Source organism: Mustela putorius, unplaced genomic scaffold, assembly GCF_011764305.1.
Source record: "Mustela putorius furo isolate JIRA1106 unplaced genomic scaffold, ASM1176430v1.1 tig00003946_pilon_pilon_pilon, whole genome shotgun sequence".
Lineage (NCBI taxonomy): Eukaryota > Metazoa > Chordata > Mammalia > Carnivora > Mustelidae > Mustela > Mustela putorius.
In genome coordinates, this window is record NW_025422090.1 from 1 (window position 1) to 126,901 (window position 126,901).

The window sequence follows — 126,901 nt, forward strand, 5'->3', positions numbered from 1 at the left end:
CAGTGTTTTGTGTGTGTGTGTGTGTGTGTGTGTGTCTGTGTAGGGTGGGGAGCATATCAAGTTCTGAGCCTCAGTTCCCACAAGAAGAATCAAAACAGAGGCAGTAATATGTGCCCCAACCCCCAAAACCCAAAACAGACTATAACCCCCCCCCTCCCCACTGCCCGTTAACAACAAAACGCTACCCACTATTTTGTCTTCATAGGGCTACATTACTACAAAAAGGTCGACTCAAACACCACACCCCGCCGCCCCCTGGCACCAACTAGTATGACCCAAAACCACCACAAACATAAATGCAATGCAAGAAATGTAAGCAAACACCAAATTGAGAAGTGTCTCCAAAACACACTTTATATTGAACGAGTCTCATTGACAAAAATAATATAGGATATTACCATGGATCAGGTGCATGAATACTGGAAGGATTTAAAATTAAAAGGGACCAAATATTGTAAAGCAGTGAGTTCTGCAGCCAGTTCATAGAGTTCAAATAGGTTTTATAAGATGAGGAAAAGAATCCATCAAAACATGGGCCCAGAGGCACCTGGGTTGGCTCGTGGGTTAAGCCTCTGCCTTCGGCTCAGGCCATGATCTCAGGGTCTGGGGCTCGAGCTCCACATCAGGATCTTGTTTACAGCAGGGAGCTGCTTCCCCCTCTTACTCTTGCCTCTCTCTGGCCTACTTGTGTGGTCTCTGCGTCCCCCTCTGTCTGTCAAGTAAATTAATAAAATCTTTTAAACCAAAACCCAAACAAAAAAAAAAAAACCTGGGCCCCCCCCAACCCAACTTTCCCAAAAGTATGATTATGATTCTAGTCGCTATGATTGTTTATCCCTTTGAAGGACCAATCATGTCTCTTAATGAGGTTTGAATTATTGATTTACTAAAGAGCATACCCCCATTGTTTTTGTCGGGAGAGTTTAGGAGATGAGAACAATATGCAAGAGGCAAAATGCCGCATGGAAGCCACTTGGTCTCAGTGGAATATAATATCTAGAATCAGTTCCTTTGGGATGAATTGGTTCCCAAACATTGGACCTCCCACTTAAGGGCAAAAAAAAGGAGTGCCTCCCTTCTAATAGATTTAAAATAGGCGGGAGGAACACCAAAAAAAAAACTAGACAACAGACACAGAAGCTTTTATACAAGGATTATAAAATGGGAAAAATTTCAGTTTAGATAAGCAATAAACTTCACAGTCATGCTTCTTAATATTCTCATGACTCTTCACATAATCATAATTTTTATTGTGGTATTAATCATGCATTAATTTTCAAATATAGGGAAAAACTCACCAAAAGATATACACAACAATCTGCCAATCACCATTATAGCGCCGCAGTCTCTGCGTGGTAGTTAAATGACAACAAAAAAACTTCAATTTAGAAGTATGGTCTACCAATTATTAATACATTGGGGAAATGGTGTTGTCATCTTCACTCCACTTGTCTCACTAAAACAGTGAGCCAAAAAAGTAGGTCCAAGCTGTTTACTATGGTCAAAATGGGTTGCTTTTGCACAGAATTTGGTAAAGAAAGCAGTCATATTTTTGGAAGAAGAAACTGAGGCTATTAATATTTCAACTTATTTCAGAAAAGGAAAGCAAGGATAATCTAAGCTAAAGCCAAAATCTTACACAAGGCAGCAGTAGAATGATCTTTTCCCAGATCAAGGGTTTTTTCAACTTATCCATGTTAAGAGGAAGAAGAGATGAGACATTGTGGACTTGACTAAGGTTTGTACAACTGTTTTCAAAATGTTTTCAAAATAATGTGTATTATTTTTCTTCTTTTAGTTGAATCAAAAACAAAACAAACAAACAAAAAACCACTAATGAGCTTACTCTTAAAAGGAGGGTAAACAAGAAACTAGCAAAGATTGAGTGTTAGGTATTGTCCCCCTCCTTTTTTTTTTAAATTATGTTATGTTAGTACCATACAATACATCATTAGTTTTGTGAAGTAGTGTTCCATGATTCATTGTTTGTGTAAAACACCCAGTGCCCCATGCAATATGTGCCCTCCTTAATACCCATCACCAGGCTCACCCATCCCCCACACCCTTCTCATCTTTAAAACCCTCAGTTTCTTTCTTGGAGTCCATAGTTTTTTGCGTTTCATTTCCGCCTCCAATTCCCCCACTTCATTTTTCCTTTCCTTCTCCTAATGTCCTCCATGCTATTCCTTAGGTTCCACAAATAAGTGAAAACCATATGATGATTGACTTTCTCTGCTTGACTTATTTCACTTAGCATAATCTCCTCCAGTCCCATGTTGATGCAAAAGTTGGGTATTATTCATCCTTTCTGATGGCTGAGTGATATTCCATTGTATACATAGATCACATCTTCTTTATCCATTTGTTTGTTGAAGGGGATCTTGGCTCTTTCAACAGAATGGCTATTGTGGACATTGCTGCTATGAACACTGGGGGTGCAAATGGCCCTTCTTTCAGTAAAAATAGAGCTAGCCTATGACCCAGCAATTGCACTACTGAGTATTGAACACAAAGATACAGATTGTAGTGAAAAGAATTAGGTATTGTTAAAGTACAAATGCAGGGGATAGAAGTTATGGTACAGAAGAGGGAAGGGCAACCATATGGCAGAGAGTAGAATAAAGTAGCTCAGGAAGAAATTAGTCATATCCAGATATTGTAAGGCATGTGGGGTTGGCAGGGAGAGCATGAGAAATCATGAGAGAGCAGAGAGAGAAAATGGACCAGGCAGGAGAAGTTTTACAACATTTTAACATCTAAGGTAAGCATATGCAAAGCAGAATAGGGAAAGAAATAAAAGTTTTTATAAGACTCAATACATAAGGAATAACGTGGAGGACACTGGGAGATGGAGAGAAGTGTGCTGGGGGAAATTGGAGGGAGAGACAAACCATGAGAGACTGTGGACTCTGAGAAACAAACTGAGTGTTTTGAAGAGGAGGGTGGCAGGTGGTTAGGTGAGCCCAGTGGTGGGTATTAAGGAGGGAATTTATTGCATGAAGCACTGGGTGTGGTGCATAAACAATGAATTTGGGATCACTGAAAATAAATTAAAAGAAAAAAAAAAAGACTGACTACAGACATGGACCTCAGTGTAACACAGATATGGAACTCACTGTAATACCAGCCACTTCCCACCAACACACACACACTATGATAATAATAAATAATAATGCAATTAAGAAAATTGCCTGCCAAATAATTTTTCCTTTTTTTTATTTTTATTATTTTTATTTTATTTTTAAAGTTTTTATTTAAATTCCAGTTAGTTAAAATAAGGTTAATATTAGTTTCAGGTGTACAATATAGTGATCAACACTGCCATACAATGGCTTAAATAAAAAAATGAAAAAAATTTTTTTAAAGATTTTATTTTTAAACAACCTCTACACCCAAGGTGGATTTCAAACGTACAACCCCAAGGTCAAGAGTTACATGTTTTACTGACTGATCCAGCCAGGCACCCCAACAAATAAAAATTTTATAAAATTGTTGAGTTTGTGGGAGTCTCATTTGCTCAGTCAGTTAAGAGTCTGCCTTTGGCTCAGATCATGATCTCAAGAGCCCTGGGATCGAGCCTCATATTGTTCATGCGCTCTCTCTCTCTCTCTCTGGCTTTTGCTCTCAAATAAATAAATAAAATATTTTAAAAAATTGTTGAGTTTGTTTAACTAGTTTTAAAGTAGTAGACAGAGGTGAAGATAAAGTATGATGTCATGGCAGGGAAAAATACGACTTACACGTTTTAAAAATAAAATGTGCAATGCAAGTTACATCACTTCTTTTATCACCACACTGGGACTTTCCCTACTGAGTTGTTGTAATGTAAGGACCTATTTTATATTTTTATATTTTAGCAAGAGGCTTTCATTGAGGTTAAACAAAAACGTTGTTTAACCCTTAAACTCTCCTTGCTCCCCTTCCCCCAGGGGATTCACTTAAAAACAAGTCCTGGAAATCAGCTCCAGGTAACAAAGCCCATATACAAGGGTGGGTCAGGCCAGGTGGAGACATCAATCAGGCGGGGGGGGGGTGCATACTGTCTCCCCATATACTAAGGAGTATGCCCCACTCCTCCGCCCTTTGGGAACCTTTTTGGCACCAATCGTAATCAAGGTGTAATAGGCTGGGTCAAATGTCTATACTAGGGTAAATTGTACCTCAATTGGTCACCTAGCGTCACTGTGGAGTTTCCCGTGTGTGTTAAAATCTCATTGCTCACATGTGCGTGGCCAGGCCTGACCGCATGGCCTTTGCCCTTAAAAGCTAGACTGTGAAACAGAGAAGGGTTGTTAGCATATATCACCACGATATAAAATAAAATCTTAAAAAAAAAGGAAATAATAGGACAACAGCAATTAGGGTAAAAAGACTTAACAATTGTCTTGCTCATCATCACCAGCACCACACCAGTTACACGTCTGACCCCCAGGCCAGCATAGCAGGTGTGAGGACAGGTCCAGGCAGAGAAAGTGTTACTTGTCACATTTTTTGAAAAATGATAAACAGAAGGGATGCCTGGGTGACTAGGCTGGTTGAGCGGCCAACTCTTGATCTCAGCTCGGGTCTTGATCTCACGGTGATGAGTCAGTTCCACACTGGGCACTGCACTGGGTGTGGAGCCTGCTTTAAACTAAACTAAACTAAACTAAACTAAACTAAATTAAAATAACACCTCTGTCAAAAGTACGTGAATTCACAACTTACATGTAAGTCAAGTTCTACTTGTTCTAAGACAGCATGAAAACCAAGATGTCATTATCAAGACAGGAAGCAAGATAAATTGTGTATTCCATGTGCCGTGAGATGACCCCAACTGCATCCAAGTCAGCCATGGCCCTCCACACATCTGCAAGAGAGGGGTATATTATCCCCATTAGCACAGAGGAAACCAAGGCTCAGAGAGGTTTAAAAAAAAAAAAAAAGAGTCCAAGATCATAGCATCATTTAGCAGCATAGCCAGAATGTATAGGAATTACCTCAAAACAGGCCACACTAGTGGAAAAACACCTTAGTGTGGAGTTATGAAAACCCAGGTAGAACGCTGCCTCAGAAAGGTAGATAATTAATAAAGGAAAAATAAAGAGGCACCTGGGTGGCTCAGTCGGTTAAGCATCTGCATTGGGCTCAGGTCATAATCCTGGGATCTTGCCCTATGTCAGACTTCCTGCTCAGCAGGGAGTCTGCTTCTCCCTCTGCCTCTGCTCCCCATTCATTCTCATAAACAAACAAATCAATAAAATCTTACCCCAAAAAAAGAAAAAATAAAGATTATAAGCTTACAATAAAGATATGAATGATGAGTCAAAGCTTTCAGTGACACACACACACACCTGCCTACAGTTCTCTGGCTAAAACATGGGTGGAATTGATGGGGCTTGAAGAACAGGAGGCACATAGGCCCGGACAGCACAGCCCCAGCAGATGCAGAATCCTGGTGTAGGTTTAGCTAGCTTTCATTGTCCTTTAAAATGTCAAAGCTAAAGAAATCTGGTAGGGTTCTTGAAGTCTGATCCTGGGGGATGCCTGGTTGGCTCAGTCTGTTAGGCAGCAGCCTAACATGACTCAGGTCACGATCACAGGGTCCTGGGATCAAGTCCGGCATCAGACTCCTTACCCAACCTGGAGCCTGCCTCTCCCTCTGCCTGTTGCTCCCCCTGCTTGTGCTCTCTCACTGACAAATAAATAATCTTTAAAGAAAGAAGAAAGAAAAAAAGAAAAGAAAAATAAAATCTGATCCACAGTATAGAACAACACAAAGGATGGTACTTTCTTGGGCTGATTTCTGTTTGTTTGATTTTAAGTAGGCTCCACAGCCAGCACGGACACTAGTGCAGGGTTTTATCTCAGGACCCTAAGACCATGAACTGAGCCAAAGGCAGACAATCGATTAAACCACCCAGGCACCCCACTTTCTTGGGTTCTAATGGGACTTTTCCTAGGTTCTAATCCTAGCTGTACTGGCTGCCAGGGGGAATGAAGTCCAGCACCACAAGAAAAGCATCCCAAGGCAGCAGACCTCTGCAGAAGATTTGCTGGTGTCTGCCATCATCAAAGAGTCAGTGGGTGAAGTTGTTGAAGCACAGTGGGAACAATGATAGCCACTGCCTTTTGGGTGTCACTGAATCATCCTACTCCTCTTCAGGAAGCCTGGCCCTTCTCCAGTCAACGCAGCAAAAGCAAACTTGTTAGAAGAACAGGGGAGGGGGTCATCTCCCTCCCTCCCAGAAACTGAAGCAACCAGCCAAACAGTGCAGCACTGGAGTAAAAAATAAAAATATGAAGGAATGTGGCGGCACCTGGGTAGTTCAGTCTGTTAAGCATCTGCCTTTGGGTCAGGTCCTGATCTCAGAGACCTGGGATCTGAGACCCACATCAGGCTCCCTGCTCAGTGAGGAGTCTCCCTTTCCTTCTCCCTCTGCCCCTGCTCCTAGCTCATTCTCTTTCTCTCTCTCTCAAATAAATAAAATCTTTAAAATAAGAAATTTAAAAATGAAGGAATGAATCAAAATGCAGAATTCAGAAACAGAACTACAGATATAAAAACTACATATAAAAACCTGAAATATGACCCGGTGAGTGAGGAAGGATTATTAAATCATGATACTGTATGAATTGATTGCCAATTTTTTCTTAGAACATAGAGCACACTGCACTACACGAAAACAAAAACACAAAATTAGGATTGAATACAAAAACAAAATTATCAGTGTTATTCCATCAAGTGTTTCTCTAACCTACTGATCAAAACCTCAGTTCATCCTCCAAAAGAATCTGGGCACCACCTCAGCACACACGAACACATTTTCAGGCCACAGTTCACACTGCTCCAGTCCCCACTCTAAGTCCTGAGCCATGGGCTCCTCCAGGCAAAGCCACCACCAACTATGTCAGGGCCCCTGCCCTAGAAATCCCCAAACCCAACCACTTCACAACAGGGAGACTCAGGGAGATTCAAATGGGCAGAAACGTGGGACTTTGACTTTTTTTTTTAATTAAAAGAAAAATACAGCAAGAAACATTTCTAGCACAAAGTGAAGAGCTAATCTCTCACAATGTCGAGAGTATTAGAATTATCACTACACCATCAATAGTTTGATAGGTCAAACAGGCCAAAAGCTGGAAACACAAGAGGAAATGCTCACAGCAAACAGACCTGAAAGCCAGGGCCTGGACCGGCTGACATGGCTCTGCCGCTTACCACAGCGAGAAAGTGTAACTTTCCTGGGCCTCAACTTCCCTCCTGGCCAGCAGGAAAGTGGCAACACCACAAAACTCATGTCTGGTCGGGGATTACGTGAAAGGAGAATGCTCGGTGAGAGCCCCGCCACACCGCCCGTCCAGCCACAGTCTGTGCCCAGTGAATGGGAATTTCCTCTACTGCAGCCACACGAAGAGCTGAAGGATCTGCACAAGATGCCTGTTTATTTACCAGTCACAAAACCACGTTCTGCCATAAGCAGAGAGGGCAAGAGACCCCAAGAGATGGGAATATCCCTCACCCTGCCTGGACCAGGCTTTCAAGACAAGTTGGAAAGCCCACAGCAGCTCTGCCACTGACTCTGAATGAGCCTTTGGAAGACAACACCATCCCAAACAACAGTTTAATTTACTTCTCTTTAAAAAGCAGTGAGACAAGGTCTTGGCCACATCTTCATAAATTAACAGCTTAGGAGGCTAAACCCCAATGATTTAGTTATGTCCCCAGCAGGCACACCTCCACTCGTGGGCAGCTTCAGGGAGAAAGGGTGCCTCCCCATCCATGAGGACACCCTCTGACATTCATCTGCCTGAAGATGCTTCCTACCCATGGGCATTTACTCCCTGGAACCCTCCCCATCTAAGTTCCTCTCTGGATGCTGCACGAGGCAACTTCCTCACACCCCCATCACCACTGGCGACACCGCAGCTACCCCTGAGCCTTCAAGCAGGGTGCACCTGTCTTTGCTGCCAAGCGTCCCATCAGCCCAGCTCCATCACTGATTTCTGTACCCATAATTAATTAACTTATGCATGTATGTATTTATTTATTTTTACAGATTCATTTATTTTAGGGAGAGACAGAGACAGAGATACAGAGAGAGCACACACACACAAATACAGGGAGATAGAACCTCCAGCAGATTCTACACTGAGAGCAGAGCACACCTCAGGGCTCAATCCCACCACCCTGAGATCATGACCTTAGCTGAAACCAAGAGTTGGATGCTTCAACGACTGAGCCACCAGGCACCCCTCTGTACCCTTAATCTTAAGAAAAGACAGACAACGCTTCTTTCTGTCAGCCACGGCCTCATAAGCCATCTGTCACACAGCCAAAGTTTCCAGAGGGTAGGACCAGGTCTGCAACACCAGTGATGCCAGAGTATCACCATAAAACTACAATCTAGTGAGTACCAGGCTCTGCTCTAAGCTCCTAATATGGCCTTCTATTTTGTACCCCTCACAGACCTACATGCTAGGTATTATCCCCAGTGCACAGAGGGGGACACTGAAGTCCATGGCTTACCCAAGCGGTCTACTTTTATGTGGCAGCAGCAGGGGCCTGAACCCAAGTCTGTGACTCCAAGGCCCCTCCGTCAACTCTGTTACTCATGCAGCCCCAACACAGTCATCAAATACCTCCCTAAACCCTCATACCTCCTGTGAAAAAGCATGGTCTTCTGCCATTTCCCAGACGGGAAGAAAGCCGGCTTGAGCCAGATATAGTGACCTGCCCATGATGGTACAGGCGATGTCCCCCCTGTTCTCCCTCCAACACCCATGTCATTCTGCACGAGGCCCCATGGGGTCCTTCATGCTTCCAGTGGAAAACTCTGGTGAGACCACCAGTCTCCTGGCAGGCCTTCATCTTGACCCTGGAAGACAGGACCAGTTAGGAGAAACCGGCTAGTTAAGCCTCTGAAATGGGGTCCTACCACCCAGGAAAACCCCCTTATCTCCAGGGCATTGCCCGTGTGAATTAGCTGGCTTTGTAGAGGGCTCCACAAGCACCAGCCTTGCTGAGTCACTTTCTCTAAGGTGGTGGCTGAGACAAAAAGGACCCAGGAAAGAAAGGCATAGGCTGTTGTGGAACTCCAGTGCCTTGGCATCAACAATTAATGTGAGCAGCTGCCTCTGCTCACCAGATCTGCATTTTATGTGGGGCACACTGTTCAAAGTTTACACCTCCCATCTCTGTAACCTTCACAACAACCCCCGGAGCTCCCTGCACCATCATTACCACCTCACAGACAAGGAGGCAAGGCATGAGGGGTGTGTAGAATGATGCAGCTCTGTGCTGGAGCCAACCTGGGGAGGACTCCCACAGGCTTGCTCTTCCCACTGCTGCAGAAGCAGCTGAAAACAACGAGTTTTTCAGTTTGCATTATGTAGAGTGTAAAAGTCAACCATAAAGGTCATTCAATTTTTAAATGGGTTATTCCTCAGGATAAAAACAGTTCCAAAAAATAATTTCTGAGAAGTTCAACATATTTCTCCTTCCAGGTACCTGGAATGTGATGGAATGTTGTTAAAATAAGTTCTGGCCCATCAGCATGCCAGACAGAAACTGGAAGTAAGCTGTTGCAGGTCCCCAAAGGCTCCGTCACAACCCTAAGGAGAAGACATATAACTTTCACTGTCCCAAAGTGGTTATGTTTAAAAAAAAAAAAAAAAAAAAAACAGGCACAGGTGGAACATTTTAAATTACAGACTTTCAATGCAGGGGCAGTGGGGGCAGGGGGGTGTCCCCCCACTACCCCCAAATGTTTCAGCTATATATATAGTGACTTACCAAAGTGACTCATCACAAGTACCTACAAGGCGACTGACAGGCAACTGACCGATGAGGAAGGTATTCGGACTGCTTAACAAAACCAACACAACTTAGAATCTTCATTATTGAGAAGAGAAAACCATTTATTAAACACTCGCCAGGCACCAAACCCGCTAGGCACTGTCACACACTACTCTACTCATCACAAGGCTGCCAAACTCAGTGCAGAAACTGAGGCTGAGTAAGTCACCTAAGGTCATGCAGCACCAGAAACTGGATTCCAACCAGGTCTGACATCAAAGCCCACCCCAGCTTGCTGCAATGCTTCAGAACCTAAGCTTTGTGATGATCAATAAACTACATGCTTAACAATGTTTACACATCTCTGTTAGAATTCAGGGAAAGGTTTTTAAAAATGACATACACAAGGGGAAAAAATAATACAGGTTCTGGAGGCAGGCTGCCCAGGGTTCAAATCTTGGCTCCTCCACTTGCAAGCTGTGTGACCTTGGACTCCTTTAGCTCCCCTGTGCCCATATTTCCATGCATTAAAATGGTAGCCATAACAGACCCTATCTCCTAAGGCAAATAAAGCATTTTGGTGTTGTTGTTGTTCTGTTTTTAAGATTTTATTATTTATTTGACAGAGAGAGAGAGACAGGGTGAGAGGGAACACACACAGGGGGAGTGTGAAAAAGGGAGAAGCAGGCTTCCCACTGAGCAGGAAGCCTGGTGAGGATTAGATCCCAGCACCCTGGGAGCATAACCTCAGCTGAACAACTGAGCCACCCAGGTGCCCACAAATAAAACACTGAGAATCATTCCTGGCATGAGTTAAACCTCAGAAGGTGTGGGCTGGTGTTGTTACTTCTTGCTGGGCACTAGATAGGGTCAGCAGCCTCAGGCCCACTGTTTTAGCAACTCATTTGCATAAACAAAGCCCAGGCTCAGCCACTTTGTGCTTACCCTATGGTTTCTTCCTGTCACTAACATCTCTCCTCACTCCTGCTCTGTGGCACTAAGCTCTGGGCCTCAACTTCCCATCTGTCAAAATGAGGTGAGGAGCCCAGCTGATCTATCTGAGGTCCTTCCAGCTGGGCAACCTAGGATTCTTGGTAACTCAGGGCCCAGAAATTTCAGAACCATCCTAAACACAAACATTACCAGATGACACCCACTCATTTTTCCTCAAATCTTCTCTTCCGTATTATGTATAAATGCTTATTTTCATGGCAAATCTTCTCCAAGATCCCAGAGCTCCACGAGCACCCAGAATAGGCTGGGCAGGCATCCCCAGTGCTGAGGCTGGGGACATGATGGTCAGAAGCTCTGACCTCCAGGGGAGACGGATTCCAAATCAAGCTGCTCTGATAAGCAGGTCCTCCCTGTTAGAGAGGATTTCAACAGAGCACAGTTAAGAGGAAGTGCAGGCAAGAAACTCAGAACTTGGCCCACTGGACACAGGGCAGTAGGACAGTGGGCTGGAGGGGTGACAGAGGGATGGAGAGGAACGGCACGATCAACAGAGGCCAGCCAAGGCAGCACTGATGCTCAATGTGAGAGGGTGGGCTGGGGACACACTGTGAAAATGGCTTCACAGGCAGGAAGCAAGCCCAGCTCAGCACAAAGCAAAGTCCTGAGCAGGAACCTTCTGGGACCAGGTTGGACACTAAGGTGAGCTGAAAATGGCTGTGGGACCCAGTGCAGTCTGAATCTCACCCATGCCTCTCACAGGCTGGGTGACCCCGGACCAGTTATGCTACATCCTTTAATGTTTCCTAAAGGGTATATTCACTCCATAACCCTGAGCCATGTTCTCATTTCGGTGAGTGTGGGAGGCCGCAATAAGGCTTGAGACAAGAACCAAACCAGACCCTGACTTGTGCCTCCTTTAAAGTCCAAATAACCTAACAAAAGGTTTAGGACGGGAAAAGTTGAGTAGCACTGGGAAAGGGTCTGTGCTATGTGTTGTGCGCTCGCCTACGTGACTTCCCACACGCTTGCTAAACAAATGAGAACAATTCGGTTGGGCTAAAAAGTTCGTTGCTGGTCCTTGCTGCCTTAGTACAGCCCATAAATTACTTTCAGGTTTGCTGTATTTGTACTGGCATCAGCCATTTGGCGTCATGAGGAACCGTAGTTGCTTAACTAAACACAGATGTAATGTCACTATATATATGGCCTTAATGCTTTGAATAAACTTAGCACTGTTGGACATCCTCCTCAGTGCTCCTCCTGCCCCCCATCTCTTTGCTTCTCGAGTTCTTTTCTTCATCCTCTTACCCTCATGTTCCTGGTTGATTTGTTGCGCCGGCCACGACAGGTGAGGATCTGATGGTGCCCACAATCTACAGAGATCCAATATATACAACTAGGACAGCCTGGAGGGGGGTGGGCAACCCGGGCTGGACAGGGAGTTAAGAAGGAGTCAGGAAGGGCGCCTGGGTGGCTCAGTGGGTTAAGCCGCTGCCTTCGGCTCAGGTCATGATCTCAGGGTCCTGGGATCGAGTCCCGCATCGGGCTCTCTGCTCAGCAGGGAGCCTGCTTCCTCCTCTCTCTCTCTCCGCCTGCCTCTCTGCCTACTTGTGATCTCTCTCTGTCAAATAAATAAAATAAAATAAAAAATCTTAAAAAAAAAAAAAAAGGAGTCAGGAAGAAGTCATTCCCACACTTGAGGCATGGGTTGGTACTGACCAGAGACACTGGGCAAGAGACAGTGTCCTAGGACTGCTGTAAGACTAGCCGGGTCCAGGCAAAGCACCTAACAGTGTGTAGATGTAACCCATCTGTAAAAGGGGGGCGGGGGGTGGTGGTTGCAGCTGGTTGAGCATCTTACTCTTTGTTTTGGCACAGGTCCATTCACCTGGCCCATTCACCTGTGCCTGCATGTGTTCTGTGGTGTGCTCTTTATCTCTCTCAAATAAATAAATCTAAAAAAAAAAAAAAAAAAGGAAGTCAGGAAGGATCAGGAGACCTGCTGTTAAGGTCCCAAAGACTCCACCCTCCTCAACTAGCCTCCGGAAATAAAGTAAGTGGATGCCCAGGAGCCTCCTGGACACAAAACTTTCCAAAGCAAAGCTTTCAATTTCATACTGGAGAAAAGGTTGCTGTGCAAATTCAAGACAAAAAAGCCAGCCAGGGTGGGGTGGGTTTGGATGGGGTTGGCCCTGTAGGGCTCTGGCCACTAAATGCCCACTGCCCAAGCCAGGAGCCTGGAGTCTGTGCAGCCAGTGCTTCCTGAGGCTTCCACATCATGGCCTCGCCCTGAAGTTTCCTCCTGGAAGCTCCTTACCCAGGGAGGCCACCTGTGAGCACCCCCTCACACACACCCCAGCCAGCTTCTGCCCCTCCATCCAGCTGGAGTGAAGGATCCCCAAGCCTGCTCTCTCTGGTCTCTCCTGCACAGAGAGGAGTATGTGCCCCGGAAAGGAGGGTCCCTGAGGATACCTGAGTCCCTGGCCCGAAGACAGCTGGCTTGAGAATGTGGGGTTTCGGTGCTCTAGGCACAGCAGTTCCTAGAGGAAACAGGGTAGGGAGCTCCAAGGTGGAGGTGTCCCGGGAGTCTGGGATTGCAGATGCCAGTGGCCCCCTAGTGGAAGGGTTTCAGTGACTCCAGAGGTGAGAGGGGCCAGGGGTCAGGCCTGGAGGTGGACAAGGACCTGTGGGGTAGGGGGCCGGAGATGGAAGTGATCCCAGGGTGGTCGCAGGCCCAAAGTAGAGGTGTGGGGGTGGGGGTGCGGGGAAGGGGTCCATGGGCCAGAAAGAAATGGTATCCTGGGGCTCCTGGGTAAAAGGCACTTGAGTGGGGCCCAGGCTGTGCGGGCAGAGCCAGCTCCTCTCGGGCTGGGGAGCCCAGCGATTCTGAGGGACAAAATTTTCCATCAAGTTCTGGAAAAGAAGCCTGTCAGCACAGGCGTCTCTCCGGGGGTCAGATGAGCCCAGTGGTGCTGGGCTCCTTGATGTCAGTAGGACCCCACGGGTTCCCTGGATACCGAGAAGTGGAGTGAGGGCTGTGTGGCAAGGGCTGTGGGGCAAGGGCTGTGGGGCAAGGGCTACGGGGCGTAGGAGCACCAGGCCGCCAGGAACCTGTCCGCCAGGCCCCCCTCCCGCTCTCTTGGACGAAGCAGCAGGTGGCAGCGGGCAGGAGGGACACAGCCTCCCTCTCTCCCTAGCGCCCCTACCCCTCCCCAGCCCCTCAGTACCTGAGTCAGCAGGGCACCGATGCACTCCCCCGCGCCCTGCCCCGCCAGCCCAGAACCCCTGCCTCCCCGGGAGGCGCTACTTGCGCAGTGAGTTCGCTGGGGCCCGCAGAAGGCGGTGGGCGCTGCGGCGGTGGGGGGCGGCAAACAGCGGTGCAGGCCTCTGCAGGCCCGCGCGCCCTCGCCCAGCCTCCTGTCTGTCCTGTCCGGTGAGGGGCCTGGCTGCGCCCCCTGCCGGTTCCCGCTGCTCTTCTGCTGACTCCAGGACCCCAGTCCCCCGCCCAGTCCCGGCCTCCCTGCCGCTGCTTGAGCTCCAGGCTAGGCCCGCTGCCGCTCCTGGGCGGCCGAGCTGCGGCCCCGGTGCGGTGTGGCTGGCCCTTTTCTCTCCCCAGGGCACAGTGGAGCCGCGAGGGAAGGCCTGAGGGGATCTTCTGTCTGCTCAGCGCCAGTGGACACTCTCCAGGGGCCTCTCTACCTGGTGGGCTCCACCCATGGCCATCTTGGAACCCCCGGAATCCCCTTCAGAGACCAGGTGAAGCCCTCCTTGGGGAATCCAGGCTCCTGGGACCAAGGCGAGTTGATCTTGTGTACTGCTGTGTTTGTTCCCTGGCCTGGCATGGATTGACAGTTGCTGAATTGATCTATTCTGGGGTCATCAAGGGCAGAGGAAAGAGTTCAGGGCTGGGATCCCCAGGCCTGGGGTCCACACAGGCTTGGAGCCCTCTTGGCTGTCCCTGACAGAATGACCAAAGAGGAACCCTCAGAAACATGGATCTGCCTTGAACTGGCAGAGCATTCAGGGACAGGAAGGGGAATGTCTCCTTCGCAGAGTATCTGGAAGCCTGCAGTGGAAGATGGATTTGTCTGAGCCATGGTCATTAGTGTTGGGCCAAGGAACCCCTGGCTTGCTTCTCCTACCTGCATCCTAGGGTCTAAAAGGGTGTCTGGGTGGCTCCCTCAGTGCAGCATCTGTCCAGGGTCCTGGGATCCAGCCCTGCATCTGGCTCCCTGCTCAGTGCAGATCCTGCTTCTCTTTCATCCTCTCCCTCTACTTGTGCTGTCAAATAAAAAAAAAAAAAAAAAAAGTTAAGAGGGGGGACAAAATGGCGCAGAAGTAGGAGGAGGCGTCTTTTCAACTTGTACCCCAAAATGAGTTGATTACCTACCAATCACCCATGAACTCCAATCACCCATGAAATCAGCCTGAGATCAGAATTATACACGTCTGGATCTCTACAGGGGAAGAAGCCAGTGGGCAGGTAAAGCGGAGTGGGAACTGTGAACTGATATCAGAAGATAAACAAAAGGGGGAGGGAGCTACCAGAGGCAACCAGTTGGAAAGTAATACCCCAATACGAGCGAGAGTGCCCTGCGTCTGGGGACCAGCATTAACTCGGAGACTGGTTGAAAGCACTCCAAAAGAGCAAAGCATCTCGGGGGAAATTGTGGGAATCGGGGCGGCTAGGGACAGGGGCTTAAGTCCCCGGTCCCAGGACAGCCTCCCGTGGCGCTGAGGCAGAGAGTGCCGCAGAGAAACCAGCTCTTGGTCCCTAAGCTGCCAGCACACCCGAGAATGCATGGGGTCCATTTCCTGTGAGGGGATGGGAGCCACACCAGGCGGCAGAATGCGAGAGTCCTGCTATAGAGCCTGAGATACTCCCCTGAGAGAGGTATAAAGGCCCCGCCAGTGCCCTTTGATACACGCCCTTGTTTCAGAGCCTGCACCAAACTCTCGCCCCAGAGAGGTGCACGAAGGCCCAGCCTGGTGCTTCCGGACCTGTGCCCCGTTCTCAGAGCATGAGACCCACGCGCGAACCTCTGCCTTCCCTGAAATTGGTGCGTGCAAGGTGGGTGCTCTTAGACGCAGAAAGACCAGGCACTCCCAGCCCGGGCCAGCAGGAAAATCTCAGTGTGCGATTGTGGCTTGGGACCTCTCTAGCGGTCTGGAGGTGCCCAAAGCTGCTGCTGCCGTGGTTTTGGGTACAGGCAAAAGATCCTCCATCCCCAGGGACAGCGACTTGGAACCTGCTCTGCCAGCGGCCAAGGGGGAACTTATTTGGGCTCTGCAGCCAGACTGAGGCTTCTCTCTGAGAGGGAGATCAGGGTGTGGTTTGTTTTCCTCTAAAACTACAAAAACCATCAAAAGCGGTCAAAGTGAGAAAAAAAAAGTGAACAAACAAAAAACCGCCAGAGAACAAAAGCCTGAAAAAAAAAAGTTTCCTCAGAGCCCACCCCCTTGAGGGGGGCGGGAGGACTTAAGTCAGGGAACATCATTGACTGAAAACCCACATGGCAGGCCCCTTCCCCAGAAAACAAACCAAGAAAGAAAAAAAAAAAAGAGAGAGAGAGAGAGAGAAAAAAAGTACTACAAGAGAACTACCACTACTTCATAGGAAAACTTTTATTTTTCATTCATTCCCACTATTCTGGTTCTTTTTTTTTTTATATATAGGTAATTTTTTTAACCCCAGCAGGATGGTGGAAGGGGTACATGGCTGAGTGCCTCCCGGGTCTGACCCTGTGTGACGCCACCCGGTGCCTGCAGCTGCCCTCTGGAAGGTGTTGCTTTAGCGGCAGAGCCGGAGGGCACCAAGCGTGTGTCTGTCTCCAAAGTCCTGGGCACCACATCACAATGCCTTCCTGAGAAGCAGAATCAAGGACAGTTGCTGATCTTCATTCCTTCCCACCAAAGGTATCTCATACACCATCTTTGGAAGTTGGAGCCAGGGGGCGCCTGGGTGGCTCAGTCGGTTAAGTGTCTTTCTTCAGCTCAGGTCATGATCCCAGGGTCCTGGGATCGAGTCCCACACATTTGCCTCCCTGCTCAGCGGGGAGCCTGCTTCTCCTTCTCCCTCTGCCATTCCCCCCACTTGTGCTTTCTGGCCTCTGTGTGTCAAATAAATAAATAAAATCTTTTTAAAAAGTTTGGGCCAGGGGGCGCCTGGGGTTCTGCCTTCGGCTCAGGTCATGATCTCAGGGTCCTGGGATCGAGAGTCCTCTGCTCGGCAGGGAGCTGCTGCTTCTCTCTCTCTCTCTCTCTGCCTGCCTCTCCATCTCTTGTGATTTCTCTCTGTCAAATAAATAAATAAAATTTAAAAAAAAAAAAAAAGTTTGGGCCAGGGACGCCTACTCTGGTTAAGCCGCCATTCGGCTCGGGTCATGATTCCAAGGTCCTGGGATCGAGTCCACATCGGGCTTGCTCGGCGAGGAGCCTGCTTCTCTCTTGCTGCCTCTGCCTGCCTCTCTGCCTGCTTGTGTGTACTCTCTCTCTCTATCTCTGGCAAATAAATAAAATCTTTGGGCCATACCAGCCATTCTACTTTCCCTAACTTATTTACCTGCATCTTTCCCAGCCAGCCTTGTGACCATAATGAGTCTATAAATTTTCAATAGACAGTGTGAACTTACACTTGCTAATATTTGCATAACATGCACCTCTTTCGATCTCAAAGAAAAGCTTCACACCGCAATGGTCTCTAATCTCCAATTAGGTTCTGTTCCGGGATCCCACTGGAATTCTACGCACCTGTCCCCTAAGATGCCATAAATTGTGGTCCAGTTTCCCAGCCAGTCAAGGAAAGCACATGGGAAATCTTGCTGAAGTATGAGTAAGAGCCAACGAAAGGGAACATATTTATCTGCCTCGAATGCTGGGACCTGGGGAAAGCAAGTTTCATTACAGACAAATCAGGAAGGAGGTGCAGATTGCTTTTTATGTCACTCTGGAGTGGAGTTCTGCTCACTCACAGAAGCTCAAAATCTTCACAAAGGACAATGCCCCCCCCCCCCCCCCAAAGTCAGCTGGGGATTCTCAGGAAAAACTTTAATTGAAAGTATTACGGATTCTCCAACTTCCCAAAATGCAGGAGGAACATCTACAAGCAAGACTGTCACCACTTTTAGACAATTACACTTATTTACCTTTTTTCTTCCTAGAAAATCATCCTCTCTCCCAATCCATGATCTTCTTTTTGTAACAGTTTCCTAAAGAAGGAAACAGGTGTCCTCCCCATTCCAGTTCCATCCAAAAAAATAAAAATAAAAATCTTTAAAATTAAAAAAAAATTGTGATTTGTTGAGACAGAGCACATAAGCAGAGGGACAAGCAGACTCTCCCACTGAGCAGGAAGCCCGATTTGGGGCTCGATCCCAGGACCCTGAGACCATGACCTGAACCGAAGGCAGATGCTTAACCAACTGAGGCACCCAGGAAGCCCCCAAATAATTCAATTTTTAATCACTTTGCCATAGACACTTTTGGGTGGCTTTGAAACACCAGAATCTCATTGACTTATCAGTGTCCTCTTCACCATCTCAGAAAAGGACTGGGTGCCTCTCAGAGGCCTCTCTCCCCTCCTGACCCAGGTCCCAGCCAAAGGTCCTTCACATTAGAGTATGAGGAACTGAGGGGCTGCCGGGGCGGGATGGGGTGTGGAAGCACCCTGGGGTGGGGTGGGGGGCTCTGGGGCCCTCCCACTCCCAACTTCAAAGACAGCGCCTGCTTTCCCCTGCCTCATATAGGTACCCTGGGTTTGCCCTCTTTAAGGTTCCTGGTTGCTGCAAAGGTCTGAAAATCTCCTAAGTAGCACAAAAGCCATCATGTGCATTTTGGCCACACGGGAAAGGAAGAAAGAGAAAATAAAGCTCCCCAGAATGAGCCAGCAGCTCTGGGCTTCCCCGCACATCTTTCCTGACCCTCAGAACCCTGGGAAGGAGCCCCTTACTGCAAAGTCACAGGGGGAGCCCACGCACAGCCCAGGCCTCCTGCCCCAGGTCCTCTCCAGCCATAAACTGACCCCCTAGCCCCTTCCAAACTCTACAGCCTCAAACCACTGACGTGCGGTTCAGCACCCATCTCCAGAGCGCAGGATGCACGTGGCTTCCCGGCACCCATCCCTGGCTGCTCCCAAAATCACCATGGGAATGTCGCAGCAAGAAGACAGGGAATCGATTTTTATCCTCTGGGTTGTCTTCCCTCGTAGCCCCTCAGGAGGCCCCACGCAGCAATGCCGCGTGGGCCCGACTGCTCTGAATCCACTTCCCCCGAGGAATCGGCTTTTCTTCAGCGTCTGTGTCTGCAAACCCGGCTCCTCTAACACCCCCCACCAAACGTACCAAGAACCAACTGGGGAAGAAGTTCATTTCTGGCCGACAAGCCTTTAATCCCTGAGAGCTGTGGCTGATGCGGGAGCAGCTTTTCTCCAAATGGTGATTTCGATACGAGGTCCTTTTGCCTGCCGGCCCCCAACATCCCTGACGTGTGGCTCCGAGGGGCCTCCCCGCGGCCAGGCCTGAGAGTGGAGCCCACCCTTGGGCTCATTTTCCACCGCCCTGAATCCAGGCAGCGGCCCCGTCTCACTACAAAGGGTGCTGAGTAACGAGGTGCCGCCACCAGGAAGAGAGGCAGCAGGTCAGACAGATCTGGAGAATGACACTGGCCTTCAAGGGCCCCTCACAAGGGAAATACCATTAATTAGCAGATCTGACCAGATATACTGTGTTCCACATTCACGCCGTAAGGATGGGGTTTCCTCGAGCCCTAATCAAAGGAACTCTTTCACCCGAGATCACTTGACCTCGGGTGACTCAGTTTCCTTATACTAAAAATGAGGATAATACCTCACAAGATTGTTTTGAGGAGCACACATGTTACAAAGTGTTTAGAGGCACCTGGGTGGCTCAGTGGGTAAGCATCTGACTTCAGGTGAGGTCACCATCTCAGGGTCCTGGGATAGGGCCGTGTCAGGCTCCTTGCTCAGCGAGGAGTCTGCATGTCCCTCTCCCTCCCTCTTCACTTCCTGCCCTCTCTCTCTCTCTCTCAAATATATACATAAAATCTTAAAAAAAAAAAAACGAAGTTCTTAGAACACTATCTGCACATAGTACAGGACACACAAGCACTTGTTAAACAGATAAAAGGGTACAAGAGGCTGGATTCCCTTCAGATTTCTAATAGGCTCCTGGCTGGGGGTCTCTAGCTCTTAGGAAGTGGGCAGGCCACAGAAGCCCAAGGTTGTAGAGTTCCTCCAAGGCCAAGTTCAGTTTTCCATGCAGGACAGAAAACCTGTAAAATACATCCCAGACTTGCTTCGCTGCCTTTCTAGTAGGGAATCCGTTCGCTCAAGAGTGGTCCAACCTCTCTTTCCACTATTTGGGATGTAGAAAACGTTTAGACATTTCTCCATTGGTGCTGATTCCATCCTCATTTTTAACAATCTAGCTGTGTGTTCATCTGGTTTTCTATTAGTTCCTTTATTCAACAAACACAGAGGACTCACCGTGTCCTAACTGTGACCAAGACATCCAGCATCTCATCCCACAAGGGAACCATATTAGCAAATGTGGCAGCAAAGAGGGATGGGGTAAGGCAATGACATCTGAATCAAGACCAAACTAACAAGCAGAGCCTGCCATGAAGAACATTCCAGGTATGGGCCCCATAGGCATGAAGGCGGAAATGAATAGATTATGTGCAGACGGCAGGACAGGGGACTAAGGGGACACTGGAAAGGAAGGCTGCGGAGCAGCTGTCGGCATTGGAGGCCTTGCGAAGGACTCTGGAATTCCCTTTGGTTTCAGCCGGAAGCTACATGAAGGTTTAAGCGGGGAATCATCAGATTAGCCTATATTTGTAAAAGATCGCTCCTCTTCCACAGAAGAAATGGGGATGGGGTGGGGGTGTCCACGAGCCTAGAAGCTGGAAATGGAAGCAGATGAAGTTTCCAATATCCTGGCCAAGGAGTGAGTCTGTCGCAGTGAGAGTGTAAAGATTTGCAGTTCTAAACTTTTTAGTAAAGTGGCTTATTAAACACACAGCTAACTATTGCCCGGGGTTCCTACTTTTGTAATAAGTTTTTTCTGAAACTCAAAAAGGGGAGAGGGGCTCTCTGCACCACGTGCCAGTCGGGGCGGAACATCATCGTCACATTACAGGGTGTTTTCAGAGCCTGTTATCCTTTTAGTACGACATCCCCTCCCACCCCGAGACAACACCGTGCCTCTTTCCGCCAACAGAAGTTGAGTTTTTTTTTTTCCCTTTCCTCTTCCTTCTTTCGAGGGCAGAGCTCAGGGCTTCTCCAGAGATTCCATCCTAAGTTCATAGATCTCACCGAGCCGACCACATTCCCCTCCCTGTGGGCGCCAGGAAACGCCGGAAACATCTGTATCTGCACCTGAACATGGGACCTTGGATCCCAGCTACAGTTACTTGTGCTGTGGTAACAAGGACATCATGTCGCGTTTCAGGACATTTTCGTAAATAAGGCCTCGGGTCGGGATGCTCAGGGTAGGAAAAGGGTGGGTCCGCCCCTGGGCAGAGTGGCATACCTTCTCTCTCCTCCTGGCCTTTGCCCGAGTTGGAGATGCCCTGTTCCTTCCTCTTCACCTGAGTAATCATTATCTCTGCTTCCAGAAGCAGCTCAGGGGGCCACCTCCATCAGAGGGGCCACCTCCTCCCCAACCCCGCTGGACCAGGTGACCCTCCCCAGAATTCCATATAAATCCCTGTTAACGTTGATCCCACTGCTTCCCAGAGGCTCTTTCTCCTTGTCTTTACTTTGTCTCTCCTGCTGGACCCCAGGAGACAGGTCTCACTCATCATTTTATCCCAGCAGGGTTCAGTATGTTGCTGAATTAACACATGGCATGTCCCGCACATCGCTGGCAGCTGGATGAACTGGAACACAGTGTGGCAGCATGTACTGAAGCAGGGATTCTCAGAGCACCAGGGGTTCAGTCGGTGAAGCATCTGCCTTCGGCTCAGGTCATGATCCTAAGGTCCTGGGATCCAGGCCTGCACCGGGATCCCTACTCAACAGGGAGTTGGCTTCTCCCTCTCCCTCTGCTTCTCCCTCCCTCTCAAATAAATAAATAAAATCTTTTCAAAAAATAAATTTAAAATAAATTAAAAAAAAATTAAGCAGTTGTTCTCAGCTGCAGGTGATTTGGCTCCCCAGGGGACATATGGCAATGCCTGGAGAAACATTTGGTTGATGTAACTGGAGGAAAGGGCGCCACTGGGCATTTGGTGGGGAGAGGCCGAATGGAGGTGGCCAACATCTGGCCATGCACAAGGCAGGCCTCAGCAAAACATCACCCAGTCCACGAGGTCGACAGTGCAGAGGGGGGAGACCCGCATCTAATCTAGGACCTGGAAAACCTTTTCCTAGGTTTACATGCTCAAGGGAAATGTATCTGTCCATCAAAACCACAAGAATGTCTGAAGCAGCTTATCCTCAGAAGCCCCAAACTGGATGCCATGTAAAAGACCATTAACAGGAGAACGGATAACCGACTACAGTACCTACGTGATGGAAGACAACAGACGATAACGAAATTTAAGATGCCACATACGCGACAACAAGAAGGAATCCACAGATGTCCTGAGGAACCGAACCACCAGAGCAAGGTAACAGGCAAACTTGATCGCTGGTGATGGAAGAGAAGCAGGGGGCAGGGAGTGACTGACTGGGAAGGAGCAGGAGGGAACCTCTGGTGTGCTCAGAATGTTCCTGATCCTCATCTGGGTAGTAGTTACACACAGCGTGCCGCATGCTAGGACTCATGTGCTGTGTGTGTGTATTACACCTCAGCAAGCTTTACCAAAGGCAACGGTCCTCTAAGAGCCCCAGCGGGCAGGAATCACACACTGGAGCAGGTCCTCCGAGCATGACTTTCTAAGGATTTCGGTGCACAGCCGGCAGGAGCATTGTAGATATGTTTCTGGAGACCTATTTCACCACAGACACCAAAAACCTTACAGTGGGTCCTTGATTCAATTCTGCTTCGGTCATTTTCTGCTAAGGATTGTGCTACAGATGTGCACACAGACTTAGGTTTCAAGAATATTTATCACAGCAGAACAAATACAAGAGGGAGGCAGCAACAACACCGACCCAGAGGAAACTGTGTGATACCGCGGACTCATTAAAATCGACATTTAAAAATGTAAATGGAAAACGACTACAATATATTAATTACAATTAAAGAGCAGGTCACCCAACAAGCTGACACCTAAGATATATGAAGAATATACTCAATATGATTAACTATGATTAGCTAAGGTCATGAGGGGTTATGGGATTTCTTAAAATTTTATCATTTTTTTCCCTAAAATGTACATATATTACTTATTAATAAGAAAAAATACACAATCACACTTCTTAAAAATAAAGGTGAGTTTTCAACTCTAAAACTGAGTACCAGGGGCGCCTGGGTGGTTCAGTGGGTTAAAGCCTCTGCCTTCGGCTCAGGTCATGATCTCAGGGTCCTGGGATCGAGCCCCGCATCGGGCTCTCTGCTCAGCAGGGGGAGTCTGCTTCCTTCCTCATCCCTCTCTCTGCCTGCCTCTCTGCCTACTTGTGATCTCTATCTGTCAAATAAAATAAATAAAATCTTTAAAAAAATAAAATAAATAAAATAAAACTGAGTACCAGACCCCACACAACCCCCAGATTCCCCATGGATTCAGAGCCCTGCTGCCTGCAGAAGCGCTCTATCCACGCTCATCACAGTGGCTGAGACAGATTAAATAAAGAGATAACATTCCAGATTTCCTGTCTCTTATCCGACTGTGCAGATTGGTTACACAAATCCAAATCCATACATGCATTAGACCTCACTGAACTGCGTATGCCCTGAGAAAAACTTACAAGCAATTCCCTGTAAAAATACAAAAGTATTTCTGACAGCAAAAGTTTTCAGATGCTGTAAAGAAAAAAAAAAACTAAAAAGGCACGACCTTCCCTGATTAATCAAGTCTCCCTCGAGAGAAGGCTACCACTTCCCCAGGTAATCTCATCGCCTCAGACGAAACCATGTTTCTCTGTGAAGTGGAGGTGATCGCGGCTCTCTCGGAGTACTCGCAAAGGTTTGGCGTGGTTATGAAACGGAACACTATGACCGGGGCCCGCTGGTTGTGGTCACCGTCATGCCCACAGCAAGGAACACCACCTCCCTCCAGGAAGCTCCCTTCTCTGAATTCTGTGTGGTAGGGGCACGTGGCTGACTATTAGGGAGCACTGCATAAGGCGTACCCTGTCGCTCGCCCAGACGCCCAGCTCCTCCCAGAGCCACCAAATGCCATACAGAGCTAAAGCTGGGAGCACGGGCTCACCGTGGACACCAATGATGAGGGCCCAGGTACCTCAGCTCACAAACCCATTACGAGCATATACATTTAACTCTAGCTTTAAGATGTTTCTCCTCTTACTTCTCAGTCAAAAAAGACTTTAAGCCGAGTAAACCAACAACAAACCCTAAGATAAAACATTTAACCATGTTAATTTCCAAAGCCCTACGGTCGTCTTCAGCTTCTCAAGGTCACACCTCCCTGCTGAATGATTACCGAGGGTTGCTGACACGGTACACAGAAAAAAAAAAAAAAAAAAACTCTTAGGATGTCCAGCCTCTAAGAGAAAAAGCAAACAGCTCAGAATCCAGCCAGCCACGGCAAAGGAACCACCGACAAAGCCAAACACAGAGGGGCCCCTGAGCATCTGGGAATCTGCCTGTTCCTTTGCCTCCTCAGAGGGAAGGAGTCACAAGACTGCTCGGAATGGGAAATGAGAAGGGCAGAAGCCCGGAAACCAGCACGTCCTGAATTTCGTGCTGCTTCCAAGGAGTGAGCCCGCCTGCTGTGTCAGTTATTTACACAGTGGGCAGGTGAGGCTGACAGCTTGAAGGGGTTATTTTAGAGGGAGAGCTGTAAGTCTGATCAGGAGAAGTTTCTGGACCCTGGGGTCCCAGCACGCATCTCCAGCTTCCAGGCTGACCCTCCCTTCAGACAGGGTTTAAGAGGCAGCAGCAGGCAAGCATGACAGAGATCCAAGCAGGCTCCCCGCTGAGCAGAGACCCCCCGATGCGGGGCTCGATCCCAGGACCCAGGGACCATGACCCAGGCCAAAGGCAGAGGCCCTAACCCACCGAGCCACCCAGGTGCCCCTGGTCTTTGTATTTAAATCACCTCAAGGGGGCCCATATCTCCAGGCACAACCAGAACCCAGGGAGGAGAGGGAAGGGGGAGAGGGAGAGGGTACCTCCACTCCTATCTGCTGGCTGCACTTCTGGAGCGCCTGATCCAGGAAGCTAAATGCGTGGACAGAACAGAAGGAATAATCTGGGAAGACGGGAAGACTAGAAGAGCTGCTCGCGGACTAGTCTCAACCTGAACCACAGAAACACCTCTGCCTCCCTGCCCTCCTCCCCTCGGCTGGGCACCAGGTGCCTCCCTACTGCACTCCAGATGCAGATCCAAGCTCAGGGGTGCCGAGTGCCGATGCCTCTCTCCGGTGCAGAGACTCTAGGGCATCAGCAGGACTCCCAGACAGCACCTGTGATTTCTAATTTAAAACCAAAACCAAAATCCCCAACCAGCCCAAGCCAGCACAAGCAATACATATTTATGTGTAAGACACCTATGCACACATACACATTCACTTATCTACACACACACACACACACACACACACGCTTTTGCAGCAGAAGGCAGGCATGAAACCTGTTCCCTAAGTCCTTTGCTTTCCTCATCTGCTTCTAGCAGCAACAACCATTTCTGCTATGGATTTTCCTATTTGAGGGTTGATCACAGATCCAAATGCCACCGTCCTGTTTGCCACCCTTTCCTACCCCACCGGCCCACTGAAGTCTGTCAGTGAACCAGGGAACAAAGATGGAAGACTTGCCCAAGCTGCCTTCCTAAAGTGGGGTTATATTTGACACTTTAATAAACCTCAGAGCCTGAGCCTCTCTGCTCTCAGACTGGCCAGGGTGCAGCTCTCACTCTTACCAAACCCGTCCATCTCTCCCCCCCCCCCACCGCGGGGCACAAGGGTTTTCTCTGCCCCATAAATCATATCCCATTGTTCAAGGCCATCTGAACTCATGCTTAATAAACCATCCACATCACCCTTCCGCCACCACCCTGAATTTCCCACAGGGAAAGACTGTTTCAAGAAGAAAAGGAAATTCTTCATTAGGGCTGGATTTTAAAAGCAAGCTTCCACAAAAAACTGGAAAACAAAGTTGGGTATAAATACCATCCAATAACCACTAAATGTCTTTGGTTAAAGCACCTGCCTGCCTGTGATTCTTGGGTCCAGATGTGAGCTCAGTTCACATCCAAAGGAAGCAGAATTTGAACCTGATGCTAAATGACAAATGATCCTGAACTTCATGACCATTTAAGTGCCGCAGTGGCTAGACTAAATTGCTCTGATGCAGAATTTCTCCCAAGTATAGGTTACTGAGAAACATAATATTGCTTGAAAATGTATTTAGGTGCGCTCATCCTTCTCAGACCAACACTCATGGCTCTTAGTCATAACCAGGCTTAAGCTAACACGATTCCCCTATTTTCCCCAGAGAGGGAGGGAAACAAGAGGACATGTCTCTCATGTTCCAAGATCAAAAACTGGATCACAGCACTCACAGCATCAAGTCTGCCAAACCAGAGCTCTGGGTACGTACAATTCTTAAAGAGCTAATTGAATGGAAAACAGCCATCTGGGGCTGGAAACCCTTATGACATTCTGGGAAATGTATGGGGTTTAAAAGGATTATGCAGGGTGATGTGACTTTCAAAATTCCCAAACTCTGAACTGAAGCCTAAATGAGAATATGTTAAATTCACCCATTCAAAAAACACAGCACAGTTGACTCGGACCCTAGAGCCCAGCTGTAGCTCAGGGTGTCCACACTGCAGCCTGTCCGTGGGAGGTCTGCAGACCACTCCCTGCTGAGAGAGTCCAGCCAACCCAATCAGCCTACCAGCAGGCTGTGGCACAAGGTCCAGATCCAAGCCCAGGCACCAGCCAGGGTTCCCTTTGGCCTGCCCTCCTATGGTTGAACAACAATCATGGAGAGCCACAGGGAGAGCGGCATTGGGTCCAGTATGGCCACTCCCTGGTCCTCCACAACACTGGTTGCACACTCTTCAACACAAGAAAATGGTGTGCAGAAACAAGGGCCTGCCACAGTAGGCTGTCGAGCAAGGAACAGAAAGCATCAGGGGACAGGTGGGACTGCTGGCTGGTCTCCACCTCTCCCAGAGGGCAGAGGCCGCAGAGCTTCTGCAGGCTAAGCAGAGACGTGTCAGAATTACCTTCCCAAAAAGTAGGCAGTAAAGGAGGATTTCAAGCAGCCACAACTGCCAGCAGGCCTGCGACCTCCAGATATCAGGGGCTTGACCATGACCGTGTCGGTAAGCAGAACACACAAGTGCCTTCTGGAGCGAGAGCAGACAGCTTAACGCTGATAACTGGTCCTCTCACTCTTCTCTGCTCTCAGCAAGTGATCCTGAAAGGCATGGACAAAGTTGGTCAGATTCACTGGAGAAAACACGAGCCAGTGAAGACGTCCCGGCTCGCACTAGGCCTCCCTCCAAAGGCTGGCTGCCCCACCCCTGGCACCTGGGTAACGCTGCTCTGGGGCCATCCACACAAAACGATTTACGTACCCCCCACCCGCAACAATCACACACAGACACACACACACACACACACACACACACACACACACACACACACACACACAAGCTGCATCGGGCTTTAGGAACCTAACTCAAACGCACCCCTAACGAGCAACCCCACAGGTGTGACTGGGTTGGACACTCCCAGCAAGGGAGGGAAGGCCCCCCCTTGGGTCCTTGCCAGCGGCAGGGTGCCACCTGGGCCTCCGCCTCATCCTCTCCATCCGCGGGGAAGTCGGAGCGGCCCCCACCAACCACCACCAGGAAACCAGATTGATTCTCGCAAATCCCCGCTGCCAGGGCCCCATCTGTGTGCTGACCGAAAAACCGCCCTCGAGCAGGCGGCCCGCGGAGCGTCTGGAGTTCTCCCAGCCCCGAGCTCACGCCTCCCCAGGCCGCCCCCGCCCCCGCGGGCCGCGCCTTACCGCCAGTGTCCACGAAGCGCGGGGGCGGGCGGTCCCGCAGCGTGGCACTCCAACCCGCGCTGGCCTCGTCCTCGTCGGACTCCTGCGCTTAGGGGGGCGCCGGGAGGCGGCGGGGGGCCGGGGCGCTCGTGTTCGGCGTCCGAGGAGGCGGCCGAGGAGGAGCGCGAGGCGGCGGACGTGCTGTAGAAGGGGTTCCCGCCGCTGTCCGGGCCGGACTCGCCGAACACGTCGTCCCAGATGTGCAGGCTCTCGTAGCGCGCGCGGGCCGCCTCGAGCAGCGCGGGCGCCCTCCTCCGCGCGCTCCCGCCGACCTGGGCCATGGCCCCGGCCGCCGCCCGCGCGCCCGCCCCCCAGAGCGCCTCCCAGCCCCACGCGCCGGGCACCGGGCCCGCGCCGCGGCCCGCCGCCCCCCACCAGCGCAGCCCGCAGCACAGCGCCCGCCGCCCCGCGCCCGGCCGGCCCGCCGTCTTGGCCGCCTCGGGCCCAGCGCCCGAGGAAGCGCCCTCGGAGCTCGGGCGCCGCAGGCTGCAGGCCGCGGAGGGACGCAGGGCGCGCGGGCGGGAGGCAGGGGCTGCGGCCGGGCCCAGGCGCCGCCGCTGCGTCTCCTCGGCGCCCGCTGCGTCCCCGCGCGCCCTCCCGCGGCACCCCGCGCTCCCTGGCCGACCTTCCCGGGCGCGAGCCGCCAGAGACGGACCCCCCCCCGCCTCCTCGCACCTCCGGCCCGCCGGCCAATGGGGAGCAGGCCGGGGCGGGGGGCCCGCGCGGGGCACGCCCCACACCCCTGGGCCGAGCGGGGCGAGGAGAGCGGCGGCGGCGGCGGCGGCGGCAGGGGGGAGGGCGGCCGGTGGCTTCCTCGCCTGCGGGACGTGTGGCCCGGGACGGCCACCCGCAGGCCCCCGCGCGGCCCGCCGCAGGGGGAAGGGAGGAACCGAGTGGGTGTCGGGGGTTGGGGGGGACGCAGCCGGTCTTCCCGCCGCCCGAGCCGGCTCACGGAGCGTGAAGCCCGCGCTCTCGGTCCCCTTCCGCAGTCGGCGCCGGCGGCGGCGGGGGGAGCTGTCCGCCCCGGTGGTTCTGAACCAGGCGCTGCGGAAATTCCAGGTAGGCGCCGGGCCCGAGGGTCACGATTCCCGTGGCTGCTGTGGCTGCTGCTGCTGCTTCGGTGCTCCACAGCCGGCTGTGCCTTGAGCTCTTGCAAGCACAAGGGCTATCTGGCTTCCGGGAGCCTTGCTCTAATAAGGAGCCCGCCTCGCTGGTTCATTCCTGGGGTCAGGTGGTGACTCAGTCTCGCTTCAATACCCCTGTAATTTGAGGGGGTCAACATCCGATCTTAGTCATTCCTCCCGTCTTTGACCTTTGACATCTTTAAACTCAAAATATTCATTACCTTCCAAATATTAATTACTCTAACACCACGATTGCAACATCTTCACCCATACATTTGACACACTTGTCTGTTAAAATACGGCACAATCACCCAGGCTTCAGTGTTCTGATAAACAATAGATCAGAAAGGTTTCATCCATCCCTCTGCCTTGGCCAGGAGTGCGTGGCACTCATTCCATTGATGACGATACACATGATCAGGCGTTTTTCTTGCTCCTCTCTCCCTCCCACAATAATGCAATAAGTCACAATGATGGTAATTGGGCCATAAAGTCACTTGCACTCTGAAATAAAATAAATCCACAGAGATGTGAAGGGCTTGCAAATCCTACTGGGTATTAACTAAATAAGGATTACACGAAAGGGAAAGGCATATTGCTATTTCATGCATAAAGGATGCAGATGCATAAAGGGTGAAGATGTTGGGACCACCAGCTAAGGTCAGTTCTAACAGCAGGTGAGCAGCTTCTGCTCTCGCCCTCCCCCCTCGCAAGCCCCTGTTTCCTCCTCCCAAACCAGAGTCTCTGTACCAGCATGAATTCCTGATCATCACTGAAAGATGATATATAAAAAGGAAAGGATTCACATGACATTGCTTTGTATATGAATTGGCTGATATACGTGAAATTGTTTGCAAAGCATTTCAACTCCGTTGGAAGAATTGTGTCACAGAAAAGAACTGGTTTCCAGCACTTCTCTATACTGTGTTAACCAGGGAAAGATTCTGAAGAGAGTTCATACAGGTAATCAGACTTAAAAAGGTCAATGACACATAGATTGAAGACGAAAAGTAAGACTGCGTAGCTCAAGTTCAAATTCTGCAATTAGGAATTCTGTAATACTCCTGTAAAATTTAATGATATATATTTTAAAAAATAATTGAAAGGGATCAAAACACTGAAATACATAGGCAAGAACTCCTTCTCTTCTCCAGGCAGCCAATGAAAAAGTCAGCAGCTAAAGTGAGTGTGTATTTTAAAAACAGTGGCTTGCTTTGCTACCCAGAGGAAGCAGGAGAAGTAGAGCAGTAACAGTTACAAGGATGGACACAGTCTTCCATTGTCCCAAATCTGCATTTGTATGGTGCTAATCCCAAAGAAACCTTAGAGTCTTTGTGCTTATGAGCTCTCAAGTGCTTGTAGCTCACAGAGCATGCAACACTGGGAGAGGATTATATGGTCACAAAAGAAACAGACTGGGAAATCAAATTGTTATCCAAACCCTGGCCCAACAAAAATGAGATGGCTATGTCCATTTAGAATCAAGGGTTTAGCAACCAAGTGCTACTTTGTTTAAACAAATGTTTCCGACCAAGAACAGTAAAAATACTTCAGCCTTTAAAAACAGGTGGCTGATTCTCCTTGTGAAAGGAGGGGAGGAAAGGGAAGAAAACAACTGGAAAACAAAAACCAAAAAACTTTCCCATCTGCTTGGCAACCTCCTACTCGATGCTATGATTATGGTTCTACATCATTAAGTTTTACAAGTAATGTTGTCTGGGAGGATAATTATAGAACCAGCATTATACTGAGATCTTTTAACTTTGAGTCATTTAAACACATCTTCCAAATAATACAACTTTGTAATATAATTAATTTTAAGATTAATATTGAGCTTTTGGTTCATAGTCTGCACAAAAGGCTCCAGGGTAGTAAGAACAATCCCATTTCTGTAGTAGATTCCTTAGGCTTTGTTAAGCCAGAGAGGTTCATGCTCTTGTGAAACTGGGGATAATAGCCATATTTCATTGAGTCTTGGCCTCCTTTCCTGGTATAGTTTAATAAGAAACAAAAAATGCTACCATTCAAACTATGATACAATGTTTTCTTTTCATTAATATTTTAATTTAAATGTATTCAAAAAGCTCTTTGGTAAGTATTTAGACAGATTTTTATCACGTATGGCCTTAATGCATACATAAAAATAAAAGTTAAAATTTTTGGTTAACGTTTTTCCAAACCTCACATTAAGAATCTCACTACTTTTATTTACTTTCTAACTGAGAGATTTCAGTGCCCAGATTTTTCTCACAATATGTTCCTCTGAGCCACCCAGAGCTTCTGTCATGCTGCACTTAAAAAATTATTATTAGACATATAGCTGACATTCAATGTTAAATTAGTTTCAGGTGTACAACATAGTAATTTGACAATTCTATACATTACTCAGTGATCACCACAGTAAGTATATCATCACGTCACCATATAAACTTATTATAATATCATTGGCTGTATTCCCAATGCTGTACTTTTCATCTCCAGATGAGAACAGGAAATTATTTTATTTATTTTATAACAGGAAATTTGTACCTCTTAATCCCCTTCACCTATTTCACCCATCCCCCATCCACCTTCCCTCCCATAACCACCAGTTTGTTCTTTGTATTTAAGAGTCTATTTCTGTTTTTTTTTTTTTTTGTCTGTTCACTTGTTTCTTTTTTTAGATTCCATATAGAAGTGAAATTACAGGGGCCCCTGGGTGGCTTAGTGGGTTAAAGCCTCTGCCTTTGGCTCAGGTCATGATACCAGGTTCCTGGAATCGAGCCCCGAGTCGGGCTCTCTGCTCGGTGGGGACCCTGCTTCACCTGCCTCTCTGCCTGTCTCTCTGCCTACTTGTGATCTCTCTCTCTCTTTCAAATAAATAAATAAAATCTTAAAAAAAAAAAAAAAGGAAGTGAAATCATATGGTATTTGCCTTTCTCGATCTGACTTATTTCTCTTAACCTAATACCCTCTAGATCCAGCCATGTTGTCACAAATGGCAAGATCTCATTCTTTTTTATAGCTGGATAATATTCCATTATATATCTATATACACCATATCTTTACCCATTCATCTACTGATGAACACCTGGACTGCTTCCATATCCTGGCTATTATAAATAGTGCTGCAGAAAACCTAGGAGGGCATATATCTTTTTGAATCAAGTGTTTTTATTTCCTTTGGGTAAATATCAAGTACTAGAATTACTGAAGCATATGGTAAATCTATTTTTAATTTTTTGAGGAACCTCCATACTGTTTTCCACAGTGGTTGCACCAATTTACATTCCCACTAAAAATGTACAGAGGTTCCTTTTTCTCCACATCCTGGCCAACACTTGCTCTTTCTTGTCTTTTTAATACTAGCCATTCTGACAAGTATAAGGTGATAGATCTCCCTGTGTTTTTTATTTTATTTTCCTGATGATGAGTGATATTGAGCATCTTTTCACATATCTATTGGATGTCTGTATGTTTTTTTTGGAAAAATGTCTATTAAGTCCTCTGCCCATTTTTCAATTGGATTATATGTTGGGGTTTGGGTTTTGGGGGGTTTTGTGTGTGTGTGTGTGTGTGTTCTTTACATATTTTGGTTATTAATCCTTTATTTATCATTCACCACTATCTTCTCCCATTCTGTAGGTTCCCTTTTGGTTTTGTTGCGGGTTTCCCTTACTGTGCAAAAGCTTTTTATTTTGTTGTAGTCTTAATAATTTATTTTTGTTCTTGTTTCCCTTGCCTAAGCAGACATATCCACAAATAATGTTGCTAAAACCAATCTCCAAGTGATTACTGCTTATTGTCTTTTAGGAGTTTTATGGTTTCAGGTCTCTCATTTATTCATTTAATTTTTTTTAAGTAAGCTTTACACTGAATGTGGGACCTAAACTCACAGCCTCAAGAATAAGAGTCGCATGCTATACAGGCTGAGCCAGGCAGGCACACCTCAGATTTCACATTTAGATCTTTGATCCGTTTTGAGTTTCTTTACGTGTATGGTAAAAGAATGTGGTCTAGTTTCATTCTTTTGCATATGGCTCTCCAGTTTTCCCAACACTGTTTTTGAGGAGACTTTCTTCTGTTACATATTCTTGCCTCCTTTGTCAAAGATTAATTGACCATATAATTGTGGATTTATTTCTGGGCTCTCTATCCTGTTTCCATTGATTTATGCGTATATTTTCTCCCAGTACCCTACTGTTTTGATTACTATAACTTTGTAGTATATCTTGAAATCCAAGAAACTGATACCTCCAGCTTTGTTCTCCTTTCTCAAGATTGTTTTGCATGCTGCACTTCTTATAAAAGTATTCTGAGGTCATCCAAATTGCCACCCCTCCATTCTGCTTGGTTTGATGCTGTGGGTTTTTCTCTTTTTCTTTTTTTTTTTTTTTTTTTTTTTTTTTTCCTTATCTGAGATTTTCATATAATAACCAGTTTATTTTCTTTCTTTAAATGGTCCTCAAAAGGCCTGTGGCTTGGCATGCCAAGGGATGTAGATGATCAGTTGTGCCCTAGGAGCAGTAACCACATGGCACAGGGTCAAGCTGTGGTAACTTTATAGGGACTTCCACCTGCTCAGCCCCAACTATAAGACAATTCCTGACATTGGAGATGTGAAAGAAAATGGGAGGGGAGGGGCATCTTAAAATCCATAAAATATGGCATATTGTCTCCTGTTTGTACTTTTACAATTTCTGATTTTGCAAATGGCCAAGCTGCCGCAGGGAACAAAAATGAGGTCCTAAGGTGGCAGAGACTGACCTGGCCAGCCCTGTACTGCACAGGCTATGCGTTACTGGATCAGTATGAATGGAGAAAGCAGGGGTGAGTCAGGGAAGCTGCTGCCTCTCCCTACATTGCCTTCATCACCCACAAGGAGGGGGCCCAAAGCCAAGGAGGACCTCCTGGAACTGAGACACAGGGGAGGGGAAAAGAAAGCTGAACGATGCCACAGCTGCTGAACCATGACCAAAATATATGGGGGAGAAGGCTGGAGGCAAATGTGCATGGTACACCGTGACATTTGGAGTCCTAGGTGACATAGAAGCTTAAGGATCCAACCTTGCTCAAACTGATTTTACATGATGATTTTATCTACTAATCAACCCAGAGATGCAGAGAATGAAATAGGGCAATACTATAGAAAATGCTTGAGAGAAATCTCTCTTATGATTGAGATAACCTGATATTTCCATTGATTCATTCATTCATTCATTCAACAATTATGTGTCTGAGTATTATGTATCAAATCCTCTTCTGAACACAGAATAAATCAGGAAAAAAATACCCCACAAATACCATTTTTATAGCACATACATTCAAATAGAAAGAGAGAACAGACAGTAAATAAATAAATAAATATATAATATGTCAGCTGTTGATAAGAAGTCAAAAGTAGAGAGGGACAGAAATTATGTTGATTGTGATGGTGCTGGTGCTGGCTGTGTGTGCAGTTAGGGGAGATTACTCTGATAAGAAGACATTGGCAGATCCTTGAGTGGATTCAGAGAACAAGACGGGTACATTTAAGAAGAGGAAACAAGTGCAACCCCCCAAGGGAGGCACGCACTTGCTGTACTCTGTTAGACACTAAGGAGGCTGGTGAGCGGAGGCAGAGACAGCTGAGTGAAGAGGTAGGAGATGAATTGAGAAGGAAGTTGAGTGTTAAATTTTGTAAGACTGAATTTTGTATTGAGTGAAGTGGGGAGCCATTGGAGATCTTAGAGCAGAGAAATAACAAGGTCTGACTTTTGTCTTAAACGGATTGCTTTAACTGCTGAGTGGAAAATAAACTAGAACAGAGCAAAAATGGAATCCAGAAGACCAGATAGGAGACTATTACAATAACTCAGGCTATAGAAGACGGTGTTTTGGACCACAGTGGGAGTAACTGAAGTGTGGAGAACTGGTCAGATTTAGAATATATTTTGAAGATAGAATCCACAGCTTCTACCAAAGAATTAAACGTGGGCAGTGAAAGAAAGAGATGAATCAAGAATGACTCTACAGTTTCCTGTTTGAGCTATTGCAAGACCAGCAGAGCTCGAGAAGAATAAGAGCTTGCTTTTGAACATATTGGGTTTAACTCATATAGGTAGATCTGGAAAGCAGGCAGTGGAAGAAAGCTCAAAATCCAGGTCTGGACTGGAGGTGGAGATGTGGAGTCATCAGGAGATAGATGGTAGAAGAGGGACAGTCACCAAGGACTCAATGTAGACAGAGGAGAAGTCTGAGGTTGGGTCCTGGAGCACATTCATACTCAGAGATCAGGGAAATGAGAAGAAACCCCAAGTGGAGGGGCTTGTCCTCACTCAGAAGGGATTGGAGTAAGGGTTCCACCCAGGTAAACTTAGTGGGATTCTGTGGGTCTTCTTTCCTTACCGATTTTTCTTTTCAAGATTTATTTGACAGAGAGAGAGAGAGAGCAGGAGCACACACATGCAGGGGGAAGAGACAGGAGAAGGAGAGAATCTCAATCAGATAACCCGCTGAGCATGGAGCCTGATGTGGGGCTCGATTCCATAACCCTGAGCTCATGACCTGAGCCAAGATTCACACGCTTAACCACTTAGCCACCTAGACACCCACCCAGTTTGTTTTTCTTTCTTTTTTTAAAATATTTTATTCATTTATTTATTTGGCACAGAGAGAAAGAGAGAGAGAGAGAGATCACAAGTAGGCAGAGAGGCAGGCAGAGGGAGAGGGAGAAGCAGGTTTCCTGCTGAGTAGAGAGGCTGATGCGAGAGCCCGAGAGCCCGAGACCCTGAGACCATGATCTGAGCTGAAGCCACCCAGGTGCCCTCAATTTACTTTTCTCAGTGAAGTCATCAGAATGGTCAGTCATCAGCTGTATCTGATGAAAGGTGTTCAGTTCTCACTCTGAACAAAATGGCTGTACATTAGAATCACTGGGAGAATTTTAAAAGCACACTTATATCCAGACCCTAATTGGATATTAATCTAATTGGTTCTACACCAATTAGATCAGATCCTCTGGAGGTGGGCACTCCTGTGTTTTAAAGTCTTCCAGGTGATTCAAAAGTGTGGCCAGTGTTGAGAAGCCCTGGCTTAAGGTTGGAGGAAAGAAAATGTGAAATAGTCAAAATATTTCACGAGAAGAGTGGAGAATCTGTCAGTCGGACAAACATACTTGGATTTGTGGCTGAGAATTTAATGTGAAAGGGGCGCCTGGGTGGCTCAGTGGGTTAAGCCGCTGCCTTCGGCTCAGGTCATGATCTCAGGGTCCTGGGATAGAGTCCCACATCGGGCTCTCTGCTCAGCAGGGGGCCTGCTTCCCTTCCTCTCTCTGTGATCTCTTCCCTTCCTCTCTCCTACTGTGATCTCTCTCTGTCAAATAAATAAATAAAATCTTAAAAAAAAAACTTAATGTGAAAGCTTCCAGCATCGTTGCTTTTCTCACCAACCACCTTCAGCTGCCAGGGGCAGATGTAGGGTGGACAGAGGGTTGGGTTTTTACCAAGGTGGGGTTTTATCAGGTATGTATGATGTATGATGGAGGTGAGAGTATGGGACAGGGATTATAGTTATGGGAGCGGACTCTGTGCCAGCTGCGGAGGCCTGTGAGAATTTGGGGGAAGGATCAAGAACCACAGAAAATGAAATAGGGGGACGCCTGGGTGGCTCAGTTGGTTAAGCAGCTGCCTTCGGCTCAGGCCATGATCCCAGCGTCCTGGGATCAAGTCCCACATCGGGCTCCTTGCTCGGCAGGGAGCCTGCTTCTCCCTCTGTCTCTGCCTGCCACTCTGTCTGCCTGTGCTCGCTCTCTCTCTCCCTCTCTCTCTCTGACAAATAAATAAAATCTTAAAAAAAAAAAAAGATTCTCTTCAAAAAAAAAAAAAAGAAAATGAAATAGGTAAATGGCTTCTTCTGAGTGACTTAGATAATTAATACTTCTTGAAATAATTTAGTGCCGCCAGACCCCTGCAAAGCAGCACAAACAACTCTGATGAGTGCTTCAATCTACCCACTTCTTCCCAGGGCTTCAATCAATTGCTTTCAACAAGTGAACATTGAGATATTTAGAGCAAAGGAAAAAAAAATAAATATTGGAAGTTCGCATTTTTTTTAAGATTTTATTTATTTATTTGACAGAGACACAATGAGATAGGGAATACAAGCAGGGGGAGTGGGAGAGGGAGAAGCAGGTTTTTCCTCTGAGAAGGGAGCCCGACGCGGGGCTGGATTCTCAGGCCCCTGGGATCATGACCTGAGCCGAAGGGCAGATGCTTAGCAATTGAGCTACCCAGGCTCCCCTGGAAGTTAGCTTTTTACATTCTTGGAAAATGGGATTTTGTACATTTATGTCCTTTTTCTGTCCCCTTGTGGATATTTTCCCTCTTGAAACACACCCAACCCCTGCTCCACAGTTGTCCAGTAAAATAAAGGGATCTGAGTGCCATCCCCAAAGTTCACTTGCGTTTAAAGGAGAAACAATCCTGGGAAGCTGTTTTACACAAAAGAGTAGATTGCTCAGTTGTAGAAACTCAGGTATTATAAGAAAACGGGAGAGATATTCCTTACTAGAAGGGGGACCTGCTCAGCGTTTCTAAATTCACATTGGTAGATTGTTGAACTGTTGTAGGCTGAGTGTTAAAATCACATCTGTCCCTCCGTTTTCTTATAAAGACAATGATGATTCTTCCAAGATTGTCTGTGAAAGGGTAGGCACCTGCAAAACCACACATTTGACCTGAGCCATCACCCAAGTAGAATGTAATCCGCTCTCAGATCATAGGAGAAAAGAGAGAGAGAGAGAATCCCAAGAAGAAACACTCACGTCAGGATTTTCATAAAATTTAGTGCACGTCTCACCATTTATCTTCATTTGCGGTAATTTTTTAAATAAACACTAATGTCGAATTGCCCTGCGTTACAATGAGCAACTCAATTATCAGAGAACCACGAGTCTCCAACGTTTGTTCTAATTACTAAAGCAGAAGAGCGGACAGAGTTTAGAAAATTTTCAACAAGGCTTAAACAAGAGAGAATTTCCACTTTTTTCTAATCAGGTCAACATAGATACCACTTTCCCTACAACCTTGTAGGCAGTTGGTATTTTTCAGAGATATCATTTGGTTCTTTATAGAAGGCTTAAAGTTGGAGGTCCATAAAAACGATAATCAACTTTTATGTGTGCCTTCTATAGGCCAGGAACTGTGTTAAATGAACAGTATCTAATTTAATCCTCCTCCTAATAAGCCCTGTGAAGTCAATACTACTGACTATTCTCACTCCAAGGGGGGGGCAAAGCAGATGCTTCGAGAGTTGAACTCAGTTTTCCAAGTTCATACAGCTCGTATATGATGGAATCAGGACTTGAGCTCAGTCTAATGCCAGGTTGGACCCTCAGTGGCAGCTACTGTAGTTTTTTTTTGACCGTCACCTGCTTCCCTCCCCCACGCCCGCCCCATCTCATTCCCATTTAGGGATAATCAGCCATACCTAAATGACAGTGGCCAGGCAGGAAGGGTGGCTACTGGGTTTAATTATTTATATCCAGGGGGAAGAGTCGCCTCGCCCCATACATTCTGCTTCAGCTCTTGCCCTGCCAGGGGAGTAGCCATCCTTCAAACCATCAGTGTTAATTGCTGGTGAGGGATGAATTAGGCGGCAGGGGTCACACACAGTTTACTAGTCATGCATATTTCTTTCAGAATACCTAAGTACCATTCCCTTGGAGATGAGAAGAAATGATGGGAGGGATGTTAAAAGGGACTCCCAGAAATATTTCTGGACCAGTCATGATCACTAGCCCTTATGATACTCTTGGAGTCATTTTACTGGTTCTTGAAATGAGTGCACTTGCCCTAGGATGGCTTGGCCCCTCCCAGTAATCAGAAGCTCCCAGGATGGGTCAAAGATTACTTTATTTGCTATAATTCTGCAAGTTGAATGTATCTCTCAGCCATTTCCTGTGAATGCTATTATGGGGCAGGCACAGGGGGATGACTATGGGAGAGGTGAGAGGGATCCTATGCTTTTGTATGAAGGAGAAGCCCATTCTCCTTGGTGATGGGAGTTTCCCTTCTGCTCTGACTCCTGCCCAGCCGGGATCAGTGGGGAGCCTCCTCCTTTGGGCGACAGGTCTCTTTCTTTCTAAATCCTCTTTTTTTGGGCCAAAAAGCAAGACTACCCTTCTTTTCATCTTTCAGCTTTTTCATCCTGGCCAACGACACACAAAACACCCTCGCCCCCAATTTGGGCTGCTAGACTATGCCAAGAGGCCACACTACTGGGTATATTACCTCAGGCCCAGTGTTTGGACTTCACTGAACCTTAATTGTAACATCTGAGAAGGGTTGGGGAGGCGGATGTTGTGAGGATTCATTAAGACAATGTTAAATTTTTATCACGGAGTCAAGGAAGATCTCTTGTTAGGAATGTGTTCAATCTTACCAGGATAGAGGGCAAAATAGCATTTTACATATATTTTTTTAATAAAGTATTTCTTTTTTAAAAATTATTTATTTGACAGAGAGACAGAGCAGGAATACAAGCAGGGGGAGTGGGAGAGGGAGAAGAAGGCTTCCTGCTGAGCAGGGAGCCCAATGTGGGCCTCCATCCCAAGACCCTAAGATCATGATCTGAGTGGAAAAAAGACGCTTTAAGGACTGAGCCACCCAGGTTCCCTGCAAAACAGCATTTTTTTTAAGATTTTATTTATTAATTTGACAGACAGAGATCACAAGTAGGCAGAGAAGCAGGCAGAGAGAGAGGGAGAAGCAGGCTCCCCGCTGAGCAGAGAGCCCGATGCGGGGCTCCATCCCAGGACCCTGGGATCATGACCTGAGCCGAAGGCAGAGGCTTTAACCCACCGAGCCACCCAGGCACCCCGGAAAACAGCCTTTTTTTAAACAATATTTTTTATTTTTATTTTATACATATATATGTAAACATAGAATTGAATGTATACATATAAATATAATTTGTAAACACATTTGATATATATTTATGTTTATCCTAGGATGCAACACTGCCCTCCTGAGCAGCGCAAGAGGGTGGGTTTTTACAGAGAATCACCAAACAGCTTGACCCAACTGAAGGGCCAGCCTTGCGCTGCTGCTTAAGAGAAAGCCTTGAGTTGGGAAAGGTTTGACAAATACTGAGAAAAACCAGTCAATTAATATGTTAAAAACACTACCCAACCACAGTATGAACCATTTAGACATATGGCTTTAATTTTGACTTTAGTCTCCAAAGCCTAGGGGTCCCTGGGGAAAGGGGGCAGAGGGAGAGACAGGACCAGCTTCTCTGTGGGCCAGGTTTCTGGGGTTGCTCCCAGCCCTGCCCCCAGAGGGAATGCCCCCACCCAGGGCTTTGCTCCCAGAAGGGCCCCTCCCCCAGAAAGCCCCTTCCCAAAGGGCCCTGCCCTTTGGGCCACACCCTCAGAGGTCCCATTATCCACCCCCAACCCCCCCACACGCCCCTACCCCCGCCAAGCACCGCCCTCAGAAGGGTTCTAAGGTGAAGTCAGTGTGCTTCTCTCTCACTGTCTAGGAATTACTCAGTTTTATTTTTGACTTTGTGTTTTTTGAGCGAAGTGGGTGGTGTAAGGACCTATTTTATATTTTTATATTTTAGCCAGAGGCTTCCATTGAGGTTACACAATAACCTTGTTGTTTAACCCTTAAGCTGTCCCTGCTCCCCTTCTCCCAGGGGACTTACTTAAAAACAAGTCCCGGAAATCAACCTCAGGTAACAAAGCCCAAATACAAGGGTGGGTCAGGCCAGGTAAGACATCTGATCAGTGGAGGGTTGCATACTGTCTCCCTAGCTACCAAGGAGTATGGGTCCCGCCCTTTGTGAGTCTTTTGGGCGCCAATCCTAACCAAGGTGATAGGCTAGGTCAAATATCTACTAAAAGGTAAGTTGTAATTCAATTGGTCACCTAGCATCACTGTGCAGCTTTCTCTGTGTGTTACAATTTCATTGGCCACCTGTGCATGACCAGGCCCAACCGCATGGCCTATGTCCTTAAAAGCTAGTCCGTAAAGGAGAGAGGGGTTGACTTCTCTGTAAGAAAAGCGGCCCTGGCTGGTCAGTTTGATTCTTGATGCTTGGTGCGAAATAAAGCTTTGTTTGACCTTCGCTTTGTATCAGTCTCGCTCTTTTAATCATGGACCCATTATTGGGGCATAACAGGTGGGACAGTGGAGCACGTACATAGCGGAGGGGACAGCCCACTGTGGGTATCCACCATTCCTTGCCTCCTCATTTGCATGTACTGCTGCCCTGCCCGGTGAGCACAGCATGGAAATGGACACCTCGTGAGTGGTGGTCAACGAGACTCGCTGACCACGTGACGTCTATGACCGAGTCAACCGGAGCTCGCCTTCCCTACAGACCAGAGCTTGCTCTGAGCACCGGCAGGAGGCGGTGGCCTCTTGTGAGCAGCCCAGAACCCTGTCTTGTCCTTTCTCACTCATGTCACCTCCCTGTGTTAGCCAAGCCTTGGAAGTGGTGACTTAGGAGGGAAGGGAAAGAAAGGCAGCCCCCGGCTCCTGATCCTGTCAAGTTCCTTACTCATCAGGAAGCCGAGGGAGGCAGGGTTGGTGGAACAGGTGTGAGTCCCCAGGTGAGGTAAAGATGGCAGAGCTGGTCTTGTGCAGGATTTCCACGGTTCTGATAAGAAGAGGGCACGTGGGTGTGCCCCAGCTGTGGAATCCCTGCGTGAATTATTTAACACTGACATTGCACCCTGCGAAGATGAATGGCAAAAATCATGCCCATAATCACATTTTAAAATTTTTATTTGCTTGGAATGACATTAAATGCAAATAGAAAACAGCAGCCATGCCCCTTCAGAAGACAGACCATGGAGGAAATGAGCTTTCTATTTTAGTACCTTTAACAAACACTTCCTCCCTCCCTTTTTTGCCCAAAGGGCCCTATATCTTCATTTTGCATGGGGCTTGTAAATTATGTAGCCAGCCCTGGGGACAGCTGTGCAGTGTCTCAATGACCCAGTGCGGGGAATGGCAGGAGCCTCCCTCCTTGATACAGTAGTATTACACAAGCCCCTGAAGCTGAAACAGAACTTCAGGATAAAGTCTGGGGGGGAGGTCCTCAAATTTCTGAGTCATGGGCTGTCGTAAACAAAATATCAACAGCCGGGTGGCTTAGGCAACATACAATTTATTTTCTCATGGTTCTGGGCGCTGGAAGTCCAAGATCAAGGTGGCAGTAGGGTTCGATTCTTCAAACATCTCTCCTTGGCTTGCAGATAGCTGTGTTCTCCACTCTGTCTTCAAACAATTGTCCTTCAGTCTGTACTGTCTGTGTCCTAATCTCTTCTTCCTGTAAGCACAACAGTCCTGTTGGCTTGATGCCCACCCCCAGTGAGCTCGTTTTCCCTTTATCACCTCTTTAAAAATCCTGTCTCTGAATACTGCCACATTCTGAGATGCTGGGTGTTAGGACGTCAACGTAGGAATCTGGGGGCATCCAACTAAGCCCATAACAATAGTCAAAACTGGATCCGAAACTGAAATTTAGACACATTTTAAAATGCTAAAATTGTATATATATATATATATATATATATATATAATTTTTGTGGTAGGCCTGAGATGGTTGGTAGGCTGAGATGTATTTGTAACCTTTGAGGGAAACATCCTTTGGAATGATCAAAGAGAGCTTCTATGTAATTCCATACATCCACAATTAAACACCAGAGCTTTCTAATTTGGAATTTGGCTGTTTTGTGCTTGGTGGCAACCAAAACCAGCCTACGGCTTTTCTTTTGTTTTGACAGAAAAGTAGGAGGCAGAGGACTTGAGCATTTAGACATCTTGCTGCTCTTTGGTTTAATCATACTCTACTGAGTTGCCCGAAACTAATTAAGCTCTTGGCTCTGTAGAGGAGAGATGATGTTCATTACATGTCATTGGCCACATTGTTCCTTTTTTTAATTGTTGTTAACATTTGTGTTATTTTTCAGTATAAGAGGCAAGCTTTATCTTAGTTTGGGCTGATGTAACAAGAGCACCATAAACTAGGTGCTTTAAAGACATACTTATTTCTCTCAGTTCTGGAAGCTGGGAAGTCTACGATCAAGACCCTGGAAGATTCCGTGTCTGTTCAAGTGCCCACTTCCTGGGTCACAGATGACCATCTTCTCCCTATAACCTCCAAGGTGGAGGAGGCGAGGGATCTCTCGTGGGGTCTCTCTTATGGAGACACTAATCTCGCCCATGAGGACTCCACCCTCATGACCTAAACATCTCCCAAGGACCCCATCTCCTAGTTATGTCCCTTTGGACATTGAGTTTTCAACTTATGAATCCTGGAGGGATACACTGTCTACAGTGAGCTTCGTCAAACATCTTTTATGTTCAAGGCACTGTTTTTTGGCAAAATTAATCATTTCCTACACATCCTTTGAAGCAAGAGTATTTCTGCACTTTGCCTTCCTTTAGAACCTTTCTCTAGAGAGGATCCTAAAAAGTTCAGAAAAGACGCAGAAGAAACCTGCTGGTTAGCTCGTTTTTCACAGTAGAGCAGAATTCATTTTGAAGTAGGTTAATCTTAGAAATCCAGGCGAAGACACTTCGCTTGAAAATCATCTCAAATGATCAGTTTTGTTAGTATGAGTAATAGTAACTATAAGATCAACAGAACAACTTTTTTGTTCTACTGTGGGCCTACTGTGTGCTGGGGTACCTCGGAGCACCTGAGTCGAACCATCTCGTGATCCTTTCAACAGCCCACTGAGGGTCACACTGTCTTCTCCTCCACGTTATGGATGAGCCTTAAGTCTGGGCCAGAAATGACACAACTTTCCCAAAGCCATATTGCTACTGAGGGGCCAGCTGGGATCTACGCCCACTCTGGTGCCAGAGCCTGTGATTGCAAACGTGGGCTGCACTAGCTGTTCAGAACAAAGGACTGTTCATGGGGGTGACACAGCTAACCCGTGAGACCCACCACCCTTTTCCCTAAGGTCATCCCGGTACAGCCTGCAGTGATGGCCCGAGTTAAGCATTCGAACTTGGTGCTGCAGAGGGCGAGTTTTAGGGACAATATTGGTGTTAAGGGGGTCTAATGAAGCCCAGAGGGAATGGAAGGAAACAGGACTTGGGGAAATATCTGGGTCCCTGGAGCAGTGATCTCCTTTTATTACTGTGCACCTCTCTTTCACAAAAATAAATAAATACATAAATACATACATACATACATACAAAAATATTTGCATACATACCACCAATTTAAGCAAATTTTGGATAAATTATAGACTCTACTACTCTACTAAATTATTATGCACATTATAAATGACATGCAAAAGCTAAACAGTTAAATGGATGGCATGAAATATGAATAAAACTTATAATATTTTCTTCCAGCCCCTTACTGGACTATTTCTCAAACTCCCTTTGGAGAAGACTTTTTAAAGATTTGTTTATTTATTTATTGAGAGAGAGAGAGGCAACATGTGTGTGCACATGTGAGTAGGGGGGTGGGGCAAAGGGAAAGGGAGAGAAGCAGACTCCCCATTGAGCACAGAGGCCTCACTAGGGCTCAATCCCATGACCCTGAGATCATGACTTGAGCCAAAATCTTGAGTCAGACATTTAATCAACTGAGACACCCAGGTGCCCTTGAGAAGACTTTTTAAGAAAGAGATAGGACACTTGGATTTATAGCAATAATTCCCAGAATTAATCTTTAAAAGTGGGAAGATAGAAATGGTTTTTAAAAATTTTTAAAAAGATTTTCTTTTTTTATTCATAAGAGATGGGAGGCAGAGGTAGAAGCAGGCTTCCCGCAGAGCAGGAAGTCCAAAGTGGGACTTGATCCCAGGACCTGGGATCGTGACCCGAGCTGGAGATAGACGCTGGAGATACTGATAAACCAAACTTTAGGGAAAAATAGTGAACTTTACTGGGAAGATGAAGCAGAACAACAGCATATGGCAGCAACATGAGTTTTAGATAGCTGTTGGTCACCCAGAAGGCTTAAGGTGGAGAGAAAAACAAAAGGCTGTAGTGACCCAAAATTGTCCGAGTTGTGTAATTTGACCCAGGAACTTCCGGGTGACATAAAGATTTGTTTATTTATTACATGGACAGCGCCATGTGGGGATAGAGCGAGGGGGAATGAGAATTCCATACAAACGTGTGAGTGGCTCTTCTCCCATCTCCAGGGGGGAAGGAAGAGATTGGGTTTACTCCAGTAAGCATGGTGATGAGTTGGTGAGGTAGGTTGACTAGATGTCTGGACACCTGAAAAAGCCAGCTAAGGCTGGCTTCCTGGCCATCTTGTCAGTGTCTTATTGAAAGCTTGTCATGTGCAAGACTTTCTTTTAACAGGTTGCCAGGTGAATTGATGTACAAATCAGACTACCGGCCGCCATGTGTCATTGCTCAGGTGGTCCATGACACAATGTCCTGCAACTAAAGGGATGCACTTAGCATTACAGACATCATTCTGTCTTTGTTATTTTGAAATTTAGAAAATATCTTATTAATTTGTTCACTCCAAAGAGGCAATTTATTGCTTACTATGACAGTCTTTTGGTAGAGGACACAAAACTGCTTTCTTTGTTATGAAAATCAATGTGTTACACCAATTTTCTGAAAGATGAAAATGAAGTGCCTCCTTCCAGCTGGGTCAGCACATAAGTGTACCCTATGTATTGGTTTTTTCAATAGAGTCCATTTACAGAATGTACATGTCTCTCAATACAGAAGACATTTGCTCACATTTATGTGTAGAACATTCCCGAACCTGGTCCAGGTTGCGGATGAAACCGTCACTCTGACTGGCAAGGCATAACGAAGAAGAGTTTTCCTGTAAACAATATGTGGTCATGGAAGGAATCAGCACTGCAATTCGTGGCTGATTCCAAAAGCTCTAAGAGGTGGTAGATGCACAGGCAAAGTGGTGACTTTTGCAGAGGAAGCAGGCTGGGGAGAGATAGCAAAACAGAAGTTTGAGAGGGCCCTAAAATCTCCTCCTGTGGGATTATTGGCCATTGAGCTTGAGAAAGGCTATGGTGAAAACTTGAAAGAGCATCAGATCAAACCCTTGGCCACTGGAGGTTGAAACTGACATGAGCAGCACTATCTCTATTCTTGACCCAAGGCCACAGGATGACAAGCTTTGCTTTTTCAATGTGGTCTCATGTCTCTATACTGCCCTATAAAGAAATTAATACAAATAAATGCTGAGAGTGTAAAGTGTAAGCAGAGCTCCCCTTGGCCATTTCCTAAGTTTTGTCCACTCCGAAGTGAGTATCACTTTGGTGAGTGCATTGCAGGAAATGGCCTTAATGATCAATGGCAGACCTCCACTCCAGAGTGACATAAAAAAAAGCAATCTGCACCTCCTTCCTGATTTGTCTGTAATGAAACTTGCTTTCCTCAGGTCCCAGCATTCGAGGCAGATAAATATGTTCCCTTTCGTTGGCTCTTACTCATACTTCAGCAAGATTTCCCATGTGCTTTCCTTGGCTGGCTGGGAAACTGGACCACAATTTATGGCATCTTAGGGGACAGGCGCGTAGAATTCCAGTGGGATCCCGGAACAGAACCTAATTGGAGATTAGAGACCATTGCGGTGCGAAGCTTTTCTTTGAGATCGAAAGAGGTGCATGTTATGCAAATATTAGCAAGTGTAAGTTCACACTGTCTATTGAAAATTTATAGACTCATTATGGTCAAGAAGGCTGGAAGATAAGTAGATTTTGGGAAAGATGCAGGTAAATTCAGGGAGGTGGCAAATTACCCCAGGGAAAGTAGAATGGCTAAAGAGTATGGCCCAAACTTTTAAAAAAGATTTTATTCATTTATTTGACACACAGAGAGCCAGAAAGCACAAGTAGGGGGAATGGCAGAGGGAGAAGGAGAAGCAGGCTCCCCGCTGAGCAGGGAGGGCAAATGTGTGGGACTCGATCCCAGGACCCTGGGATCATGACCTGAGCTGAAGGCAGACACTTAACCGACTGAGCCACCCAGGCGCCCCCTGGCTCCAACTTCCAAAGATGGTGTATGAGATACCTTTGGTGGGAAGGAATGAAGATCAGCAACTGTCCTTGATTCTGCTTCTCAGGAAGGCATTGTGATGTGGTGCCCAGGACTTTGGAGACAGACACACGCTTGGTGCCCTCCGGCTCTGCCCGCAAAAGCAACACCTTCCAGGGGGGCAGCTGCAGGCACCGGGTGGCGTCACACAGGGTCAGACCCGGGAGGCACTCAGCCACGTACCCATTCCACCATCCTGCTGGGTTTGGAAGAGCGCTATCAAAGTCCCTGCTGCCAAAGGACCATCCAGAGTGACATGTCCCATGGGGCACGCCGGCATTCCTTTACCCCTTCAGGTTATTGGCAGCAAGGCTGGAAATTTTTTAAATTGCCTGGGAAAATGATAGCAAACGGCTCCAAAAAGGAGTTTCAAAACGCAGACTTCATACTATGTTTTGAGTACATTTCATTCATTTGGCAGGTACTGACAGGGTGCTTAAGTGCCAGGTGCTGCTGCATTAGAAACGGACTTGAGAAGTTAACAGGAGGGGGCTCCAGCCCTCAACCAGCACAAAGTCGATCAATGGATGCATGTGACAGACAGAGCACTGTGACGGGGAGTACTAGGTGCTCTCATAAGAAGGGTGTGCTAGTAGTTAAGGGAACACTCGGGGGGAGACCAGCACCAACACTCGGGGAGAGCTGTGGGAAATATGATGGATGCAGATGGCTCCAGGGGAAACCAGAGAACTGCTCAGATCCCTGCTTCTTAACAGCTCCAAGTGCCCGCTGCTTCAGAGTGGGGGCTGGGCGAGCAGGGAGCTGGGGTGGGCGCAGCGATGCCTGATTTCCGACCTCCAGCCCCTGCGCTGTTTCACCTGTCCCTTTAGGAGTACAATGACATAGGATGTCACCAACGGAGGATCTACCCCTGCATCCTGGTACTGGGAAAGCACGCGAGGGCTGCGGAGCTGAAAGCAAGAGTTGGTAGTTCCAGTAATGTGTGCAGGGTTTTAAAAAACTATATACGGGAAAATATCCGGTCTTATTTGCATGTGTTTGTATCATGCACAATTTTTAACTGCAATCCTCCTTTTACCTTCTTCCCTGTTGTTAAGACTCTCCTCTCCTCACCGCTGCCTTTGTCCCTATAATACCTGTTGACAGCCTGGTGCTCATCCATGAGCTCATTCGCCTCTATCCACGCACGCATGGGGCTCTGTCACTGTTTGACAAATATGGGCTCATTTTATCTACCTCTTGATCTAGTGCTTCCCGGTTAATAATCCCTCCTGCATAACGTCCTTCTGTTTTTATCTTCATTTTTATAAAGAATGGCTGCTCACCTTTTATCAGGTGCCTTTATTTTTTTATCAAATGCATTTATTGCTATGGTCTTAAGAGTTTTTTTTCACAGTTAATTTAGTGATGAGGTAAATCTTATTGATTTTCTGGTCTTGAGCTCCCTTTATTTTCCTGGAATGAATCCAAGTTGGTCTCAGGATATAGTCCTTTGATAGATGCCTGACTTCTGTTATTTGCTAACATTAGTTCAGTTTCTGTTAACTAATCTGTCCTAAGCCAGATTTGTTAATAGCTTCCCCGTTCCTCCCTCTCAGGTTTGGGTATTAAAATTGTGCTCAGCTTCATCAAGTGAATTGACTTATTATTGTTTAATTGCCTGTTGCCATTTAACAGTAGAATGACAGTTATCCAGCTGCAAACCTGTCTGATCTTGGAACTCATCTTCTGAATTTTCCATTCTTGAATCATTTGGATGATTTTGTTTTCCTAGGAAATCATCGTTTCTTCTAGGTTATCAAATTGATTAGTATAAAGTGCCTTGCAGTTTAGTGATTCTTTTATATTATGCATTTGCTTTTTATATCTGTTCCCAATCCTTATCTGTTTTGCAACTCTCTCTCTCTCTCTCTCTGTCCCCTCCTCCCTGAAACCCCCTTTTCCCCATCCCCCCCCTTCCCTCTCTCCCCACCCCTCCTCCCCCCACACCCCATCTTCCCCCCTCTCTTATCCTTAATAGGACATGTGAAGTTTTTTTTTTTTTATTATTTCATTAGTCTTTCATAAAAACAACTTTGAGTTTATTTGCCCCTCATATTTTTTATTAGTTAAAAAATTTATCTTTATTATAATTACTTCCTTTCTTTTGATTGAGCTGCCCTTTTCTGATGGGTTTAAATGAGTAGTTTCTTTTATTCAAAAAAATGTTTGAAATTGAAGACATTTGACACTAAAGTCTCCTTAGAGTATAACTTCTGGTGTCTTCTTCTGTAAGTTTTGGTATGATGAAATAGTCTCCTTTCCATTGCTTTCAAGATTTTCTTCAGTCGTCTTATGATTTCTTCTTTGACTGAAGACTGTATTTCTTAACTTGTATGTAGTTTCAATTTTTTGTTACCAGGTTATCTAATTCTGATTCTACTGGATTGTGATCAAAGAACTGTTCTTTAAATCTTTAATTTGGAAGGCTTGTAAAGGTTTCCTTTGTTGCCTAGTATGCAATTAATCTTTACAAAAATGGCTTTTCTTAGGTGTAAGAAAGAAATGTTTTCCGAGGGAAATAAGGATGTCTATTTTTTTTTTTTTAGATTTTATTTATTTATTTGACAGACAGAGATCACAAGTAGGCAGAGAGGCAGGCAGAGAGTGAGAGAGAGGAGGAAACAGGCTCCCCGCGGAGCAGAGCCCGATGTGGGGCTCGATCCTAGGACCCTGGGATCATAACCTGAGCCGAAGGCAGAGGCTTTAACCCACTGAGCCACCCAGGTGCCCCAGGATGTCTATTTTCTGTGTGTCCTTGTCTTTCCCTCCTTCTAGTAGATACTCCCATTTGAAAAGCTAAAATTTTACCTTGTTATTGCATTTTTAGTCTTTAGGTATTATGTTGTTAGATGTATACCTGCTTATACCTTTTACATCTTCTTTCCAAACTCTGCCTTTAAAAATGTCCCTCTTCATCTTAGTACCTATAACTTTAGACCCAACTTGTCTGCGATGAATTTTGCCATTCCGGCTTTCTCTTTTGCATGGTATCTCCTCACCTGATACATTCTCAATCCCTTTTGCATTTTAAGTATGTTTCTTGAACAGCGTGGATCTGTAACCCCCTGATAGGTGCTTTAATAGAAAAAGTCAGTCTGTACACATTTAAATTAATGATAAACAGTCATGATTTTATTCCTCCCATCTTATTTTGTTTGTTTTTATTTTCCCCATTTTTGATGTTTTTAATCAAGTTCATTCTTTTTCTACTTGATAAATATAGAAGTTCTTTGCATTTTTCGATGACAGCTTAATTGAGATATAATTCACAGGCCATACCACTCACCATCTAATGTGGACAATTTAATGGCTTTCACTATAGTTAACTATACTATACTGAACTACCTACACATTTTCATCATCCTCAAAAGAAAACTTTAGCCATCACCACCAGTCTTAGGCAACCGCTAATCTACTTTCGGTCTCTGTAGATTTAGCTATTCTGGAAATTCCATATAAATCAAATTATGCAATATGTGGTCTTCTGTGACTGACTTCTCTCAATCAGCAGAATGTTTTCAAGGCTCCTCTGTGTCGTGGCACATATCAAAATTCTATTCCTTTTCAAGGCTGAATAATATTCCACTGGCTGGATGGATCACATTTTATTTATCTCTTCATCAGTTGATGAACATCTGGGTTGTTCTCACCTTTTCGCTATTACGAATAAACCCTAAACCTTCATGCACAAGTTTTTGTGTGGGCATAGTTTTTTTCTTCTTGGCTCTATACACAGGAGTGATATTGGTGTGTCATATGGCAACTCTGTGTTCTGCATTTTGAGGAGCTACTAAACCATTTCTAATGTGGCTGCGCCATTTTCCAAGCCCACCAGCAATTTACAGGTTCCAGCTCTTCACATCCTTCCAACACCTGCTTTTGGGTTTTTTTGATAGTAGCCATCCACGTGGGTGGGAGGTGGTATCTCACCATGGTTTTGATTTGCATTTCCCGAATGATTAGTGATGTTGAGCATATTTTCACGTGCTTATTGTCCCATATATTTTATATATACCTTATATGTATCTTTATATATATCTTATATATATTATATATTTCATATTTTATTTAAATATTTAAATACATATTTTAAGAATGTAAATATATTTATAAATATGTTTATATAAATATATGATAATGTAAAATATATTTATATATACATTTATATATTAATGTATACATTTGAATATTGGAGAAATGTATATTCAAGTTCTTTGCTCATTTTTTTTAAAAAGATTTTATTTATTTATTTGAGAGAGAGATTTATTGAGAGAGATCACAAGCAGGCAGAGAGGCAGGCAGAGAGAGAGGAAGAAGCAGGCTCCCTGCTGAGCAGAGAGCCTGATACGGGGCTCGATCCCAGGACTCCGAGTTCAAGACCTGAGCCGAAGGCAGCAGCTTAACCCGCTGAGCCACCCAGGCGCCCCTCTTTGCTCATTTCTTAACTTGGTTGTCTTTTTATTTGAGTTGTAAGAATTCTTCACACAGTCTGAATGCATGTTCCTTATATATGACCTGCAAATATTTTCTCCCATTTAGTGGCTTGTCTTTTGACTTTGTCAATGGGGTCCTTGGAAGCACAAAACTGGGATATTTTGGTTGAGTCCCATTTATTTGTTTATTATTTTTTTAAGTTGCTTGTACTTTGGTGTTTGGCTGAGGAGCCGTTGTTAGATTCAAGACCACTAACATTTACCTTTGTGTTTTCTTCTGAAAACTTTATCATTTTACTTTATTTTTATTTTCTAAAAGATTTTATTTATTTGAGAAAGAGACAATGAGAGAGAGCATGAGCGAGGAGAAGGTCAGAGGGAGAAGCAGACTCCCTGTGGAGCTGGGAGCCTGATGCAGGACTCGATCCGGGAACTCCAGGATCATGACCTGAGCAGAAGGCAGCCGTCCAACCAACTGAGCTACCCAGGCATCCCGAACTTTATCATTTTAATGCTTACATTTATGTCTTTGATGCATTTTGGGTTATTTTCTCTGTATGGTGTGAGGCAGGACTCCTGTTTCATTATTTGCATGTGGCTGCTTGGGAGTAAAATACTGTTCTTACCCCCATTGAATTGTTTGGCACCCTTGTCAAACATTAGTTGACTGTAATTTATTTTCCTTTTTTTTTTTTTTCCCATTGAGGCATTTCACGTGCCATGTATATTATATTTCTAGGAAAAAGGAATCCCAGGATTTTCCCTCCTGCCTGGATTCTTCCTTCTTCATGGTGCATGATGCCAGAAGAATTTTTCCATGCAGTGAAACCAAACTGAGGGGATGGAAATATTCTGCCACTTTTCTAGATCTTTCAGTTATACAAGTCTAGGGCTGGTCATGCCACACTTGTTTAACTTGCCCGTGAGGTTCACAGCAGTTTTCCCAGCTCTGTGGTCATCAAGAATTTCAAATTTTCCAATGTACTCATGCTTCGTCATCACAGTGAGGAAACGGGATGATGACTTTGGTGCAGGGCCTCCTAAGAACCTGGCCTTCGCCCCCCCTTTCAGCAGTGTTAATGTTCTTGAGGGCATCTGTGGGACATTTGTTCACACTGTTACTGCGGCACGGAAAGATGGCAGAAAAAGCTTTTTTCCCTTTTATTAATATTTGGTCTTGTTCTCCTTCCCTTTCTCATAACCGAATGCGTATTTCCCCTCCGTCATTTGAAAACTGCATACTGTTCTCCAGCTGTTTTCCCCAGACGAGACCTTGTGTATCAAGAATCCCTTTTTCACGGTTATTATACACAATCTTAAAGATTTATGACTGTCCTCTTATTTTACACATGCATACACACGAAGCACTAAATACGGACTTTATCTGAATGGCTAAATGTTGGCCAAGACAGAAGCCAGTTGTAGTGGGAACTTCTAGGATAAAGATATAGTCTGAAGTTTTTGTTCTTTAAAAAAAGCCTTCATGGGGCGCCTGGGTGGCTCAGTGGGTGTTAAAGCCTCTGCCTTCAGCTCAGGTCATGATCTCAGGGTCCTGGGATCGAGTCCCACGTCGGGCTCTCTGCTCACGGGGGGGAGCCTGCTTCCTCCTCTCTCTCTCTCTGCCTGCCTCTCTGCCTACTTGTGATCTCTCTGTCAAATTAATAGGTAAAATCTTTAAAAAAAAAAAAAAAAAAAAGCCTTCATGGGGCGCCTTTGTGGCTCAGTGGGCTAAAGCCTCTTGCCTTCAGCCCAGGTCATGATCCCAGGGTCCTGGGATCAAGCCCCGCATCGGATTCTCTGTTCAGTGGGGAGCCTGCTTCCCCTCTCTCTCTGCCTGCCTCTCTGCCTACTTGTGTGATCTCTGTCTTTCAAATAAATAAAATCTAAAAAAAAAAAAGGCCTTCATATTTTATTAAAAATTTTAGGTGTCCGAATTCAAAAGGTTAACAATATAGTACAATAATAATAATAATAATAATAATATATCATAATAATAATAATAATAATAATAATTTCTCCTGCATAGTCACTGCTGCACACTAGTAAAATGAGATGTTTCTTTTCTTTTTTTTTTTTTTTAAAGATTTTATTTATTTATTTGACAGAGAGAAACCACAAGTACACTGAGAGGCAGGCAGAGAGAGAAGGAGGGAAGTGGGCTCCCCGCTGAGCAAAGAGCCCGACGTGGGGCTCGATCCCAGCCAAAGGCAGAAGCTTAACCCACCCAGGCGCCCCGAGATGTTTATTTTCATTTGGGATTATGGAGGGGCAAGGTGTTTTTGGCTCTCCTGCTGAAGGAGGGACTCAGTCAGTATTGTCTCCACCTTTTTCCCTAATAGTAGCTCTGGAAGATGAAGACGTCCCTCCATCTCCCAGACATGAGGGTTTGACCAGGACATGGGATGGTATAAGCTCATTGACATAGTCTCATGAACTAAGCCCTGGTTTATTGGTCACAGTCGTTCTCCAAGTATTTTCAGGAGTAAACTTCAGGTGTTGCCCTTACTCTAATTTTTCTTTCTGAGATTTCTGACTGCAATCGCTACTTCCTGCAGTCACTCGAGGAGAAACGAGGCATGTGGCAGCGCAACAGTGTGTTTTTCTTTCAAGATGACAGAATCACTCTTGATTTCTGTACGCATCTCGGATTTTCATATACGAACATGGATTTTGGTGTCTACCCTGAGGAGATGATACGTACGGTGTGAGGCACACTTGTATTCTCATGACACGTCACCTGGGTTACCCAGAACTTTCTGGGCCCGGCAGCAAAAGGCAGAAACCCGGGTGAATTCCTCATTGTTCCAGCAGGCTGTCAGCCCTCAAAGGCCTTCTGGATGTGTTTGTGCATCGCAGTGTCTGCTGTGTAAGATACAGAAAGAGCACAGTAGTTCAGGGGGAAAATATTTAGGAACACATTTTCCAGGAGGAACCAGGATTCAGTTTGGGTGACTCTTGACCATTTTTCATCTTCTGACGACTGAAAGTGGTAGTTAGTCTACAGTCATGGTTTTAACATGCATTTCGAATGTAATGTTAGTTTCCATCAACATAAAACTATAAGAACTGTCTTCCTAAAGGGCATTCGTGTAAGGCCCGTTATTTTCCAGCTTGATTAATGAAAACAAAATTTTTCTGTAATGCTTTCTTCCTACTCTGTATTAGTTTTCAGGACTGGATTGAAAGTGATTTATTGTGGATAGGGTTATACCTGCTCGTGGAATTTTTTTCTGTTCCTGGGTTTTTAAAGGTGGCAGAGTTGACTTTCTGATTTTAATTCATCTTCACTAGATGAAGAATTCACAAATAGGACTTTTTCTTGAAATAACCATAGCCTGGGGGCGCTTGGGTGGCTCAGGTCATGATCTCAGGGTCCTGGGATCGAGTCCCACATCGGGCTCCCTGCTCAGTGGGGAGCCTGCTTCACTCTTTGCCTCCCCCTCTGCTTATGCTTTCTCTAATAAGTAAATAAATAAATAACCTAAAAAAAAAAAGAAGTTGTATTTGACTGGAGCTTCATGTGGAGTGACAGATCAACAGAAAGACAAAGGGATATGAGACAGGAAGCAATGAAGGAAAACACAGAGGCGCACAGTATAGACAGATGTTCCTCGGCTTATGACGGCCTCGGCTTCTAATAAACCCATTGTTCAGCTGGAAATCTCTTTAGTTGAAAATGCATGGAAAACACCTAAGCGACTGAACATCAGAGCTTAGCCCCGCCAACCTTAAATGTGTTGAGAACACTTACAGTATTGCACAGTTGGGCAAAATCCTCTAACACAAAGCCTATTTCACAATAAAGTGTCTGGTATCTCATGTAACTTACTGAACACTGCACTGAAAGCCAGAACAGGACGGTTCAAGTGTGTTGGTTGCTGACCCTCGTGATCACGTGGTTTGCCTGGGGGCTGTGCTCGCTGCCCCTGCCCAGCATTACAAAAGAGGACCCTACTGTAGATCGCCAGCCTGGGAAAAGATCCAAACTAAATGCATATCACTTCTGCACTATTATAAAAAGTCAAAAAACCATAAACTGAACCAAGGTGAAGTCAGGGATCTTCTGTACCAGGTGTGTTAGGGAAGGTCAAGCGTTCCTGTCTGGCCAGGAACCATAGTGGTATGGGGGAAAGTTCCACAGTAGAAAGTTCTACAGCGGAGAACCACTAGGACTCAAGCACCAACGGTCACAGGTTCTGCCATGAAGACTAGATGCTCTTCTGTGGGCGATGAGAAGCCACGAGCGACTCAGGAAGGCTGAAGAGCTCTGGGCAGGTGGGACAGCTGAGGGCTGCAATGAAGAGGGACAGGTGGAGCTGGGAGACCAGGTGGGGAGAGCCCGCTACCCTCAAACAAAAGGTGACAAAGGTCTGGACTGGGATGACAGAGATGGTGGAAGGTAATGGGATATTCATGAAACAGAACTGGAAAGCCATGGAAATGAAATAAGAGAGGGAGTTAAAACCGAACATGACTTTAATTGCCATCAGTATAAAACGTGTTGAATTAAAATGAATTGGTATTTCTAGACCGATGATGACATCACAATAATGGAAGGAAACCAATTTTGATTTTGAACCTGGTTAAGGAGAAAGTATAGACAAAAGAAAAGCAGAGGCTCTGGAGTCACACAAATGTCACCGTTGAGATTCGTCCCCACTCTTCATTCCCTTCCCTGTAAACCCAGGCAAGCGACACCTGCCTCACAGCACTGGTAACAAATAGGGAAGAGCACACGTTCCCATGTTCCCTGGTCAGACAGGACAGCCAGGGATCAGCGGCACATGAGGAGGTGACAGGTGGTCACTAAACTGAGCTCAGGTGCATACACAGCATTTTATGTCACCTTGAGATGGCTCCTCCTGTGACCTCTCGAAGAAGGCAGCAGTGGTGAGGAACGAACTCCAGGAGCTTATTAGCATACATGATCTTCAGGCCGTCCAGATGAGACTCAACGATCTGCTCTACAATCACCTAGCAGAAGGAAGAGCGTTTTATTTTTATTTATTTATTTGTTTGTTTGTTTGTGTTTTTGTTTGTTTTTAAAGCACCTAAAAGAGAAGTATGAACTATACACTACAGAGAAAAGAATCGAGTAAACCTTAAAAATGCACTTCGTTCTTCCTCCTCCCCACTCAGTATGCTTTCTAAACAGGAGGTAAGTAACAACGGCATGAAAATCTAGGTCCTGGGATTTGGGAATCCTGCTCCAACCCTGGGGGACACAGAGGCTGAGGGACAGAGACTGGCCTGAAGCTAAAACATCACACACACTCATCTGCTTCCCTTCTGAGCTTAAAAGCGAAATACTGTATCTGCAGACAACAGCTCTGTACCATCTTCACCCTGGCCTTATCCTCTACCGTCTCCAGAACAGGGAAAGGGCTGAGATGGAAAGTGATGGAAGAAAACACATCTTATTTTGCTTTAGTATTTTTTTTTTTTTTTTTTTTTTTTTGGTGAGGCTGAGTTGCAGGAGGTGAATGACAAGCATACAAACTTAAAATACAAACGTGGCCACAGTTCATTTAACGACACGGAAACGTAAAGTACTTCCCTAATTTAGCATATTAGATTCAGTTCAATGAAAAGGGCATAAATTAAATAACTAAAATATTTTCATTTAGTGACAAAGAATAATGTGATCTTTTTCACCCCCACAGAGAGAGCTATGAACTATAATAGGATACATACAAAGAACTGACAGATCATTTACTTTTAGTAGTCTTAATGAAGCTGAGAAGATTACTGAAATTAATCCTTCAATTTCACTTCTATCACTGGGATACTGTCTCGTTTTAAAACTGGGAAGCCTTTCATCCTGAAGTCATGGTGGGTAGCTTTATACTTACCGGACAGAAAGAACACTCGCACTGGCAGGTGACTGGAAGAAAGCCCTCAAACGCTGAGACTGGCTTCATGACTTCTGTCAGCCTGAACTAGATGAAACCGACGCTCTCTAAATGGGAAGCTGCTGATTGCTGGCGGCCTCACATGGTGCAGCCCATACTCCCGGCCGCTCAGAGGCAGGATACACTGACTCCCTGTATTTAACTGTATCCTTATAGGTCAAGAACACTGGGTAACCAAGTTCCGGACTTAAGGTACTACCCCGCTAACTAACTCGCCCTTAAAAGCCCTTTATCTTTGAATATTCCCTCCCTCCCACCTTCCTAGCCTGGCAAACTCCCCCATGGTCTTCAAGACTTAAGCCACATCAATTCTGCGAAGACGCCTCCCCTCACAGACTTTCCCTGCGCACAGAGCTGTCTTCCAGCTCCTCCAGTGGGCACGGGCGCCTTGGTGGGGTCACGCTTTTCGGCAACTTCATTAACGTATAACTTATGGAAATGGAAATTGACCTGAAAATGTTCTGATCCGTACCTTCTTCCTAGGCAAGTCCCTCACCCCTACTAAATTAAGATGATCCCTGAGTTATGGCATCACTGGAAGAGACCAGAGCGCATGCCTGATTCCTGCCATGCTGATGGGCACCAAGCGGGAGCAACCTTTTCTTACAACCAGAAGAGCAGGAACTAAGAGCATCTTCAAGGAAGAGCCCTGAGCTCTCTCGCACCCAGTCAAGAAACGAAGCCAGATTAGATGCTCTGTGTTTGTGGAATGAGGTGCATGGGGGCACAAACCTCATCCATGTACGGTTTCACCAGTACTTGACCGACTAACGCCTCTGCATCCCGTGTCTTGTCAATTGTAGCGTAAGTCCGGAGGCAGTGCCATATGATGTCCACATTGGAAGTCTGAAGCCCTTCTAGCAGCAGGCCTCCCAGGGACTGCTGCAGCATGGCTGTAATGTGGGCTATACGCTGCAAGAACAGAGAGACCAGGAAAGAAGGTCCAGGCACAACAGTTTCTAAAAGCTCAAATATATGTGTATAATTTATATACATATGTGTTATATATATAAAGCGAGCCTCTAATTCTACCAGAATATATGTAAGATTAAAATCCCAACATTTCCTAGAGAATAACAATGAATCTCTTCTCCCCATGATTGCTTTCTTTCTTTCTTTTTTTTTTTTAAAGGTTTTTATTTATTTATTTGTCGAGAGAGAGCACAAGCACACAAGGAGGCACAGGCAGAAAGAGAAGCAGGCTTCCTGCCAAGCAAGGAGCCCAAGGTGGGACTCGACCCCAGGACCCTGGGATCATGACCTAAGCCAGAGGCAGTGGCTTAACTGACTGAGCCACTGAGGCGTCCCCTCCCTATGATTTCTTTGAAAGTAAGTTGGCTTCATCAAAGTGAAGTTTAGACAATTACTGAACGACAAAAAGTTATTTGCCTCTTAAGCTACAGAGTAAATCTGACAAACGTGCATTTAAACCCAGTCAAGGGCTTTGGATAAATGAACTCTGACTACATCATATGATGTGTCAAGTTACATGAAATTCAGAATTAATTTTACTTGCATAGTTTGGAGACTATGCTTGTGTCTTTACACAAAATCTATCTAGTGTGACATAATGGAAGCAGGGTCCCAAGCAGGAGACACTGAAAAAAAAAAAAAATTCAAAGCTAGCTTCAAAATCCTGTAGAGTAGCAATTATCAGGGGGCAATGCTAGGTCAAACCAAAATCATCCAGGAAATTCGCAAACAGCAAATTGAAAATCGAAACCAACACTTACTGGTCTTACTTTGTCCAGAAGAGGCATGCCTTTGCTCTGAACAGTATGAAACTGTAACTGGTTAAATTCTGTGGCAATTCTCTCCAAAATCTCTCTAGTCCAGAGAGGGCTAGTAGAGACAATTAGAGAAGTGTAATTCCCAAAGTTAAAACCTGCCACCCCCACCGCCCCCCATGCCTTACAGCGCTCAGGCACCTGCACCTGCACGCCATCAATTTTCAGGACAAACTGTCTGTGCAGCAGGCCCCAGGTGCGAGGGGTGAGGAGCGGGGAGGTCGTAGAAGCCACCGACGCAGCCTGGCCCGGGCCACAGGGCCCAGGCAAGGGGATGGAGCTATTTTAGGTCAGTGTGGGTACAACTGCATGTTTCCACCACGTTCCTCGGGCTCTCCCATTCGTGCCCCTTCTTCTCCTTCTTCTTCTCCCATTCTCTAACCCCCTCCTCTCTCTTGCCCTGTCCTACCGTTCATACCCAAAGCCCCCTCTTCTTCTCCGCCTGCCTCATTCTCCCTCCCAAGTACCTCCCCAGTACCAACTACTGCTGTCTCCTCAATAAGCTAAAACTGACCGCCTAGCAGCAACCTGGGAAATCGCTCAGAGCAGCGGACTCCAAGTTTACATTTACCCAACGGCAGAAAGAGCAAGCTCGGTGCTCCGGGAGGTGGTGAGAAATCACTCACAGTGCATCTGCCATCAAGTGGACTGGATACACTTCCCTCTTGCCCCCCACATTAGAAAGTGTCAACCCCATTCAAAAGGAAGCCGAACAGTGAAAGAAAAAGAAAAAAACACAACAAAGGCCCCAAAGCCCCTGCTGGGCTCTATGAGGCATCCCACATCTGAGGATGGGCAGTCAGTTAGTGAGGAAACACACTGTAAGGAAACCCAAAATGTCTGGAGACCTGTCATGGTGTGCCCCGTCCCAGAGCATCAGAACTGGTGTGGAGGGAAGGCTAGCACCAATCCCAACCTCTAATGACTGATCCCATGCGCATTTCCTATTAATCCTTATCTCAGCATTTCTGGGCCTGGCAGAGCATGATGGATTAACCCTGCGATGACGCTGCTCTGGCTTTCCTGACTCTAGAGCTCAGAGTTGCTCTTCTGGAGAAAAAAGTCCTCCAAGGTAATTCTGAGCAAGAAAGCGCACAATGTCTGTTTATCAAGGACAGTGTTGCAAAGGGACAGGATTGTAGACACAGAGCTCACCGAGGTGTTTCTATCAGAGGAGCACAGCAGCAACAGCAAAGACGGGAAGAACACTGGAGGGCCAGCTCCCCAGGGGCCGAACGTGGACATGGCTGGAGGGGCTGCAGGCGCTGCCAAGGGCCGCAGCGAAGCAGAGCCGCTGGAGACACACGGGCTGCAGAAGGGCCGCGTACAGACTGTCTGCTAAGTGTGGACGAATGGGGGCAGAAGCACGAGTGCTACGGGATAGAGACACAAGCACAGTGGAGGCTGACCACTTAGTTGAATGCCTTGATGTGAAAGGGGGCAGACACCTAGGACCAGAGAATCGCTTCCTTTGGGATGTGTCCGTTCTTAATCTCCATCATGAGACATGTGGAGCATATGGTCTCTCAAGTTCCTTCCAAATCTAAAACCTTAATTCCTAAAATTTAGAAACCTAACTCCACCTGCGGGGGGGGGGGGCTGTTAGCCTCACACAACAGAGCACACAGGGCACCAGGCGACCTTGACGCAGGCAGCCCAGCTGGTATGTGCAGGACCAGCCCGGGCTACTCCCACTGCACCACTGTGCATCTCACGGTGCTGACAGGACCTAACTACTCATTTTCTGAGTCACTCATCTACCCTGGCTGACTGAAAATTCACACCAGGAAGGGAACAAGACAATCACAGTATAACAAAGAGAGCCATCATCTTTTTCCTATTTCATAAGCTTTTTCTTTCCTGTTTGTAAATTTCAACTGGATGTGTCCTATACTGTTTCATAATAATATAATGCTGGTGCAAAATACATCAATGGTAATACTCTGGGCATGTCTAGGAAAAAAAATGAGATGGAGAAAAACCAAGATGAATGGTAGGTATGCCTTAAAGATCAACAGGACTTTGCTAGTCCTCAGGGAAGGTGATTCCAAATATACTTTTCCACTGCAAGCATAATGACGTGTTGGAACTGTGGTCTATAACCAAAGGGTTTATAGGAACGTGTTATAGATTTCACCATTTCATGCTCTCCACTCTCCTGGAGCTACATTCTAGCCACAAACCTGGGTTTTCTTCTTGTTCAGAAATGAATTCTAACTAAGCCGTCCCCGCCTAATTAGACTGGATTTGAAGTATTAATTTATGTGCTACTTAGTTTAAAAAAAATGCTTACCTGCTTGCTTCTAGTGCAGAGGTTTCTTTAGAACTTTGTGAATTTAAGATTTTTTCAATCTTTTCAACTGATCAAATAACTTGTATAAGCCTCAACACACACATCTATAAAAATAAAAATTAAGCAAACAAAAAACGTCACCATCTTTACTCTTAATCATCTTTATTTCCCATGCTAAATGCAGGAAAATATAAGACCAAAAGTTAACTTCAAATATATAGGGCATGCTATATTTTGAATATTTCTATGAAACACAGAATTCTCAAGAATTCAAATCTTAGTTCTAGAATAAGCATACTTCCATATTCTATTGCAAGTTTATAGAGAAAAAAAAAAACCCTAGACTTTGCTTTCTCATATTCTATACTCTTATTTCTTCTTTTCCCCATCCTGAATCTTTCTATGGGCATTTCTTTCCTATTTTTTTTAAAAAGATTTGTTTATTTGAGAGAGAGAGAAACTGCATGTGCACATGCAGGGGAGGGGCAGAGGGAGAGAGAGAATCTCGAGCAGACATCCTGCTGAGCACAGAGCTCAATGCGGGGCTCAATCTCATGACCCTGAGATCATGACCTGAGCCAAAATCAAGAGTCGGACGTTTAACCAACTGAGCCACCAGGCACCCCTCCATTTGTTTTCTTATGGCCCTTTATTCATGTTTTAACTTTGGCTTCCGATCGTACTGACCCTCTCAGTTTACATGTGCATATACCTATATGCCCAAGCACCAAATCATAAAGACCTTTTACACTACAAATATTATCAAAGAGGTTGAGGAACATTATGAAAACTCTCATCCTTAAAGAACAAAAAAATACAAAGTCATCCATTCAATAAATAGTTACTGAACACCCCTGGGAGCTCGACATTCATTCCGACGGGGGGGGGGGTGGGGGAGGGGGGGGGACACGAGAAAATAAAGCAAGAAAATACACCCTGCTCTCATAAAGCTTACTGTTTTGTCTGGAAGCGCATGACAAGCATTCTTTGGACAAAAGCTGTGAGGAGATCCAGAGGCGAATTAAACAGAAGGTCCCTCAAACAGGCTTTCTCCCCACTGAGATTTTAACAAATATGCTAATAATACACATAGAAAACATTGTACAGAGCAGCAGGCGAGAGTCAGAAGCCCAGACTCCCAATGCCCGCTGTGCCCCTACATCGTTATGATCATGAATGACATCGGGGACACTTGAAACTGGAGATAGCACTAAGGGGCACACTCCCGGGGTGAGCCCTCAGATGTACAGAGCCGTTGCCTGTCTCACAAACCTGAAACTAAGCCAACACCGCATGCTAACTACTGGGAATCGAAAAAATTAAAGTGAACACCAGAACATAAAGAACACAGGATCAGAAAATAACAACAAACCTACGGCAGAATCCTGAGTTTGCTTTGGAAAGCCCACTTCTCCCCTAGTCTCTAATATAGGCCTATTTTCTTTACAGGGCCGCTGACAATTTATACAGTCATTAACTGTCAAGTGCTGCACCGACAACAGTTATCACTGTTTCTTGTTCTGGAAAAAGTGGTTGATCTTGAGATCGTGTGGGTACCTCTAAAATTCTGTCTTATTATTTCAGGTAGATAACGTGACATAAAAAAGCTGAATAGTGCTGACAAGTTTGCGGAGACAAGAGGAGAGGGCTTCAACTTGAATGCAGCATAAGAAATCTACTGGAGGGTACCTTTTTCTTCCTTATGTCCTCTTGTTTACACATTCGTTCATCTACTGCCCGAATTCCTTCACTGACAGATGACCTGAGACTCTTTAAAAGAATAATAAAGAAAATGTATTACAGACATTGTTTTGTCACATTATCAAGTTCCTACATCTCATTCAATTCTACAGAACTTAATACCTGTGCACCAGTACTATGCAGATATTGACAAAAAAAAAAAATGATATACCAGACACAGTTACTGTTGAGGGGACTCATGATCTGGGGGCATAATGACACGAAGGCAGGGTCGCATGGCCAGAAGAAGAATGACACATATACAGTGAAAGTTATGGGGATGAGGGGGCTTAGAATGGAGAACAGATAATATGAAGCAAAGTACAGGAGAGTCTGGAAATGCGACGGGGTTCGAATCGGACTCTGAAAGCCATGTGTACACAGCTGCCGAGGTAGGGAGGGGATGGGGAGCAGATGTAAGTGCAGACACACTCAGGGGCAGGGTCAGACAGGCACACAGCCATGTGCACTGCAGGATTCCTTCTGGAGAGAAGCAGAAATAGGAATGGAGGTCCATCTTCACTGAGATGAGGTCTTTAGATTCTTCATATTTTGGAGAACGGGAGAATGTCAAAGCACTGATGCATGATGATGAAATGTGGGTATGGAAATACCAGGAATCAAGAATAAAGAACAGAAGACCAGAAAAAGGCAGAGCGCAGAGGTGGAGAAACATGTCCAGAAGCTAATGAATAAAGAGATAATTAGGAATTAGGGCCAAAACAAAGGTTAACAGAAACAACTAGAATGAAGTAGGCATATCACAAAAATTCCACAGGAAGGTGAATTAATTCACTCCATCAACATTATGAAACACCTCCTGGACGTCAGTATTGTGGCAGCCCACAGGGATACAATGAAGACAGATATAGTCGTATCCCTCAGTGGTCTGAGAATCTCACAGAACAGCTTCAGAGTTGGGACCAGAAAGGCAGGTCAGGCCTGTGGCTGAGCAGGACCAAAGTGGCCATAAAGACAGGCCATGGAAAAGGGAGGGGATACGGTGATGGCAGGGGGTGAGGCGGGACGGGAGCCTGTGTGAGTAGAGCAAATCTGCCTCCGGGGAGGGGGTTCGATAGAAGAGTGGGAGGCCAAAGGAAGGCTAGGCTTGGGAAACAACACCACTATGAGGCCCCGGGAGGAAGAGGCACACCAAGGAGGCAGTGGGAGAGCCCCACAGCGGCTGGTGTGGAATCCAACAGCGGACCACGAAAATCCCTTCCATTCCAAGGAAAAGTACCTTTAACAAGATTTTGTAAAATTCAAATGAGACATAAACCATGGAAAGTATTGGCTACCTCAAGGCACAACTCAAGATTTTTTTACCTGTTTTCACGAACTCTTTCCTGCCTGCCCCTCCCCTAGGCTTCTCAGCACTGATATTTCCGTTACTCCGCATTTTTCTTGGTTCTAACCATGTACTGTGTCTTCCCTTAAATTATGTTCTCCTTATATTCTCTCTAGGATGCAGGCACTGTCTTAGGGGAGGGATGCACGAGGCCACTCAAGCTAGAGGAGACACACAAGGAAGGATGGTGTCGTTTATGACAAGTTTACGACAGGGCATCAGAACGGACAGAGGCCGGAAGTCAGGGCACCAGACACAGACGGGGGGGGGGGGGGAGACAGGGCAGCACAGTTTTCTGTTAGAAGTGATGCCACAACTCCCCCTCCACTGTTCACCCAGGTGGAGTTCCTATTCCCAATGGCTTAGAGGTGGGGAGTCCCATTCCCACAACAGAGATTTTTCTGAGAGAACATGCAAATGTAACATTTATTAAGTATTACATTTTATTTATATTATCCTTCAGTTCCATTAGGGATTACACAGTTTTTGTAGATCAGCCCAGGAACCTAACCACGTAGTAGATTACGTGGGGGGGGGGGGGATATTTACAAGATTACAAACTGTTAAAATACAAGTCATTCGTAAGTTAGAAACCACTTACATATGACCAAAGTGGCATTAATACGTTGAATTTGGAAATATGCTTCCTCTCCCCTGACATTTTAAGGTTGTCTACTCTGAGAATATGTCTTCTTCAAATCGAACATGTTTTTTTAGGTTTTTAGCATATGCAAAAACAAAATCATTTACAACTCTTCTGAAGGTGAATATTATAATCATGAACCGTTAAAATACAACCACCAGTACCACCAAACTAACAGATGAAAAGAATTCTTAGAGAAAAGCCGACGAGGACAACAGGCGTCACAGCAGACTGTTTTCATTAATTGGCGACTTACCAGAACTTCTCGTAACTGTCCCAAAGGCACAGAAAGTTCATTGAGGGCTTTGTCCATGCCAACCTAAAGGCAAAACCAGGTTGGCACAAACACATCACGATAAGGAGTAATAGTGACGTATCTATTTAACGATCAAAGCAGTACCAGATTTAAGTTATTTTTTTGGCACAACCGTATTTTGCTACATAACTAGCTAAACAACAGAAGTGTTATTTGGCCATTAATGTTGTTCATAGAATATGAAAAAAAATCTGTTGAAATACATGAAACTATAAAAATAAGGGAAGTCATGAGAAACGAAAGTTTCCTTAAGAACAATTTGCCTTTAGATGACATTTTAAATGAATGTGAAAAATTTTCACAGAAGGTGAACAGTTCTCTGTCTGTAATTGATGATACTCAGCCAGCTGATGTGAAAGTCTGACGGGCTACGTCTCTCTTAAACATTATTATAAGCCTTGAGAAAAATAGAAATTAACACAGAAGTAAAATTTTCTAGGTTTTTAATCCTATTGGGATATTTATCTTAGTGGTATATTTCCCAAAAGCAAATGTGCATCATTAATTTTAATGCTTCTTGAAATTCCCACGGAGCTGCAACTTTCTGTGCTTCTCTGGACAAACAGATTTTAAAACAAAATGAAGCATCAACAAGGAGACTTTTCTGCCAAGTAACAAAATTCAACATTTCTAAACGGCTTTTACAAACAATTGATAAGCTCACTGCAAATCATTCTTATATTTTTATAAAACCAAACTTTTTAAATATCAATATTGGCCAATGTTCCCTCAACCTAGCTCTGGCTAACAGATATACCTGGGAGTAAATTAAACATTGTAAGAGTGGTGGACATTTGCTCCTACAAATTAGTCTAAATCAAGGAAGACTTCAGGGTAATCACTTAGCAACTAATAAAACAACCCCTTGGGTATTATTATCCTTTACTTTTCACTGTTGACTAATGAATTTGAAACATAATCAAACTAGAGCAACCTTAAATGAATAAAAACTAAAACAAACAAAAAAATGTATTCCAAAAAGTTTAGTTCTTTTATTAATGAAATTGGTAATTTCTTCAAGTTTCTGGTGGGGTTGGTGGGGTAATCAACTGAAAGGTTTCTAAAAACTCTGCCCTTTTAATAAATATGAAGGAGAGAGAAAAGTGTGTGTGTGTGTGTGTGTGTGTGTGTGTGTGTGTGTGTAGGACTTGTGAATTTCAGGTTTACCAAGTTTGTGGAAAGGTTGACAAAATCTGCATAATCCTTGTTGATGAGCTCGACCATGGCTATTTTAAAAAGTTTATAGTAGAGTTCCAGATCTCCTCTTAGTTCCTCCAGCTGGACACGCTTCCTACAGTCAGACACAAAGTGATCGACGTCGAAATCTTCCTGAAAATCAAACCAGAAAGAAAAAATGATTGCACTGATACCACATTTTACATAGAAAAATAAGATCAGAGAAAGAATAAGAGGCCGTATTACTGCAGGGGAACACACACAGGGACATCAGGGGGTCTGCTCACTTCCTAAGATTATGGGAAAGGGGGCCCCTCACCAAGACCATTCTCTCCAGTTGCCTAACTCTACAGGCATTTTATTTCTTTTAATTATACATTTCAAAGAGGCTCTTCTCAAAATAGAAACAGCTTTTTTTCTTAAATTTAATTTTAAAAGTAACAAATGTTCACTGTCAAACTTTCAACCAACCAAGAAATACTTATGTAAGAGAGAAAAAAAAAATCACCCACTCTCTAATGCTCTGCAGTTAAGCACTGTTAATGTATATTTTTCTTCACTATTTAACACAGCGATTCACATTCTTCCAGACTTTGTTTTGGTCTTTCTCTTTACTTTTTTTTTTTTAAGATTTTATTTATTTGAGAGAGAGAGACTGAGAGAACAAGTGGGAGAAGGGGCAGAGGGAGAAGCCGGCTCTCTGCTGAGCTGGGAGCCTGATGCCAGGGTTCATTCCAAGACCCTGAAATCAAGACCTCAACCGAAGGCAGACGCTTAACTGATTGAGCCACCCAGGTGCCCTAGTCTTTCTCTTTAAAATATAAATTAATTTTGGGGTGCCTGGCTGGTTCAGTGGGTTAAGGCCTCTGTCTTTAGCTCAGGTCATGATCCCAGGGTTATGGGTTCAAACCCCGCATTGGGCTTTCTGCTCAGCAGGGAGCCTGCTTCCCTGTCTCTCTCTCTGCCCGCCTCTCTGCCTACTTGTGATCTCTGTCAAATAAGTAAATAATTAAAAAAAAAAATAAATATCAATTACTTTTTAAAGAAACTGACATATAATGGACACATGTTAGTTTCAGGCGTACAACATAAAAATTCCATATTTTTATCTGTTGTGAAATGATCACCCTAAGACTAGTTAACATCCATCACCAAACATACACATTTTTTTCTTGTGCTAAGAACTCTTAAGCTTTAGCAACTTTAAATATATAATAATATAGGGCACCTGGGTAGCTCAGTGAGTTAATGCCTCTGCCTTCGGCTCAGGTCATGATTCCAGGGTCCTGGGATCGAGCCCCACATCAGGTTCTCTCCTCAGCAGGGAGCCTGTTTCCTCCTCTCTCTCTGCCTGCCTCTCTTCCTACTTGTGATCTCTGTCAAATAAATAAATAAATAAAATCTTAAAAAAATATATATATATATATATATATATATACTATGCAGCCATCAAAAGAAATGAAATCTTGCCATGTGCAATGATGTGGATGGAACTAGAGAGTATGCTGAGTGAAATAATCAGAGAAAGACAATTATCATACCATCTCCCTGATATGAGGAATTTGAGAGGCAAAGTGGGGGGTGTGGGGGTAGGGAAGGAAAAAAAATGAAACAAGATTGGATTGGGAGGGGGGCACCTGGGTGGCTCAGTGGGTTAAAGCCTCTGCCTTCGGCTCAGGTCATGATCCCAGGGTCCTGGGATCGAGCCCCACATCGGGCTCTCTGCTCAGCGGGGAGCCTGCTTCCTCCCCTCTCTCTCTGCCTGCCTCTCTGCCTACTTGTGATCTGTCTGTCCAATAAATAAATAAAATCTTAAAAAAAAAAGATTGGATTGGGAGGGAGACAAACCATAAGAGACTCTTAATCTCACAAAACAAAGTGAGGGTTGCTGGGGGGAGGGGTGTAGGGAGAGCGTGGTGGGGTTGTGGACATTGGGGAAGGTATGTACTATGGTGAGTGCTGGGAAGTGTGTAAGCCTGACAATCCACAGACCTGTAACCCTGGGGCTAATAATACATATTTCTAATAAAAAATAAAATAAATATACAATAATACACAGTATTATTTACTACAGTCACTATGATGTACATTACATCCCCAAGGCTTATCTTATTAACTGGAAGTTTATACCACTGGACCCCTTCATCTATTTCCTCCACAACCTTGCCTCTGGCAACCACCAATCTGTTCTCTAAGACTTCATTTTGTTTTGTTTTTTAGATTCCACATGTGAGGGAGATCATACAGTATTTCTCTTTCTCTGTCTGACTTATTTCACTCAGCACAATATCCTCAAGGTCCATCCATGTTGTTGCAAATGGCAAGACTTCCTTCTTTTTATGGTTGAGTAATATTCCATCATATACACACATTTTATTTATCCATTCACCCGGTTGGTGGACACTTTAGTTATTTCCAAGTCTTGGTTGTTGTAAATACTGTGATACTCACTACTGTGAGTGTGAGTCTTGCTGGCCGCTAGAGCCAGGTGATCTAGAGGTATACCCTGGGTAGCAACTGCAAACCTTGGGGCATCATATGAGCATTCAAGCTCCTTTCCAGGAGATACCAGAAAGCAGAAGCGAGGTAGAGGGACAGCGCAAAGATGGTACCCATCAGCTCCATCTTTGGAGAATACCTTACTAGGCTCCTAGATCCCTGTTAAATTAGATGCCTGCCCCTCAGGGCTTTAAGATAAACAAATGAGCCTCTTTCACAGAAATCTGAACGCATTTCAGTCTGCTAGTTCCTTGCTGAGTTCCAGGGTGGGTAAGTCTACTCCGCAACTGCATTAAGAACTGTTTCTCAGTTTGCTATAGCCTTGTGGGTCTCATGGGTGCAAGCTCTGATGGCTTTCAAAGCTGGATGTTTTGGGGTCTTGTCTCTTAGATGTACGTCTTGAAAGTTGGAGTGCCAGAAGTGGGGCTCAAACCCTTTGCTCCTCAGGGAGAGAAGCCTGGGGTTGTGAGTACCCTCCCAATCCCAGGTTGCTGTACCAGGGGTGGGGTTTATGGCAAGACTGATTCTTACTTCAACATAGGTTTTTTTCCTTACTCACCTAATGTGTAGGAGTCACTCAGCTAGTTGTAGGGTTTTTTCCACAGGAAATTTTTCCATATGGAGCTATAGATTCAGTGTGTTATTTCATAGAAGAGATGAGTTCAAGATCCTCCTATGCCACCATCTTGAATGGAAACCCCAGACCTTCTCTATGTATGTGTGTACACACACATATGTGTACACACACACACACACACACACACACACAAATATTCATGCTCTTCTAATCTATTTCCCATCTAGGGGCACCTGGGTGGCTCAGTGGGTTAAGCCTCTGCCTTCGGCTCAGGTCATATCTCAGGGTCCTGAGATCAAGCCTCACATCAGGCTCTCTGCTCAGCTGGGGGAGCCTACTTTCCCCCCTCTCTCTGCCTGTCTCTCTGCCTCCTTGTGACCTCTCTCTCTCTCTGTCAAATAAATAAATAAAATCTTAAAAAAGAATTAAAAAATAAAAAATAAAAACCCATTCTATTAAAAAAAATTTCCCATCTAAAAATATAACTTGAATGTCTTTACGTAAAACACATACATTTCTATTAATATTTTATGTGCATGCTGAGTGTCCCATTGAACAGATGTTCCAAATCTTTCATAACCTATTTCCAAGTATTGGTCTCACAGGATTAGCTATCCTGTGTTTCCCCTTTACAATACTGTGATACCCGGTAGGCTTATATGCTTAGAGGCAATAAATTACTATCTACTTCCCCTGTGACTCTGCTACTCCATGACCTGTTTAGTCAGCAAGAATCAAATGTGATGATTCCCAAACTAGTTAAGGACACCTACACTTACTTTTAATTATACAGCTTCATTAAACACTATGTAAACCAACAAAATATGACTGCAAAAAAAAAAATCACTGTTCTTTTGAAAACTAACACAGCTACTTTGGAAAGATTTGATACAAAGAAATCAATAAGAAAATTTTTGCTAAGTTAGGTATGGGTGAGATGACCAAGTACCAGGCAGGGAGGGAGTGATCACAGGATTCTCACTCAATTCAGTTAAAGAAACTGAAACTGAATGAAAAAAAAAGAAGACAACATAGAAAGCTTTTTTAAAAAAGATTCTTTTTATTTATTTATTTGAGACACAGACAGACAGTATGAGCAGGGAAAGGGGCAATGGGGAGGAGATTCCCTGCTGAACAGGGAGCCCAATGCGGGACTCCATCCCAGGACCCCGAGGTCATGACCTGAACCGAAGGTAGATGCCTAACCTATTGAGCGACCCAAGTGCTGTGATAACTCAGAAATCTAATCTGCAGGCCAGTTTCCAGAGAAAAGACCTGGCACTGTTTCAATGGAGAATAAATGTACATATATTTTTTTTCCAAATAAAATGCTAAAAACTGTATGTACCATTCCCTAAGAGTACTTGTTTAAACTGACTTTTTTAGTTAATCAACCAAAGACTGACCCTGCTAGTGTCGGAGAGAAGGACTTCATACCAAACCGTAATTTCACAGTCATCTACAGAAAGCCACCTGCTTCTTACACTGGTGACCAAATTAGCCTGGACCTTTCTCTCCTGAGACCATCTCAGACCTTACATCATAGTTATGTAGTACATCACGGGAGGGGGTCTCGGTTCATAATCCTGGCCATCCTACTCACCAACTGTATACCTTTAGGTCGATCACTTTCCCTGCCTCAGTTACACATTGTTGAAGTTCTTGAACTTCATGATGGCATTCTAAATTGTATAACTGGGGTGCCTATGTGGCTCAGTTGGTTAAGCATCTGCCTTTGGCTCAGGTCATGATCCCAGTCTCTTGGGTTTGAGTTCCACATCAGGCGCTCTGCTGAGCAAGGAGCCTGCTTCTCCCTCTGTCCCTTCCTCCTGCTCCTGCACTCTCTCACTCTCAAATAAAATCTTAAAATAAATAAATAAATAAATAAATAAATCATATAACTTAGCCTCAGTGAACAAATGCTATTAGGTAATATTAGTACTCAACTTACCATTTATGCATTTGTTCTCAGATAAACAAAAGTTGCATAACACATGACTAAATAACTCGGAACATCTGTGAATACTGGGTTAGGCAGCGTTTGCTGTGAAAAGCAAACCCAAACTCACAGTGCCATAATAGAGACCCATTTCACTTAACCAAGAATGGTTTTACTACTTTAGGAATGGTTTTACTTTATAGTGTAGATTTCCCAAGTATTCAAAAAGAAAGTATTTACAACCCATACATTTATGGTCAACTGATTTTTCACAAGGATGCCAAGACCATTTAATGGGGGGAAAAAACAGTCTTTTCGAGTGCCTACTACTGGGACAAGTGAATATCTACATGCAAAAGAATGAACTTGGAACAGCAACGTCACACATACACAAAAATATAACTCAAAATGGATCAAAGATTTAAATGTAAGAGTAAAAACTGTAACACTCAGAGAAAACAGGTGAAAATCTGTATGACTTTGGATCGGGAAAAGCTTTCTTAGACATGATACACAAAGCAATAAGAAATATTAGATAAGCTGAACTTGATCAAAATAAAAACTTTCGTGTGTCAAAGGACACTACGGAGAACGTGAAAAGACAACCCACAGAATGGGAGAGAGTATCTGCAAATCATTTGTCTGACAAGGACCTAATAACCAGAATATGCAAATATACTCTTAGAACTCAACAACAAAAAGACAAATAACCTAATTTAAAAACAAGCCAAAGACTTTTGAATAGACATTTCTCCAAAGATGATACACAGACGGTCAAGAGCACATGTCGGGATGTTCGACATCCTTAGTCATTGGGGAAATGCGAATCAAAAGCACATGCAGATGCCACGTCACACCCACTAGGACAACTATGGTAAAATAAGAAAAAAAAAAAAAAAAAAGAAGAAGAAAAGTGCTGGCAAGAAGGCGGAGAAGCTGGAACCCTCCTGTATTGTCGGTGAGAATGTAAAATAGTGTGGCTAAGGCAGCAAACAGCTCGGTAGCTCCTCAAGAAGTTACACACGTACAATTACCCAGCAGTTCTACGTCTAGGGGTATGACACCGACAGAACTGACAACAGATGTTCCTGCCACAACCTGTACATGAATGTGCACAGCAGCGCTGCTCGTAACAGCCAAAAGAGTATATACCCAACGTCCATCAACTGATGAATGGATACATAAAATGTGGAAGAGCCTCTTACACAACCATAAAAAGGAATAAACTGTTACATGCTACAACACGAGTGAAGTCTGAAAACATTCTACTCTCAGGTTAAAGGAAGCCAGACACAAAAGGTCACGTGTTATACAATTCCACTGATATGAGATGTTCCAGAAAAGGCAAATCCATAAAAACAGAAAGTAGATTCATGATTGCCAGGGAATAAGGGGAGGGGAGAATTGGAACTAAGAGGTTTATTTTTCGGGTGATGGAAGCATTCTGGAATTAGACAGAAGTGACGTATGTACCATATACACAGTAAATATACTAAAAACCAGAGAAGAGTACACTTTCAAATGGCAACTATTATGCTTTGTGAATTATATTTTGATGAAAAATGAAACAACTTAAATATCAACAAGTTAAATGCTAGGATACATTAAAAAAAATCCAAAGTAACACTAATCACAGGAACAATGGAGTAGCTACATGAATTTCAGACAAAGCAGATTTCAGAGAAGGAAAATTATCAGGCATAAAGAGCAGCATTACATAATGATAAAGAAATCGACTGACCAAGAAGACACAATTATCCTTAACGTATGTGTGCCTGATCAACACAGGTGAGACACAACCTAACAGAACTGCAGGGAGAAATAAACAATTCCATTTTCACAGCTGGTGACTTCAACACTTCTCCATCAGTAATGGGCCGATCCAGCAGCAGGGCAACAAGGATCTGACAGATGTGGACATTCAGTCCAGACATGGCACACTCAACACCACCATCAATTACCGTACAACAGACGTACACAGACAATTTCGCCCAGTAATAGTGCAACACACATTCTTAAGCTCATATGGAACACTCATCAAGACAGAATAATTCTGGGCCACAAAACACAACAAATTTTTAAAAATAAAAATTATACCAAGTATGTTCTCAGACCGCAATGGAATTAAAAATCAGTAACAGAAGATAGCTGAAGAAGTCCAAAATACATGGAGATTAAATGACACACTTCTAAATGACAGGAGACCAGTCTCAACAAAATACAATGTAGCAAAATGTGTGGAATGCTGCTTAAAGGGAAAATACAGTACTGAATGCAAATATTAGAAAAAAAAAGATTAAAGTCAATAATCTAAGCTTCCATTTTAGGCAACAACGACAAATATCAAATCTAAAGTAAGGAGGGGCTCCTGGGTGGTTCAGTTGGTTAATCATCTGCCTTTGGCTCAGGACATGGTCCTAGGGTCCTGGGACAGAGCCCTGCATCAGAGCTTCCTGCTCAGGGAGGCTGCTTCTCCATCTCCCATTCCTCCTGCCTGTATTCCCTCTCTCACTGACTCTCTCTCTCTCTGTAAAAAATAAAATCAAAAAAAAAAAACCCTAAAGGAAGTAGAAGTAAAAAAATAAAAATTAGAGCAGAAATCAATGTAATTAAAACCAGGAATTTTTTTTTTTAAATCAATAAACCCCAAGTCTGTTTCTTTGAAAACATCAATAAAACAGATACACCCTTAGCCAGGCAAACAAAGAAAAAAAGGTAGAAGACATAAATTACTAATATCAGATGAAAGAAGGGAGGGCTACTGCTAACAATCCCAATCACTGTAAATTCAACCAAACATTTATGGAATACTACACAATTCTCTAAAATCTCTTCCAGAAAGTAAAACTAGAAGGAATACTTCCTAAATCATTCTAGGAGATCATTATTACCCTGACACCAAAACCAATACTACAAGAAAAGAAACTACAAACTAGTATCTCTCATGAACACAGACACAAAAAAATCTTCAACAAAAATTAGCAAATAAAAGCAAACACTATATAAAAAAAATTATACACCAGGTTCATGTAGGATTTATTCCAGGTATGCAACATTAGAAAATGTTCAACATTAGAAAATCAATGTGATCCATCATATCAACAGAAAAAAAACACATGATGATCATATCAATCAATGAAGGGAGGAAAAAAAAACATTTAACAAAATCCACACCTCTTCATTATTAACCCTCAGGAAACTAGGAATAGGAGGACTTCCTCAACTTGATAAAGAATGTCTCCAAAAATCCACAGCTAACATGATATTAATACTGAGAAAATAGAAGACAGGGAATCAAGGCAAGGATGTCCCTCCTACTACTACTATTCAATACTATACTGGAAGGCCAAACTAATGAAATAAGGTAAGAAAAGGAAACAAAAGGTATACAACCTGGGAAAGAATAAAACTTTGTTCACAGATGACATGACTGTCTACAGAAAATACAAAGACTTCACACCCCACACACACACCCTCCTGAAACTAGTCAAGTGATTATAGCAAGTCTGCACAATACACAGTTAAAATACAGAAGTCAATTGCTTTCCAATGATGTATCAGACAAAGGGCCAGTATTCAAAATTTATAAAGAATTTATCAAACTCAACATCCAAAAAAAAAAAATCCAATCCAGTCAAGAAATGGACAGAAGACATGAACAGACCAAAGAAGACATCCAAATGGCCAACAGACACATGAAAAAGGGCTCCACACATCACTCAGCATCAGGGAAATACAAATCAAAACCACAATGAGACACCACCTTACATCAGTCAAAATGGCTAAAATTAACAAGTCAGGAAACAACAGATGTTGGCGAGGATGTGGAGAAAGGGGAATCCTCCTACACTGTTGGTGGGAATGCAACTCTGGAAAACAGTATGGAGGCTCCTCAAAAAGTTAAAAATGTAACAACCCAACGACTTAGCAATTGCCCTATTAGATGTTTATCCAAAGTACACAAAGTGATTTGAAGGGGCAAAAGCACCCCGATGTTTATGTTTATAGTCAAACTATTGAAAGAGCCCAGATGTCCATCAACAGATGAATGGATAAAGAAGATGTGGTACACACACACACACACACACACACACACACACACATTACTCAGCCATCAAAAAAAAACAAAATCTTGCCATTTGCAAGGACATGGATGGAACTAGAGGAAGACAAATACCATATAGTTTCAGTCACATGTGGAACTTAAGAAACAACAGATGAATATAGGAGAAGGGAAGGAAAAATATAAAAACAGACAGGGAGGCAAATCACAAGAGACTTAACTACAGGAAACAAACTGAGGGTTACTGGAGAGGGGAAAGTTGGGGTAACTGGGTGAGGGGTATTAAGGAGGGCACTTGTTGGGATGAGCTCTGGGTGTTGTATGCAACCAATGAATCACGAAATTCTAACCATGAAACTAAAAGTACACTATATGTTAACGAGATTGAATTTTAATTAAAAAATTTAAAAAGTCAATTGCTTTCGTATATACCAGCAATGTACAAGTGGAATTTGAAGTTAAAAACACAAGACCATTTACATTAGCATACCAAAAAAAAATTAATACTTAGGTGCAAATCTAACGAAATATGCACAAGATCTATATGAGAAAAAGTATAAAATTCTGATGAAAGATAACAAGCAAGGTAAGATGTGAAGTGGAAAGAAAGTCCATAATCTTGGGTAAGAACACTCAATACTGTTAAGAGGTCAGTTCTTCCCAAACTGATCGACAGACTCAATGCAATCCCAATCAAAATGCCAGGAAGTTATTCTGTGGATACCAACATGTTGACTCTAAAATTTGGATGGAAAACTGGAAAACCAAGAGTCCCAGAGTAGTCAACAAAATATTAAAGAGGGGGAAAAAAAGGAAATTGAGGATTGCCACCACCCAATCTCAAGACTTACTATTAAAGCTATAGTGATTAAGACAGAAGGTGCCTGGCAAAAGAGACAGGTGCTTGGAACAGAGTGGAGAGCCCAGAAAAACATCCACACACACAGGCAAAGGCAACTCAATGGCAAGGACAGTCTTCAACAAATGGAACCGAACAATGGGACATTGATAAGAAAAAACAAACAAATGAAAAGAATAAAAACAAACTTTTCACACCTTTCACAAAACCTAAACGTAAAATGCAAAACTTCTTAAAGATGACATAAGAAAAAATGTAGGGATCCTTGGATTTGGCAATGACTTTTCAGATATAAAACCAAAAGCATGATCTACGAAAGAAAAAAATTGATGAGAGGGACTTTGTTAAAATTAAACTTCTCTGTAAAAGACACTGTTAAGAGAATGAAAAGACGGGACGCCTGGGTGGCTCAGTTGGTTAAGCAGCTGCCTCTGGCTCAGGTCATGATCCCAGCGTCCTAGGATCGAGTCCCACATCGGGATCCTTGCTCCGCAGGGAGCCTGCTTCACCCTCTGACTCTGCCTTCCACTCTGTCTGCCTGTGCTCACTCTCGCTCGCTCTCTCTCTGACAAATAAATAAATAAAATCTTAAAAAAAAAAAAAAAGAGAGAGAGAGAGAATGAAAAGACCAGTCACAGAGTAGAGAAAATATCTGCAAAACACATCCATGGTAAAGGACTTAAAATAAGAAATATAATATAAAGATGTCTTAGTAGCAACAAGAAATCAAACCTAATTTAAAAATGTGAAAAGAGCGGTGGCTGGGAAACCCAGTCCTGGGACTGAACCCCACACTGGGCCCCCGGCTCAGCGAGGAGCCTGCTTTTTTCCCTCTCCCGCTGCCTGCTGCTACCTCTCCGTGTGCTTGTGCTGTTAATAAATAAATAGAATCTTTAAAAAAAAAAAAAAAAAAAGGATCTGAAAAGATGCTCAACTTTGTATGTCATTAAGAAATTGCAAATTTAAACAAGGTACTATTACATATCACGTAGAATATAAAAAATCCAAAGCACTAGTAATACCAAATGCTAGCAAGGATGTGGGACAACCGAACTCTCATTCACTGTTTGGTCAGAATGCAAAATGGGAGGCACTGTGTGAGACAGCTTGGCAGTTTCTCACAGAACTAAACACATTCTCACTATAAGATCAGTAATTGTGCTCCTTTGTATTTACCCAAAAGAGCTTAAAACTAGTGTCCACACAAAAACCTGCACACGGATGTTTACAGCAGCTTTATTCTCTGAAGTGCCAAAACTTGGAAGCAATCCAAACTCCTTCAGTAGGTGAACAGGTACACTGTGCCACACCCACACAACGGATTATTCAACAATTAAAAGATGAATTATTAAGCCACAAGACTTTGAAGAACCTTAAATGCATATTGCTAAGTGAAAGACCAGTCTCAAAGGCTAAATACTATATGATTCCAACTCTATGGCATTCTGGAAAAGGTAAAAATTAACCAACATTTTTATTTTTATTTTTATTTATTTTTTAGGTCATCTCTATACCCAATGTGGTGGTTAGAACTCACAACCCCGAGATCAAGAGTCAGATGCCCTAGCAACTAAGCCAGCCAGGTGCCTCTGAAAAGGTAAAACTCTAGACAGTCAAAAGACCCCGGGCTGAGGGGTGAGCGAGGAGGGTGCAGAGAGAGGAGAAGAAACAAATAGATGAGGTACAGGGTTTTTCAAGGCAATGAAACTAGGCTGTAAGATACCAACAGTAGGTAAATAACATTATACATTTGTCAAAACCCACAGAACTATAGAAAGAGGAGTGAACCCTAATGTAAACCATGGATTTTAATTAATACTGTATCAATGCTGGTTCATCAGTTGTAACACATGTACCACAACAATGTAATACATTAATAATAGGAGATAGTGAAGTTAGAAGAAAAATATCTTCTCTTTGTACTCAGGGGTATTTCCTATCTGAACCCAGTTAAAGTACAAATCCCCCAAAAGGCCAGAAGTTGGGAGATCACAAGAGGTGTTGGAACACAGGAAAATAAATGAGCAATCCAGACAAGCTGCAGGTAATTAAGAACCATTAACCATGAGAGAAGCAGTGACATCACTCAAAATTAAAACCAAGTAGAGTTTAAAAGTTTAGCTACTTTACTAACTAGCTGCAATCAGGGATGGCAAACAAAGACTAATTCAAAGTAACCTGGGAATTAATCATTTAAAACTTACCAATAATCTGAAATTAGTAGCTTTAATGCTATGAAAATTACATGGAATTTGGAAAGATTGAAGTTCTCTAAGCTGCCAAGAAGTAAAACACTCCTTCCCAGATACATGGACTTATAAAATCACTATATACTATCTCCACGAGAAGCAGAATCCCCCAGAACCATCACTCTGTAATGATGAGAAGTACTAAGAGGGCATATGAAATTTATGAGCTCTGCCCTGAAACATGTCCCATTTCATCGAGACAACAAAAAACCAAAATAGTTAAGCACTAATCTGCACACTACATAGGGGTTGAAAGACATAGAAAGTTTGTGTGAGCTCACGTATGTGTGTGTTTCCAACCATTCTTGAAAACAATGGACAACAGAGATGAATAAATGTCCCTGTATATCCCATAAATATTCCTCAAATATTTATCATGCAACTCCAGCTCTGCTCTAAGACCTGGGGACACAGTCATGAAATGAAAAGAAAAGACAAGGTCTCTGCTTTTAAGGAGCAGATATTCTAATGCAGAAATGAGAAAATAAATATGTAAACAAACATTATATTAATGAACAGTGATCAAATAGTGATTAATGAATAGTGATCACAGCTAAAAAGAAAACAGGACACAGTAAAGGTCTGAGTGACAAATGGGATGTATTTTTAACTTGGATGAACCAGGAAATATAGAACAATGAGTTGAGATCCAAATGACACAAAGGAGCTAGCCACAGGAAGTGTGGGAAGAGTGTTCCCGCCCAAGGTATCAGCATGTATACAAAAATGTCCTTGGAGCTCTTCCCTCCAGCCCCTGCTCTCAAATCTCTGACCCAGCTAGGTGGGGACATAATCTAGGACTTGTGTCTCCAAAAAACTCATTCTAAATCTTTGTTCGGTGACTAAATTATTCAAGCTTGAGAAATTAAAAACATATGCTAACAAGATCTTCCCACCATCTACAGAGAGATCATCTTAAAAGCATCATGAAATAGTAACACTGAAATTCTAAAAAAACTTCTGTTCTAACATTTTAATCAATTTTATATCAAACTCCTTTGTTGAATTTATATACCCATTTGACATATTTATGAAGAGACAAAAAAAAAAAAACCCTACATTCCGTAAATGTATTTATCCATCTAACAAATATTTGAGTACCTAATTACACTCTGTTCCAGCTGATTTCTTCTCTTTATCTCTTTTTTCCCCTCAATTTAACACCAATCATAATCTATGTAGGCTTTTAGTTCGCTTTTCAAAATTAATTTCTTGAGCTATTTAAAGGAATTATCCAGTGCTAGAGTTCTCAACACTGGTCACACATTAGAATCACTTAAGGAACTTTTTTTTTTTTTAAGATTTTATTTATTTATTTGACACAGAGAGAGAGATCACAAGTAGGCAGAGAGGGAGGGAATCATGCTCCATGCTGAGCAGAGTGTCCCATGCAGGGCTCGATCCCAGGACCCTGAGACCATGACCTGAGCTGAAGGCAGAAGCTTAACCCTCTGAGCCACTAAGGCACCCCCTCACCTGAGGAACTTAAAAACAAAAAGCCCAAAGGGCACCTGGCTCGTTCAGTCACTGGAGCGTGCAGGTCTTGATCTCAGGGTTGTGAGTTCAAGTCCCATGTTGGGTATAGAGATTACTAAAAAAAAAAAAAAAAAGAAAGAAAGAGCCCAAGCCCCAGTTTGTGATTAATTTGTTTAAATGTTTCAAGAAATTTGATGCTAAATGTTGTAAGACTAGTTAAATAACAAAAAAGATATATTTACATAATACTTCTTGCTCTCAAATTTTGAACAAAGAACTTACTAATAATCAATAACTTAGTAGGCCAACATTTTATTTAAATAAGTTTTATGGTACTACAAAGAGTGAATTAGAAAATCAAAAGCAAGGAGAAATGGGCATGGTGTGAACATGGGGAAGCAAGAGAAAGCAAGAAAGTATGTGACCGGGAAGCGAATGCTTAGCTCTGAGATCCTTCTCTGAGAGAAGGACAGATTAAAACCTAAAAAGAAAGAAAAGAAGGATCCCATGCACTCAAGGAAAGAGAAGTCCCCCCAACATCCCTCCTGCTTTTTCCAATATAAAAACACACAGCTGGGCCGACTTACCACATCCTGGTTGGTACCGACTTTATCAACTTTTCTATTTAGGCCAAACTTGACCGGTCAATGATGGACGGGCTGTGTGCCAAGTGTACCAGTTGTACAACTGACTGTGTAATGGCTGAAACTGAGAAACCGGGGTGAAAGTATCAAGAGGCTCTAAGGATTGCGAAAGAGCCAAGATTCAAACGATTACCACGTACACACAAGACAAACTATGCAGATGACTGCTCAGTACGGAAGTAATTCAGAGTGTTACACTGTGGCATCAGCTGACCCAGACCCAGAAGATTGCTGGAGTTCCCATCATGGACATCTCTAACCATATAGACGACACTGAGCGAATGCCAGATGATGATGGAGCCCCCCTCACTCCTATGTCTTAATAGAGTTCCTCAGCTCTCCTTTACCAACTTTTCCTGTTGCCAGTTCATACAAGCAATTCTCCTTACCCAGTTCCTCTGTTCTGAGCTATGGCTAAAGACACTCATTTTTTTTATGTTTTGAAACTGATTATCTTGTACCATTTTACTTTTTGTTGCATCTTTTTTTATAAATCAGATGACCGCTCACAAGACAAAAAAAAAAAAAAAGGAATGGAAAGGAAAGATCAAAAGGGAGGACAACAACAACAAAAAAAAAAACAGTTCTTTTTTGCCGGGAACCCTTCTTACAAGTGCCAATCAGATAAACTTTATCTGATGTTACATCGTCACAACTCCTCTATCATCAGGGAAAGTAGTTCACATAAGAAAATTTCTCTATAAAATGAGTTCCAGGCTTACATTCCATATTTGGCTAATTAGAATTTCATTACGATGTCTGTCTCAAACTGATGCGGAAGAGAATGGAATCTTGTCATCAAGACGTGACATCGAACTAAGAACCCACAGGGTAAGCACTCAGCTCCTGTGATACGAAGACGGCTCCTGGGGATGGGCGACCCTGGGCAACAGTGGCTGACCTGCGGGCCTGCGGCTATCTGCCGTCTGTCACTCTTCCCTCTTCCTCCTCTGTCAGCTGCTATCTCCAGCCGCCGTCAACAAAGTCCACCTCAAACAGCCATCACTTCCCTCTGGTCCCATTTACCGTAGCTAAGCTCCAGGCCAGGCATCCAGATCACCAGCCCTGTGGGAACTTCTTCTAAGGTAAGAGGTGGCCCTATTGGTGAAATGCAGGTGCCAAGGCATGCGGACATTGTGCCATCTTCTGCGCTATTCTTAATGTTCTGATTGTCCCACTTCCCTCAGTTCCCACCTGTGGCCTCTGGAAAGGAACATATTACAGTAGGATTTCCAAGGACTGATGCGTGGGGGTCAGGAGATCTGGCCTGTGATTGGCCCCAACTAGCTGTGTGGCTTTAAAAGGAAGTCATCACACCTCAGGCCTCAGTTTCCTTATCTGCAAGCCAGGATGGACTGGAGTCTTTTCAGAGGAGCCGGCAAAGATCACATAGATAAGCACCACCTCATTATACTAACAAGCAAACAGAAGGCCGGAGGCGAGTGATTTGCCCCAAGTCAGACATAAGCAGGCAGAGAGCAGAGCCGAGGATGGGACCCACATCTGCAGGTCACAGCTAATCAGCCAGCACAGTACAAACAGATCTGAGCAGCTGCTCATTCTTCCCCTTTTCCGTTTTGTCCATCAGAATGCATGCTCCCTGCAAACAAGGACACACAGGACCTGCTGCCTGTCTCAAAATTCCCAGTTCACCCAATTAGAACAGGGAGGAGCCTCAAGGACTTACCCCCCACCCCCACACACGGTTCTTTTACCTATGGAACATGAGGGTACATACATTCACCGTCCAGAGGGCTCCTGCCTTCACTTCTCATGGAAAAGGTCATCATGTGCCTACCCGGGGTGCCAACGAAGCCACAGGTTCCAGAGAGGAACTGACACAGAGAAGTTCGAAGGAGGCAGACTGGCTCAGCGCAGAAAGAAAAAAACTGTCTACCAGGAAAACTACTACCCATGGGGGACTGATTCTCTTTGAAATACGTTCGAGTGCGTGGGAAAATGGTTTTTCAAGAGCTGGTGGACTGACCAGTCACCTGGTACATACAAGATCACATCCGCATTCTGACAAGAGTGGCTTGCCTGCAGTGTAGACCAGGGGCCAGAAAGACAAGGAAGGCGCATGGAGACTGGGTGAGAAGCTTCTACGGTGTGATGGCAAGGGCGCACTGCAAAGGTACGAGAAGAGATGGAAAGAAGTATATGGACTCAAGAGGTTTAGGAAGCGAAATCCACAGGACTTGGTGTGACAGACTAGATTTTGGAAAGGTGACAGAGTAGGAGTTGACTTCTGGTTTCCCGACTCCAGGCTAAACGGATGAAGTGTTTACTGAGAGAGAGGCAATAGAATAAGAAAGGTGGTTTTCAGTGGAGGAGGTGCTCATGAATTCCGTCTTGAACCTGATGAGTCTGAGGGGCCACAGACACATCCGAGAAGAAAGGTCAGCAAGTCCAATACACAGAACTGGTGCTCAGGAGGCGTGTGGACCAGAGACAGGAATCTGCCTTACATGCTGATAGGTGGTCATGAAGCTGCACAAAAGGTCATCTAGGGAAAGAAAGGAACACGGGGCTGAGCCCATAATCAGCATTCAGTGGCTACCAGGAGCATGACTTTGCACAGGAGACACATCAGAGAGGTAGAAGAAAGGAAGCAATGCAGAGCATTTGGTCTACTGCGATGTCGAGTAAAGAGACAGAGAAAGGTCAGGTGCGCTGACTTAGAAACAGTTTTGGTAAGAACTCTTTAGTGGAACGACAGGGCCTGAAGGGTGGAAGGTGGGAAAGTCAAGTCAACCCCTGAGCACTGGCTGTGATGCGCGACAGTGACAGGGCAATACCTAGAGGTGGGGCAGTCAAGTGGGAGAGGATCAAACAGGAGCGTGTGATGGGAAGGAGTGCAGGGGAGAGGAAACTCACAGGCTCCTGGAAGGGCGGGAGGGCATGGACTCCGAGCCAGAGTGGAGACCGAACCCGAGGAGGAAGGAGAGCCCCTCCCCGTACCAGGCGAGGAGGAGAAGGGGACAAATACAAGAATGGGATCATGATCAGCAGGATGGAGGAGGTCCCGTGGGATGGCTGCTAATTTTTCTGTACGAATGGAGATGAAGTCATATGTTGAGATGGAAGAGGAAGGCTACATGTGATGTCAATAGCACACTCATGTAAATGGTCTAATTTATCTGTTATGCCACTTTCTCCCCCTACTACCAATACCTTATGTCCTGCTCATCTATTGGTTGGCTGTCAACCCAAAGGATTTTTGTATTTCTAAGCCAACAATGTATGATGTTGCCAGTGCCTCTGCCCCAGGTGACCCTTCCCCATCTGCCATTCCTGCACTTTGATCACCTACCTCTTTTGCATACCTTTCCCCTTCTATTTCTCATTAGATCTCATAAACATGACTTTTTAAGTAGTCTCCTGCCACCAGTCAGCTCGAACTCAACAGATATGACCATGCAACTTCCTGCTGTAAACCTGACTGCAGCTCTACCGTGAAGACTGCATCAACGTGGACCCCTCAATGTATGCAGTGTCCAAGGTGCAACCCGCAGCCCCACCCCATCTCCCTTTCTACCATCCCAGTCTCATTCCAAAATGTGCCAAACAAGACACCTATGTAGAAATACAACCCCGACAGCAAGCTCTCCACTCATTTCTGCCTCGGAACTGTAACTTAACAAAACATCTCTCTGACGAAAACACAAATTGCAAATAACCTTTATCTCCAGCTCCCACATAGAAGATCAATACCACTTTACACAGAACAGCTGTTCCATGTATTTTCCTTCTATGTATGAAGGGGTCACGTTCATTAACACTACAAATTGTACATTATATTCAGAAATTTCAGAGCCTTGAAAGAATATGGAATTGCTGGCATTCTAGCCACTTTCCCAGTTTGCTCTCTCCCTACCTCTAAGTCCTACTTTAGAACTGCTATTTTGAGATTTCTATTTTCCGAAGCTGCTTTGACCAAAGGCATTCTGTCAGCTCAGAGTGAGAAAGATGGCGGGGCGAGGAAGTGTGAGAAAATGCTAGTGTTAGGCCCAAAGAAAGCCTGACGAAGTCCAAAGACAGACAAGCTAAAGAGACTTCCGTGCTTTGAGATTCTTTAAGTCTGTGTGTGTGCCTTTTCTTCTTCCAATGACCTCTCTCCTCATCACGTGTCCTTCGTTAACAAAAGGTTTCTGGATCAGAGAATTCACTCTGTGCTCTCCTTCAGACACTCCATTCAATTTACACCTTTTATTACAGTGGCTTAACATCACCATACAAGAACAAGAGTACAATATACCTTCGTCTAGACATCCCTACATATTAAAAATGATATGGCCACACCGCAGAGGATCCAGACATAAGCACTTTTAAAGCCAGAGTTTGGGAGATGTGATCTGAATGCAAGTATCAAAAAGGAACTAGCTGGTTAACCCAAAAAAAAAAAAAACATATTATGACTTGAAGCCATAAAAAAGTAAGAAATTCAAACTCTTTTCAGAATTTTAGGTACCTACAGAGCCAAAACTTTTTAACACTGAAACCAGCTACTAAATCCCAATCCTTAGAAATTAAACATATACGTTTTGATAGTTTAAGTACAGACCCAGAGGGATACAGAAAACAGATAAAGCTCCTCCTGGCTCTGATTCAAACCTTGGGACATTTTCAAGGCTATGTCTGATGAACCTTTCCTGTCAGTAAAGTCTTTTCAGTTTAAATTTCTATTCTGTAAGTTTATGTCCTACAGTTATCTGCTGCCAGCTTCAGGCTGACCTCACCAAGAGAAGTAGGGCAACTTTAGAAAAGGAGCTTGGTATGCTTTGTAGTACTGGACCAGAACCAGTAAGGACAGTACAGTCTTTCAGATTTCTCATTCCGGGAGCTTAAGACGAAAGTCAGGCATAAACGTTAGGTTAAGTGCCTTTTTGACCCGATTCCTGGTAAGTACGTGTGTTCAGAGATGTGTTCAACGCACAGTCGCTGAGCTTCTAGGCACAAGGCACTGGGAGGCTTCTGTCAGGCTGGGGGAGCGGCGGTCTGACTGTGCCGCACGGTACCAGAGGCGGGTCCTACGGGTCCGGGGCTTTTACGTTTAGCTCAAAACCACTTGCCCTGAACTTTCAGGCCTTTTCATTCAATGTGCACGATTTCACAGGAGTGCTTTCTCCAGGCTGCACCTAGCCCACCCGAGGCCAAGAGACTCACTGCGAAGTGCAGTGAGGTCCCCGCCGAGGACCCGTCCGGGGCGGGGACGGCCCAGGAAGCCCGCAGGAGAAGCCCGAGGAGAGGCCCCGGAGGGCCAAGGAGGGCAGGCCACCCACGGCCCGGCTCCGGGGAGCAGAGCCCAGGCGCGCACCTTCATGAACTCGTCCTTGTCGAAGCAGAGCGTGTCCGGCCCCTTGGGCAGGTTCATCCTACTTCTCTCCATCCCGCCTGCCGCCGCCTCTCAGCACCAACACTCGAGCGAGGAGGAAAGGTAGGAGGCTGCGCTCCCCGACGCTATGGGTGAAGCCACTGCGTTTCCACCGCACAGAAGGCACCGCTTCCTCCAACATGGCAGCGCCCGCGCCACGGCCAATGAAAGAGGACGCCGCAGGCCCGCCTCCGCCTGCGTCCACCAAGAGAGGGAGGCGCAGACCGCTGCCGCCGAGCCAGCAGGTGATGCTGCCCCCATGCGGCGGAGGGCGACACTACAACCTCGCCTACGTTTCTGCGGGGCAGCCCCGACGCTGGTGATGCTGGGGTGAGCGGAGAAGGGGAGGGCGGGGAGGGTCAGGGGCGCTCCCTCCCCACCTCGCCGTTTCCCTCGGAAAATCGGCCTGCGAGCCTCTTCCAGGACCTTCTCCCGAGATTGTCCCGCGGGAAGCATAGCTGTGGCGGGATGCTGGCCCTTTACTTCTGCGGCCGGTTGTCCAGAGTGGGGGGTGCATCCCGGTGTCAGGCCTCCGGTCCCCAGGCGCCGCCGCTGCAGCCGCCTGGGCGCGGAGGCCTCTGTGGGAACCCGGCTTCTGCCCTTAGCCCCGGCACCCACCCGCAAGCGTGGCTTCTCCCCCGCTGAGCTTGGCTCCAGCGATCTGTAGGGAGGAAGGTGGTCAGCTGGCAGCCTCGGTCGTCTGGGCAGCTCCCACCTCCACTTCCGCTCAGCTGTGGGGCGGCCACAAGTTTGGGTTCTCAGAGCTCTTAAAGAATCACCTCGCTACCGGCCGACAAAACGCAGCCGACAAGTAGATGTGCGAGCATGTTTATGTCCAGTCCACTCTAGAATGGGCGGAATCGTGTGTTTGTGGCTAGCGTTGGTTCGATCGCCACACCTGTCCCCAATTTCCGAGACCTCCTCCTCCTCCTGCCATCCACCCCACATTTATTTTGAGATTTTTCTTTCCTCTTCCCTTGCTCTTTCTCCCACTGTCCTCCCCTTTAGTGGGAATGTCATGGTCAAATGATGATTCATTTCTCTTTTTTTTTCTCCGTGAGACTCTGACAGCTCAAACCACAGATCTCACGAGCGCCCTTCAGGCTGCAGCTTAGCTGTAATAGCCCAGGCCTGGGCTGCCCCTCCCAATGCTGTGATCTCACAGAGATAGCACAAGCAGTCCTTAGAAAGGGGTGGGACACAGCAAGACAAGGGCTTACAGTGAGTCTTGCATTCGAGTCACTCCAAACGGGAAACTGGTCACTTTTTTTTTAAGACGTGAGTACAGGGACGCCTGGGTGGCTCACTTGGTTAAGCAGCTGCCTTCGGCTCAGGTCATGATACCAGAGTCCTCAGATCAAGTCCCACATCGGGCACCTTGCTCAGCAGGGAGCCTGTTTCTTCCTCTGCCTCTGCCTGCCATTCTGTCTGCCTGTGCTCGCTGTCCACTCCCCCCCTCTGATAAATAAATTTAAAAAAATCTTTAAAACGTGAGTACAGAATCTGAAACAATACATTCCCTAGCAGTGGGCCTGGCAAGGCCTTGTTGAGGAAAACGTTCCCAGTCAATATCCAGAGACTATGACAGGTAGGATGAGAGCTGGAATCTTATTTGGAGAATCAGAATAAATTGCCAGGGGAGCAACTATGAAAGTGCATTCTATGCCCTGTTGTGGTCATTTGGATATAGGAAATAAAAGCCTCATTATTTGGTCTTTGTTTGTTTACTCTTATTATGAAAATTCTCAAGCATACACCAAAGTATGTAGAGCAGAAGGATCACGGCCCTTCCGAGTACTTATCACTCTGCTTCCCCAACTGTTTCATAGGCCCTCCTCCTTCTACTGCCCCCGAAGTGCCTGTATTTTTGTTTTTGGGGAGGGGGGGAGGTCTGGAATATATTTTAAAGTAAATCCCAAACATCACATCATTCCCTGCTCCCCAAATACCTTGGTTTACACATCAAAGAAGGAGCAGGAAGAGGTGGAGGAGGGGAAGACTGAGAAGGAGGAGGGATGAAGAAGAGAGATTTTCGCACAGGCCCACTATGCCACAATCAATAGGTCTAATAAGCTATTCCGATTGGCTCTGAGAGGCATGACTTTTAGCCCAGGGCCACAGTGCTAATAAGCGACAAGGGCAAATTCAGGCAGCGCAAACAGCAAGGCCCACACTCATCACCAAGGCACCGAGAGGGGGGGCAAGGGTGCCAGACCAATGGAATAAAGTTGTCTGGGAACCCCACCTGACCTAGAAGTCCAGATGAGCGAGTAGTTGAACTGTTTTTTACCTTCATTGTCATTCCTTTCTGAAATTATTGCCGGCCTTTGGTATAGACATGAACCTGAGCTTGTGCAGCCTGGGGTACTGATCTTGGGGTTGCTGAAGAGAGTAGGTGCCAACAAAGAATGAAAATCCCTGCTGCCTGTTCTCCTTCCGAGAGTCAGGAGGGAACAGTCAAGAGCCCATACAGTGCACTGCCACTTGGAGCCCTGGCTGTGGCAGTGGCGTGGCCCACCAAAGCCAGGAGCAACAGGCAAGACCCCAGACCCCAAATGCTAATGGAACACCCTGGGGAGGACGAAGGAAAGGCAGAGAGTCAGCGGAAACCTTCCCAAAGGACATTTCCCTCAGTTTCATCTGGGAGCTGACATTCAGCTGGTACACACCCCTTCAGCCACACAAAGTTTGGTGACTAGCCTCTGGCCAGAACCTGCTGTGTGTCTCCCTACCCTGAACCCTTCCCAAGATCCCTACCATGGCCTCGCGATCCAGGCACTGGGGTGTGTAACACTTGACTCTGCAGGGGTCCCCGGGCCAGCTTTTGGTTAGTTAGTTGTCCGCGCTGTTAAAGATTTGACTACTGTTACATGTTTGACTCTCGTCTTTGGTGATGGTACCTATTTCATAGGAAATAGAAGCTGGAATCCAGGAAACAGGCTGGAAGATGAAATTAAAAAGTGGATACAAAGCTTCTAATCAGAGCCAGACACAATCGGCGATCAACTATATCCCAGTGTCTCCCCTCTTCTCTGATCTGTACTTTCCTTAATGAGGAATGAGACTTTAAGTTGACTTTTTTTTTTTTTTATCTTCAAGTCTCTCTCTCTCTCTCTCGATTCCCTAACTTGCCTCTCTTGCCTTCATTTCATCCTAGAGCTTGTGCCCACGACTTCTTTTCTAAGTAAATATTAACCCCCTTTGACTCTGAATCTCTGGAAGATTCTCAGTTCCCTATTTTCGCTGGCACTGTGACAGGTCCTCATTTCTCCTTCCCACTCCTCTCTATTTATAGTTTTCATTTTTTTTTTTTTGGCAGGTTGGCTACAGAACACTCAAAAATTGCAAAGAGAAATATTGTGTTCTGGAAATTCGTCCGAGCATTTTTTTCCAATATCGTCCTTATGCTCTTCTGATCCTCTCTTGAACTGTTGGACTAAAGCAGCTGACGCTTCCACCAGCAACCAGAGTCATCCTGTCCACTACTGTGGGAACAGAGGGTTTCCATTTGGAACTGCAGACTGAGCCTAAAGTCTGGTGGCCCTTTGGTGCCAGGATAGCAGGTATGGGACGGGTGGGACATGGAGGACAAGCATCATGGTAGAGGTCTCCATTCGACCAGGAAAGCTCACAATGAGCCAACAGGTCCATTTCAACATCTTCTGTATTTTCCTTATAACCTGTTTCATTCCAGAGTGGATTTGAGATCATTTAGTTTGATTCTTAAATATTTCCCATTCCAACCGGAAACAGACTCATTCTACGGGCTCCCAAATTCTGCCTCACCTTCCTAATCAGTTAGTACCCCAAATTGGGTATGATAGTGCCAGAACATTCTTCCATGTGTATTTTATAACAGACTAGTATTTTATTAGTTTTTTTTTTCAAACTAATAAGAATAAGGGTAACTTTTTTTTTTTAAAGCATAGGCAAAATCATGAAAGACATTGAAATGAATCTAAAAGATTATAGTGTCTTCCAAGGGAAAACAGGTGTTGTCTCATGTAACCTTCTGGGCTGACCAATTCTATGGGATATTCTGTGCCTTTCTTGTCTTTGAGCTATTTTGCAACTCTATAGATTGTACATAATTGATGTGGATGCAGATGATCTTGTCTAGCTATATGTAAATGAATTTTGTCCACTGGAAGTACAGTTGACCCCCTTTCCTTTGGTAGAAGGCAGTTTTGCATCCATTTGCATTCTATTTGCATATCTATTTGCATCTATCAAAGCAAATTCGTTTAAGTATTACTGATTGTATATGTGTCTGCCTTGAGATTTTTGCTTGAAATGGTGGTAACATCTTAGTGGTTCCCGAGCTAATGAATGAATTAAACAAAATCCCTTCAGGCATTCATCTCATATTTGTAAAATGGTCCTTATTTAATCTTTTCGAGAAAATGATACACTAGCAAACCATGACAAGATTCTGGTAAATGAAAAGTGCAATGAAATCAAATCGGAATGAATTTTAAAATTACCTTCAATGTGGCCCAGGCTATGCCAGAGGCAGAGAATGAATGAATCTCAAAGACATGGCTTCTGGCCCCCAGGAGTTACAATAATCTGTGTCAACATTGGCATGCCTGAGAAATGCATGTGACTTTCCCATCAGGGTTTCCCCGGGGGTTCAGTTAACCTTTCTCTTCCAAGCTACCCTCTCTTGTAGTGATATCAACTGTGCCCTTGGTTTCAGCTCCCATTCCCTAGCCAACATCTCTCCCACTGATACACGACCATCTGTTTCTTTCCTACCCACCAGGCCCGTGTAACTGACTACCTACTCATGCTATTTCACTGACGTCCCACCTGTGCCTCAAAATCCAGCATGTTCAAAATTTGATTCATCATCGTTTATGAAAGAACGGCTTATCCTCTTTTGTTTTGTTTCTTTAGAAATGATTCTATCAATGCCAGCGGCATGCACCAGAAACCAGGAAGGAATCATACAGCTGAGCCAACCTGCTGTACTTTAAAACACTTGACCACAATTCTCCAGTGGATACTCAACTCTGGCTTCAAACTCCCTTGTCTCTCTGGTGAGTTTGCTTTCCCTCTAATGGATGACCGTTTCACACCTTCAAGACTTGCCTCAGCAATCCCTACCCCTACCTCTTCTGAACTATGTCACCTCACTCCCAGCTCCTGTCCTAGGGATGAGGGAGCAGAAGGCAAACTGAGGACAAAGCAGAAACTGGCACCCTACACCCTCTCCCCATGCCATATGTGTAACATTCCTCATGCACTCCTGGCTGCCCTAAAGGAAAAACGATGCTTAACTGATAGAGATCCCAGTCCTGCAGGACAGGAGTCTCCCTCCATCTACAAATGTCCTAGCGACTTACAAAGAAGGAAGAAGCTTTCTCATCAATAGCCTGACTTCCAGAGACCCATACCTCAGTTTCTGGAAACCCTAACATCACCCTCCCCTCCATAAAATTGAGGGAGGCTAAGGGGAAGGGAAGTGTAATAAAACTGAATTTCTTCTAAGCCCAAAGCCCACTGACAAGGATGTGTGATAGGAGGAATGTAACATATCTCCAGGAAACTCCCAACTGTCTTCATGCTTTCCCTCATTGGAGGCAAAAACAGCCTTGACTTGACAATAACCAGGTCTCCCTCATCCTGAAATTCTTCTTTAGCATATGACAGTCCTTCTGGACACCCACTTTGTCCTCACCTTCCTCAGCTCCCAGTCAACCATGCCTCTGTCTGAGCAGCTCTTTCTGCCCCTGGGTCCTGTCCCTGTGTTTTAATAAAACCACCATTTGCACCTAAGACGTCTCAAGAATCCTTTCTTGGTCATCGGCTCTGGACCTCACCCCACCAAACCTCACCTGTGTTCCAAAACTTCATCACTAGTGTCACACTTCAAGAAAATAAAAGCCCCTTGTGCAGGAATTCCCTTATCTTACCACCACCCAATCAAATCTATACCTACATTTGTATCCATTTTTAATTTGTTTTTAGACATTTACTCAACAAATATTTAGTCAGTACCTACTGTGTGCTACACACTGCCCTGAGTGTTTGTAAATCTGTGGTGAACGACACAGAAAAGTCCCTGGCATCATGGAATTTACATGGTAATTGGAGAAATGTACAAGAAACACAGAAAGAGTTGAAGACAGAGCAGGTTTATTGAGAAGAGCAGACATCCCCAGCTGGGGTTTGTTCTTCCTTATGCCTGGGATTTGTTCCCTCCAGCCCTCTCCAGGACTTCACTCCCAGGGTCAATATCAAGTTCTTGTTCCAATGGATCCTTCCAGTCAGAAGACAAATGACCTTTTTCTTAAAAACAAAAGGAAAAAACGCAAAACAAAGACTTCCTTTAACCTTCTATCTTCTTATAACAACCTCCATATTTCTCTCCCCACCTCATTCCCAGCATAGCTTGTAAAATATTTGTCTACACCTGTGGGTGTAGGGTACCATGTCCCCAAGGGTAGTTGAAAAATCTCTATAAAGAATCCTTATGTGCAGATCATTTTAAGGGAGTCCATTTCCAGATCCAAACTCCATGTGTGCTCTGTAGGATAGATGATATGCCCATTCTTGGGTCTGATATCAGGATACTCCTCTCCTTCCTGGAAGATCAAGACACTCCTCTCAGATCTTATTAGAGTGTAGGACTTGGGCTGATACCAAAGTTGAAATACCAGTTTTGTTTCAAATAATGCCCTTCTGTGGGCAGTCCTGTGGCTCTGCCTTTAGGGCTTCCTCTCCTTATTAGGGTAAAGGTTAACATCAGAAAGGGGATTTGGGCAGATGTTGGAAGTGCTCTGACATCAGAATAACAATCAGTTTTGGTTAATGACACTCATTCCTTCATATTTAAATTAAACAACATATTTTTAGGGACATAATAGGAAAAAGCACAAGTAAGGATTTTAATGGTTTCATTCCATTCCAGTGTGGTTTGGGAAATAAAATAACAGAAAATGAGACTGTTCTGCTTTAAAAAAAAAAATCAACTTGTAGCAGGCAAATGTTATTCCAATGAAGTAGATCCTTTCCTATCTCATTTTCTTTTTCAAGATTTATTTATTTATTTGGTAGAGACACACACACACACAGAACACAAGTAGGGAGAGCAGGGGAGGGAGAAGGAGGCTTCCTGCTGATCAGGAATGTGGGCCTTTGCCCCTGGGATCATGACCTGAGCCAAAGGCAGCTGCTTAGTGACTGAGCCACCCAGGTGCCCTCTATCTCATTTTTTAAATGTTTAATATTTTCAACACCTAGTTAATAAAATATACATATATTGTGATGAAAAGTTTATGATTAAAAAGTTTCAGATGTCCACTTAAAAATGTGCAAGGTGTGTGAATTCTCATAGGCGGTCCATGCACCATACATGCCTATTACTAGCAAACGTGGATGTACTCGGTGTCTCTAGGTTCCCGCTTCCTTAGTGCCCTCTTAATCACATGGTTTCTCTTCCTACCATCCTGGATCTGTATTCTCAATTTGCTTCTCTATTTCATCTCCGCCCCTTTGAAGAGCTTGATTCTGGGTCTTCTGTAGCTATGAGTTCTCTCTCTCTCTCTCTCTCTCTCTCTCTCTCCCTCGATCAGGCTTTCGCAACCTAGCACTATTGATACCTGGTGGGTGATTCTCTGCTGTGGGGCTGTCCTGTGCCCTGCAGGACAGTTAGCAGCATCTCTGGTCTCTAGCTACTAGATGCCAGCAGCACCCCCCCCCCAAGTGGTGACCACCAAAAATGTCGCCAGATATTGTTCAATCGGCCCTGGGAGCAAAACTCCTTGCCTCCCAGCCCCAGTTTAAAAACCACTGCTTTAGCCGATTCCATTCAGCATCATTGATTTAAGTTCTTTGTAGAAGCTGAAGGCTCTGAAGTTAACGTCTTTAATTCTAACCCGCCCTTGGAGCTGAGAATCACATGGCCAGCTGCCTGCAGCATATTTCTCCATGAATATGTAACAGGAGTCTTATTTTCACCATGATTTCTGTCCTGCTCCCTCCTCAACCTGCTCCTGTCCCAGTCTCCCCATCTTAGTAAACAGCATCCCCACATCCTACTGGCTAAAGCCTCAGCCCCTGGGATAAATTCCCCCTTTCCCTTTTCTCCTATCTAATCCATCAGCAAAACAAACTGATTTGACCTCCAAAACAGAAGTCAGACTTGCTCACTGCTCTTTATATCCACTGCTCCCATTTGAATCCAAACCCTGAAATTTTTTTTGCACTTCAGACACTGTTAACAGTCATTGGTCCCATGACTACACCTACACAGATATTTTACAAGATCGCTAATCACCACCAAGTTGCCAAACCCAATGATTAACCCTCAGATCCAAATGACTCAACCTGTCAGTCCTATAGACATAGAAGTCCCTCCAATTCTCTGGAAATATTCTATCTTTTTCATTGTGATGTTGGCTCTCCCTTCCTCTTCCACACTGGTCAGTGATGATGGCTCCTTTCCTGGCTGGGTTTTTTTGAGCTTCCTGACCCTTAGACATCAGTCCTGTGCTCTGGGACTCGGACCTTATGCTTGAATTTTCTGTTGTGTTAAAAAAAAAAAGAGAGAGAGAAGGAGGCTTCCTGCTGATCAGGAATGTGGGCCTTCATCCAGGCCCCTGAGTACATTTTAAAGAACCTATTGGCATTATTCAATGATTCACGAAATGGGCAGCATCCTGCTTGCAGACTGAAAGGAGCTCGGAGGAGCAGTACAAAATGAAAGACTTTTATAGGCAGAAGAGAGGAGGAGCAAGGAAGTCACATCAGGCAAACAAGGCAGGTTGGTTATGGCCAGGTGACTTGGCTTCTGGGGATGGCAGGGGTCCGAGGGAGTGGGGATCAGGTGGTGTCTGCTTGCCTGGGCTCAGATTCCATTTCTGGGACAGCTGAAATCATAATTAAGTCTGGTTGGGGGGACATGGGGCTTAGCATAAGCAACTCCATTTTGGGCCTCTTGTTTTTGTTTTTAATAGTTACTTCATAACAAATAATAACAAGTTTAGTAACTTTAAACAGCTCAGTTTACTATCCTACCATCTCTAGCTGTCAGGAGGCCAGACACAGCTTAACCAGGGTCCTCGGCTCTGGGTCTCACTCAAAGGAGGAGAGAAGGCGCCCACCAAGCTGTGTTCTCACGTGCAGGTTCCACTAGGGAAGGCTCTGCTTCCAAAGTCACTCGGGTTGTTGGCAGAACTCATTTCCTTGTAGCTGTGTGATTTGGGGGGCAGCCCATGCTGGGGCGGGCCAGGGAGATTCTCCAGGCTGTTAACTGGAAACCATCCTCAGCCCCCAGAGGCTGCTTGCGGTTTCCTGCCATATAACTCTCTCCACAGGTGATTCCGAACTTGGCTCTTTGCTTCTTCAAGTCCAGGACAGCCTCTCACTCCAATCAGTAAAACAGTCTGATTTAATATAATGAGATTATAATAGTGACATCTTCTTACCTTGCCAAATTCTACTGGTTAAAAGCAAGTCCTGAGTCCCATACACACTCCCATCCATACTCACAGGACAAATACCAGGGGACAGATATCATGAAGCTGCCTTATCATGTTGCCAAACACACCTCTGTCCATACTCACTGCGTAGGTAAGCCCACTTCTTCTCAGAGCTTGAACCCTATGTCCTAACGGTGCTCATATTTGTGCCTCCAGCCTGGACCTCACCCATGAATGCCAGACTCGTGTGTTCAGCTGCTGGTTGGGCATCCCCATGTGGATTCAGCCACCATCTCCAGAACCAAACACCGGTTGCCTATCAAACTTGCTTCTCCCGTCGTCTTTCCCATCTTAGCAAGTGGGAACGTCACTGTTCCAGGGCCTCAGGCCCCCAAAATTGTAAAATCATCCCAACTCTTGTCTTTTCCGCACACTCCACACTTAATATATTTACAAATCCTGTGTGTTTTGTCTTCAATATACACCCAGAATCTCCCCCCTTCTCCCCACCCCTGCATCTACTGCTCTGGTCTGGGCCAATACCCCCTCTCACCCAGATCAGTGGTCCTCAACCAGGAGAGTTTTGTGCACCTGCTCCCCCCCCCAGGGGATTTTGACAGGGTCTGGACACACTTTTCGTTGTCACAACTTGGGAGTTGGGAAAGGGCGCTCCTGCGATCTAGTGGTCAGTGCACAGGACAGCTCCCCATAGCAAAAATTAATATGGCCCCAAATGCCAGCAGTATAGAAATCTCAGTCTACATTAATGCAAGTAGCATCCCCACTCCACAACCCCGCAAGTCCGTTCTGCACACAGCAGCCTGAGTGATTCTTTTCTTTTCTCTTTAAGATTTTATTTATTTATTTGACAGAGCGCGAGAGAGACCCATGTAGGCAGAGAGGCAGGCAGTGGGAAAGGGAGAATCAGGCTCCCTGATGATCAGAGAGCCCAATGCGGGGCTCGATGCCAGGACCCCGAGACCATGACCTGAGCTGAAGGCAGAGGCTTAACCCACTGAGCCACCCAGGCGCCCTGATCCTTTTCTAATCTAAATCAAGTCAAGCCTCTGAAAGACCCTCGATCCGCACCCAAGAAGCAGACACCAAGCCTCCACTGGATGCAAGTTGCAAGAGGTTTATTGGTTACACAGGCGCCTGCGGACGCATCAGCCTTTGTGGGCTGAGTGCGGCGGGCTAAGTTGGGGAGCAGATTATATAGGGCAAGGTTGGGGTGGCGGGAAGCGAGCTTACAGAAGCAGATGCTTGGTTACAGGGATCTGATTGGTTAACTTAAATCAAGCATTGTTAGACACTGGGTTTAAGGCAAGGACACAACAGTTTGTTCTGGTGGGCCTTGGCTCAGCACTCTGGAAAGTCCCAGGTACACTCTATTCCTCATCTGTCTTTTCTTTTGACAGACCGGGTGATCACAGACAATAGACATCCTGGTATGTGTTCCCATCTGGCTATGGGAACAATCAAGCCTTCAGCAAGGGGATAGGGGGTGCTTTGGGGACATCAGGTTACTTAAACAAGCCTTTAGCAAGGGGAGAGGGGTCTTTCACCTCTTCAAAACCATCCAAGCTCTTCTCATCTGGCACAAAGTTAAAGGCAAATCTTTACAATGGCCTTCAAGACTTTATGTGATCTGACCCCACTACCTTCCTTACCTACCTCCTACCACTTGCCGTCTTGCTCATTTTTTGCCCAGCATTATTGGTCGCCGTGTCATTCTTTTAACACACCAGATGTGCTCCCACTTTGGGCTTACTGTTTGCTTTGTGTGGGATGCTCTTCTCCAAACAGCACAACTGCTCGTTCCTTAATTTCCTCCAGGTCTTTCCTCAAATGAGGGAGACTTCCCTGACACAGTCCCATAGAAAATACCAACCTGCTCCCCTAAACCCCCACACCCCATGTCCACTCACTCAGCTTAGTTTCCTTCCTACCCCACATCAATCCCTGATATGTATGTATATTTATTTGCTTCATTTCTCACTCAACAACTAAAATGAAAACTCCAAGAGGACATCAAATTTATTTTGTCTCTTGTTAACCATTCTGTCTTTAGGGTTTAGAACAGTACCTGACACATAGTAGATGTTCCGTAAATATTGGAGAATGATTTGTTTCTATTTTTGCCTTTTCTCTATCCATTCTTTACACAGCAGCCAAAAATGACATTTTAAAAATGCAAAAGGAATCCCATGACCACCCTCCACCCACCAGTGTAAAACCCTTCAACGGCTTTTCGTTGTGCTCAAGCCGCAGCTGACATTCTACAGCCCAGGCCAGATTAAGATTTCAGAGTTCTTAATCACTGGAAAGACTATGGTGTTGTTACCACCAGAGATATTTAAATATTTTTGAAGATTAGATCCCAAAGTAAGGGTGCTAAAAGCCTAGCAATATCTGATTTCACAAACTCAGATTTCATAAAGTCTCATTAGTCTTCTCACCTTGTGTAAGTTTAATCTTTCCTCGGCCCCCTTTTCTCTTCTGTTTCAGGCACTCACCATACTTTGCCAGAATGACCATAACGGCCTTCCAACCTGTCATCTCATCTTCAGGAATATGCCCCTTTCCCTCCCCTCCTCACACCAATTCATCCTCTAAACTTATTCTAGGATGATCACTCTAAAATGTGCATCTCATTGTGTCCTTCCCCTACAGGAACTTACTCAATAGCTCCTAAGGACGTGTGAATTTCCTTGGTGTGGTATTTTTACAAGACCCTTTGCTTGCAAGTGGCAGCAATCCAAAGAAAACTGGAGGAACCAAAAGGGAAAAGCAAGCAAACAAACAAAAAACAAAGGAATGTCCAGGTTCCTGTAGGGGTGGATACCACAGAAGTTCATACAAATCCAAAAGAAGACGGGGCACCTGGGTGGCTCAGTGGGTTAAGCCTCTGCCTTTGGCTCAGGTCATGATCCCAGGGTCCTGGGATCGAGCCCCACATCGGGCTTTCTGCTCTGCAGGTAGCCTGCTTCCTCCTCTCTCTCTGCCTGCCTCTCTGCCTACTTGTGATCTCTGTCAGATAAATAAAGAAAAAATCTTTTTAAAAAATCAAAAGAAGAGCTGCAGAACTAAAATTTCAGAATCAAGAACTAGGGACTGGAAACCGGCAAAACACTTTTCTCTTTGTCCATGTCTCATGTTTACTTGTCTCCATATGGCTGCTTTCTTCTCTGGTCAGACTCTTCAAGTGTCCAGGAAGATGGCCATTGCCAGCTCCTGAATCCCATCCAGCAAGGCCAGTCACTCGCCTAAAGAGAGAACCTTGTCTTCCTGTCATTTACATATCAATCCCAGGGAGACTCTGATTGGTCCTATTGGTTTCAGGTGGACCAATCACTATATGGGTTTATATGTGTGCCCATCCTCCCCCAGACTGCGTAAAGCACAGGTGAAATTTTTTTAAATTAACATATAATGTATTATTTGCCCCAAGGGTGCAGGTCTGTGATTCATCTGTGTTACACATTTCACAGAATTCACCATATCACATACCCTCCCCAATGTTCATAACCCAGCCACCCTCTCCATTTCCCCTCCATCCCCGCAAACCTCAGTTTGTTTTGTGAGATTAAGTCTGTTATGTTTTATCTCTCTCCCCATCCCATCTTGTTTCATTTTTTCCTTCCCTACCTCCCATGATCCCCTACCCTGCATTTCAAATTCCTCATATCAGAGAGATCATATGATAATTGCCTTTCTCTGATTGACTTACTTCACTTAGCATAATACCCTCTAGTTCCATCCAAGTCATTGCAAATGGCAAGATTTTATTTTTGATGGCTGCATAGTATTCCTGTGTGTGTGTGTGTGTGTGTGTGTGTGTGTGTGTATTACATCTTCTTTATCCATTCCTCTGTTGATGAACATCTAGGTTCTTTCCATAGTTTGGCTATTGTGGACATTGCTGCTGTAAACATTCAGGTTCACATGCCCCTTTGGATCACTACATTTGTATCTTTAGGTAAATACCCAGTAGTGGGATTGCTGGGTCCTAGGGTAACTCTATTTTCCTCTTTGAGGAACCTTCATACTGTGAAGCACAGGGGAAATTATCCAGAGTGAACGGCGTTGTGTACCCAGAAAGAGGAAGATGAGAAAGTACAGCGGTCAGGCACAACACATAGCCCACAGTTTCCACCATTTACATGATCTCCTCGATTCCACTTTTCCCTGCTCCTTCCGCAGGTTCTGTGCTTGAACCACAGTGAGCCCCTGTGAATTCGTGGATGGCTTTGGCTTTCTCTTACCTGCATCTGGCCACACCTGCTGCTCTCTGTGCCTAAAACCCTATTTTCTGGCTTGTTATACAAAGATAATACTTCCAGACATTCTTCACACATCGTACACCTCATACGTCACCTCCTCCAGGAAGTCTTTGTTTGGACTTAGGGGTTTTATTGTCATTTAGGGATAGTAAGGCCAACAGACCAGGAGATCAATGCCATTGAAAAGACAATTGGTTACTCACAGATCCCAGAAGGAGGGGGCTGGCGCAGCCACCAGGGAGGGGTGGGGGAGGACAAAGAGGAGCACCGGGATCTGTCAGGATGGGACTGAGGATAAGAGCCTTTATTGTGGTTTCTGTAGGAAGTAATGGGGGAAGTAGGGATGGTAGGTTGGGACTGGCTGATTTGGACACTTTCAGCAGGAGCTGGGGTATAACGGCTGTCCCTGGTTGTCTGGTACTTGGCCCTGGGGTGATTCGGACCCTGAGTAACAGTTCCACAGAGAAGGTGGTCAGGAATTCAGACTCTAGATCATTGCTTTGCATTTAAAAACCTCAATCCCAGCTGAGGGGTAACTCTCTCTAGGAGCTGACCAACCCTGGAGGGGCAGTCCTTCTAGCTTCAGCAAGCACTCATGATGGTCAAAGTATCAAAATATGGAAAATAAAGGACGGTTACTCATTCTCCCTGATTTTTTTTTCTTTTTAAACTTCTTTTATTTAAATTCAATTAGTAAAGTGTATCAATAGTTTCTAATGCAGAGTTCAATTATTCTTCCCTGATATTTTTTTTCACCCTCTTCCCCTAAATCAGGTTTCTGTGACTCTTCCTTCTGATCCCATAATAACCAGTGCATATTTCTGTCCTTGCAAGGTGACAGCGCCAACAATAGCATCCCAAGTGACAGCATAGCAATGTTCAACCTTCAGATTCCTTTGAGGGAAGAGGGTGAGAACTTGAAGCCATTTTAATTTCGATGTAATGGATGTGTGACCTCATTTGATGTGGGTAGCCTGTAAGACTGCACTTCTAGTCTTTACTCACGTGTCTTAAAAATATTTTTATTCATATTTTTTTATTAAAATGATGACAACAAAACTCGAGGTGTGCTATATATCCTGAATTTCCACCATCAATTTCACTTATAGAGCCATTGTTCATTCATCCTCATACTGATTATTGAATACGTTTTTTTCTCTGCATTATTGTGCCTATCTTCGACCTTCCAAATACACAATTAACCAGGAAAATTTAAACTCTGACTGCTCTTTTAAGAAATTCAGGCTTGTAAATATCCGTGCATAGAAAATCAAAACAATATGCCTGATTACACAAGGACCCCTCCCACTGCTGAATGTATGGTGTCTTATTATCTTTGTATGGTGCCTGGGTGTGGATTAGGAAAAGAAGCACCTTCCTTTGCATGGTTGCAGCTGTGTGCTGTGGAGACTGCTTGGGGAGCAAAGCACAGGTTGGTTTTTAGCCCAAAGTGTCTCCTTCTGGTAACCCTTAAAACGTCAGGCGAAGATGCTGAATGTGCATTATTTTGCCCCAATGGGCGTAGCTCAATTCATGTTCCTCCCTGGAATTTCCTCCGGGACCGGATAGTGTTATACAATAGCAAGTGAGGGACTAACCCATCACTGTGTAAATTTCTGCTGCCATAATAAAATGTGCATGTTTCTGTTTAGGAATCTGAACACGTATTTGACCTTCTTAGTGATTCAACTTTGAAGCAAAGACTTTTTTCATCTTTTCTTCAAGACCTTGGGTTAAATTAAGGGGTGCTCTGAGATTTTAAGGCAAATTGTCACGAGTCAGCCTTTATCTACAGTTACTTATCTCTGTAATCAGATTTTTCTCAAGACACAAAATACACGTACACACAAAATAAAACACAGATACAGTTTAGATGCCAACTCAATTTGTCAGGCAGGGCTGTTGAGTCCACATTTTTTAATCATCCCAGGTGATTGATTATATTAAGTGAATATTAGCAGTTACAAAATAAATCTACAGTAATACAATGTACTTTTATCATTTTTTTACATTAATGGTCTTTGGTTAATTATTCCTGTTTCTTAAAAAATAATTTAAAAAATATAGCTCCTCTATAGTCCGAATGTTTCTGTCCCCTCTCAAAAGTCATATGTTGGAGGGACGCCTGGGTTGCTCAGGGGGCTAAGCCTCTACCTTTGGCTCAGGTCATGATCCCAGGGTCCTGGGATAGAGCACTGTATCAGGCTTTTTGCTCAGCAGGGAGCCTGCTTCCCTCCCTCTATCTGCTTGCCTCTCTCCCTACTTGTGATCTCTGTCTGTCAAATAAATAAATAAAATCTTTAAAAAAAAAGTCATATGTTGGAACCCTAATCCAAGTGTAATGACATTTACAGATAAGGCCTTTAGGAGATTATTAGGTCATGGTGGTGGGGCCCTAACAATGGGATTAGTGCCCTTATGGGAAGAGACGGGAGAGAGCCAATGATATGATATACTACATATAATATATGAAATATTATCATAATGTTATATTATTATATCAATAAATGAAATGCAATAAATAAATAAATAAAATTGCGATGCAATAAATAAATAAATTACAATGGAAGATTATTCAGCTTAACAAAGGAAGGAGTGTGGGTGATGTCCCTGGTGGGCCATGCTGTCTCTTGGCTGGGACCTAAGCCAGGCCTGGACTGAAAACCTGCATCGTCCCACCAACTTGGTGCTTCCTGCTATCTGCCCCCAAAAGGACAAGTGTCCAGTGTCGGAGCGTGGGGACAGAAATAGCCTCAGTTAGTTCCTACACTAAGAGTAGCTTTGGAAACTTCTGAAAACCCAACTCATCATCCATCTGGCTATGAAGGGACGTCTACAACATTAATCCCATGACCCATGTTTTACTTTGTAGAATTCCAAACATTCAACAAGCTTGTGAGTGGTCTATTTATTTGCAAGCTTGGGTTGCTGCTTCTTGCCTTTAAAAGCTAAGCACTGTAGTTGCTACCATAGATCGGTACAGTCTTTTACAGTTTTCAAAGCACTTATGAGTTCTTCCCCTATTCTTTACTTCTGAAAAGCAAAATGTGTATCAGTCAATGATGTAATTAGTTTGAACAGAAAAGAACTTTATTGAACATTATCAAGGGCCTTGAAGAATGCCCGGAGTGCCAATGCCAGGTTCTGGGGCTGTACCACCACAGGACTGCCCTGGGGAGATAGTGCAGTGATACCCCAACAGTTGACCCTGGATGAACCGTGGGCATGGCTGCTCAGAGAACTCCAGTCTTTGGCATCCATCCTTAGAAACAGATCCTACCTACTTGGTGCTTGCTTCTTCTTCTCCCATCAGAGCCTCATGTGGGTGCATCTGATGGGCAGACCTTGTATCATTTGCAAAGTAATTTCTGGCTTCTCTTGGGGGGGTAGAAAGTCAACATGGGAAAATTCCTCAGAGGTAGGAAGAGTGTCCAAAGGATGCTGGCTGTTGCAAATTACAACAAACATGACAAACAATACCACTGACCATCAGAAGTGGGGTTTTCATGTCTTGAAACAGTTATTATTGGGTTTTAATGTTACTGGGAATCATTTACTGAGGGTTCACAAGATATCTGATAAGAGAGCACCTTTTAGATTTCTCTAACCAATAATGTCTGCATTCTGATCCTGCAGAAAAAAGTTCTCTGAAAGTGCTGGCCAGTTTTGATTGCAATACGATTTCTCAGCTGATTCTTTTCATATCCTATTTGAAGCAGAGCTCAAAGCTCTGTACTCAGTGGGTGGTTGTATAATTGTTTTAATTCATTTGTTAAACATAATTATCTTTCCTCACTTCTGTCCTATTCCTTTGATATATGATCAGCAACTAGGTCCCTAATGGATGTGATTAGAGCTTCCCATGGTGTGCAGCATGTGAGGGAAGAAGTGTTACATCGTTAAGGTGGGGACACATCTTCATTTTATGTTTCAGGGACTTAAGCTGTTTCTTTTGACACCTGGGGGCTAAGTTAATGAGAGAATTCTTTGATAGCTTTATGTGAGCTAATTCTGCTTGTCACATGCTATAGGGGACCTGGAGAAGAGGGAGGAAGTCAGAGAGCAGAGGATAGGTGGGGTGCCATTGTTCGGTGACCATCCCCTCATGCCAACCACAAACCCAATCATTAACTGTGCATTTAAACACAGACATCCTGAGACAGATCAAAGACAGGTTCTTGACAACAGGTCAGAACATATTCTTGGGAAAAAGAGTTATGCTAGTGGACCCTTGTGAATCTGAGGTGTCGTCCTCCTAGAGACCTGGGTGTTTTGTAGACAACCTCTCATCTACCTTTTTGCAATGTCCCCGCAAGACACTTCTCCCCAAATCTGGGAAAACTGAAGAATATTAGACTCTGTGCTCTTAGAGATGAGGGAAGGTGTCAATGAATCATCCTTCTGGGTTCTAACCTAGACTGACAACAGATAAGAACCGAGTTCAATCAAATGTGATAGGTATTGAGGGCTAGATGAGTCAGCACGGCTTAGATTCAAGACCAAAATAGTCTTGAATCTTCCTGTGCCCTGAATTGAAAAATGGTGCCCAGGGAATAGTGTACCTGGCCCGATCCAGCCATGCTTACCCCAAGAATATGAAGATTTCCCCCTGCATTTTCTTTTGAAAGTTTTATGGTTTTAGCCTTTACATTTAAGTCTACAATCTATTTTCAGTTAATTTTTGGATATAGTGTGAGGCAAGAGTGATGATTTGGTTTCCCATACATACATGCAATGATAGAAATGCTTTCCAACCTGTCCCCAAGAAGAATGAGCCTGGGTCTTTCCCACTGTTTCCTGGCAATGGTCCAGCACAGCTTGCCTTCAGAGCAGGCAAATAACTGAAAGAAAATCCTCAAATTTAACAATCTTGTCTACTGGGTTTCAATGGAAGTTCATGCATTTTATCCACTCCCCCTTTTCAACCTGCTTTCTATAGAGAACATCAATTCACCTGTTGCAATTAAACCTGAAAAAAAGGGCAACAAATTAAGCCACTTACAAGAGTGTCATGAAGTACTGACCTTTTATTCTTAACACAGTGACTGGACAGAACCCCTATTTTTCCGAGTAAAAAAGAGCAGGCACCCCTTCCCCATCCTATGTGATGGTGCACTTCAAAGCCTTATCTAAGCAAATCTTAGAATGTAGAAGCTGTAGGGAACAGAATGTTCATCAGTTTGATGAACGTTGGAAACAGTGATCTTTGCAGCTTCAGTTTATAACAGTGAGCTTGTGCATTCTTGGATAGCTGTCCACTACTGATGTGTGCCGGATTAGTTTTACAGTTTCACCTGAGGAGCAGAAGTCTGTTGTAGTTGTTTTATGAAGAGTCCAGAAATTCTGCTTTTAAAAAACAGGCTAAATGCATACAGCAACATTTATTACACAGAAAGTGCAGCAAGTCTACAAGGCCAGAAGCATAAGTATTGATGAATGGATGGAAGCAGTAGCTAGGACTATAGACAATCCTATAGCAAGAGAAGACGGTGATGCTTCCGGCTGGTCCAGGAAATCTTCTGGAGGCTTCAATACCTGGTGTGATCATTTATCCGCAAAGACGGCTCATCGGAAGGGGTGGTGTGGTGAGCAAGGGCACAGGACAGGAGCCGAGCACATCTGGCAGGTGGCAAGTGTACTGTCAAGGTAGGCCGTGAGAAACTGGGGTCAAGGCAAGCTGACAGGAGCCAGGAAGCCTCCTGAAAGCCCGAATATCCCAGGATAGCATATTCTCAAATCATGGTGATAAGGCTTACGACGATTTAAATGCTGTTAAATGGGAATTTTGCCTTTCAAACCATGCTATACCTTTGATTGTAAGATGTATCCCAATTTCAAAGATGTTAGATTGTGTGGGGGGAAAAGCATAAGTAAGTGTGCTAGCCAGCCTCGGGGAGGACCACAAAGATTTCCACATCCCGGTATCTGCACGTGTGTTGTACCCTCCCACATCTGGTGTGACTAACAGGATGTAGCAGAATTGGTGGTAAATCAGTTACAGAATTAGGTTATGAAAGACACGGAGGATTCTGTTTTGTTCTCTCTTTCTTTTCCTCTCTTTCTCTTCTCTCTCTCTCTCTCCTTTCTTCCTCTATTCCCCCTCTCCTTCTCTCTCACTCCCTCCCTTTCTCTCTCTTTCTCATTCATCATTAGCTCTTGTGGACACACAGGTCTCCCTGTAGATACCCGGGTGGCAAGGAACTGAAGCCCTCCACACCTGCCACCTGCACAGAATTGAGGTCTGTCCATCATCACATATCCTTCAAACAGCTGCAGCCGGCTGTGTAATGGAAATCTCATGAGATACCTCAAGGCAGAAACACACAGCTTGACTGCTTCCAGGTGCCTGACCTTCAGAAACAGTGTGAGATCATAAGTACTTAAATATATTGTTTGGGCTGCTAAGTTTGGGGGTAATTCATTGCACAGCCATAGAGGAAGAATTCTATACTCAGACTCAAAAAATGCCTTATTCCTTATGTGTACTCAGCGTCAGTCTGACGTTCTGAAAGAGAAATGCCTGCCTGAGGCTGCTTACACCCTGCAGTGCCTCAGAACAGGGGGAGACATAAAAGAGAGGTAACAAAAAATGGGGAAAGGGAATGTAGACAAACAAAGAAGAAGCATTTCGCTTTTCTAGGTCCTTCTTTTTAAAGAGTAGAAAATACACTTTCCCAGAAAGAAACAAAATCAGAAGGAAAGAGTAGGATGAAAGTTACCTTTATCAGCCTATACACAGATACTCAAACCAAAAACACTGGAAACTGCAAAAAGATGCCAACTGTTTTTAAAGAAATGGCAGACGACTTAGGTAGGAATAACTTTCATGCAAATTGAAGAGGTAGACGTGGTCGAATTGTTCAGGAGGCACCAAAAGAATGAGAATAAAATTCTATTGAAAGGAAGGAAGATTGAGATTCTGAACAAAAATTTTTATTAGGTAAAAGAATGTATAATATATATATATATATATATAGAGAGAGAGAGAGAGAGAGAGAGGGTACAATACATATAATCATGTATATATATAATGGTTTATATATATATATATATAAATATATGGTTTCTATGGTTGCTATTACAAGATACCTGAAGCCTGGAGGCTAAAACTACAGAAGTGGACAGTGTCACATTTCTAGAGGCTACAATGTTGGTAGGACATGCTCCTTTTGTAGGTATTGTGGATGGATCTGTTCCAGGCCCCTTTTCCAGCTAGAAGTATTGCTCTGGCTTTGGACTTCTTCACTGGGCCTTCTCCCTCAGTGCATATCTGTGTATCCGCACTCTCCCTTCTTAGTAGCACACAAGTCCTCCTGAATTAGGGGCCCAGTCTACTCAAATATGACCTCATCCTAGCTAGTTACATCTCTAGGGACCCTATTTCCAAATAAGATCATGCTCCCAGATGCTGGGGTTTAGGACTGGGATAGTTTATATGCATAAACACACACACACACATAAACACACACACACACACACACACTCGTGTGTGTGTGTATATGTATTCCTATATATATCTATGTGTATAGATAGAAAGAGAGGAAGGAATAGACGGGAAAAAGAAAATACGCCTAGCGAGTTAGTAGACTTCACCTTTAACTTTTCAACAATGACCTGCAGAATGAAGGACTGAAATTCTATTGAAAGAAAAGACCTGGATAGGTCAGTGAAAAATAAACTCTACATAGAAGGATGCAGAGGCTAGTATAGATTTTGTGCAAAGAGAAAGGATGAAAAGGGCTAGACCGTACCCCAAGGAATCCTCAAAGGCTGATTTTCCGAGGTCTTGAGAAGAGACAATGGAAAGACACCCGATCCGTGAACAGAGAAGGAAACCATTGCAGAACAACAAGGGATCCTTTTAGGAAGACATGGCTATCCTCAAGCTGTCTGCATGTGATGAGAAAACTCACTGAGATCCACCGCATTCAAGCCCATCCAACAAGGCTCCAGACACTTTTTGGAAAGCTTGTCTTTCCTTCATGGAGAGAGAATGAGTGAGAGGGAGCATGAGAGAGGAGAAGGTCAGTGGGAGAAGCCAACTCCCCAAGGAACTGGGATCCCTAGGGGGGACTAGATCCTGCCAGTCTGGGGTCATGACCTGAGCCCAAGGCAGTCGCTGAACTAACCGAGCCACGAAGGCGCCCATCTCCAGAAATGGGTCAAGAACAGCTGAGGAGCACCTGGGCGGCACCCTCAGTGAAGTGCCCAACTCTGGGTTCTGGTTCACGTGGTGATCTCAGGCTATTGAGATTGAGCCCTGAGGCTAGCTCTGGGCTCAGGGCAGAGTCCACTAGATCTCTCTTTGGGTCCTGCCCTTCTGCCCTTCCCCATGAAGAGTGCTCTTGCCCTGAAACAAACTAGGAAAAGCCTTCACAGAAATAAACAATGTTTGAGAGGTGGAGGGGTGGGGAGAGAAGTGACTGGCTCTGGGCGAGCGGGAGTTGCCCGAGATGCTGCCCACCCTGCCAGGGCCAGGCTTCCTCACCGCCACCTCCACCACCTCGCGACGCTGTAGCAGCCAGGGCTGTTGCGACTCCCGCCGCCTCCGCCATCCCCGCCGCCCCCGCCGCCCCCGTCGCCCCCGCTGGGGCCCCCACCGCAGGGAACAGCTGAGCCCAGGTAGCCTTGGCGCAAGCCTCCAGGAGAGCCTCCAGCGCCCTCTGAGCGCGCTCCCTTGTGGCGGCAGGGCCAAAGATCCTTCCAGGGAGGAGGCAAGTGCAGCACCCAGGAGTCCCCAGCGCGGGAGGGGCAGGCAAGACCTGCAGGGAGATCCCCTTGGGATTGTTGGAGCTGCTGCAGGGCTTCACGCTGCACTTGGCAACGCACCAGCCTGAGGACCCTGCCCTGCATCTGGCTCTTTCCTGAGCAGGGAGCCTGTATGGACCTCTCCTTCGGCCTGTCTCTCTCCCTCCTTTTCCTCTCTGTCCAAGGAAGGAAGAAAAACTTCCAAGAAATCATCAAACAACCCTCCTGATTCTTGTCGTTCATGAGGACCCCATGCGTCAACATTTGATTTTTACTTCTTGAATGGAAGGAATTGTTTGTTTGATAGACGCATTTGACAGAAAGACAGAGACAGTGAGCAGCCACCCAGGTGCCCCACTCCAGGATTAAATCCGTTTCTCACGATTCAGTCCGTTGCATTAGGCAACACGCTTTGACGTCCTCCTCCACTGGGATAACACTAACCCAGAGGTTGTGTTTTCCTTGGCACTTTTGTGATCACTGAGCATTTTAGGAATTTTTTCATGGGTTTCTTGGCTAATGATTTTCTCCTTGGCATATTTCTATGCAAGGATTTTCATTGTTTTGAAGGTACCTACCTATCCTTTTTGATTCCTAGTTATCCTATCTCGAGTTGTATACAGTTCCTTAGGTGGTATCTCCATACAACCTTTCATACTTTTCGTCTTGTCCTTTGCTGGGCAAGATTTTGTGTTTGGAACCTTGGATTCGTAGAGTCCAACTTCCCAACCCTTCTTGGGCTTCCCGTTTTTGGTGGTGTGCTGCACTCATCTCTGCCACCTCCCCCAGATCCTCAAAAGGGTTTCCTATTGTATCTTCCAGACAACGTCTGATGTCTTCTTTCGTATGGAGGCTGCATCAGTCTGGAATAGCGTTCGGACCTCTTCTGTTCCACGTGGATATTCACGTCGTTTAGCACCACTTGGTCAAAGTCTGCCCATTTGTGTTGGTCTATTTCCCCGGGTCATTTCAAGAGACCTTTTGTAAGAAATCCTATCCCATCAGGTTCTCCTCTCACTCTCTTTCTCCCTCAGTCTTGCTCTCGCTTCTTTCTTCAGATTTGCCGGGGAATGATGAGCCCTTTTCGTGTCCAGGGCAATAGGAGAACTGGCTTATCCACGGACACAGGCACTTGCTAGATCAGTAACTGGATTGCATTGAATCCCTCCATCCAGTTGGGGTCCACTGAAACTGTACACGACCATTCATCCAATCTCTGTACGTGTTCTATTCACCTAGGTAACCTATGCACCTATTGGCCATCCCATGGATTGAGATCCTAAATTCCCCTCAGTCATCTTGGATGGCATTCTGGGTGGAGCCTTGCTGGGTAGAGACGGTATAAAATCTTTGGAGAGACGAAGTCCTCCTTTTGCTGTTCTCATCAATAGGATTTTCAAGCTTTGTTCGTATGTCCCAGGAGTGCATTGAATTTTCCTGAATTTTTAACTTCTATCTGATGACTTGGAGGAATTTACTTCCTGATTTTCATACTTTGTCCATTCTCTTAGAATATCTTTCTATACACATTTCACTCTTTGTTTTTTATCCAGTTGTTGTACCTTCAGTGTTTCCCCCACCCTTCTTATACTCGCTATGATGTCTCCTTCTCGGTTGGTAGAAATCTTGTTCAATTTTAGGTGTTCAATAGTACCAAATTTTGTTTCTGCCTTCGTGAGCTGATTCTGTCCCTCCTCGAAGCAGCACAGCGTTCTGTGTGGATGTGGGTATTGATGCAATCTAACCAAGTTCATCTTTTCATTAGAGTAGAAAAACCATTGACATTTCATGAAACGACTGAGCCCCTCAAATGTTGCCCATGGTCTCGCATTTTCTTTGCTTCATCCTTTCGTACATCCCCATTTATTTATTTATTATTTTATTTCAATTATTTTTTTAAATAAACATAGATTATATTTTTATCTCCAGGGGTACAGGTCTGTGATTCACCAGGTTTACACAACTCAAAGCCCTCATAGATCCCTTTTTAAAAATCTGTTTTTTTCTTTAAATGTTTTTATATATGTTTTTTTCATTTTTCTCTTGTTTTTAATTTTTATTTCAGCATACCAGTATTCCTTGTTTTACACCAAATCCAGTGCTCCATGCAATCTGGGCCCTTTCTAATAACCACACCTGGTTCCCCCTACCTCCCACCCCTCGCCCCATCAAAGCCCTCATGTTGATTTTCAGAGTCCTTAGTCTCTCAGAAGTCTCAGTCTCACCTCCCCTTCCAATGCATTTAATTTATATTTTTAATTGTGAATTTTCATTTGTATTTTCAAGTTTCAATTGAATTAAATATATTTAATTTAACTTCATTTAAATTAAATTAAAATTTTTTTAAAGGCTGATACATGCTGTCAGCTGCCAAATCTGTGGTCTCATAAAGTACACAGAAAATGGGGAAAGGGAATGTAGACTTACAAAGAAGAACCATTTCACTTTTCTAGGTCTTTCTTTTTAAAGAGTAGACAATATACATTCCCAGAAAGAAACAAACTCAGAAGGAAAGAGTAGGATGAAAGTTACCTTTATCAGCCTATAAACAGATACTCAAACCAAAAACACTGGAAACTGCAAAAAGATGCCAACTGTTTTTAAAGAAATGGCAGAAGACTTTAGGTTGAAGTTGTAGACGTGGTCGAATTGTTCAGGAGGCACCAAAAGAATGAGAATAACATTCTACTGGAAGGAAGGAAGACTGATATTCTGAACAAAAATGTTTTATTAGGTAAAAGAATGTATAATATATATATATATATATATATATATATATAATATATATATATATATATATAAAATATATATAATGGTTTTTTCTATGGCAGCTATTACAAGATACCAGAAGCCTGGAGGCTGAAACCACAGAAGTGGACAGTGTTACATTTCTAGAGGCTACAATGTTGGTAGGACATGCTACTTTTGTAGGTATTGTGGATGGATCTGTTCCAGGCCCCTTTTCCAGCTTGAAGTATTGCTCTGGCTTTGGACGTCTTCACCGGGCCTTCTCCCTCAGTGCATATCTGTGTATCCACACTCTCTCTTCTTAGTAGCACACAAGTCCTCCTGAATTAGGGGCCCAGTCTACTCAAATATGACCTCATCCTAGATAGTTACATCTTCAGGGACCCTATTTCCAAAAAAGGACATGTTCCCAGGTGCTGCAGTTTAAGACTGGGATAGTTTATATGCATAAACACACACACACACACACACACATGTGTGTATATGTATTACTATATATATCTATGTGTATAGATAGAAAGGTAGGAAGGAATAGATAGGAAAAAGAAAATATGCCTAGCGAGTTAGTAGACTTCACCTTTAACTTTTCAACAATGACCTGCAGAATGAAGGACTGAAATTCTATTGGAAGAAAAGACCTGGATAGGTCAGTGAAAAATAAACTCTACATAGGCGGATGCAGAGGGTAGTATAGATTTTGTGGAAAGAGAAAAGATGAAAAGTGCTAGACCGTACCCAAAGGAATTCTCAAAGGCTGCTTTTCTGAGGTCTTGAGAAGAGACAATGGAAAGACACCCGATCCGTGAACAGAGAAAGAAACCATTGCAGAACAACAAGGGATCCTTTTAGAAAGACATGGCTATCCTCAAGGTGTCTGCATGCAATGAGAAAACTCACTGAGATCCACCACATTCAAGCCCATCCAACAAGGCTCCAGACACTTTTTGGAAAGCTTGTCTTTCCTTCATGGAGAGAGAATGAGTGAGAGGGAGCATGAGAGAGGAGAAGGTCAGTGGGAGAAGCCGACTCCCCAAGGAGCTGGGATCCCGAGGTGGGACTAGATCCTGCCAGTCCGGGGTCATGACCTGAGCCCAAGGCTGTCGCTGAACTAACCGAGCCACGCAGGCGCCCGTCTCCAGAAATGGGTCAAGAACAGCTGAGGAGCACCTGGGCGGCACCCTCAGTGAAGTGCCCAACTCTGGGTTCTGGCTCATGTGGTGACCTCACGCTATTGAGATTGAGCCCTGAGGCTAGCTCTGGGCTCAGGGAAGAGTCCACAATGTCTCTCTTCGGGTCCTGCCCTTTCCCCCTTCCCCATGAAGAGTGCTCTTGCCCTGAAACAAACTAGGAAACGCCTTCACAGAAATAAACAATGGTTGAGAGGGGAGGGATGGGGAGAAAAGCGACTGGCCTGGTCCCCTAAAAATTAATGGCACTAGAGAAGATGAGCTTTGGGAACTATAGCTTAATGGATACAACGTGTAAAAAGCTTCAGTGAGTCATGGTGGGAACAGGCCATGAGAGCAGCAAATACAGTCTTAGATGATGTTATTAGTAGCACTACAGGCTCTAGATTTCCTGTGGTGGTGTTCTTGGCACGACCGGCCCCACCAAAGTGGATATGCACAACCTGGAACAGAGGGTCTTGGAGATCCCAGCACGTGAGGTATGATGAGAGGGTAAAATGATAGGAGGTGTCCTTTGGAAGGACCGTCTCCTTGACTTTAAAAGGGAGAACCCAAATCTGTAGGTGAAATCTTTTTGGCTACAAAGAATACCGAGGGCTCCTAAGGTCAAGGTCTCCTCGTCACTTGCAAAGATGTCGAAGAACATATTCAGACATTTCAAAGATGTCCTCATGTCCATCCGTTCCCACTCTGGAATTCTATCAATGAGGTGAGAGTTCCTATAGTTGGAAAAAAGATCTAAAATGACTTCCCTTTCTCATGTAATTTCTGTAACCTCCAGGACACACCCACCTACCCCTTCCAGCGCTGTAATGAAGCCACAGCTGGTGCCAATTTGTGGAACTCGTTAAAGGCTATTTTCCCTTATATACTCCCGGACCAAGTTCCCATGCTCCCTCACCTGATTCCCTGCACTCACCTACCCCCTGGTGTGTTCACACCTGCACGTGCCAAAAGGTAGCCAGAGTGACCTTTCAAAGACCTATCAGTTCCTGGCATTTGTCTCCATAGAAATCTGCACTGATCTTCTAACAAATTCTCAGTCCTCCAAAGGCATCCATAATCCTCCCATCCGTCTCTTCCTACCCCTCCAACTGACTGATGCCTGTTCTGCCCCGTCTCTCTGCCCTTCAACCACGCAGCCTCCCTCTTCCTGTGGAGACCCCTCATGGCACCTGCCTCTAAGCACAGGTGATTCCCATTGATGGGAAGACCCTCTTCCTCTCCCCCGTCTCCCCACTCCAGGTACTCCCACTTATTTGTGAGCTCACAAGCCCCATGGTACACACTCTCCATGCAGCCTGCTCTCTCTTTTCTAGCACTGGCCTCCGTTTCTAGCTGTGGTTGTGTCATGGATGTCCCTCCCCTGCCAGCCTCCAAGCTCTCCGTCCATTTAGCTCCAACACCTGACACAGTGCCTGGCATGTAGTAAGCCCTGGCTAGCTTCTAAGAGCCTCACTGAGGGACTGAAAGCGTTTTAATAATGTCACCACGTAGGCTTCAAACTGTAGGCAGAAAAAGCTTTGCCTGGATTGACATTTTAGAGACCTATTCATCAAGTTAGATGTGTTCACTGACTTTACCTTGTAAAATTTAAAAAAAAGGACCTCTGTATCGCTTCGCATCTAACGAAGGCACATGTATACTATTAGACCATGTTATGAGCTTAATGGAAGGAGACAAGATTTTTTCGCTAAGAAAATGTATAAGACTGTTGAGGTCACGTGGGAGGAAATAGTCCGTTTGTTGGAGTGTTGCTGTCTTACTCTATCACAGCCACTAATAAAAATCTGACACGGGGTGAGTCAGAATTGTCTGTCGGAGATGAGTTAGATCTGGCTCATGTTCATACAGACATGAAAGCCAGGAACGAAGAAGGAGGCTTTGGAAGCCTGGGTGGAGGAGGTGGTGTGGTTCACTGCGATGAGCTAAGTGCCCAGGGCCACCGGCAGACATGCGGGCCTGTGTCCTTCCTTTGTTCTGGGGTCCCTCTTGCACCATGTGGTGAGGCTGGCAGCTGGGAGCAGCTCAGGACAGGACCCGGTGGCATCTTACCTCTCCCACCCTCCTGTGGGCTCCAGTGGGCTCCAGTGGGTCCCAGGGGACAGCCTGCCTTCCTTGCAAATCCCAGTAGCACTGGGAGCAGAAACTGGGACCAAGGAGTGAGCACCCTGTTTGATCAGCCACCTCTTCTTCAGATGCAGGGGGAGCCCTGGCATGCTGACCCTTCCCTTCTCCCTTTCCCCTTTCCTCTCTTCCTTCCTCTTCCCTTCCCCTCTCTCCTTCCCTGGTGGTGCCCTTTCCCAATGCCCACTTCCTCCCTTTTCCTTTCTTACATGCCTGTCTTCTAGATTTTCTTCTCTGTCCTCCCAATTACTTTCCTTCGTCTGAATCTCCTCTTTGGTCCCTCTGTCCCCGCTCTCTGCTCCTCCTCCCCTTCCCTGACCCCTGTTCAGCTCCATCCCGACTGCAGGCAGAGCTGGACTAACACGCTCACTCGCTAGCTCAGCCACCCTCCAGAGAAGTCACTCTTCGGTGGCCACCTTCCTGACCCCCTGGTCCTTTCTCCACTTGTTCAGCTATTGCTCTGTAGTCTGAGGAGGACAGAGCGGGGCTGCCGCAGAATCAGGCCAGAGGAGAAACCAAACCATGTGTCCACACTGTCCCCCAGCACTGCCGCTCTGAGAGCTTTCGGAGTCCTCAACAGGGTTAGGATTTAGGGGCTTCTTCAGAACCGGGAGTGAAAACAGCCATAGGTCAAAAGAAAAGCTATGGCCCCCACACAAAAATAATAATCACAAATGAAAACTAAGTTAACTCTGAAGTCCCAAATTCGAAGAATTGCCTTGAATCGGTCACTAGAAAGCACCCGAGGCCTCACTCTCTGGGTTCTGGGTGCCCTGAGAATGCCAGCAGGCTCTGACCCCCTTCCCTCTTCATTCACTCCCAAAGAACGTCCTCTGAGGTGGTCTTCAAACTTCCTCTGAGAAACTGTCTCTGGGAACTGTAGGCCCTCGGCTGCTGGGACTAATGAGGGTGATGTCAGGACCTGATGGGCAGCTTTACAAGGAGATTGTGGCTTTTGGATGCAGTCCTCAGGTCCCATGGCCTGGGTGAGATCTGGGTCTTTGAGTGGAGGAGGACAGATGAGATTTCAGATTTTGAGTTGATTCTGGAATGATTAGTGCTTTGGGGGGCATTGGGTGAAGGCATTTTGCACATGGGAAGGACACGAATTTGGGGGGCCAGAGAGTGGACTGTTAAGAGCTGACCTGCATTTCCCCCAGAAACCTTGCTGCTGTCCTTATCTCTGGTACCACAGAACGTGACCTTATTTGGAACTAGAGTCCTTACAGATGCCAATCACATTACAATGAGGTCGTTAGAGTGGGCCCTAATCTCCTGTAACTGACCTCCTTATGTAAAGGGAAAATCTGGACAGAGAGATGCCCCTACTGTCAGTGGTGGGCAGTGCGTGAACTTCTAGAACCCTGACAGTAGTGGAAAACAGACACAGGCTGGGCACTTTGTCAATAGCAAGCTAATAAACGGTGTGACTCCAATGGATTGAGATAATCTCCAGAGTTTCTGCTACATAATGCCCAGGACTCCATTGAAAGGACACCTAAGAATTTATTTTGCCCAAAAATTTGATCATTTTTTTCACTGCCCTTACCTATTTTCCAAACCTAGTCCTTTTGCTTCAACTTTTAGTCTACGGACAACCCTGTATCTGATTGATTGCTAATTCTGGGAATGTTTTGTAGATTAATTTGCTTGCCAGAGGTGGTTCCTCTAATTGATGCTTAAGAACCCTAATTAGTTAAGAATACCTTTTTTTAACATTTTCATTGCTATTTATTATTATTATTATTGCTAATATCTCTATTATAAATAATTCACAAGGGCATTTATCTGACAAAAGACAAAGAGCTGGCTACTAGTAGAAAAAGTACATTTGACTCTGTCAGTGAAAATGGTAAAGGGATTTGAGAAAATAAGGCAAAGCACTGGAATTATGTGTTAAAACTTTAAATATTATAGACACATTTACTTAATTTCTAATACTGTTGTTGCTTATAATTAAATAAGATGTTTTCCATGAACCACGCATTACAGCAAATATATTGCTTATACAGATTAAATTTTCATCAAAAGGGACGCCTGGGTGGCTCAGTTGGTTAAGCAGCTGCCTTTGGCTCAGGTCATGATCCCAGCGTCCTGGGACGGAGTCCCGCATTGGGCTCCTTGCTCGGCCGGGAGCCTGCTTCTCCCTCTGCCTCTGCCTGCCATTCTGTCTGCCTGTGCTTGCGCTCTCGCCCACTCTCTCTGATAAATAAATTAAATCTTAAAATAAATAAATAAATTCTCATCAAAAAATTGTAAGTGTATTTTATTGTAGGATAATGATCAGCATTTTGCAGATGAGAAAAGTGAAATTTAGAAAAGTATGTCTCTTCAAATCCCTCATACAATATCTGGCCTAGATAGAAGGATATACTATCAAAATTGAGGACGATCAAAATACTTCAGAGCTTAGGGATAGAGGGCATATACCTCAATATCATCAAAGCCATCTAAGAAAAACACACCGCAAATATCATTCTCAATGTGGAGAAAAACTGAAAGCTTTTCCGTTAAGGTCAGGAACACGGCAGGAATGTCCATTATCACCACTGCTATTCAACATAGTACTAGAAGTCCTAGCCTCAGCAATCAGACAAAAGGAAATTAAAGCATCCAAATCGACAAAGAAGAAGTCAAACTATCACTCTTCGCAGATGATATGATACTATATGTGGAAAACCCAAAAGACTCCACTCCAAAACTGCTAGAACTTGTACAGGAATTCAGTAAAGTGTCAGGATATAAAATCAATGCACAGAAATCAGTTGCATTTCTCTACACCAACAACAAGACAGAAGAAAGAGAAATTAAGGAGTCCATTCCATTTACAATTGCACCCCAAACCATAAGATACCTAGGAATAAACCTAACCAAAGAGGCTAAGAATCTATATTCAGAAAGCTATAAAGTACTCATGAAAGAAATCGAGGAAGACACAAAGAAATGGAAAAATGTTCCATGCTCCTGGATTGGAAGAATAAATATTGTGAAAATGTCTATGCTACCTAAAGCAAGTCCTATATAATTCTTACTTTAAGGAACAAGTTGCTTTTATAATTTTTTTATTATTCTACCATTCAAGTATTTCCATTTAGATTAAATTCAATATCATTTAAAAAATAATCAAAAGTGAAGTCAGTATTCAATTCCTGGGCTAAATAATTTTAGAAAGCTTTGTGTTATTGAACCTACAGGGTTTTTCTGTAGTTTTAACTCTTTCTTTCTGTGATATTTCCCATTAGTCATGTAAGTGACTGCAATATAACAGACATTGAGGATAAAGAAGGACTGAATAGAACAATCCTTGGCCTCAAAAGTTGAGAATCTAGCAAGGGAGTCAAACAATTCAATCATTCAGAGAAAATTTATTGAGTGCCTGGCCTAAGATGAACACAACAAAACCCCAGCCCAGAGGAATCATTTTAATTTTTTATTTTTTTATAAACATATATTTTTATCCCCAGGAGTACAGGTCTGTGAATCACCAGGTTTACACACTTCACAGCACTCACCAAAGCACATACCCTCCCCAATGTCCATAATCCCACCCCCTTCTCCCAACCTCCCTCCCCCCAGCAACCCTCAGTTTGTTTTGTGAGATTAAGAGTCACTTATGGTTTGTCTCCCTCCCAATTCCATCTTGTTTCATTGATTCTTCTTCTACCCACTTAAACCCACATGTTGCATCACCACTTCCTCATATCAGGGAGATCATATGATAGTTGTCCTTCTCTGCTTGACTTATTTCGCTAAGCATGATATGCTCTAGTTCCATCCATGTTGTCGCAAATGGCAAGATTTCATTTCTTTTGATGGCTTCATAGTATTACATTGTGTATATATACCACATCTTCTTGATCAATGTCTATGCTACCTAAAGCAATCTACACAATGCAATTCCTATCAAAGTACCATCCATCTTTTTCAAAGAAATGGAACAAATAATTCTAAAATTTATATGGAACCAGAAAAGACCTCGAATAGCCAAAGGGATATTGAAAAAGAAAGCCAAAGTTGGTGGCATCACAATTCCGGACTTCAAGCTCTATTACACAGCTGTCATCATCAAGACAGCATGGTACTGGCACAAAAACAGACACATAGATCAATGGAACAGAATACAGAGCCCAGAAATAGACCCTCAACTCTATGGTCAACTCATCTTCGACAAAGCAGGAAAGAATGTCCAATGGAAAAAGACAGCCTCTTCAATAAATGGTGCTGGGAAAATTGGACAGCCACATGCAGAAAAATGAAATTGGACCATTTCCTTACGCCACACACGAAAATAGACTCAAAATGGATGAAGGACCTCAATGTGCAAAAGGAATCCATCAAAATCCTTGAGGAGAACACAGGCAGGAACCTCTTCGACCTCAGCCGCAGCAACATCTTCCTAGGAACAATGCCAAAGGCAAGGGAAGCAAGGGCAAAAATGAACTATTGGGATTTTATCAAGATCAAAAGCTTTTGCACAGCAAAGGAAACTGTTAACAAAATCAAAAGACAACTGACAGAATGGGAGAAGATTTTTGCAAATGACATATCAGATAAAGGACTAGTGTCCAAAATCTATAAAGAACTTAGCAAACTCAACACCCAAAGAACAAATAATCCAATCAAGAAATGGGCAGAGGACATGAACAGACATTTCTGCAAAGAAGACATCCAGATGGCCCACAGACACATGAAAAAGTGCTCCATATCACTGGGCATCAGGGAAATACAGATCAAAACCACAATGAGGTATCACCTCACACCTGTCAGAATGGCTAAAATCAACAAGTCAGGAAATAACAGATGCTGGCGAGGATGCGGAGAAAGGGGAACCCTCCTACACTGTTGGTGGGAATGCAAGCTGGTGCAGCCACTCTGGAAAACAGCATGGAGGTTCCTCAAAATGTTGAAAATAGAACTGCCCTATGACCCAGCAATAGCACTACTGGGTATTTACCCTAAAGATACAGACGTAGTGATCCAAAGGGGCACGTGCACCCGAATGTTTACAGCAGCAATATCCACAATAGCCAAACTATGGAAAGAACCTAGATGTCCATCAACAGAGGAATCATTTTAATGGGAGAGATAGATAATAGGTAAGCCAACTTAAAAAAAATTGTACTGTTTTTTTCTTTAATAGTGATGCATATTTGAACTAAATAAGCACATTTTTAAAAGAGCAGTGATTGAGAAGAGGTTTTTTAACTGAGTGGTCCGAAAAGGACTCCCTTAAAAAGTCTGTTTTGAACAGATTTCTGAATAATATCAGCTATGAAGCTGCATAAAGATCTCAGGGGTGGGTGATTTTTCCAGTCAAAAAACTGTAAAGGCTCCAAAGTCACAATACAGCTGTAAGCTTCTCTAATAAAGTAACTTCTGACAAAGGATGAGAAAAAATAACTAACCCAGGTTTGAAAGAAAAGGGACAGACTTTCTATGGAATTAATATTTAATTAAAGCTCTAAAGGACAAAAATACACTAGAGCAAAATCCTGGTGACGCTGATATACCTAATGAAAGATCATAAACAAGGTGTGGGTAGCAAAGAGTGTGTGGGAATGTTGGTAAGAAGAGTGGGGAAGAGTCATCCCTGAACATGTTCTTAAATGAAGCAATTCTTGTGTTGTTTTAAAGGGAAAATTGGAGTTTGCCTACGTGATTAGAGAAGGATGCCTCAGCTTATGGAAGTTCAAAGCCATAAAGATGTGATAAACTTCTGCAGATATTTTCATGTATATTTGTTGTTGCTTCTAGTAATGGTGATCTAAAAACTCCTACTTAAGACAACTAAAAATCCAGACAAAATAGCTTTTAAAGTTAAAAATATCAGAATGATTATAAAAATAAGTGAGGGATTACTGGGCCAAAATACGAAATACAATGAGAGCCTAGAGATATATGCCCTGAAGCCATTTTAGCTATGAGAGCATTTGAAACTGCTAAAACACACTGAGCTGTGTTTTTAATAGATTCTTGATACTAGAAAAACAAAATTCAAAATCCAGCAGCAATCAAGTTTGAGGACTTTGGTACAACCCAAATTTAAGTTGAGATCACCAAAGCACAAGGAGAAGCAGAAATAAGACTAGAGCCTACCTTGCCTTCTGTGTAAACTGAGAAAGTCAGCCACTGAATTTGGAGTATGATTGTCTTGTAGAGTCTCAGATATAAGTGAAAATCCTGCCAAGGAGGACCATACCATTATTATAGCTCTTAATTATCCCTACTCAATAAGAGTTTCAAATATAATGTCTTGAACATAGCAAAATGTAACAAAGCACGCAAAGAAAAACCATTAACAAGATTTGATAGACAAAATGGGATTAAGTATGATATTAAAATGATCAATAAAGATTGTAAAATGGCTTGATTACTCTGCTCAAAGAAATGAGAGGGGAAGCAAATTGAACAAAAAACTGAAACTAAAAGTGATATTGAGAAAGATTTTATAAATGAACCAAATGGATACTCTAGAACTTTAAAGATATGACAGCTAATTTAAGATACCACAGGGGTGCCTGGGTGGCTCACTTAATTAAACCTCCAATTCTTTTTCCTTTTTTTTAACACCTTAATTTTATTTTATTTCTTTCATTTTGGCTCAGGTCATGATGTCAGGGATGTGAAATAGAGCCCAGAGTTGGGCTCTTTGCTGAGCCTGGAGCCTGCTTAAGATTCTTTTCTCTTCTTTTTCTATCCCTCCCTGCGCTCTCGCTTGCTCGCTCGCTCTCTCTTGCTTGCTAATAAATAAATAAATATATAGATAATAGACAAATCAAAATAAAAGCAGATTATGGAAATAAATATAAAGATTTTGAAATGAAAACAAGTTCAAAATAAAATAGAGAAGACCTACACAGCTAAGTTCATTCAGAAAATCTACTATTAAAGAAGTCAGTATGACACAATGTTAAGATATCAAAAGATTTGAGCATGTACTTTACAGAAATTGTAATCCAATTGGCCGCTCATATATAAAAACTGCTTATCTTTATTATGAATCTGGAATTAAATTAAATTAAATTAAAACCTAGAATGGCATACTATTACACACTTACCATATTGGGCAACAGTAAAAATGTCTTGCAAGAATGTGAAAGAATGACAGTGCCCATAATAAAAACATTTGAGGTAATTTGGACAATATTTAGAACACTTAACAATAAAAATAAAAAAAAATTGGTCCATTCCTAGAAATACAACATGGAACTAAATGAATATTTTCACCAGGATATGCAAACAGATGATTATAGTTATTTCATTCATAACGGCAGATCAGTAGTGGTATATTTGCACAATGTTACATTAAATAAGAGAATATTAACAAACTGGGAGTAGGGGCTAGGTTGTTATCATAAAGAGATCTTCTATGGTGCTGATTATGTTCTATTTCTCAAAATCTTTAAGTTAAAAAAGTTTTCAAATTTATATCTAGTTAGATAGAGAGTTAGATAGATGATAGATAGATATCCCAGAAGCTGCAATGCTAGGCTAAGACCAGGCTTTAAAGGGCTTTTCTATACTCTACTAAATACTTTAAACCATTCATTATATCATAGGTCAGTGTTCAAATCTCCATTGGTTTCCTCAGTTTCCTAATATTTCTCTTAAGGTGACCTGATCTAGACTTTTGATCACCTTTGTCTAAATATTTCTATTTTAACAAAGTCCTTTTTAACACTCAGAGACTAAAACTTAGAAAAATACTCTGTTATCTCACTAGAGTGGAAAATATATAGTTACCCATTAACTAATGATATCCATGTCTACATTAGATCCATGACATTTTTAATTCTTGGGAGCTTTTGGTTAAATGAATTTTTTAAGCTTCCTTTCAATGAAGCTTTAAGCCATCACCACACGAATAAAATTGAAGAACTAAATGAAAACAAGCCAAGTATTTACAGAGTAATAGAATGTGCAGTGGAAAGAGTACAATTCTGAAATCATAAAGCCTAAATTAGTGTGATGCATCTTTACTAGCCATGTAATCATAAACCAGTTATCTAAAGGTGTTAGCCTCAGTTTTTTCACCCATGAGATGGTGATAATAATACTTATTATGCAGAGTTGTTGTGTGGATGTAATGAAGCATGGAGCATGAGAGTCTCATATTCCATGCTAAAATGATAGCTATTTTTATACTTATAATTAATAATAGTAATTAAATTATTCAAAATGATAATATTCATTTATATTGAGGCATTGTATTGACTATTCATAGACACATTTACCAAAATAAATTTCATTTTACTTTACCCTCTCTGAGGATATATATTCCCTAATTCAATATGAATCTCATTATGAATAATAATTATCATGATAAATATGCTGATTTTTCTTCTATTTATTTTTAGGGAAGTATCCTTTACTGTTGAACGTAAAGAAACTTAAGCAAGTCTGTCTTATTCAAAATTTGCATGCTGCTTTCTTATGAAACTAGATCATAGAGTTGTATGAAATAAATTCATGCAGTTAAGACATTTATGTTTGGAAAACTGGGTGGTCAGTTTAGTATCTCAAAAGAAGATTTTAAATTTAAACCTTAAAAATGAGCTCTTTCAGCCTTATTTATAGACCATCCTTCATGCTTCATAAGTATTCCTTCATTGTAAAGTAAGTAATAGATTTTGTCACAGTGTATATAACTAAAATGGATTTTATATTCTATTATTTCAGAGTTAGTTGCAGTTTCTACTTCCTTACTTCCTTTTTTGAAAAATAGATTAATTCTACAAAAAGTTTTTTCCAGCTTTATTGAAAAATAATCGACATATTATAATTTGTAAATTTAAGATATGATTTCTTATAACACTGCAAACTTAACATTGTGTAAATTTTGTACAATTTGATAAATTGGTATACATCTGTATTGCAATATAATCTACATAAAAATGTTAATACATCTACTATCTCATATAGTTGCCACTGTTTTTATGCATGTATCGTAAGGAATTTTAAGATCTACTCTCTTAGCAACTTTTATGTATATAGTACAGTAGAGATAAACTTCAGAGGTCTTGTGGGTTTTGTTCCAGAGCACCTCAATAAAGCGATTATCTCAATAAACTAAGTCAAATTATTATTTTTTTTGGTTTCCCAGTGCGTATAAAAAATAAACACTATACTGTACTGTTCAAAAGCATTATGTCTTTAAATAAAATCAATGTATATACCTTAAGTAAACTAGTTCTGAGTAGTTAGTGGGTCATAATTACTGATCACAGATCACCATAACAAATACAATAATAATGAAAAAACTTGAAATGTTGCAAGAATTACCAACATGTGACAGAGAGACACAAAATGAACAAATGTTATTAGAAAAATGGATGCAGCAGACCTATTTTATACAAGATTGCTATAAACTTTCAACTTGTAAGAATGTGATATATACAAAGTTTAATAAAGGGAAGCACAATAAAAAAGTATGTATATATTATTATCTATGATCATCATGTTGTACATTAGATTCCCAGAACTTTTTCATATTATAGTTGCAAGTTTGTACACTTTGACCACCTTACTCCACCCCAGGTTCACCCCTTGTCAACTCAACTCTAAGTTTCCATTAGTTTGCCTTTTCTTCAGATTCTGTATGTAAGGGATATCATAATACATAAATTAAAAATATATATATATAATCTTTGAAATATTTCACTTAGTATAATACCTTCAAGATCCATCCATGCTGTTGTAAATGGCAGTATTTCTTAATTTTTCATGGTTAAGTAGTATTCCATAGTATATATTTACCATTCTTATTTTATTCATTCATCCATTAATGGATACTGAAGTTATTTCCATCTCTTTCTTAGAGTTAATAATTTTTATAATGAACATACGAGTGCAGATATGGGGGCGCCTGGGTGGCTCAGTGGGTTTAAGCCGCTGCCTTCGGCTCAGGTCATGATCCCAGGGTCCTGGGATCGAGTCCCACATCGGGCTCTCTGCGTCAGCAGGGAGCCTGCTTCCTCCTCTCTCTCTATCTGCCTGCCTCTCTGCCTACTTGTGATCTCTGTCTGTCAAATAAAATAAATATAATCTTTAAAAAAAAAGAGTGCCCCTAGATGATAGAGTTTCGAATAGTGACTTCGTTTCCTTTAGATATATACCTAGAAGTGGGGATTACTGAATTCATATGGTAATTTTACTTTTAATAATATGATGAATAATCTCCATACTGTTTTTCCACACAAATTTTATATCCCTATCACAGTGCATAAGTTCCCCATTTTCCCCAATATTTACCAAAATTTGGTAGTTTTAATTTTTTGGTTAGTATATATTCTAATAGGTAGTAATATCTTGCTGTGTTTTCCAGAGGGTAAACACACAACAACATAATGACTTTGCCCCTGAGTTTTTACGTTGAGGCACTTTTTTAATGCTCCTGTTTGAGTCATTTTTATATAACTTTTTTGAAAAAAAAGTTATTGAGAATCCTTTGCTATTTTTTAAAATTATATAATTTTTTGATTTTTTGATCTGTTGGTTATTACAACCTCTTTTCAGATATAAGATTTGTAAGTATTTTCTTCCATTCTGTGGATTGTGTTTTTTTAGGGGTGTCTCTTCTCTCTCTCTCTCTTTTTTTTTTTTTTTTTTTTGGCAATGCAGAAACTTTAGTTTGATGTAAGATCCATATTTTTATTTTTGTTTGTCTTTTTTGCTTGTGTTTTTGGTCTGGGTATCCAAAAAACTATTGGCAAGACCCCAATGTCAAGGAGAATTTTTCCTATTATGTTTTTTCCTTTAGGAAATTTAGTTTACATGCATCACCTTTAAGTCTTTTAATCTATTTTCAAGTTAAGATTTATGAGTGATAAGGCTCCAGTTTTTCATACTGTTTTATGTGACTCTTCAGTTTTTTAAATATCATTTATTGAAACAGACTATCTTTAACCCATGTTTACATATGTTGGGCCCCTGTCAAATATTAGGTGACTGTATGAAAGGATTTATTTCTGGACTCTCAATTCTGTTCTGCTTGTTTTATTTGGTCTTGTTTTTTTATGCCAGTATACTCTTAATTGTTTTGAGCATTTGGGGGGCTTTGGGAGTATAATTTCAAATCCAAAAGAAGTGTAATTTCTCTTCTTCATTCTTTCTCCAGAACTGCTTTGATTATTTGTTTGTCTTTTTATGGTCTCTTATATATTTAGGATTCTTTACTTACTACTGTAAAAAAAATAAATATTGGATTTTTTTAAAATATTTTTTATTTATTTATTTATTTGACAGAGAGAGATGACAAGCAGGCAGAGAGGCAGGCAGAGAGAGAAGAGGATGAAAGCAGGCCTCCCCTGCTGAGCAGAGAGCCCTGATGCAGGGCTCGATCCCCAGACCCTGGGATCATGACCTGAGCCGAAGGCAGCGGCCTTAACCCACATTGAGGCACCCCAGGTGCCCCCTAACACTTGGATTTTTTTATAGGAAATTGAATTTACAGATGGGTTTTCCGGTAGTATGGACATTTTTTTAAAAATGTTTAATTTCTTACCGTTTTCATAAATATGGGCTATCTTTCCATTTGTATCTCCTTCAATTTTCCTTTATCAATGTCAGTTTAGTAGTTATGGGGGTACAGATCTTTCATCTTCTTAGTTAAAAAATCTTTTCCTAAGTATTTTATTATTTTTGATGGCAGGATTGTGAATTAGATTGTTTTCTTGTGTTTATTATTTTTTCAGATAGTGTTCCATCATTAGAGTTTGTTAAAATGACTCCCCTGTTCTTGTGCTTACCTTGGGGCAGCACATATACTAAAAATTGGGAATGATGCAGAGAAAGATTTAGCGGCGTGATCACTGAACAAGGATGACATGAAAAACTGGGGAAGCATTTCCATATTTAAAAAAAAAACAAAACCAAAAAAATTCTTGTCTTTTATATATATTGATCTTTGTATTTGGCAGCTTTTTAACTAAATTTGTTTATTCAAATGTTTTTTGTGAATTTTAGTTTTTAGGATTTTTTTTTTACATGTAAGTTCATGTTATCCAAAAAAAGAA

The 126,901-nt window shown here is 44.1% G+C and overlaps 2 protein-coding genes, 1 long non-coding RNA gene and 1 pseudogene across 8 annotated transcripts; 1 reads left to right on the forward strand and 3 right to left on the reverse strand.

Moving 5' to 3' along the window:
• Nucleotides 1-16,396: 16,396 nt before the first annotated feature.
• On the reverse strand, nt 16,397-27,928 carry LOC123389108. The gene is made up of 4 exons (XR_006603642.1): nt 27,847-27,928; nt 27,056-27,249; nt 17,878-17,940; nt 16,397-16,596 (listed from the first exon to the last, which is right to left on the reverse strand). It is a non-coding gene; the product is annotated as an uncharacterized LOC123389108 (long non-coding RNA).
• Nucleotides 27,929-29,016: 1,088 nt separating this feature from the next.
• LOC123389106 (conserved oligomeric Golgi complex subunit 2-like) lies at nt 29,017-59,513 on the reverse strand. 5 transcript variants are annotated; one of them, XM_045069868.1, is made up of 4 exons: nt 59,117-59,513; nt 58,116-58,295; nt 56,318-56,445; nt 42,130-42,311 (listed from the first exon to the last, which is right to left on the reverse strand). In XM_045069868.1, the coding sequence occupies exons 1-4, from the start codon at nt 59,141-59,143 to the stop codon at nt 42,158-42,160; spliced, it is 489 nt and encodes a 162-aa protein (XP_044925803.1). In that variant the 5' UTR covers nt 59,144-59,513; the 3' UTR covers nt 42,130-42,157. The 5 variants fall into 5 exon arrangements, with proteins under 5 accessions (XP_044925800.1, XP_044925803.1, XP_044925799.1 ...); XM_045069865.1 differs by lacking the exon at nt 42,130-42,311 and adding an exon at nt 29,017-29,144 and having other exon boundaries at nt 58,116-59,513; XM_045069864.1 differs by having other exon boundaries at nt 58,116-59,513.
• Nucleotides 59,514-61,463: 1,950 nt separating this feature from the next.
• On the reverse strand, nt 61,464-86,537 carry LOC123389107 (conserved oligomeric Golgi complex subunit 2-like). Of its 2 annotated transcripts, XM_045069869.1 has the most exons (5): nt 86,310-86,537; nt 66,678-66,839; nt 65,451-65,513; nt 63,153-63,233; nt 61,464-61,567 (listed from the first exon to the last, which is right to left on the reverse strand). In XM_045069869.1, the coding sequence occupies exons 1-5, from the start codon at nt 86,379-86,381 to the stop codon at nt 61,535-61,537; spliced, it is 411 nt and encodes a 136-aa protein (XP_044925804.1). In that variant the 5' UTR covers nt 86,382-86,537; the 3' UTR covers nt 61,464-61,534. The 2 variants fall into 2 exon arrangements, with proteins under 2 accessions (XP_044925804.1, XP_044925805.1); XM_045069870.1 differs by lacking the exon at nt 65,451-65,513.
• Nucleotides 80,739-81,315, forward strand: LOC123389109 (annotated as a pseudogene).
• Nucleotides 86,538-126,901: the final 40,364 nt, after the last annotated feature.

Coding starts and splice junctions, on each gene's coding strand:
- LOC123389107 (XM_045069869.1), bottom strand. CDS start 86,381: ATGGAGAGAAGTAGGATGAACCTGCCCAAGGGGCCGGACACGCTCTGC. Junction 65,514..66,677: donor TCAACCTTTCCACAAACTTG/GTAAACCTGAAA, acceptor TTTTGCCTTTAG/GTTGGCATGGACAAAGCCCT. Junction 61,568..63,152: donor AGGACATAAGGAAGAAAAAG/GTACCCTCCAGT, acceptor TTATTTTTATAG/ATGTGTGTGTTGAGGCTTAT.
- LOC123389106 (XM_045069864.1), bottom strand. CDS start 58,481: ATGGGGAGAAGAGATTCATTGTTATTCTCTAGGAAATGTTGGGATTTT. Junction 56,446..58,115: donor TGAAACCGTACATGGATGAG/GTTTGTGCCCCC, acceptor TCCTTCTGCTAG/GTGATTGTAGAGCAGATCGT. Junction 42,312..56,317: donor ACAGGAGGAGCCATCTCAAG/GTGACATAAAAT, acceptor TTGTGCTTACAG/GAAGAAGAGATTAGGACACA.